The sequence below is a fragment of the Cydia amplana genome, chromosome 17 (assembly GCF_948474715.1).
Source record: "Cydia amplana chromosome 17, ilCydAmpl1.1, whole genome shotgun sequence".
Classification (NCBI taxonomy): Eukaryota; Metazoa; Arthropoda; class Insecta; order Lepidoptera; family Tortricidae; genus Cydia; species Cydia amplana.
In genome coordinates this window covers 4,404,619-4,513,319 of record NC_086085.1, presented here as the reverse complement: position 1 = coordinate 4,513,319, position 108,701 = coordinate 4,404,619, and the positions used below count along the sequence as shown (strand labels likewise).

The window sequence follows — 108,701 nt, the reverse complement described above, 5'->3', positions numbered from 1 at the left end:
ATCGTTAAGGTTAAGCGGTTAAACCGTTAACCCAGTGTCAAATTGTACTGGTAACCATGGCAACTCCAGGTTAATGGAATGGTACAAGTTGTGCTTAGGAGCTTTAGTATTTTTTTTGAAGTGAAACGTAACTAGAAATAAAATAAGTACCGCAATTCCAATATTTCGGAACTTATTGCTGCTCTTAATAAATTAGATATTGAAATATGTAGGTATTGTAAAAAATCAGTCCAATTTTCGGAATTCCGGTATTCATGCCCTACTCGTGGCAAGTCTCAAAAATCACTATTACCTCGTAATGAGACAATCCCTAAACGCTCGTAACACGTTACATCAGAGCCGCCGTTCGTTTTGTTTACAAAAACTCTTGCAACGTTGCTAACGTTTTTACCCAACCGGTAGTTGTTCCTTTTTTCCACAATAGCCGAGACTAAGCGATAACAACGGTAAGGAATTAAAGGTTGCAAGCGTATGCAACAAAGAGTTCAAAATGACCCACCATCATATCATTGAATAAAAGATACGTACCTACATAGAAGCCCAGGTAAAACCATTAAAAATATATGAACCATATCTTTACTTTTGAAATCTTTGGATATTCATACTAAGTACACTTATAGTATATCTAGTTGCGTAACTATTTTAGTTGCGTTTAAAATCCGCATGCATCACGCGCTGGAAAGGCCCGGCGGCACATCGATTCGTTACCAGAACAAGGCCTGCATGTATTTATTTATCTGATTAGCTACACCTTTGTTCTCCTCGCTATGGTAAAACCCAATCGCTTCTGCTTGGTCAGTCGTTTAGTTTTCGTGCCAAGGACCTTACACGGCCTTTTAGACTCCTTAGAGCGTTTTCACATTGTCCGATCCGATATCGAATGTCCGATTATCCTTTGAGAAAAGCAGCTGCTACAGAGTGCCCTATGGCAACAATAAGTCCTTCTTTTTTGGTTGTAGAGTAAGTATAGAGCACAAAAAATTGTTCTCGAAAAATATGCAAAAAGTTGATTAAAAATTCGGTCAGAATTCTTATCATACACAGACAATAGGTTAATGTATACAAATATAGGTACCATCGCCCACACTGTCAACTGTCCATCAGTGGACCTTATTACTAAAGGCATAGGGCTGATTGTACGCAACGGTTGGTATTTCTATCCTAACCCCGCAATACAGGTACACATATACCCGGATGTCCGGATGTAACTGAATGAAATATCCCGAGCTGACGAACATGAGCCGAATACTCGGCTGTGTGACCTCAGCGCAATGTGTAACTTTCTGATTCGGATTTTCCTTCATTGCGTCACGGAAAACGGAAAATCCTTACCCTTAAAGTTGCTCACTTTTTCGCGACACTGTCCTTAAAACTTAAAGCATGTGTGTCTCAATTTAGTTAAGTTTTTTTTCTTATTGAATTACATACGATTATCATAAGTTTTCGGCTAAAAACTCATACATGTAAATAGCCCTTATGGCCGTCCGTCCATTGCATATGTTGTGGTTTAAATATCCAGTAAACGGTGCCAAGCCCGCGGGCGGTGGCGATTTGCCAAATTAACAATAATTACTATACATGGTGCGTGCTGAAATATACCACTATTATACTAATGGCTAATGGGTTTCTCAAGTACCTACCTATAAGAAATTAGACGTATCACTCTTTTTTTGTTCCTTCTTTGCTAAACCCTGTCACACTCATGTTTGTACGTACTCTGTCTGCAAATATATTACAAAAACCCAAACAACAATAATTTAACAAAAATATACTTTAAATAAAATATACTTTTTTGTTATCTAACAAAAATATACTTTAAATTACTTAAAAGCTTCAAGCTTCATTTGACATCACACACCATAAGCCATAATATCTTATATAACTTTAGGTATAACATTTACCTATTTCATGAAACCAAACCCCTTGTGTTCAAACGGTGGAAATTCTGCCAAACGGTAAGGTACATCACTTTTCTAACTCAAAATTACTATACATGGCATGGCATGGTAAAAGCAACCTTTAATTGATATATCTCAAGGAAATCGTTTTGGTAATCAATGTTGTAAAGAGACAAACAATGGAACTATTGGTAGGAACTTAGAAGCGCTGTCGAAACGTCCATACTTATTAAAACTCCATCAAGCTTATCCAGGGTTTCTTGTTCAAATTACTTCACATCCTGCTACGAATCAAAAACAAAACAATGACAGTAATTTCACAACAGTCCAAAGGGACACAGTTGTACCTACGAGTGAATAAGTTTCATCATTTAAATGTTTCTATTTCGAGACTTCCGTAGTTTGGAACCCCTGGAGGATGTACCGGAGTAATATCCGGTCCGCAAAGTACAGTTAGCATCACAGATTAAGTTATTTGGTTTAAGACAGAAATTCGTAAAAAAATAGTCGTATAATAACATAAAACTTCACTTTAACATTATAAAAAATGGCAGTTTAATGATGACTCACTCTAGACCGGGCTGGGCCCGGGCCGATGCGCCCGACACATCATGTCTGTACGACTCTGTAGTACTGTTTTAGGAATTACAAACTCTTAACCCGCTCAGGTTCCAGATTTTAATACCGGCTTCACAAACTCGAGATACCATATATCCGCACGACTACCCGCGAATGAAGCTATAAATCATAAAATCCCCGCAGTCTGCACATAAATAAAGCAGATCCATTATATAACGCGCCCCGCCGAGCAATCCACGGCGCCTGACTCTTTACTGCGAGCACTCGTTGCCGCGATATGTTTTGCAGGCGTTTATTTTCAAAATATGTGACGTTATCTATGAAAAGGGACCTTATGGTCGATGGCGGTTACGCCATTATTAACGATGCTCCGATATAAATACAATGCCGCGCAACGCTGTGCGGCGTAAGCGCCATGGACAATAAGGTCCCTTTTCATAGATAATGCCCCATATAAAGCAGTATGGCTATGACGCGGCTATGGCGACATCGCAGTCATGTATGTTTATGACATTCACTGCCAACGCAAGCTTCTTGCTACGCTTGTGGCCGATACCTAGCGCATTTTTTCGCAGCTGAAATAACAATATGAATCTTGAAACAAGTCTGTTCAATAACATTGTTATACTGAGTTAGTATTCTGCACAAATAGCCACCAGGTCTGCGCGGGGCCTGACACTTGCGACACTGTTAAGGTGCAGTTAGGCTCAGAGAACGGAGTTTTTGAAAAGTCGTAGCGCTTTTCTGAGATCAAAATACGGTTGCTAACATTTTAATTCGCAATCTTGAGGCCTTACTCTAGGGAATTCTGCGATTCAATTCGCTTTAAAACGCACTTTAAAAAATTATAATCAATTTTACACAATAACTAAAAATTTGAAAAGAGTAGCTAATAGCTGCTAGATCAGTTCCCCAAACGCGTCAGTTCCGCGTAGCATTATTTCCATTCGCATTTTTCTCCACTAGCGTTTTACTCCTTTAATGTACGTCCCTAATCTAATACCTTTAAACGAGCAATTCTTGTATATTTATTTATTTATTTATATGTATATATATTTTGGCGATTTCGGAAACGGCTCTAACGATTTCGATGAAATTTGGTATATGGGGGTTTTCGGGGGCAAAAAATCGATCTAGCTAGGTCTTATCTCTGGGAAAACGCTAATTCTTGAGTTTTTATATGTTTACCGAGCAAAGCTATAACTGCATGGGAAAAACTAGTAATTACTCGATAAAACTTAATTTTTAATAACTATGCGTCAGATGCGTTACGGCGCGCGCAAAATATATGAAGTGTCATCGTGACAGTTGGTGATTTTTTCTTTTATGGCGGCTCTAAATTCGCGTACATTGGCAAGCGAGCGAGATGTACTACATTGTTAATTATCCAGAAATAAATACTTCATATAATCAGGATTGAACTTCACTTCAGGTAAGTTCGTTTAATCATCATCATCATTCTCTTGCCCATGTCCCATTTACTTGGGGTCGGCGCAGCATGTCTTCCTCTTCCATACCTCTCTGTCACCCGTCATCTCATCATTCACTTGCGTTCGTTTCATATCATCTCTCACACAGTCCATCCACCTTTTCCTCGGTTTTCCTCTCCTTGTACTTCCCTCCACATTCATTCGTAATACCTTTCTCGTCACATGACTTTCATCCCTCCGCATCACATGTCCGTACCAGGCTAGGCGGTTTGCCCTTACTTTTCCTGTTATGGGTGCAACTTTCAGGCTTCCTCTTATATACTCATTCCTTATCCTATCCATTCTTGTCACGCCACACATCCACCTTAACATTCTCATCTCCGCTACATGCAATCTCTTTTCATCCGTCACCTTTAGGGGCCAACACACATGACGACACATGATCCATACATGACGACAGGTCTTATGACTGATTTATAAATTTTACCCTTCAACCGAAGAGGCATTCGGGCATCGCAAATGGTTCCCGTGACCTGTCGCCATTTCATCCATCCAGTGCTAATCCGGTTTTTTACGTCACGATCGATATTGCCATCGCACTGTACTAGCGAACCGAGGTACTTGAAGTCGGAGCAAACCGGCAATGTAACGCCGTCGAGTTTTATGGCAGCAAAACTGGAGAGACCGCCAAAATCACAGAACATGTGTTCTGTTTTAGATCTGCTGATCTTCAGGCCAACATTCTCCAATTTTTGCCGCCACTTCTCAAGTCTGTTCTGCACCTCGAGTTCGTTTTCACCTACAAGCACAATGTCAAGTAAGTGTCAGGTAAGTTCGTTTAATCCTATAATTATATGTTTATTCCAGTCATTTCTTTTCCAAAAATATTTTATAATTTTTTTTGGTTAAGTTGGCAAATGAAACCAAAAGCATAGACAATTTACATTTAACTTAAAATATCCCTAAACTGCGCCGTACTGCAACTTATGCGCCGATTTTTCCAGCGCCATAATAATGTTTGAGAAGGGTAAATTGGGGATACCCATAGGGATGCTTGCATATTCTTTTTTGTGGAAAATATATGGATATTTAGAATGTCACTGGCAGGCAGAGGCAATCGTTTAGAAAAAATAAAGGCCTAGGCTGCCCATGAGCGATATTCCCGCCATTCTATTAACGTCAGAATGGGGGGTGGATATTTATTTTAATTTAGTTTAGAGTGAGGTGCCTACACTTGAGTTACAAGATGTGTATAAATATTTCGTTAAAATTCGCTGAGATGCACTCGCCATCTTGACGCTTACTTCCGGATCCTCCGATTTTACAATTTGTTTAAGTTTGATATTGTTATGAATGTTATGATACGACCTTGACATGACTTCGTATATATCGCGCACACCGATTAGTGCGAGTGAGATCTTAGAGGACTTCCATTGGCCTTTGCGTCTATTGCAGACGATTTATGGTGCAAATCGGAGAGACAATGACCTTTCCAGACTTAACACCGCCTGGGACGGAATTAAGGAAACGCAGGGATGCCCAGCACCTGCATTACCCTCTCGGCTTCACTGTCTTAACCCACAGGAAAGGCGAGCCAATACGTGTGGAGGCAGGTCGGCTGCAGGAATCTGCCGCTTACGCGCCTTACGGTAACTCCATATACCGGGATTTAATTTTGGAGTATCCTTCTCCTAGATGGATTGCAAGCCAATGCTAAGAGGTACATCTCCCCTGTGACGAAACAGCTTTTTGCTTCGTTTGTGGACTTAGTCGCATCGTACGACACCCTTATCCCATGTGAGGGTTGGCGCTATTCTAAAGCCGGCCACCACACGGTAACGGCGGTTAGAGGACTTAGAGTGATCATAATCAGATACCTATTATTGAACTCGTTTTTGATGACAACTGCACGAGGAGTCTTTTCAAATGTTTGAAATTGCTGTAGGTATTTGCAGTTGTTAGTAAATTTCCTCAATTACAGTCAAGTAATATTCCGTGGCGTAATCGTCTGCAAGCTAACCGGCCAATCATACAATTTTTATTCACGTGTTGTGTTAGTACATGTCGTCGTCGTCGCTAATATAAAATAAATATTATTTTACTGTGTAAAATAATAGTACTATCCTTAGATATAGCTGTTGTCCCGTACAAACGTCGAATTTTCTGGATACCTACCTATTAAGGTATAAGTAGAAGTTATATATATATTTTTCGTTAATTACAAAAACAATATCTACACTAAATTGAAGGGTCCACGGAAAGAACATGTCTAGGACAGTCACATTTTTCGGAAAATGAGATTTTTATCTTAAAATGAAGAGCACTTAATGAACTATTAGTTATATCTTTTGCTACCACTGTATAATAAATGTAACACAACTTTATTTTTAGTTAAATAATACCTGGTCACGGAATTACCATACGTTTTGATATTGTTCCAAATTTTAAAACCGCGATTACTCAAAATGTAACTAGTGTGACTAGACATGTTCTTTCCGTGGACCCTTCAATTACAAAACGTGTAATTAACGATACTTTTTTAATTCTTTAATCCACTAAGATTTGTTTCGACACTCCTTTGGCAATAAATTGTATTACAATAATTAATTATCTTATAACAAAAAACCATACTCAATTTATCTATTTAGAACTTTAAGTTTAAGTTCAGAAACTCATAATTTATACTAAGAATAAGCGAAAACATATAGGTATGGGTATGTTGTTACGGGAGAAATTTGAGAATGCCCGTTTAAAACTAACCCAGTTATAAAACTGTTACAAGACAACTCTGCTTCACCACCGCTTTTTACTGCAATTGGTTAGCCGCTTATAGAAAAATCTAGCATCATTCTACTACAAGAATAGTCTATGTTCTACTAGCTTCCATACCCCAGTTAAGTATGATTTCCCAACTCAAAAAAAGAAATCACTAACTGCTAGGAAGCTCAATTTGTCTCTCAATGCCAGCCCTAGTCCAAGCCAAAACGTCACATAAGCGTCACAGTAGAGATGTTTATAAGACATTTAGTGTTATTATTGTAGTGTACTTAGTCACTTTATCCCATTATGATCGCGCGTCAGTTCGTCCACTCTCGCGCAACGGGACGGTCTGTACGGATATTTCAATTATTCGATCGAACAATCAAGTAATAAAAATCAGTAAATCGAATCGAAAATGAGAACGTTACTAGCCGTATTGGCGACAGTGTCGTTGGTTCGTGGTAAGTTATTACTCGTATTATTCAAACACAGCTGAAATAACAATTAAATTAAAAAAAAATTAAACCCTCTACGCTATACGCCTTACATCATTTTGGAAAGGAACTTATACTTTTCAAATGTTGGATCGATTTCTATCAAACATACACAGAAAAAAACGCATCGAAATCGGTCCATCCCTTGGAGAGCTACGATGCCACAGACAGACAGACAGACATTGGTGTCAAACATATAACACCCCTCTTTTTACGTCGGGGGTTAAAAATATAAATGTCACTTGTAATCCAAAATACATCGGAGCCTTTTTAGTTGCGCCAGCAATATTTTTCTTTCCGGTCCTGAGCTTTAACCGCGAAAATCAAAGTTCGCAACATTGCGGGCATTTTTCTCTGTCGCTCTAATTACGCCTTCATTGGAGTAAAAGAGAAAAATCCCTGCAATTTGCAAATTTCGGTTTTCGCGGTAGCCCCTCTGTACGTCACTGGGAATACACATTTTATATTATCTCGTTCGTGTCTTTCCTGTAGACAACGCATGGACCATAGTTTTATTATTGGACTATAGTTTGGCGGTTACGGTACTTAAATGGGGCATTATCTATGAAAAGGGACCTTATTGTCGATGGCGCTTACGCCGCACAGCGTCGCGCGGCATTGTATTTATATCGGAGCATCGTTAATAATGGCGTAAGCGCCATCGACAATAAGGTCCCTTTTCATAGATAACATCACAAATAATAGTTAGACGTCCTCAAAACGAGATTATTCCTGACAAAAACTGTTTTGCATATTTACTTTTTATACCTAAGTGGGAACCTGTAATTGGCTCTGTAAATCTACCTATTGTAGATCTTATTTAGACATGTTTATAGCTCTTGGTTTTTCATGCATGTACTTAATAAAAATAAAATAATAAATTAATAAAATAAGATTATGGCTATAAAGCCCGCAACTCTTGTTAGAATACATTAACGATGTAATAGAGCCGGCATACACCTGACTCCTCACTCTCACAATGGATGATAAATGATATACTTTTGTACGAGTATAGCTGTCAGGAGCAACTACAAAGAAAACCTTACAATACAGTCGTGTACGCCATTATTTCGCAAAAAATCCCCACTAAAATCTAAATTATATAATATTATAAATGCGAAAGTAACTAATAACTCTGTCTGTCTGTTACCTCATCTCGGTTACCACTGAGGCGATTTAAATGAAATTTGGTATGGAGAGTTTGAGGCCTGAGGCAAGCAAGTAGCAACTGCCCAATGCCCAGCTAATAACCGTTTAATAATACATCTGTACATGTATACATTATATACCTACCTTGTAGACATCGGTACACTTACTATACGGAAATTCTGGGAGCTGATTTGACTATATAGGTCGTGACATGAGCGTCCAATCGTCCCCAAAAAAATCTTGGGAGCCATGTCACAGCTCCTAATTTGTCGAGTTGAACAGGCTCCCACCAGGCATATTATGATTGCGCAATTGCGCATATCATTTTCACATCAATAATGACAAGATATATGTAGCGTTCGTCTTTAGAAGGAGGTTAGGTATATGTCACATACGTCACATACCGTCAGGTGACAAGCAAGTCACTAATTACTATAATAAAATATTAAAAACAAAAATCAACTTTCTTTTCGTACTAATATGGTTCACTATGGCTATGAACTTGTGGAGGTACTTAGTGACTTTTGCTTGTCACCTGACGATACATTAACTCATCATATCACATCATGCGTATGTCTTATCTTGTCGTCATTGCGCGTGATCATCATAATAAGCCTGCAGAGCGTTTTGAGGATATAGCAACAATTAAACAAATACGACTTCATACATATAGCAGAGCTACTTATCCTATAAATCCAATCATAATTCACTCTCAGTCTATTGAAAACAATTTGTATGACACAAGCGCTCAGTCAACTCAAAATATTATACATCAAGTAACGCATATAAAGTTAAACATTGTTCATTGATGGTGCAGTCGACTGTAGGTACCTACATCTGTTATTGGCAATTGGAAATAAAGCAATAGAGGTACTAATCAGCCAGGTAAATAAATACAATCAGTGCGCAATGGACCGTTGTGTTGACAAAAAGGGACAAGAGTAATCAATCGGTTTACTGGTTACACTTGGCTAGTAAAATATGACAGTCGAAATACCTATTCGTAATAAAACAAAGTACCTATTGGGTGTAGGCCTAGCACAGGAGCGACGCGACAATATCTCGACCGCGAGATAGACTAGGTACCCGTCTTTTTCTCACTGTATTATTTAGAGAGGGACGGGTCTGTTAAGCCTATAACATTAGTTGAAATACTGTTTATCCAAATTTTCTTGATAGGATCTGTAAGCGATTAATTACAAATGTAAAACATTTATTTAATGTTGAGAAAAACCAGAACTACCACCGTATAAGTATAAAACTTCGCCCTTTACTTTAACATAACTTTGCCCACCGCATCACAGTTCAGTAAAAGCGAAATAACTTAAAAGTAGTCACATATACACTTTCTGAAGAGTGAGCCGTGTACATTACATATTTATTTTTACATATTTTTTAATATTTAATTTATTATACTTGGAACTGCATTTTTAGTGTTCCGTACAAAACTTTGTTTACGGAACACTTATGGGATCACTTCGGTCTTGCAAATCAGTTAAATGCGTTTTTTTGTTACAGGTATTGAATACGATGGTCTTCGGGGTAAGTATGGTGTAGCAAAGTCCTCTAAACATAGCATCTAAACTACATAATATACCTAGTACTACACATGACTATGTATTGTCATTTATTAACTCACATTTATAGACGGGGTCTATCGCGAAATTTATTTTATTACCTACCTTTATTTACCTTTATTTATTTTTAGTTAATATGTGTTCAAACCGCGAAAGTTTTAAATATTACATAGTCATTTGTATCCCACGACTCGATTAGTATTCTACCTTCAGAATCAAAATGCATCTTCACTAACGCTGATAAAAATTCCACAGTCAAATTCGGCTGGTCCGACGCGCTGGCCGACATGGAGTACTTCTTCAAGATCCCTCGCACCAGCAAGGATGCGGAGACCGAGGGTTGGAGACGCACGGAACGTCCACCTGGACCGCTGCCGGAGTTGAGGATGTACTGTCCTCAAGGCCGCGCTGTTTGCCCGCTGTTTGATGCTGGAGGGTTCGTGGCTGGACTACAGATATCTGTGAGTATGAGATTAAGGTATAGATAAAGGCTTACTTGGTACGAGTTGGAAGGTTGGAGAGACACTGCCTACCAGGTCCGCTTCCGTAACAGAGGATGTAGGTACTGTCGTCAAGGCCGGCTGTATGTCCGCTGTTTGATGCGGGGGTGTTCGTTGCTGGACTACAGATATCTGTGAGTGAGGGATTAAGGGCCCTTACGCACTAGCGGTTAACCGCGGGGGCGGCTGGCCGCGCGGCCAGCCGCTTTTCCAATTTAATATGCAACCGCTTGTGATCGTACGCACTTGACCGCCACAAAATTTCAACCGCGGCGGTTGAATGAAGAGCTGCGGCCCGCTTCGCGGCTGGCCGCCAACTTGTCTATACGCACTGGCGGTTCAGGGTGCGGCGAGCCGCCGATGAGTTTGTAGCCGACGTATCCGTCCACTACAATATTATTTAGCGTGTAGATATAGAATAATTTATTAATAATTAAAAATAAAATATGTAGATTATTTTTTATAGTAAAGCAAGAAAATAACAGTTACTGTCTAGTAACTCGGACCCGATTGCCTAGCCATAAAGTTGCACTATGTTTATTGCACAAGCTGCACAAGTATGTATCTAGTCCTTTGATGGTGTCATATAAAACTTTGAGTAATTCTTCAAACGACGAGACACTCAGTTAATGGACCCAAGATGCCGAGCGGTCCAGCCGCTTAACGCGGTTGCATCGCGGTTTCATCGCGGCTAGCCGCCATAGCGGCCAGCCGCTATATCAACCGCGTCAGGCGGCTGGCCGCTCAAACGAACCGCCTAAGCGGCCAGCCGCTAGTGCGTATGGGGCCTAAGACATAAATAGATAAAGGCTTACTTGATACGAGTTGTTTGACCCTGGAGACTTCGTTACAGGGCTACAGACAATATTTACACTATTTCAGCCTTTAATCTAGTCTTTTTGATTCACGATAGATACCTACTGCTGAAACACAATTTTGACTCGAGTAAAAACTAATAACAGGACTAGCCACTTATTACCTCGGCCAGAGAGAGTCTGCCTTTTGGGTACCATAACGCATGATGACTAATTGGGGAGCATTTTTTTTATGAGTTTTAGCTATAAGTTTACTAGACATATAAGTATTTTTCTACTCCAGCACTTAAATGTGTCAATTAAATGACTGACAGTGATATCTAAAGCAATGTCATTTGAATGCTTTGTCTATAGGCTCATAAGATGACTGCTAGCAGTCATCTTATGAGTATAATACAACTGCTTTATTTTTTTTAAAGATACAAGTTCCGATCATCTTGATTGAAAGAGGTATGTTTTTCATTTACAATAATAACTCTTTTTTTTTTAAATAATAACTCAATTTTTTTTAAATAATAACTCTTTTTTTTAATAATAACTCTTTTTTTTTTATTTTTTTTTTTATTTTTTTTGCTGCAGCTGTCATAGAAAAAGTAATGTATGCAACAGCTCATAATTGGTTCTTAAAATTCAAGGGTCGAAGTTACAAAACGAGACGTAGTCGATTATATCACTGTTGCATAAACTACTATTATTTAATTCAATGTATGTTGTTACTGTAAGCTGGTTCCAAATAAATAATATGTAATTTGTTAAAATAATGGAATGTAAGGCCTTTTTATAGACGGGTGGGGATATTTATTGCTAACAGATAAAACTATATTTCACCAAGGGCAAGAACATAATGACATCAGTCCCACACAAACGGACCCGAGACGGGTCAGGGCTCATTCTGTAAATTAGATAATGCGAGAGTGGGTTGAATTCTAAGAAGTTTCGTCATACAAGATTTTTCAAAGAAGTTTCGTCATACCTACAAACCTTTGTAATAGAAACTACGAGTAGTATCGATCCCAAATTGCATTGATTTTAATTATTAATTAAACCAATGACTATGTTTTGTTGCAGTTGCCAGTAGACGAGTACGAGTCTCTGGCAATGAAACCTGAAAAGAAGCTAGTAAAGTGGCGAGCACCCGCGCTGGAGGGCGAGCCCTCAAGAGACTACTGGACCCTCACGCAGTACTTCGTCTCTGAAGGTACTACTAACTTATGTTCCAATAGACGAGTACTAGTATCCAGTATCCTCGTAGGCTGAGAAGAAGCTAGTAAAGTGGCGAGCACCCGCGCTGGAGGGCGAGCCCTCACGTGACTACTGGACCCTCACGCAGTACTTCGCTGAAGGTACTAGTAACTTATGTTCCAATAGACGAATACTAGTCTTCTCGTATTAGGCTGAGAAGAAGCTAGTAAAGTGGCGTGCACCCGCGCTGGAGGGCGAGCCCTCAAGAGACTACTGGACCCTCACGCAGTACTTCGTCTCTAAAGGTACTAGTAACTTATGTTCCAATCGAAGAGTACTAGTCTGTAGCCTGTGAGGAAACTTCAGATGAAAGTCAGGGTCAGACAGGCACTCATGAATTTAACTACTTTCCCTTCCTTTCAGAGTCCCTGAAAGCCGGAGCAGGCCCACAAGTGGAGAACGGCGCGACCCTCCAAGATGGCGGCGTGTGGGTGACAGGACTGGACGGAAGACTGATGAGGATCCCTAGCACTGAGGCAGAGCTCAACAGCACTGCTTTCAAGAAACAGAACTGCATTCCTAACATGGGTCAGTACCTAATGTCTCAACGGTAATGGGATTGGCGGTCCATAGTATGTTGACTGCGGCCGCTTCAGGGAGTCATTACCCAGTTGATGAACGACAGCCTCCGAGCTAACGATAATAAGCGAATAGGCGAATTCAAATCCTCAGCGGGAATCAGACTCGGATTTCAGCAAAGACTTTTTTTTATATTGACTAAGTTAACATGTTTTTAATGCAGATTATGATTCCTCAATCCTCAACCCTGATAGGCTATTGAAGCTCTGAATAAGAAACAAAAATTCTCAATAACACTTCCTCCCCCAGGTACGCACTACTACTACAACATGACGCAAGAAATGAAATGCGAAGACACTCTACCCTGGTTCGCGCTAGTGAGCCAGGGCGATTTGATCGGCACCGGCTTCCAGATATTCGGCCGAGTGGGACGCCAGAAGTACCGGGATTGGTTCGAGCGCCCGCCCGGCGCTAGGCAGGGTGCTGAGGTATGTTAGACTAGTATATTTGACAGGGGAGTGAGGCTTGTAAGACAGGGAGAACTGATCAGCTCCGGCTTTCAAATATTCGGCTGAGTAGAACGCCAGAACTGCCAAAAGTGCTGGGATTGTTTTGAGCGCCCGCCCGGCACGAGACAGGGTGCTGAGGTGACAATGAACATCCTATTTCATGGCAATACTCAAATGCCAGGACTAGTAATGTTTTACCTTCCATATTTTAGAACGATTGTGACGTCAAAAGTATTGCAACTGGTTTCAACGTCGCACGCGAAACAGAGCGCTAAGAAAGGTAGGTATGTCAACACACTTAGTTTTTAAAAACGACACATTATGAACAGTAACTTTATATCACCAGCAGTACCAGCACCACAATATTCTACATCAAGTACTCAAAGTGTGGGACAGAGTGGGAGTCCGGGACGTGACACGCGTCACGCACATCATCTTTCAAAATGAATTCACATTCAAAACAGACTGAAAATCCCTGTTCTACATGATCCTTTATTTTAGCCGTAGGTCGGGCCAGCAATCAAGATTATACTCTATGTGAAGAAAAATTATCCTTTCTCGTCGACTGAGCGCTAGATTGTGTGGAAACTATTCAGAGAACATTCCAACCACTTGCAGAGTTCAGCGTATTGACCGCTCGGACCAATAATATAGTCAACACAATAGACTATACACAATATTTAAATATTACCTACTGTCGGAACATGTATTTTCCAAATATAAAATATATTGTTTCTTTAACGTTACTACTTATGTACTTAATTGCTGTAGGTTAGGTATCAATTAAGTACCTACACAAAAAACACAGAAATACCCACAAAAACGAAAATATCACTTTAATTAGGCAAGGAAGGAACCAGTTCTATGATCACCCGTAATATCAGTGAGATAGGCCTGTGGTTTTTAAAGAAATCAGAAATAAATCTTATAATAGTACCTACACTGGTTTACCCAAAAAGTGAACTCTGCGCTTGAACGACAACACCGCAAGTACGCCTTCGGCATAATCAGAGTCAAAGCTAGGCAAAGCCCTCCTGCATAAACATTAGGGATTAGGATGTTCCCACACACTTGCGTGAAACTAGCCTGAATATGGAAAGCCGGAAATTGAAATTCGATTTTCTGAAAGTACTGAGGTTATTATAGAATTCCCTGCTATTAACGCAAGTCTCTCTCTGTCGCTTTCTGTCTGTCTGTTACCTCTTCACGCTTAAACCGCTGAGCCGATTTAACGATGACTCACGTTAGACCGGGCTGTGGCCGGGCCGAAGCTTCCGGATCTTCGTTTTCTATGGAAAGCATCACGTGATCACCTGTCATCTGTAAGCTCCGGCCCGGACACGGTCCGGTCGGCGCGGTCTAACGTGAGTCATCCCTAAAGGATGATAAAGGAGGGCCGGGGCCGGGCCGGAGCTTCCGGCGCTTCGTTTTCTAATGAAAGCGCCACGTGATCACCGATCAGTCGCCATATAAAATGACATGTAGGACGCCTCGGCCTAACCTTTAGATGTAATTTTTTTAACCCTACCAGCCGTAGGGTCCATTTTCAACTAAAGCCTGACCAGTAATATATGATCATTGTCAAGAGGGCGCTGTTATTCTCATGTATATTAAGGTGACAGTTCAGTATACAGTGTTCCTTTTCTAAGATCACATATTTGACAGTTATGAATTCACCCTTATAGATATGATGCTAAGATCTACCGTTTAACTGATAGCCTTAAAGTCATATATATAAGGGTGAATTAATAATTGTCAAATATGAGATGTTCGAATAATTTCACTGTAGTATGAAAAAATTTGTTCCCGTGAAATTCCGCAACATGGCGCGTGATCATATATCGGTCAGGCTTTAGTTAGATAAGTTCTTATATAAAAATTGTCTAATGTTACCCATCTGTCACCCCACTTGAACCCATAAATAAAATTGAAGGAGCTATAGTTCGTTTTTTTTAGCATTAGAAATAAGGTAAACAATCTTGATGTGTCTTTTAATTGAAAAAAAAAACACATTTTAAAAATAAGTTACGGTAAATATGTAAGAATTATGAATCTAATACGATCTTTTATTGTCTTCTGCTTTCATAAGTAATAGTTATTGATTTTTAAAAAGTGTTTTTAAATTAAAAGACATGTCAAAATCGCTTACCTTCTTTCAAGTTTTTTCTAATGCTAAAAAAAAACGAACTATAGTTCATATTTAAAAAATGGCTAATGTTACCCGTCTGTCATCATTTACTCCACTTGACCCTATAAATAAGATAGAAGAAGTTAAGCATTGGAGACTTCAGGGAATAGGAATACGTGAAGGAATAGGAGGGAGGCCTTTGCCCAGCATTATGGGCTCATCAAACTTGTCTTAAAGGGCCTCTGTGATGTTGGCTTCGGCCCCACGCATGCCTACCAAAGATCCGGGACCCATGGTCCCGAGATATGGTAAGACATACAAACAATAATAATAAGCATCCGACATTAGTTTATTTCATAATATATCTTAATTTATTTTTTAGCTCACGATCCCGTTTGCCCCCCCGTGTTTGTACGAGTGGGTGTCCTCGTACGGCATCGTCTCGCTGCACATCTACTACGTCGACAAACCGTGGACGATTAAATGCCAGTAACTATTTGTTTGTTATCGTATTTTTATTTTATTTTATTATTCAAATGATTTACAAAGCATTACAGTAGGTATTACTGCCACAGCACTGCGAACAGTACTGCGAAACATTAAAACAAATGAAAATACACTTAAACAAAATACTATTATTACAAATAATAAAACCAGGCTAATAAATTTCCGATGTATTCGCGACTGCGCGTGCGGTGCGATATGATGCGATGCAATTTTCTCTACGCCGTAGCACCTCGTAGCGTAGTTGCGCCTGTATCTTAAAAAATTCTTGTACACTACTAGGACACTACGGTATTTCTATGTGTCTCCATTAAGTTAGTATCATAACAAGAAACTTTGTCACTACATAGTATAAAACAAACCCGCTTCCCGCTGTCTGTCTGTCCCTATGTATGCTTAGATCTTTAAAACTACGCAACGGATTTTGATGCGTTTTTTTTTAAGATAGAGTGATTTAAGAGGAAGGTTTATGTATAATTTGTCAACCCGTGCAAAGCCGGGGCGGGTCGCTAGTAAAACATAAACAGCACACCTGTTTGTACCATTTTCAGAACAGGTGACTCGGTGAAACCTGCGCCGGCGCTGGACCGGCTCATGTTCAGCGGCTACCGGTACGCGAACCAAGTCGCCGATGAAGTCAAGAAGCTCTTCAGTGGATAACTACGGGATAGCTATACAAAAGCATTTCAGACTTATCTTGGTCTAACTTTATCTATGCTACCCATTTTTATACCCTACAATTCTTTTTTTACAAATTTTCCGCGATCGCCGATCATAATTTCAAATGTGGTCACGATATTCCCGGTTCGGCCTGATCCTCCCGAACGGCCTCGTAATCTGCGCGATGTAGTAAACGATCGTTTGCCGTCATTTTGCCGACGTATTTTCTCGGAAATGTTCGTATTTTTGATGCTACTTCAGTCAACGTCAATACTTTTTGTAAGTTACTGAGACTCATTGAAATACCGTGAAAATACGATGGTAAAGGATTATTCACTACATCTTATTCAACGGTGTTATATAATAGGACTTGTAATCCCAGAGATAAGAGTCCATAATCTGGTGAAACTTTACATTGATTGGAACGATTTTTACAACGTGATCCATTGTGTTTTAATCATTTTATTCCATCTTTTTCTTTAAGTGGATTATAGTTAATCAATATCTTCGTATCATTAAGTGTTTATCGGAAAACCCTAACACGAGTGCTTGATAAAACGAACCACCGGCTCCTCTATTTCCATTCATAAAAAATTGTGCAGTGGACATTAATTTCTGTATTAATGAATGAGATTTGTGTGTAACTCCGGGGCCGCGGGGGTAAGAATATTGCAAACTCGGGCCTTTAATTCCCTAGTTTGCAATAATCTCACTTACCCCTCGTTGCACAATGTACTAAAATGCCTTTCCTTTCGGATAAGGTGTATGAGGTAACTTTTAAAGCGGAGACATTTAGAAAATCACTAATATCTACTACCTAAACCAGAAGCACTTCATACCTTGGCAAAACTTACGTTACTTCAACGGTTACCCAGGCATTTTGCAGCCTGTTTTTTCAGTAGAAATTGCTTCTAATTTAGTAGATACTTGCATTTTACAAAATTACCACGCATATTTGAAGTTACTCCAATGCACCTCGCTACCTTAACAATACTATAATTTACTAATATTTAAGATTATAATGTTAGTATACAAGTGATAAGTGATAACAATAAAATATTGGTTCGTTTCTTGTTGTTTTCTTTACTCTTTCTGCTCATATCCAACGTCAACTAATCCTGGAGATCGATTCTGTTTTAATAAATTGATGAGGCATCTTACATATTTTGATACGACCGAAAGGGCGGTTTCAGACTAGCGTATGTTTCTGCGTTTCTAGTTTCGGCGTTACGATCTTACACGCGCGGTACATTTCCCTACATTATTTGGTATATAGATTTAGATTAGATTTCTTTATTTCACTGATACTGATACTGATACTGATACTAGGGGTAACTCCAGCCAGCAGATCCTGCAGCAAGGACTAGGAAGAGGAGACTACAGGGGGGAGGCGTAGTTGAGGCAAATAGTCCTGTAAGCTCGTATGACTCTGCTGATTCAACCTAAGCGGCATCGAGTCAGTGGAGGTGTCAGCGTCACCTCACACCGGCTAAGCCTCAAACGCGAAATCAAACAAAGTACGCGCGCAAACCAGCTTATTACGCAACAACCCCTGCCACCCCTCCGTAGGCGCCCGCAGCCTGCCCGAGACACCGGAGCACCCAGTAGATAGGACTGGAGTGTAGGGTTTGCAGTCAGGATAGTAGGAGAGACGGGAAATTTTGAGCCGACCCGAATACAGGCATCGTGAAGTCAGCATGGGGTAGATAGATACTATACTTGGTGTGTAATAAATACTTGGTTGTGAGGGAATATGACTGCTTTTTCTTCCTGTCTTCTTAATGTCTTCTTCTTCATCTTGTCTTTATTACGTAATCTCTGATCTAATCAAAGCGTGCTAGGTCACTTGGGGCTCCGTATTAGATATCCTACCGCTAGTGCCGCCACCGTTTTCCGTTTCCTCTGGCTCTGATTCCGTGTCCGTTTCCGGTTGTTTTTTTTTTTCCGCTTGTTTTTTTTTTAGGCTGCTTCTGTTTTCAGATATGTACTCCAAATAGGATCGGGGTCGGTTAGTAAGTATAGTGTCGAATGTCGTTAAGTGAGTCCTCCCACGTATATATCGGGCGTCCCTCCTTCCTCTCTTTCTCTTTATATTCCAGAGCTGCGTTTTCTTGCTATAATGAAGAAGGCAGGTAGTGGTCATTAAGTTTCTTGATCGACGACCAAGTATGTGCTTGCGTAGCGTACGGTGAGCTTCGGTAAGGTGGACGAAGGATTTTGTCCTGTTGTATAAGTGTAGTGTAGCACAGGTAGCGCAGCTTGTAGATATAGGAATTTCTAGGGGGACCTTTTTTTTCCCAGGAGGCACGAGTAAGTAATATCTACCGGTTGGTATAATGGTTGACGTTTGTTATATTATTACTCAGTAGGCACAAAAAGAAAATCACAACTTGCGAGGTCCTTTACTTTATATAAAATAATAATAATGATAGATAGTAGTTTAATCACGCTAGGACATACAAAACTGGATTTTAGCACTGCACAACACAGACACTTCTAACACAATAAAACCGCAAAAACACAGAGTTTGCACATCAGCATATTACATATTTACTTCGGGCATGAGAAAATTGCACTATCACTTTGATTAAAAAAAACACAAACGAAACAATTCAATAAAAATTACAGAAATATATATTAATAGAGTTTCACTTGAATTGATTGTTAAACCTGAATATTATTTGGTAGTTAGGGCTAAAGACCCATGACACCCTCTTCCCGTTCCGGTATCTTAACTTCATATTTCTCAATGCAAATATTCCATTTACGGTTATACTTGGTAGGTATCTCTTAGTTTGCAATTCATATATCGACGATATAAATATATAAAACAATTGTATGGTATTATTTTGAAGTCTCTACCAGCATACCTGTTACATTCCTTCAATTCCTCGCGCCCCGGCGTGGTCGTGGTGAAAGTAGCCGTGCCTCGTACCCTTTTTTTTTGGCATTTATTGCAACTGCACATGTTGTGATGGGCTGTAAGACCCTTGAAGCCGGATAGTATAAAAAATAATTCTGAAGCGGTGTCCGCCATTACTTCTGTGGGCCTTTGTATTTTGATTCGTTTCTTTGAGCCGACTGTCTTGCGTATTTTGCTCGCCTTTTACAACCCTTTACAATCGCCCAGTATGTCTCGCTGTACATTGAAATCAGTGGGTTCCGTAAGAGGTCCCTTCTTTCCCTTTTTAAGCTACACCCACCTACAGGCATAGGCATCTTTCTTACTCAATTACCTCTATCCTAACCCAGTCCAGTTGTTAGGAATAAAATAAAGTTGCCGCTATAGGTATACAGTAGGCACATGAGACCGCCACGACATTATCTGAAGTAACAACTTCCACCAACCAAACTCGTGCGAAGGAAAAAAAATTGTGTACAAGCAGCGTCCCTCGTGAGTCGTGACGCATGTTAATTTAGAACAAATTTGGAATGGTATTGTAACGACGAAATTAACATAGAGTTCGTTTTATCAACTTGCATCTTTCGGTACTTATACTAGTATGTAGTTGCCTGTTTTGGGGCAAGATTGAAGGTAATCGTCTACATTTGCTCGTAAAGAGACAGCAACATACAGGTACTCAACATAGTTCAAGTATTGCTTGTACTGCTACCCTGCTTAAAACAGACAATGCAATTATACAGAGATTCAATCCACATGAGCATGTTATTTGGAGGTAAAATGGAAATCTCTCACCAGGTAACTCGTACTCATGTCTCGACTTCGCTGAGGTTTACTTCGGCGTATGCGCAGTGATTTTACACATATTAAAATAATAAAAAATACGTTAAACCGGCATTTCTCGGGATGAGATATTTTAATAGTAATGAATAGAATCATAGAATCGAAACCGAAACACACAAAACGCGCGCGGTCATTTATATACAAAAAAAAAAGGCACAGTCCGGCCCGGCCCGCACATCTGGCGACAAAATGGTATAGCGTACACCCTTGTAAAACACCCCGGGACGCGTCCGACCTCGGTGACGGTCAAAACAAAACTCCTAGATTTAGATTAGATTTCTTTATTTCACGATAAAAATTACATTACAAATTTGCATCAATGTCAAAATAATAATAAATATTGTCTAGTACCAGGCGTGGCTCACTCCGCGATTTCGTCGCTTTGCTACAGGTCGCTAAAAGTACATCCGTTCCGGCCCCAATTTTGGAGAAAGCCATAAGCAGCGCGTGGCGCTGTCGCCACCTAGCGGCCATATCTGTGCTGATCGTAATAGACGCGTTTTATTAGAGAGTGAGTCTTCTGTACTTAGTACTATTATTTATTCTGTGCTAGTACTCACAACAAAACTAACACGAGCCTTATTGAGCTTACTGTAGTTAGTGATTGATGTAGTATTGTGCTAAATATAGGTAATGCTCGCAAAATAATCATAGGAAGTATTATGCAAAATCAATCATTTAATCGTTATTCGTTTAATCATAAAGGCGACTCCATTTCCCTTTTGTGTGAAAGCCACCGCTACTTCGGACGCTACTAATTATTGTCGCGTATACATTTTATCAAAAGATAACAAATAATCCTTCAGAAATATAACTAAATCCGGTTATTGATATTAAGAAGTTGCGTAGTGATATTCTAGTAGAAGGTGTCTGAGTTTTGGAACCAAAACTAGTGTGTATATATATTTTGTTTATGTATTACATGTTTACTTAATTAACACAAGACAAAAATTTGCATCATGGAGCCAAGTATTCCACCAGTCTGTAGCTAATCACAGAGTGAAATTTTAGTCACCAGCCATACTGTGCGTATAGGACTGCCATCCGACCGGGTTTCCCCGGATTTGTCCTAGTTTGGAGGCCGTCCAGGGAAGGTTTTCAAAAAGTAAACACCATATTGAATTTAATTGGGTTAATAATATAACGGGGAAAAAATGCGATTTACGCCAAATATCCGGGTTTTTTAAGTCTTTGTCCAGATTTGGCGAATTTAGAGATGGCAGCCCTATGTGCGTAGTGACTTTATAGGTAATACTAAAAAACTTTTACTATGGAACCAATGCCGAAATAGCACAAAAAAATTGGCTGTCCGATAGTAATCACCGACATCACATCAGCTAATTGGCCCCTTGGTCTCATAATAAAAACCCATGTACACTACAATGTACATATTCGTGCTAATCCAGTGAAATTGTAGAATTTTGTAACGTGGCTCTTCTGCGTCAAATCCGGTAAAACAGTCTGCAAAAAATCAGAACTACCGGATTTAACGCAAACGCAAAATGTATAAAATTACTGGATCATGCAATCTAATTCGAACCTTTCATGAACCAAATAAAGTAGCATTTCTTTAGTTCCATTGCTTTTTAAAACAAACGAAATTCGATTTCATTTACTTATAGCATAAGGTTCAAATAAAAAAAAAATCTTTTTATGGTGGGTCCTACGAGGATAAAGTCGCTACGCAGAGTCTAGATCAGTGGTTCCTAACCTGGGGGTAATTAGCCCCGTGGGGGTAAAACTGGTAATTTTACGGGGGTAATAAGCTAACCTAATATAACAATACAACAAACGTACACGTTTTATTTTTTATTACCATTGGGAGGAAGGGTAAAATCAGGTTCCCTAGTTAGTCATAGGGGTGACCAGATTGAAAAGGTTAGGAACCACTGGTCTAGATGGTAAAATTTCACCCTGCATTATAACTTCTTAGTTAAACGTATAAGAGCAGACAATGTGGCAATGATACGGAATCAGCTGACACCTGTCGGGGCCTTGTGTGAGCGCCGCTTGACTTTCTGCTGACGCCGCTTGATGTGTCTCTGCACGCGGGTGGCGCCCTCTTTGCGGAGCTCTTCGAATTGGGACACTAGGGCTTCCACGCGTTTTTCAGCTGTAACAGGAAAAAAAGTTTAAGAGCAATTTCCAAATATCTGTACAAAAAGCTTAAGCCCTAGTGAATATATTTCCCATATGATTTTGAACTTTGTTTCAAAGTGATAGAGTTCAATTTTGCATAATTTCTGACGCTTCTGATAACTCTCTAAAGGTACAAATAAAATACAAAAAATAAAATACATGATTCTAGCCTCATCGCCTCCTAAAATCCTAAAGATTCTGCATAAGAAAATACTACTAAATGATGGTGTTATAGGGCGTTCATTATTGCCATATAATATCTAAGTGTACCCTATAAATCAGGGGTCACCAAATGGCAGACCGCGGTCCGCGCCGCCAACCTATTTTATTACATGGCGTATTTAATAAACTCAGGAGAAACGGATGCAATAGTCATTTTATTTTAAGAACCAGACCCCTGAAGAAACTAATTGATGACACCTGTGGCCCATTTATCAAAAGCTTGTAACTTGTAATACAAGTGGAAGTCCCTTTCTAGCCAAAGCTGTCAAAAAGTGACTTACGCTTGTATTACAAGTTACAAGCGTTTGATAAACGGGGCCCTGCTATAAATAGTAAAAAAAAAAATTATTAGTAACTCACATTTATTTTTATAGTAAGGCTGTTTCCCCTCGCGAACTTCTTTCTCAGCCTGTTTCTTCTGTTTCTCCATCTCCATTCTCTCCGTCTTTTTCATTCTGCTGGCCTTGTGCTGCTCGTTGAGCCTCTGCAGCAGACGGCGCAGCTTCAGGGCCTTCTCCGGGTCTGTGGTCTGCCGCAACTCGGCCCTGGTGGCTTTGATGTCGTTCATGCGCATTTCTGTTAGGAAATTGTAGTCATCGGCAAACTGCTTCTTGTTGAATTCTCCGCAGAGAGGGTCGAACCTGAAAATAATGATATATTGTTTAAGCCTTTATAAGGCAAGGGTTCAGAAATTATGCAAAATTGAACCCTATTGTTTTAAAATAACATTCAAAATCAGGTGCTAAATAATTATATTCTCTGCACATAAATAATATTTAGAGTGAAATAGACATGAATTTTAGGGGGGAGGGGGGGCACTAAAGGGGACAGTAAAGTCAATCATTGATGTTTGTCCTATGTACTAATGAAACAATAAACACACTAATAAATGCCTTTACCAGGATTTGAAACCGGAACCTCCTGCTTCGTTACGCTAGGACAGCCATACTCTACCCTAGGGTTCCACGACACCCCTGCAGGGGTTCCGCAAGACTTTAGAACACTATGCTTTAGTCGCCTGGAAAAATTTTACTATGCCGCCACCGTATCCATCCAGTACCATCAAGTATTTTGGTTTCCAAAAGGGTTCCGTCAAAAAAAAGATTGAGAACCGCTGCGCTAGGAGGCTGTTACAACTAAGATACTCATCTCACCACATTATCACAACATTCACAACATACCTGGGATCACGAATTTCCTTTTTCCTCAGTTTGGGCACGTCAATCATCATCGACACAGGCTTTTTGGCGCTCATTTCTCGGGGTCTGTTCTTATTTTCCCTTTTAAACACCTTCGGTTTAACCGATTCAATTTTGCCATCTTTTTTTCCAAATATGGCTTCCTTGTACACTTTGGCTCCAATTCTTTCCTTTAACTTTTGCAGTTCCTCGAACGATAGAGACGATAACTCGGACCTAATGGCAGTCTAAACAAAAAGAATAATTAATTATGGACCCGTTGACCACGAACCCTGTAAAGGGTTCGAAACGTCGGGATGTAGAATAAATTCAATATACGCGATATAATCCGTTTTAATAGTTTTATTTCATGAGTAACTATCGCGGTAACCGAAGACAATATTATTTGTGGGAAGTTAGGTTATACAGTCAATTATTCAAAGTATTAAAACAACTTACTCGTTCCCCGTCGTCGAGATCTTCAGTTTTCTCGGGGTTATCATAATTATCTTCGCTCTCGCTGCTACTCATTTTTACACAGAATTGATAAATTCGACAATAGAATCAGCTAAATAAAATAACTCTGAATCATAACAAACATAACGTAACATGTTCAGTTATATTTTGTTTTGAGGTTATGATGTGACATGCATACAATGGATATTGACGGTTGACAGACTTGACAGATGACAGCTGCGTTTAGAAACTACAACACGCGTTCAATAACATAAAATATTAGACCAAAGAGTATTAGACATTTGATTGAATGAGGTCAAAATGGAGTTTAAACGGTTTAAATTGGATTTAAAACTGCCAATTTCACAACAGACTGCTTTTTTTTCTGTAGTCGCTGACTGCAATTTAATTGTTTTTTTATGTCAGCTGTAAACAAGGGAGTAAAAGTTTTTTTTAGGTATTTTATTTCCAGTTTTTTTTTTTGTTTCCATTTAATTTCCAACTCGACCATTGTCTGCAATAAATAGTTTTTGCATTGTACATATAGTATATAGTATATAGTATTGTGTTGATACACGGTAGGTATAGGTATACAACGTTTTTTCTGAAAACTTCCACCTGCTCGATGCAGTCAAAACATGATAGGATTGTTAGGTTCAATCACCTGCAATAGGATCAAGCACAACAGGCGACATAAAAATATCTGGCATAGGTACTTACTCTCTCGCCATCAGCCCATCACAGTGCAGTTCCAGGTTTCAGTACATCATCGTGAGCTCTGATCTGACATCCTTACTTAGCTTACTTTCCATTAATTACAATAAAGAACACTAACATATTCCACAACACAACGCATTTGTATGTGTTTTCGACTTTTCGTTATGATGATGATAGATGTAGATGGGTGATGGGTGTGCAGCGGGGATGTTGCGGATGCCGATTTTTTGACATCGGATGCGGATTTTTAAAGGCTCACATCCGCGGATGCGGATGTCAAGATAGGGACATATAAAACGTCAAATATTATATTTTAGTAATTTTTATTTCAAAAAACCGGCCAAGTCCGAGTCGTACTCGCGTTCCAAGGGTTGCGTACATTAAGTCCCATTCACGCTTGACTGCTCATTTCTAATAGGTTTTTTTGGCTAATGACTTAAATTACCTACCTAGCAGTCTAGCACTTACGTCGATGCTAAGACGTTCCTGTACCGACCTGTTCCACATCCGCATCCGCATTAAACTCCGCATTGATTTTATGCGGATGCGGATGCAGATGCGGATGTTGAAAATAATGCGGATGTTCCGCGGATGCGGATGCGGATATTCGCAACATCCCTGGTGTGCAGTGAGCAGGCAGGTGAGGCAGGGGCTTACTAAAGGCCATCCTGCTCATGCCAGGTTGCCGTCAGACGCGGTTTTTCGGACGGTAGGGTAGGTAACAAGTAGGTAGGTACTTGCATTGCCTACCTATTGCGTAGGTAGGTAATCTGTTTTAAGATTATAAAGTAGACTAGTACTCGATAGAGGAGGTAACCAGTAACCGTTTAAATTACATGTTTTTGTATTGACATTGACATAGCTTTGAATCCGTATCCGTAATTCTGTATAAATATTCATAATCACTTAGGCCGTAAGCTTAACGACCATTACATGCCATAACGCCGTCATCTTCATTTTGCAATCTCTGTCCCACCTTCCGACACCCTATACAAAATATAAGATTAAATTGTTTAATCCCTATTTAAAGTTGCATAAAGCTTAATATCTTATAAACCGGCTGCATATGGAATATCTCTCAAAAAGTCATCGGTGCAAATCACTCAAAAGTTAACAGTAGAGTTCTTATTTCAAGAGCAATATGGTTGATTTTAGAATGGGCTTTTAATAGTATAGTCTGAAGAAGTATGATCGGGAGTGAAAGCTCAAATCTTCACACAACCACCACAACGTTTCGTGCAACGGGACCCGACACACAACATGGTGAGTTCCAAATTTATAAATTTAAATTTTTAATGACCGGTTCGATTGTATTGTATGTTTTTATTTATCGAATTACGTTTTATTTTGTGCCTGCTTATAAAATTTGAGAGAGGTTCCATTATTATTGTTATTGTGATGAAATAGAAAGTGTGTGTTACGTATGCTTACCTACACTGGGTCAACCAAATCTTGTCAGTAAATAGGAACAAAAATAACTATTCTCATCCTTTTCTTTTGGGTGCTAGTACTAGTGTAAGACAAAGATAGTATGATTCTCTCTGTCTATGTTTGAAATCAAACAGACCTTTGACACACTATAGCATATAATATGTAGGTAGGTACGTTTGGAAGGGTAACCTTTGTATGTGCAATATGTACCTTTATTTTAGAAATGTCTCTATGAATTAATTAGCTCTACATTAGCAGTTAGATTAAGTAGGTACTATATACCATAAAGCAGTAACACTATCATTTATAATCTAAATTATTTTCAAAACGATAATGTAATGACTTACACGAATTAAAAATAATTACGTGCCACTATAACAAACAAAACCCTACTCTAAACATTCAAACTCACTGTTTTCTTTTGGGCCCAATGGTTGACTGGCACGGAATATCTTCGAAATAATTCCATCAGGTATTTATTGGTGCACTAAAAGTTACAATCTGTGTTTAATTAATATAAGGAACTATAAGCAGGCAAAAATATAAAGTAACTTGGTACTTCTACTACCAATCACAGAATAGTCAAAATGTTAATATTTTAGTTAATTGAAGTGATACCTAACTATTTCGAAGTGACATTTCATATAGGCTTCATAGCGCGCGGATATTGCGTAAGTAAACTAGATCAAGAGGAATTAACCAGTATTTTTTTTGTAACTCACTAAACTAACGAACGATACAATTTAAGGGCGCCGGTTCAAATCCGGCTCGAAGGACCACGAACCATGTACATTAGTAGGTACAAACACAAAATAAAATACGGTATAAACTTTAGGAGGGAGTTAACCTAACGCAAAATTTTAGTTTTTATATTGATTTTTCTCATTTTTATCAAGAGGTTTACCTACACGGAAACTAGACAATTAACTAATTCTAAGTACAGTCAACTCTCGTTAATTCGAAACTCAAAGGACTTCTAAAATATTACGAATTATCGAGAGTTTGAAATATCAAATGGTTCGAAATTTTTGAGAGAAAAAATATGAAAGTTCGAATTATTAGGTTCAAATACTGATTAACTGCATTTTTTTTTACTATATACATAAAAGGTTAGTTTCGGAAGAAGTCTGAAACATGAGTTTACTTCAATGCACATTGCTGAGACTGATCTGTCTGTCTGTCTTCCCACCTACCTCCACTTTTTCGATTAACTCCTTCTTTTCAGCAATCGTCAAGCATTTATACTTTTTAGGACTCGTAACTAACACTAACTTTTAATATGTACACATAACCAACGAAACAGTGCAACGACGAACTTGAACTTGTCTCAAAATGTGCGGTCTATTATTACCTCTGTGAGGTCTGCAATCTGATAACTTCGAATTGTAGAGTTTTTGACGCCTATGAGTTCGAATTAACGCGTCGTTTTGTTACTTAGCGTTGATTATTTTTGTTCGAATTACCAAGAGCTTAAAAATGTATTAAATTATTTCGAAATATAAAGAGATATTCTAGGGAACTCGTGATAACTTCGAATTATAGAGAGGTACGAATGATCGCAGGGTTGAATTAACAAGAGTCGACTGTACATTTACAACCAAAACATTTTTTTATGCTGGCTGTACAGGCTGTACAAATACTACAAATACAAAACGCACGCTTACATAACCATTTGTAGGGTCTACAAAATGGTAAAGTCAAGTGTCTCTTTTCGTTGACGGATGACTTAACCCGTTTTCGTTCGTTACGTAAGAAACAAACGAACTTCGAGACGTTTCAATGTAAAGGCGGTGCCGTTTTCGACAATATTAGCATAGCATGTGACACCGATTGCGAATTAGGTACTAAGAAGGTCATAGGTAGGTCTTAAGTAATTTGGACTTAGAAATTTCTAGGCAATTAGACTCTGATCACGCTAACGTTGCACAAACATTGCAGTAATAATGCAATACTATATCCCTATAAGTTTCATAGGTAGTTGACGTAGCACTTGGCATGAAAACTTAGTATGGTCCGAATCTAGCAGCCAAACGTGTGAACATATAACGAAGTTCCTTGTCTTCCTTGTCACTGTCCAGGATTAAATCAATAATTCTTCCATTCGAGCATAGAGAAATATAGTAAGACAAGAGTGCTCAGTACTCAGTAGCAGTACATGATAATTCCGCTACTCGATGCTAGATGTCGACACTGAAAATAATAGTCTTTTTGGTACCAAAACTGATGTATGGAGTGAGCAATCTATGTATTTTTTTCTCTATGATTCCAGGGAGCCAATCAGAGCGAGATCGCGTCCGGCAAGTCTGACTCTGGCAAGGCAGACATAGTCCGCAGGATTAAGGCCAGACTCGCGTCGGTGGACAAAAGCAAGGCGCAGGCGCTGGGCGGGGTGTTCTTGTTTAACATTATCAAGGGCACCAGTGTCTATAGCTGGAGTGAGTATATCACCATCATCGGCCACAGCATCTTTGCAGATGATAGTTGCAGCGTCCAGCAATAACTGAATGAAATCCTCGTTCAATCGTGGTCGCAAAGACGAAACATTATATGTGTGCACTTTGTGTGGTAACTGAGTTATACGGTTATACTTAAATGAAACCGTTTTTTTGTGTCGGACCTTCCCCACTTTTGGTTGCCTCGACCACACTGCGACCGAATTGGGACTAAAAATGTTACGCGTTTCGACACAAAGTGTGTATACTTACATAGTTACAGAATGTTCCTGAAAATGGTTTTCTGGGTACCTGTCACGTTCTAATTCTAAAATAACAATGTAAGTGCGAAAGTTACGGGCATTGACAGGCGATAAAAATGGAATCATGCTGCGCCCGCAGTAGGTAGTATATCATCATCATTGGCCACAGCATCTTTGCAGATGATAGTTGCAGCGTCCATGCAGCGGCGGTAGCACGGGCGCAGGTCGCATTTTTATCGCTTGTCACTATGCCTGTCACGGCGTCACGTGCTAACAAGGATGTAAGATAGTGACAGGCGATTAAAATGGAATTATACTCCGCCCGCAGTAGGTAGTATATCATCATCATTGGCCACAGCATCTTTGCAGATGATAGTTGCAGCGTCCAGCGGCGGTAGCACGGGCGCATGTCGCATTTTTGTCGCTTGTCACCATGCCTGTCACGTGCTCACAAGTATGTAAGTGCGAAAGTTACGGGCATAGTGACAGGCGATAAAAATGGAACCATCATGCTGCGCCCGCAGGAGGTAATTTTGCACTTTATGAATAAATTCCTTTCAATTCTAAAATTTCATAACAAAAGAGGATGCGGCAGACCGTGCGAAGTGAATGAAAAAAGTCTGAAAGAGGACCCTGGGCATTAGCTGAGGACCTGGATAAACGCAAAAGTCAAAAAACCTATCGTAGAAAACTGTCGTCTGACTATATTACCTACGTACCTACTTGTAAAAATATTTCTAGAGTAGTCGCAATTGAATATAGATTCTCAACGGTCCTGCGGACCGCTTATACCTACTTATATGTATAATATACTCATAAAGTAAGGACGCTAAGCACTAAGAAAATCGTACATTAACCCGCCTGTTTCTATCTCTATCACATGCGTATAATTATATTGCTGTCCCGCCCATGATGCCGGCGGTCAATGACACTATGCAAACAGATAGGAACAAGCGATGTCAATGTGTATGCTGTACGTGTCACCCTATCCTAATCCAGCCTTTAACCTTCCAGCTCTGGACCTCAACAACGTGTCAGTGTACGAGGGCGAGCCCGAAGACGACCCTGACTCCACCTTCACCCTCACAGAAGCCAACTTCAAGACCCTGGTCCTGGGCAAGGAGGACGCGCGCCACGTTGTTCAGTCCGGTCGGTGCTCTGTCACTGGCGATGTCATGCGGGCGATGCAACTTGAACCGTATATTAAGTTAGAATAGAGCGCTTTTTGGCACGTCCTAAACCTATAGTAAATTGAGAGAGAAGTCCGGTGCTCGATCACTGGCTAAGATGCGCTATGCAAATAAACTGTGTAGAACGCTTTTTAGCACGTGCAAACAGTAAATAAGAACGGTGCAGAGGGCCAACCGTAAACACCGAAGTTCGCAAAATGCGGGCCTCTTTCTCTTTTACTCCAATTAAGGCGTAATTAGAGTTACAGATTACAGAGCAATGTATCCGCAATTTGCAAACATCGGTGTTCGCGGTAGGCCCTCCGGTCTTTAGGCAGTCATGCGAGCAATGCACTTAATCTTAGACCAGTTTTTGAAAAGTAGATACACCAATAGCAAATAAAAATAAGTACGTTTTTTTTGTTGATAAGTAAAGAGTACATTACATAAATGCGAAAGAACGATTTAAATGTGTGATAAAAAATAACCAGCCTATCTAATCGCAAAACTTTTTACTCGGCTGTCAGCAATGGCCAGTATATTTTGAGGGCTATATTCGTGACAACTATACGTAATCAAAGATCACAGTACACTGGTCGGTATGGTCATTAGGCCGGGGTCACTACGCCTGTTATTATGAAGAGTGAAAGTGGTAAGTATTTTAAAGTAGTTTCATTTCACACAATGAGAAAATGATTTCCTCAAACAAGTGTAATCATTATTACGTGTTAGATCACAGATCTGATTACAATAATTGGATACACTGTACTATAATACGTATATAGGTAATAGGTATTAGACAGATGTTAGAAATATACTTAACTTAATTTATCAATATAATATCAATAATATTATGTCCTTGTAAGAAGGTTAGCATAATGTACCTAGTGTTTTTAACTTGAGTTGATGGATTGTTGTAATCAACCTCATTATGTTATTTTAAGTTGGTTAGGTAATTTAATAAACAAATTTTTAAGAATGTGGTTTTTTATTCACACAAAACTATATAAAAGTGTGAGTCTAACACCACTTAGAAACCAACTTGTCTTTTTTAGTTGAAAAATTTTGTAAGTTGCAGTAATTATGTTTTAGGAGGAGGTTTCCTATTCAAAGGAAACTTATTTATTCAATTAACTAAATAATCATCCCAAATATTCTGAATATAGGTAGTTGATTTCTCAGTCAGAAATTTAGATAAAATAAAATTAATAAATATAAAAGCAAAAAAAAAAGACAAATCTCACCAGGGTACAGCTTGATATGAATATCTACTAATTAACTGTAGTCCTATCTATACTGCAAGCATTACATTCAATCAATCTTTATTGGTCCAGCAATTCCAGCATCTAACCACTCCAAAGCCTGTAAAAAGGCCTTCCATTATAGTCGCAGCCCATCTAAAGCCCCGTCTCCATATCGCGCGGTAAACCATCGAACATTGGCTCGCGCGATATGGAGACGGGGCTTAAGAGAGAATGTGATTTCAACAGTTAAACACAACAGTTATGCACAATAAAACAATTCTTTCAACTAACAAAATTATTAATCAATAATTATATGCTTCATGTAACTTGGACATTATATCACTTAGATTTATACAGATCACAATTTAGGAGTTTGACTTCCGGTAGTACATTCCTTATCCATTGCATGAGACATTGGGTGTTCCAGTACATTGTCAATCAGACCAAAGGCCTTAGCTTCAACCGGGGACATGAAGTGGTCACGCTCCATAGAAGTTTGAACCTTTTCTAAAGCCAAACCTGTATGTCTAACGTATAATTGATTGATTTGCGCTTTTAACTTCAAAATTTCTTCAGCTTGGATCTGTATGTCAGTGGCCTGCCCTCGAACTCCACCAGATGGCTGATGGATCATTATTCTGGAGTTCGGTAAAGCATGTCTCATTCCTGGAGCGCCAGCAGAAAGAAGCAAAGATGCCATACTGCAAGCTTGACCAACGCACCAAGTTGCGACAGGAGGTGTTATATACTGCATGGTATCATAAATACCGAGTCCCGCAGTCACGTTCCCACCAGGAGAATTGATGTACAGATGTACTGGCTTCTTACTTGACTCGGACTGTAGAAATAGCAGCTGCGCGACGACTAGAGAGCTTATATCGTCGTTTATAGGCCCCATAAGACAAATAATCCGTTCTCTAAGAAGTCTAGAGTAAATATCGTACGCACGCTCGCCTCTGCCGGTTTGCTCAACCACTATAGGTACCATAGCAAGTCTTGCAGGTGAACTGGTCACTAAATTCCGATGAATATTTACATTAGACCTGCTTACGCCTGCAGTAACTGCTTTCACAAGTAGTCGAGAGTATTTTAAAGCCATTTTCAAGATTTCGTATAAAGTTTATCAGCAATTTTTATTCGAAGTATAGGTTATGTTTTTTATTGTTTTCTTGAAGTTAGTATTTACGGTACTTGCACTGTGTCTAATGATAATTTAAGTTACCAAATTATCATACTTTCTCTACTATTTTCGAAAGTTTCGAAGCTATTAACTATTTATGTTAATTTTCTAATTTCATTTTGACAAGTTGACAAATTCGTATAGCGGCGTTTTGTTTATGCACTTTTTGCGTAGGATTGTAGGATACTTAAAAGCGCTAACACACTATCGCACCGCACCGGGACCTTGGTGCGTCGCACCCGTAAGTGAGAGTGATATAGATATCTGTTTCTCGCTCTAAGGCTTCTACAGACGTTGCATCAAATGCGATGCGATTTTAGTTACTATAGTTTGTCAAAGGACTGTCTCATTTCAAACATAGACAAAGAGAATCATACTTTGTCTTACACTATTACTAGCACCCAAAAGAAAAGGATGAGTATAGTTTTCCTGGTTCTCACTGACTGACAAATTGGTATAGGAAACAAAACTATAGCTGGTCAAGCAGATCTTGTCAGTAGAAAAAGGCGGCAAATTTGAAAAATGTAGGAACGAAGGGATATCGTCCCATAGAAAATTTAAATTTCGCGCTTTTTTTTACTGACAAGATTTGCTTGACAAATGACAATTTTCTGTCTGTCTGTACACAATAATTATACATAATTGTATAATAGAGGCTGTTATCGTGGAATGTATTGGGCCCCACACATTGTGTGATTCAACTCCTTAACCTCCGGCTTGGGAATATAAAAGGTGAAAGAAAAAAAAACACAAAGTAAAAAATTGATTACAAACTCAGTATAATAGGTACATATATGTTACTATTGTTACTTTTATCATAATTTAGTCACACTTCTTATCACAATGGTACATAAGTTACATAACATAGCATACTTAATTGTTGAAATACTTCAGCCAGGTTCTCAACCCATTTTGAGGCAAGCTCCTTTGGGTTATTCCGAGATGTTACCGTAAAATTGTTGCTATTGGTAACAGGTGGGATTTTTCATCTCATTCTTTCCACTGGGAATAAGTGAATAACATTACCAAACAACAGATTGCTAACGACAGAGTACAATGAATTCAATCGATCAACCAAATACCGCAATGTAACTAAAATTGCATGCAAGTTCTTGAACAGTCTTCTTGCACCATTCACTAACCCGGGGTTAACCGGTTAGACCTGCAGTTACCATGGTTACCAGTACAATTTGACACTGGGTCAACGGTTTAACCGGTTAACCCCGGGTTAGTGGGAAGCTGCAAGTGACGCTAAATGGGGCTTATACGACGACGAGAGCTGTGTTGTATGTATTTTTTTTTAATAATATTTAGCTTATATTTTTCAGCCAAATTCAGTATCCAAAAATACAGCTTTAAATATCAGGCTTTGAAGTAATAGGTTTTTTTTTTAATTTGACTGACTTATAAATATAATGACACTTTATTATACAAAGTTAGCTTAGAGGGACTCTGTGTATGTTATTCTATAGTTCTCTGATCTATTTATTTATTTAATTATAATTGCTTACATGTGTGTACATATCAGTTCTTCCAGTAACAATTATTTCTATGATATAACATATAAAAACAAGCAATGCCTAATTTATTTCGGCGGTTGCCGGCGTCTTAATTTCATAAGAGCCTCCTGTCTTTTCTTTTCAATAAGCAATTTTATATCTTTAGACTTATCACTACTCATAACATTATTTTGTTGAAAATTCATACTGGAAGCCGGATTTAAAGAACTCTTATCTTTTGGAGATATCTTGTTATTTGTTCTGGCAACATTACTAGTAGAATTAGGGACTTTGTTCACTGTGTTGCCATTGTTAGTAGAATTAGGGACTTTGTTCACTGTGTTGGCAACATTGTTAGTAGAACTAGGGACTTTGTTCACTGTGTTGGCAACATTGTTAGTAGAATTAGGGACCTTGTTCACTGTGTTGGCAACATTGTTAGTATAATTAGGAACCTTGTTAACTGTACTGGCAACTTTAGGCTGGAATTGTTTTTTCTTAGTTTCCGTTGGCTGTGGAACTTGGCTGGACTGTGAAGTGAATGGTAGAAGTCTTTTTGCGAGAAGTTTCTCTCGCGCTAGTTGATGTTTCCTCTTGATTTCATCTTGAGTACATCTGATCGGAGAGTCACTGGGATCTGAAATGGTATAAATGTGCTATTAATGTTTTTGTTGTCACAATTTAGAAGTTTTGGAGCATTTTAACTTAACAATAAACTTTGTTTATAAAAAAAGCCTTTTAATCAAAGATAACATAAATAGTCTTCTGACCATTGTTGCCATTGTGGCCAACAGATGGTAGAGTGGCCTCATAAGGTCCTCTCTGTATTTATCTTTAGCATCTAAGATAGTTTATACATATAAGTTAAGTTTAATTTAAATGAAATAATTATTTACCAGTTATAAGTTTAAATTGTTACATTTTACTATAGTTCGTTTTTTTTAGCATTAGAAATAAGGTAAACAATCTTGATGTGTCTTTTTATTGAAAAACACGTTTTAAAAATAAATAATGGCAAATATGTAACAATTATGAATCTAATACTATTTATATTCTTCTGCTTTCATAAGTAATAGTTACTGATTTTAAAATTACCGTATGATATAAGGGAATGTAAATCATTTAGGATGTTTAAATTTAAAATGAAAATGTTTCTATTAGACAAAATTAAATTAAAGTTACCATCATAAGCAATAAGATGTACCTACTGTTAACAATTAATTAAGCAATTGCCTAAGTAGCTAAGTTTACCCATCTATGTTTTAAGGGAGTTCCCTCTGCCAACAAACTGTCCTGCAGTTTGGCAGAAGAAAAAAATATGTATGTTAGGGTTTATTTCATCTGAATAAACGATTATTTATTTATTTTATTTTTTATTTTATTTTAAAAAGCGTTTTTCAATTAGAAAACATGTCAAGCTCGCTTATCTTCTTTCTAATGGACCATGTGAAAAATATGGACCATGTTGTCTGAAATGACTGCATTTTATTTTATTTATTTTTATTTTAAATAAATTCCAAAGTATGTTGCAAAAACAAACTTTTACTAAATAGTCTTCTCTTTTGCTGCTTTTTCAAACAGCTGATTTTGGCTTTATGTTCTCCAATTAATTGCAAAATTCAGTTGTTTGTGTGACCTCTAAGGTTTAAAAATGTAAATAATGAACAAACCTGTACTTTTTTCCGTATTTCCATGTGGCATAGAGCTATACCGCGTAATAACCATACCGCTTGTAGATGGCTTGTTATCTACTGATGGTGACTCGGGCATTGTGTTATGCCGCCCGAAAAATGACTTAGACATGCTGTCATCATGCAAAACTATATCATCTATCATCCAGTTGGCGCTTTTTGAGTTGTTTAGTTTACTTTTACTGTTTGGTGCCTGTGTTAGCCTGTCTAATGTACTGTCATTTAAATTCCCTACTAAGTTATCAAAAGAATCATTATTAAGGCTTGGTGATTCAGCCTTTTTTGTACGTGCTAATAAAGGCGAGTCCAGTTTAATGCTATTTAATATGGCATCCATGGAATCTTGATCCATTTGAAAGTTTATACTAGACTTTATATTCCTTGATTTGTTCGGTTCATATCTAGGTTTCTTCGGTGGTGTGACTATCAAGATATTTTCCTCAATAACCTGACTGGCTTTAATAAGGCACTCATTCATTGAATCGTCAGATTCCAATGCTGGTTCCGTATCTGGTTTAGGAAATTTAGAACTTAAGAGGTTTTTTCTAAGACACCTTGACGATTTAAAGCAGGTTTTGGGGGATTGGCCTGACGAATCACTAAAAATGTCCTCTTCACTTCCGGACTGTTTTTCATCAATAACTTCACTGGACCGTTTCTTTGTTATTAATTCATGCACATTCTGGTTTAATTCCATCAGCTCTTGGAATAGTGCAGTCTTTTTGTGTGATACTTTAGTGACAACTTTGCGTTTCGGTGTTGGCCGGTTAATTAGTTTAGGTTTTGATATTTTTCTTGCTTTTCTACTGAGTGGTGTGGAGTTTTGGATTCGGGATACAGCTGTTTGTTCAGCTTTTGGTGTGTAATAGTTCCAGACAACATCTGTTTCGCCTTCCGCTCCATCTTGAGTGCAGAGGAAAGGGACCGGGCTGGCCGCTTCGGAATCACACACTGAGTCACTGTCTCTTGATGGAGAATCTGCTCGGTACTCGGGGGTTGAGCATGGTACTACTGAAATGATTATTAAATTTATTGTAAATTAAAAAAAAAATGTTTTTATCATATGATATAATAAACAATTGTGAAACAGTATGGTAGGCACCCCAATATAGAAGTTTCTATGCCGAATGGGTACTAATAGTAATTATTATACTTGCAATAAAGAATAATACCTTTGTTTTTATGCTTTGTAGCTACCATCGTCCCCGTTGATAAACTTCGCTTGCTCATATGGTGATCACAAATGGCTTAGTTAGTAAAGCATAGGTAGTTTATAATAAATTAGCAGTGCATATTATCAACATACAAAACCGTGGGCAATGATGTTATACAACACTTATACAAATGAATTTTAATAGCAATTATTGATAAAATATCACGAAACAAAATATTAACGTTCTCACAAGGCACGAAAGTGACAAATTGACAACACCTATGGACAATCCTGTCAGTGTCAATTTGACGTTTTCATGTTCGTTCGAATACCAAAATAGAGTAATCAGAAGTCACGGTGTATTTTAGGGAAAAATAAAATAAAGCCAAACAAATGAACGAAATCATTTTTTATTTTATAATGGTTGTTTTTTGATGTAAAGTAATTTATACTTAATTTTGACTTATTCATAGCTTCACCTTTTGATATCAAACACTGGTTAAGATCGGTTTTCCTAGGATAGCGGTGCCGTCATATAGCGGCCGTCTCCATACTAAATAATACGGCTAAATATGGATGTCGTAGTATTTGTATGGAGACGGCCGCTATATGACGGCACCGCTATCGGAGGAAACCAAAGCTTTAGGTTTTCGAAATAATATAGCGTTCAAAAACAAGCAACATCATCTACACAAAAAAGTATAATTTTATATTATATAATATTATATAATAAAAGGAGTGATAATTAAAGTCATAAAAACATGATAAACGAGTTTCTTTTTACCAAATAATCTAATTTTATTGGAAATATTGCGGCCAGTAACGTTCCGATACAAGATGCTGTCGTCCCGCGCATTATATCCACCATAGAGTATATTGAATAGTAGATATCCACTGTCAACGTCAAACAAGCCCTTCCCCTCTCCTCACTCCGTTTACCTCAGTCGGCACTCCGCACTCCGGTTGTCGGTCATCCTCTTCTCTTCCCTCAGTTGAGCTTGTTCGGTCGAGCTTCTTGGGTGATTTCGTGATTGTATAAACCGCGATGCTTCGGAAGTGACATTTTCAGTGCTAAGTGAACACAAATCCTTCCAAAATGTTGGCCGACGGGGAAATAGTGGGCGACGGATCATGGAACCTCATGGTTTACGTGACCGATCTCAACGACAAACGCACCTTGGTTGTAAAAGGTGACATGCACATTGGAGGAGTGATGCTGAAATTGACAGAGCTCTTCGGTAAGATTGTTTTCGTAACCTTTAGTGGAGTCCTTGATTTGTTTTCTACAATGAGTCATACGCTATGGGCTATAACTTTTTGTATGTATGTTAAGTATCTTGTTTCTTTTACAGCTGTGTTATGTTATGGGTGATTCAGTTCACTAATAATAAATTAGGAACGTAAAATTGGTTGAGTCATATACATTTTAATTATAAAAAGTGACCTACACTCTAAATGCATGTATTGTCAATCACTAAGCAGAAATATAAAATGTTTGTATTCTCATCTCATACTATGTTTACTTGTGTGTGAGATTTCATTTGCCATATCAATATCAGAGTAAACATATTTGTGAGTATAACTGTCCCGAAATACATTTTATTAAGGAAAGTCAATGCAAAATTATTGCAAACGACAATTATTGTCAAACAAATCTTGGTCTCTGAAAGTAAAAAATGCTATTCCTAATTGTTCCAAAGCACTGATATATTAGAATAATAACCTATGTGTATGTGTAGGTACCAATTAAAATTAATAAGGGTATAAAAAGATGTATCCTTATAATATTGCTCAAAGCATTGGTATTCAATAGATATAATTAAGCCGCAGTTTATTATAGCATTTAGACATAACAATTTCCTTGTTGGCCATTGCTGAAGTCATGTTTTCATTTTAAAAATAAACAAGATAAGTAAACAATTAAATTGTTGAATAGTTTCTATTAACCCCTTGCTTGCATTTCAATTAAAAATTTCAAGGGTAAGGTCATTTATTGGCTTGACATTTGAGAGTTATATTTATATTATTGAATAGAACAAATAATATGGACAGAATAGGTTTCGGCATAAAAATCATGTTTAAGCCGACGGTTCCATTTAGTTAGGTCATAAAGCTGCCAAACCTTTCGACCGCTCCGAAATGGTTGGTAGGGTCCGACCAAAGTTTCAGTAACGAAACTAAAGCAAAATCGTATCTTTGGATTTGGCAATAAAACCGGTTTCAGTCGGAGAGACTACTTTTAATCAGTCTTACTCTCTTAGAATATACTTAGTGCCCTTACAGGGTTCACAGCTCGTTCATTTTAATGTAAGACCTTAAGGTTCCGTCACACGGAAGCGTTTTCCGGGAGGGGCGTGAGCGTTTTATATGTAAAAGCGGCGCGCCCCGCTCACGCCTCACCCGCCTGTGTGTCGGAACCTTTATTGTACCTATGAAAGCAACAAATTATTGAATTACTGAAGTAAAAGCCACTCTGCCCCAAATGGTCATCTTTGGCTATAATTGCAATCGCCATCCTCACATCCACTTGTGTATTCCGCTGGCGTTTTAAACTGGTTCTAACTGCATTAACATTTTATCAATATTCATAAAATTCATCATTTGTAGGAAGTCAACTGCTTGATACATTGTAGGTACAGTCACCATCAAAATTCAAATAGATAGAATAATCTTTATTGCACAGATGCATAGCACAATAAAGGCTTTGTCACACAGGCGTGTTATCCGAGCGCGGTGTGAGCGGGGCGCGCCGCTTTTACATACAAAATGCTCACGCCGCGCTCACGCCCCGCCCGGAAAACGCGCCTGTGTGCTGAAGCCTTAAAGATCCGGATTGCAAACCCTAATCGTGCGTCTCGCCCGCACCAATACATGTACGGACAAGTACGAGAGCGACATAATATTTTAGATATCATTCTGATGTACACTGAATTCGAATTGGCCTGTAAATCTTGTGGAATGAAAAAGGTCACCTGATATTAAGTCTACTATAAACTATAATTGCTAAGGTGGCTAAACGCTAAAGCCAACTGTACCACCTATACCTGATTAGAAACGGCAGAGTGAGATAACCCGCTTTAGAGCGAGAGGGAAGATGCGCGTACGCAAGCACGCGTCCTTCGCGGCCGCGATATGGGGAGGGGGGGGGGGGGAGTTTTTGCCCGCAGGTGAACCAATCAGTTATGCGGGCTATCGGACTAGCCCCTATAGGATGTTGTTTCATCAAAACAACTTGGAAAAGGGGCAAAAATAACATTTAAAGCCGTAGCTTTCCTGGGGTTCTAGCCAAGATGACAGTCATTTGCAGAAAACGATACTAAACGCTACGATAAACGTATGATTAATGATGATGAAACGATTAATGAATGTATGGAAATGATTGCGTTTCGTTTTCTGCTAACGGTTGCCATCTTGGCTAGGCTCCCGGGCCGATTTTGACTTCGCGTAAAATTAGATGAGAACTGCGAATACTTAGGGCATACTGAAAATTCCTGGACTGGCGACTTAGAAAAAATAAGTCTTCTCATACATCAGAATCCAGAAACTTTCAGTATGGCCCACGTACCTACTTACTACGATAATATTGTTTTTGTACTTCCATGAAATTCCTATCCAATGTGTTTATAACCTGTTCTTAGCTACATATTAGTATGCTTAATTATGAACAACTTCTAGTAGTTTATGTGTTAAAACCCTCAAAATTGCGCATTTACTTAGTTTAACCCAACTAGTTACACACTTGGTCTTATTTGCACACAGTTTCATGTTTCATCTCCTTCTTTAATGTCGCTAAAAATCAAAAATAGCCATATACATATTTACCCAAATATATCGGCAAAATGTGTAGCGGGGCCCTTTCTATTAGTAGATAATATGTATTTATCTATTTATCACTTATACCTCTCGCGTCGAATGATCCCTATGGTTTAATAAATACATAAATAATATTAAAGATAGAGCCATGTAACTCCCCACGCAACGCCTAGAAAAACTACAAACAATTTATTAAATAATACCTACGCCATAAAGTTCGGAAAGGAGGTCGGTATTCGCCCACTTCGCTAAAATGTATGTTATTGTATGAAACGTTAGTATAGCAGTTTTGTATCAGGCCATCGGTGATGTCAGCGCGATCATGTAAAGAAGCATACATTAATATTCATAATATATGTATAACATAATCAGCTTATATTAACATTCCATCGCTGGCCACATTTAGGGCTCCAATACCGGAATTAATACCGGCACCTACTGAAGTATTTTCAAGGAGTGATTTATTGTCCAAAGACAAAAATCTATTCCATAATAAGTTAGTAGTAGTAGTAGTAAACTCTTTATTGTACAAAAAGACATATTAAAAATAACATACAATTAGTAAGAAGTACAAAGGAGAACTTATCCCTTTGAGGGATCTCTTCCAGTTAACCTTTGAGTAGATGAGAGGAGAAAGTGAAAAGCGGGTGACAAATGCAGCAAAATGTACAACAAGGTACCAGAAAGTATAGGATAAACATACATATATTACACAAAAAGGAATGGAGAAAATACACTAAAAATTGGAAAGAATTAGAAAGATATAAAGCAATTATACAATAAAAATATAGACAAATTAATCAGTCAGATCAGATAGCCATAGCTTCTTTAACCTCTCCTTGAACGACGCAACCGATTGTGCCTGCAATTGTAAGTTGTAAGTTAATAGAGTCTGTGCGGAAAGAGAAGAGTCGCAGAATGTATGGGCTCCCTTACATTATTATTATTATTATTTATTATTCATATAACAATACAAGATTGTGTTCGAATATTAACATTAATGTACTTACAATAAAATAACTAGAATTAGAATTAAATAGCAATAAAAATACATGTCAAAAAAATAACTCATCTTAAATAATAATTATACAATACAATACACAGCAAACATTAGCAATTATACAGCAGTAACATTGAATTTAAAAATATCTATTGGATAATCATAAAAAAAAAATCGTATTATAAATAAGCTACTACATAAGTCCCTATAATCAAAATCTCTCATCCTTCATAAATTCTTCCACTGCATATAGGCACTGATTTAGCAGGATTTTCTTAAGCTTAGTTCCAAATAAGTTTGAAGTAAAAACAGACTTTAACTCTATAGGCAACTTGTTGAAAAGAACAATGCCCTGATAAGCTTCAGCGTCCTTGACTACTTTCAGTCGTTCCACAACTCTTTTCTTTCCACACAGACTCTAACGCTGTATTTCTGGAAATTTGTCGGCCAAGTATTTTATACATTATAAACACTTCAAAATAAAGATATCCGGTTTTACCGAAAACATTTCTCGAACGAACCGAAGCAGGTACAATGTTCCTGTTGAAACAGTTTTGCAATACATTCGTTTGCGACCGGTTAATAACAATAATATCCCGTTCATGCTAATTCTGTTTTGCAAGTAAATTGCATATTAAGTCAACACTTGCGTAATTTTATTATTAGATACCTACCTGAGCTTCGTATTTCATTATAAATATCAAAATTATACTGCTATGGTTTGCGGGGTTTTCGTGGTTTTTCTATTTGGTGTCTGACCCTGCAAATATACAGTCTGGTTTCTTTGTGAAATTTTCTCATGGCATTTGCCCTTGATTAAAACGCGTAAAACTACAATTTTGCGTTAAATTGAAACTATATAAACAACTGCTACTTGAAACCAAACACTGCATCGTATCGTATTCTGCTCAAGTAATCATACAAACCATAAATTAAATCGTATCATTTCCTACACGACCATTTATAACACATGCCACAAGTGTCACAACTCCGTGTTTCTTGGACGCAATAATAATCGTTAATTATCGGTGTATCTGAGGTCCTGACCCTGTCTGGAGGAAGTCTTTCCGTTCTTTAATTATCTACAAAGTATCGCCGCATTTCAGCACCTCATTGCTTCTGTCATTGAGCAAACCGCTTTTTTAAGTAACCCACAAGACAAATAACATACATGTAGGAAGTGGATATAAAAGAAAATCACTTTTAAACTGAATTTACTATATTTTGGCAAACAAATTAAAATAATAACAACAGCACGTCTTTTCAGTTAGCTTCCAGAAATCTCTAATGGCGGACTCTCTCATGCTATCCCTTTCATACTATATTCTATCTCATTCACTCTCAATACGTCATTCATACGTTCCATTTCACTCAATCCTACAGTCGGCCGTTCCTGAAATATAGACTGGTCTCTCAGTCTCACATTACAGTATTACAGTTGGTACACAAACATAACATGTAGGTTCTGAAGTATAGCTGAGTTAATGAATTAAACATCTTAGAATAGGGTTTTTTAACTAAACATAATTAAACATCTTCTAGTACAGTTAGTAACAAATTACATAATCTAGTCACAGCTATTTTCAGATCATGTTCAGTGACAACAAAATCTTAGGTAAAACAGTCTTATCATTAGCGTATCTAAAATAACATTTTTAGGAGTATAACATTGTATGGTTACACAACATGACTTGGGGAAAGGACAAATGTGATTCTCACCTAAAATAGCAACAAAATAAAATGAAATAACATAAGAACGCAGTTTTATTACCTGCCTTATCAATCCGTGTTTACAGGCCACCTTTTCATATGATCACAGGAGGTAGTGGTGTTCTTGGACCCTTCGGTGGAATCATCGACCTTCTGTACTTGGTACCTATCTCGTCCCGTAACCTTCATGACTCGGTATGGACCTAGGTACTTAGGCTTCAACTTCATTCCGACTCCAAATTGAGTTCTTTTTATTGCAACCAGATCACCTTCCTTATACTTGGTACTTTCCTTCCGTTTCCTGTTAAAAGTACGCCTGTTCTCTTCTTGTACCTTTAGTATTTGTTCTTTCGCCTTCCTTCTGTTCTCTTCTCGAGTTACTACATAGCAGTCTCTGTTTTCTTGTTCTAGCAACTCATAAATTTCCATGTCTTCTTTAAGCTTCATTTTAGCGCCTATAAGTAGCTCGAACGGTGACGTGTTTATACTGCGCTGGTAGGTACTATTTAAACATCTTTGTACCTGACTGACATGTCTATACCACTGTGTCGGGTTCTCTATGCATAATTTGGTCAGTATAGAGGTCAGTGTCTTGTGAATAATCTCGCATTGACCATTTGATCTTGGAACCCCTGTGGTTATCTTTATATGCTCTATGCCTTCTTCCGTGCAGTACTCTTCAAACTCTTTGCTTGTGAAAGCAGTACCTCGGTCGGTTATTATTCTTGCTGGATTTCCAAAACATTGCTGGTGAATCTTCAACTTGTCAATAGTCTCTCGGCTTGTAGTGCTTTTTACCGGAAACAACCATACAAATTTGGTGAAAGCGTCCACGATCGTGAGTATATGGTTATACATCTTCTTTGTCTCCGTCATGGGCCCTATGTGGTCAGCATGCAGTGTAAAAAGGGGTATCTCGTCTTTCTCAATACTGTGTAGGAAACCTTCTTGTTTACCACTTTTCTTGTCGGCCAAAAGGCAAGGGACACATGACACAATGTGTCTCTCTACTTTCTTCTCTAGGTTTTCAATGTAGTAATCCTTATTTATTAGTTCCATCATCTTCTTTTTAGAGAAATGACCTTGATCATGAGCCCTCTTGATTATCTCTTTTTCTAGCTCTGTAGGGACAATGAGACGTCTCTCTTCTCCTTTGTAGAGTAAACCATGGTCTAAATAGTAGTCTTTATAAGGTATATTCTTCTCTAGCAATTCCATGATAGCTCTCAAGCCCTCATCATTTCCTTGAGCCACTTTTAATTGCTCATGAATAGGGTTGTTCTTCAAAAATGCCACATATGGATTTCTACTCAAGGCATCAACGTGTTGCATTCTACTGCCCTCTCTATGTTCTATTTCAAAATCATATTCTTGGAGGATTAAAATCCATCTTGCCACTTGAGTTGACATAACTAAATCTTTTTTGTTCAGGGTCATCTGAAACGCCTTACAATCAGTTACAATCTTGAAATGAGTACCAAAGAGGTAACACCTGAACTTCTTCACTCCTTCTATTATAGCTAGCGCCTCCAACTGGTAGCTACTATAATTACTTTCTGCCGGTGTTGTTTTCCTACTCATGTAGTATACCGGGTGTAACTGTGCATCTTCGCCTTTTTGTAATAAAATGGCTGATATGGCCACTTTTGAGGCATCTGTGTGCATCTCTGAGCTCAGCTTGGGGTTGAACAGCCGTAACACTGGTTGACTGGTTAACCTCTTCTTTAATTCTTCAAATGCAGCTCTACACTCTCCGGTAAATTCAAATGCACTATCTTTCCTTAGCAGGTCCGTCAGCGGTTTGGCAATCATTGCAAAATCTTGTATGTACTTCCTAAAATAAGAAGTGAGGCCTATGAAGCTTTGTAGTTGTTTGGTATTGGAAGGCTCGGGGAATCTAGCGACCGCATCCGTCTTTTCAGGTGAAGGCCGCACTTGCCCATCTTGGATCACATGTCCAAGGTACTCCACTTGTCGTTGGACAAGTTGCGACTTTTTCCAATTAATCTCGAGGCCATATTGCGAAGCCACCTCCAATACTTCACCCAGTCGTACCACAGCATCATCCTCAGTCTCTGCGGGAATAATTAAGTCGTCAATAAAGATCAACACTATACCTCTAGCAATGAGGTCTCTAAATATTGCAGTGATGAATCTGGTAAACACTTTAGGACACAGGGATAGTCCAAAAGGTGCCCTAAGAAACTCAAACTGTCCTGTCATTGTGACAAACGAAGTGAACTTAACCGATTCCTCGTCTACTGGTAAATGAAAATATCCATTTTTCAGATCCAGTGTACTAAAAACTCTTGCATCCACCAATTTGTCAATATGATCCTCAATTACAGGCATAGGATATTCGTCTTTCACAATCTTCTGATTAAGTCGTCTGTAATCAATACATACCCTAATGCTACCATCTTTTTTCTTTACAAGAACCAACGGACTAGCATACTCTGAGTAGCTTACCCTTACCACGCCGTCTTCAAGCCACTTATTCACTTGTCGGTCAACCTCCTCTTGTTCCGCTGGAGCCAGTCTTCGGGGTCGTTGTGCAACAGGGATGTCATCTTTCAGCACAATTTTCAACTTGACAGGCGCTTCCTTCGTCTTACGCGGTACGTATGACTCCACCAGGTCGTTCACACGTTTTTCAATGTCTGGACTAGAACCTGTAACAAGAGAATCACACACCCTTATCTCGCACACCCACCTATCACGCGGTATTAACCATACATTGTTAGACTCCATAACAAGTGTGACACGCAACAAGAAATCTTCACCGAGAATCATACTGTATGGCACGGTATGGCTAGGAACTATACGAAACTTAACGTCCTTATACCACAACTCGTCTATTTCAATATTCAGACAAATCTGTCCATAACAATCCACTTGATTCTGGCCTAATCCCGTTAAGAAATCGTCAGTTTTGTCAAACTCTGGCGCACCTAAATCGTTGTAGCACTCGATTGATATCAAATTCACTTCGCACCCAGAGTCAATCAACGCCATAACATCTTTGTCGAACAAATGAACTTGTTTCACCGGCTTCTTTTTCGGTGTAATCGTCCGATTCATGTTGTTTACCTCGCCGGCCATGACAGCTAGTAGACAATGCTTCGCCGCCATTGCGCTCGATTCGCCAATCACGTCGTTGCTACTAGGGATGTGACCATCACTCGTCGAACCGTAAAAACCACGTTTCGCTGCGACATTAGCGCCATTCGTCGCGGTCGGCCATTTCTTCCCAGTGCTGCCACCTTCACCGCTCGTTGCCGATTTCACGTCACTCTTCCCGTGTGACGATGAAGTACTTGCAGTGGCTGATGACACAGCAGTTCTGCATTGAGATGAAATATGCCCAAAATCGTCGCATCTGAAGCATTTTAAGCCCTTCTCCTTGTGGGGACAGTCTACTGATGAATGATTCTTTTCCCCACAGCTGTAGCAACGTATGAATCGCCCGTGCGTCTTCTCATTTTTCTCTGTTTGCTTCGAATTCGAACGACTTGTATCTCGGCTTGAACTCGAACTCGCCATGTTTGATTTCAATTGTTCATAAATCTTCAGCTTTTCTTTCAGGTCACTGTATGTCGTAACGCCGTATAACATTATCTTATTCACCTCTTGATCCTTGATTCCTTCTACTATGTATTTAATAGCTACGTAGTCTGCCATTTTCCCTCGTTTACCTAACTCTTTCATGGTAAATAAGTACTCTAAACACGATTCACTTGGTTTTTTATGTCTGGAACTCATCAGCTCGTGTATAGCCTTCGCGTCGATGTTATCAGGGAACTCCTTGAGGATAGCGGCTTTAAACTCGTCCCACGTCTTAAAAATGCGCTCTGCCCGGTACCACAGTAACGCCGTGCCTGCTAACGACCGTCTCGCCATCAACAGCTGTTGCAACGGAGTCCACCCACAGAGCTCGGTGCTGTCCTCGACGTCTTGAACCCATCTGGCCGCTGGATACGTCTTATCTTGACCAGTGAACTTGGGGACCAGCCCTTCAGTGAGATGCAACATCGCCATGCCGTTATCTCGCGATGTTTCAGCATTTACGTCGTTATAGTCTGGTTGTCTGCCGTTACGTTTGCCTGGAGACATGGATACGCCTTGCCTTCAACGTAGTTCGACGTCGTAATTCGTCTTAATTGTCATCAAATTTTCGAACCACGCTGTCACAACGGCAATGTCGGTACGTCTTTGTTCGTTTGCCGCCGGCGAATCCAGTTTTCTTCGTCTTTACGTCGTATTTCACTTAATCGCGCTTCTGACACCACTTGTAGGAAGTGGATATAAAAGAAAATCACTTTTAAACTGAATTTACTATATTTTGGCAAACAAATTAAAATAATAACAACAGCACGTCTTTTCAGTTAGCTTCCAGAAATCTCTAATGGCGGACTCTCTCATGCTATCCCTTTCATACTATATTCTATCTCATTCACTCTCAATACGTCATTCATACGTTCCATTTCACTCAATCCTACATACATATTTTTTCCGGATTCACGTATGTTTGTGTCTCTGTTTATTTCTTGATCAACGGCTTAAGGCCGTCTCCCTGATGCCTCACGCTGCGTACGGCGTTGCATTTGACATAGTGACAGCAACATTTCCACATTTGCAACGTTGGCGTTGGACAACTGAAACTTGACGATGGACGCAGGGTTACGACGTCAAGTGAAGACCAACGCCTAAGTGGTTTAGGCCTGTGACTCCTGTGAGGTATCGTTAGGGGTTAGACTCATCCCAGTTTAGTATGGCTTAAACTTTTTAGAAACCATTGTTTCAAATAGGTAAGTTAGGATTAAAGATTTCACTATGAGTATGAGGTAAGAGTTACCTGCTCGGTCAGAGGGTCTACCATGCCAAGAATGAAAAAGGAATTCGATAATCGTGTAGTTATTAATCGTGTAGTACTCGGGCCTGAGGAAGGACCCCCGAAGGGCTCGAAACATGTCGCCAATAGCGACTAAAAATTCAAGTGAGTGAAACCGTTGTCGTCTAAACAGTTTAAAATATGTCTCATGAAAGTTTAATATCGATTAGTTATTTATCCTCCATCGCTTTTGCTCGTTCAAACGATAGAAGCATAGACGAACGAGATATCGAAGTGGTTTGCGGTTAAAGCCCTGATTTGAAGAAAAGGGGCATGAACAAGACTCAAGTGCCGTATTAGGACTCCCTAAAATCTCAAGTGTCTCTCAACAGTCTCATCTCAACCCTTTTGAGCCGAAAATACTGCTATCTATACCGCTTTAGATTACTCTGCAGAAGCAGTGAGGGTGAATTTATTGACGTTTGAACGATAGAACATTTATGAACTTGAATAATTTTACGGTTTAGACTCACTTGTTTTAAGTCACTCGCGCGACATGTTTCGGAGAGCCTAGGTCTCCTTTCTCAAGCACTAACAGTGCGAGCAGCGTTCACGACGGCCGTGTATCGCGTACTGTACTTGCGTATTATTCAATGTTAGCATGTCTCACAACAGTTTAAATTCGATTTATGAACTTCATACAGATGTCTATTATCAGAATGAAAAAAATAACTGTGATCTACTCTAAGAGCGGTTTCGCACTACGTCCGATCCGAATCCGTGAAAATATGGTCCGAAGTAGCCGTAGAACTATTTCTATGGTAATTTACGCACTAGATTCGTCCGATTTCTTTCCGAAATCGGATGACGGAGTGCGTAAATCACCATAGAAATAGTTCTACGGCTGCTTCGGACCATATTTTCATGGATTCGGATCGGACGTAGTGCGAAACCGCTCTAATCTAGTCTGGACACGTCACTAGCGACATTAGTATGCTTATCTACTTTGATTTGATAAGTGTACAACTAAAAATACATCAATATTTAAAAAAAAGTATTGATTTATTAACAGAACAGAACATCGAACATTATATTCGAAATTGAAGGGGAAAGGTATCCTGTTTTATATCCATCGTTATTATTTTCATTTGGTGTACCTAATAACCAAATACTTATGTACATCGCAAGCTTTTATTTACCCTCCAATTCTAGCATGTATGTACATATTTCTTCTCCTCATTTTGTGTCTTGTTTGGTTTATATTCCTCGTTAAATATTTTTTTGCCATTCATCTTCGTTGGATCAGTGAATGAATCTTTTCGATACGATGTTTAAAGTGTTTAACATTTCACCCTTCAAGCCATACTCAGATTTAAGGCAGTATGCGTAATCCAACCTTGAATGGTTTCGGGTCTTGCCTTTATAAAGAAATCCAATGCCGGCGACACTCTTGTATCTGTAACCTTCATGATTGTTTCATTTGCATACGTTTAAAAACACTGCGATAATACTTGTACTTGTATGTCCCATGTCCCATTTGAGCTCTTTTTGAACATATAAGTTAGAGTTTTTGATGTCACAATTGGTAACATGGTACACCAAGCATGCCTACTATGGCTACGCTAGCAAAAATAATGCTGCAGGCGCAGCTTGGTTCCATTTTTATCGCCTGTCACTATGCCCGTCACTGTCGCACTTACATACTTGTTAGAACGTGACAGGCATGGTGACAAGCGATAAAAATGCGACCGTCCTACTGCCGCTGAATAGTAAATGTAGTTGCTTTTGTTACACAACGGCTTTGGCAGAGATAAGATAATGAAATCCGTTTGCGCTCTAATCTAGTCTGGACACGTCACTAGCGACATTAGTATGCTTATCTACTTTGATTTGATAAGTGTACAACTAAAAATATATCAATATTTAAAAAAAAGTATTGATTTATTAACAGAACAGAACATCGAACATTATATTCGAAATTGAAGGGGAAAGGTATCCTGTTTTATATCCATCGTTATTATTTTCATTTGGTGTACCTAATAACCAAATACTTATGTCAGGGATCGGATACCGGTATTTCTTGTATGGGAACGGAAACGGTATTTTTTCGTTCTTTGCTAATTACTTCATTTCTAATTTGGCAATCTAATAATACGAAGTCGTAACCTAAAAACACAACTGAGTCCTACATTTTGAGTATAAAATAATTCGAAAAATATGGTTATTTCTATGTTTTTGCAAAAAACCGGTTCCGATCCCTGACTTATGTACATCGCAAGCTTTTATTTACCCTCCAATTCTAGCATGTATGTACATATTTCTTCTCCTCATTTTGTGTCTTGTTTGGTTTATATTCCTCGTTAAATATTTTTTTGCCATTCATCTTCGTTGGATCAGTGAATGAATCTTTTCGATACGATGTTTAAAGTGTTTAACATTTCACCCTTCAAGCCATACTCAGATTTAAGGCAGTATGCGTAATCCAACCTTGAATGGTTTCGGGTCTTGCCTTTATAAAGAAATCCAATGCCGGCGACACTCTTGTATCTGTAACCTTCATGATTGTTTCATTTGCATACGTTTAAAAACACTGCGATAATACTTGTACTTGTATGTCCCATGTCCCATTTGAGCTCTTTTTGAACATATAAGTTAGAGTTTTTGATGTCACAATTGGTAACATGGTACACCAAGCATGCCTACTATGGCTACGCTAGCAAAAATAATGCTGCAGGCGCAGCTTGGTTCCATTTTTATCGCCTGTCACTATGCCCGTCACTGTCGCACTTACATACTTGTTAGAACGTGACAGGCATGGTGACAAGCGATAAAAATGCGACCGTCCTACTGCCGCTGAATAGTAAATGTAGTTGCTTTTGTTACACAACGGCTTTGGCAGAGATAAGATAATGAAATCCGTTTGCGTAAGTTGGTACGTAAATATGCATGGAGATAGCAACGTTCACAATATTGAAGCATTCAGTCAGCAACAAAAGGTGTTAACTTGTTGAGTGAACGAACTGTTCAAAATTGTGGCTTTCCATTAGAGAAGGGTCCTTATGCTTCTTGTGCAATAAGGACCATTATATCAGAATTTCTGTTGGAATTGCAGATAAAAAGGCCTTTATTGCACTTGAAGCATAAAGACCCTTCTGTGTAGAAAGCCACAATTGTTCTTTATAAAATTCGCTTTCGATCGTTGTGTGTGTCGATATTTGATGCGTTCCTGCTGAAAACCATTGTTTTTACAATCTTGTAACATTGTTGACCGAGCCTTATTAGCGAAGGTCTCTATTTCAGCTTGGGCAATACTTTCGTATGTCCGTATATTCTCCTCTACAGGTCGCAATTCTCAACTCGATATATACAATCGTTGTTGTTGTTGTTGTGACGCCTCTTCGGGTACTGTTATCAGGTCGTCAACCTCTATAACTGATCGCCTCATCTGTATAGCGAGACAATGAGCGGACGATCGCTTATCAGTGGCGGCCGCGAGCGGAAACACGGAAATATGGCCGGACCCCACATTTACGACTCGTAGAAAATATAGTCAAGTCGGGAATTCTGTACATTATTGTGCCGTACCAGGCATCAAATGCACTTGAAATTAAAGAAAAGTTTCGAAAAAGCAGAAAGTGTCCAAAAAGTTGGGATAGTTTTGGATGATTCTGGGATTTCATAGGAATCGGGCAGGATCCTCAAGTCAAGCCTCATTGCCAGTCTCAGTCCTAAAAAAAAAAAAAAAAAAAAAAAAAAAATCGTTTATTTCAGATCATTGATCCATAGCGTTATTACTGTTATTAGTAGGTATAACTTAAAAATTATGTTAATTACTAAAAATAAAAGAACGAAATAAAAATATAATATAAAAATAAAAACTAATGACTAAAAACTAAAAGCTACGTATTTGGCAGATGTGTGGCCATTGCGAGACGCGGAGCACAGGTTGCCAAGCTCTATTTAGCTCTCCCAATTGCCACCTCCACTCAAAACTTTGTAACCGGGCAGTCGAGGCGCTCGGCCAACACCCTGAGAAGACTGTTGCTGCTGCCGCGCACCCGTCTCAGCATGGAGGCGATTCTTTTCCGCCTAATGGCGAAAAAGTCATCTACTCGCGCCTCAGCAAACATGCCAGACGCACTGCAGTGCTTCGGCAGCCGCAACAGCATCCTCAAGATGTTATTATATTGAACGCGCAATGCGTTATAGGCTCGTTGTGTAAACTTCACCCACAGGCTGCACGTGTAGAATGTCTGACAGTAAGCTCTAAAGAGCGTCAATTTAACTGATTTATTACACCGTGCGAACCTGCGGGCGAGCATGTTGCCTCTCACTGCCGTCGCTCTTCTCTCCCTTTCCAGATCCTGATCATCATTCAACTCGTTTGTGAGCATATGCCCCAGATACTTGAAGCATCTACAACTTTTAGGGGTGCGCCGCACAACATGATCCTCGGCTCCGTAGACGGGTTATACTTACGAGCTCTGAAAATAAGAAGCTCACTTTTGGCCGTGTTGTATTTTAGACCATGCTGTTCGGCGTATTCCTCGCATATACTGATGAGCTGTCGTACCGCGTCAGCCGAAGGCCCCAGCAGGGCCATGTCGTCCGCGTAACTTATATTATTAAAACACACATCACCTATATGGCAACCGACATGTGCCCTGCTGAGTGCCTCAATCAACTCGTTTACGTAGAGGTTGAAAAGGAGAGGGGATGTTAGCCCTCCCTGTCTCACCCCACATTGTAGTCTGTACTCGTCAGACTCCTCTCCGGCCCATCTCACTCGATTGACCTGGCTGTTGTACCAATGTTTAAGCAATGCAATGCTAAAGATTCTGCTTAAGGCAAAAAAACAAAAAGATGACGTTATAGGGTGGTCATTTTTTTCTTATACTTATTGTGGTCAATAACGGGTTAAAGGATGTAGAAAATTCCCCATAAACCAGAACTTTGAGAAGTCTCACAGATCTTTTGATATGGAAAATTTCGTAGTTTTGAAAACTTGCCGTCGGCCATCAGTAAAAGTGGACTAATAGTTTGAAAATGTATTTACAAAGTAAAATGTATTTCAATCACTAGTGTCCCCAATTTGTATATTTTATTGTTATAAATCCATGTCTAATTTATTACCTATACCTATTAAGAGTTAACAAATAGCAAAAAAACCTATGATACGGCCGTTGCTCAAAGATGTCATTAATTCCTAACGCCATAATGCCATGCCAGGCATCCCATACAAGTCTTCGGATTGCACATTAATTCCAAATAGGCAGTCATTATATTCAGTAGCCAAGCCAACGTAATACAACAAACTTAGTTAAACTGGACAAATAAGGGAAATACTAAGCTATTGTGACGATTCTTTAGGCAAACTAATGGCATTGAATTAATCCTTATCTAGAAACCAGTAGCATCAATGACAAAATTAAACTAACCATTCATAAGCTTTATTGCGACTAGATAAAGTGCACTAATGGACAGGAAAAGTGCTGTTAATACAGACGGTTTCGAAGTATTCACGTTATCGGGGACAGGGAACAAGGAGGGTATAAATGTAGTGATAATCGCGGTAAGAAGGCCGTTGTTGTTCAAAGTTAAATTTATGCTAGGATGACAAAAAAGTCATATAAAGTAAGTAATGTTAGGCTCAATAAATGAAAACACTCGTAGAAAGATAAGAAACAACTTACCAGAAAAGCTCAGTTTATCTAAGAGCCATAAGAGAGGTAAATTTCGTCTTGTCGCCATTTTGCGATGGCGAGATTAAGTTACGCGCTGTTTTTTCGCTCAATTGCTACCAAGCATGTCACCACGATATTCTTCAGTTTGCTAAACCAAAAGGTAAATTTGGAATGTGTTTGGAATTTAACTTGCCTTTAATTACCTACATCTTTATAAAGCTATCAACAGTTTTAAAAGTGCGCTAAGAAATGCCCCTTTGACTCGAAACTGATAACACCGAGTGTACTTAATACCATCCCGTAAAGGCAGCCGGACACTAACGGTCGCGCGCATTCTCACTTCACTGCCACACGACTAATTGCTTAGTCTTGCGAATGTCTATGTTAATGCTTGCTTTCCTTGGGCTTTCTCTCGGATTCTGCGCTGCGACCCTAAACTGCATTTTCCATGTTTCACTTGTCACTTTAAGCACCCGTGTGCGGCAATCGACGCCTTAAAAGGTCGCGTCTTGCGTCTTAAACTCCAGGATGTAATTGTTAGTCGTAAACTGGGATTGTCGGCAGAAGAGTTGAGGTGAATGATTACACACAGCTACATAGAAAATGTACTTAAATGAGGGAATGTGTGACTTTAGTGCACGATATTTGAGCTTAATAACATTAAAGAAACTGTTCGGCCTATCTTACAGTTGATAAGAAGGTAGTGAATGAACAAATGTGACTAAAGTGAATATTTCGAAGGTCATTCTTGCAGTTGGCCTTAAACTTGCTATATTTACGGAAAAAGAACACTAATTTAAAATCCCGCTGCTGTCATTACATGACATGTCGTGTGCGTGACCTCAATATACTCGTATCGTTTCAAGAATGCTGGCGTGGATTTTGTACGAAAATTTAGACATTTCATTACAAGTCTTGCGCCAGCTCCTAATATGAATTCACCTTATGCTCTTATGAATACCTTTTCATGTTTAACACGTTCCCTGTCCGGGTGCCCCCAATGTGGGGCCAATGAAGCTTTTTTTCAGGAGTCCTTGCTTCCACTAGTTCTACTATGGGTTCACAACTTCAAAGTGAAAGCCCATGAAAGTGTGACTTTGTCATATCATTTGTGTAGTATGGGGACAGTGAACGTGTTAGGAAGTGGCTTCTGTCAACCAGTATTTTGTTTTTAACACGGTTTTTAGGGTTCCGTAGCCAAATGGCAAAAAACGGAACCCTTATAGATTCGTCATGTCTGTCTGTCTGTCTGTCCGTCTGTCCGTCTGTCCGTCTGTCTGTCCGTCCGTATGTCACAGCCACTTTTCTCCGAAACTATAAGAACTATACTGTTGAAACTTGGTAAGTAGATGTGTTCTGTGAACCGCATTAAGATTTTTACACAAAAATAGAAAAAAAACAATAAATTTTTGGGGTTCCCCATACTTCGAACTGAAACTCAAAAAATTTTTTTTCATCAAACCCATACGTGTGGGGTATCTATGGATAGGTCTTCAAAAATGATATTGAGGTTTCTAATATCATTTTTTTCTAAACTGAATAGTTTGCGCGAGAGACACTTCCAAAGTGGTAAAATGTGTGTCCCCCCCCCTGTAACTTCTAAAATAAGAGAATGATAAAACTAAAAAAAATATATGATGTACATTACCATGTAAACTTCCACCAAAAATTGGTTTGAACGAGATCTAGTAAGTAGTTTTTTTTTATACGTCTTAAATCGCCTAAATACGGAACCCTTCATGGGCGAGTCCGACTCGCACTTGGCCGCTTTTTATTATTTTTCTCAAACATGCAATGAAATGTCGTCGCTCCGGGCGTTATATCAGGCTTCGAAGTATCACGTTTAGGGCGGAGCAACTCCAGAGAACTGTAAAGGAATTTCATACGAAATTGAAGGCCTAGGCCGGGAAGTAATTTTTTTAAATTCTAATGTAAACATGGGGTCTGTGTCCATGAACAGGCTAAACAGCCGAATTATATATTTTTTTAAATATTTTTAGTGAATGAATGGTTATCGGACCAAAATATCCGTGTTAACGCCTGTTATACACGAACGTACTGATATTAAGAATACGAATCTGTATTATTCAATGTGTTGATGAATAAATTTAAAATCTTGTCTATACGTAAGTCACCAGAGACCATAGACAATATTTAAAATTCTCTGCATTTATTTTATTTATTGAAATTGAAATTCTTATTATCAGGTTGTGTATAATGGCCCTAATAGGGTCTATTCGAACACTACACACGCGAAATACGGACGACTTCCGTAAAAAAAAGTATTTATGGCAGGATTGGAAGAAAAATTAAAAAACTTTAGTCGTGTAGCTATTTGTGGTTGATATTTATAATTTGTTTTTTTGAGTGGTGATTTTTTTTATTTCATTGCATATGTTTGAGAAAAGCACTATACATGCCTAGCCGTGAAAAGGTCTTGCCGACTTCGTATCACTATCCGGCCTCCCTACGGTCGGCCGGCTATACCCACTCACCCGGCAAGCCCTTCTTTCCCGGCGTCTGCAGTAATGTACTATTATTAGGTCGACCTGTATGTAACTACATAACTATGTAATGGAATCTTGCAAGTTAAATTTGATCCACTTCCCGGTTTCCGATTGAGCTGAAACTTATAACAATATTATGGTACCATCATCGAGCTGATCTGATGATGGAGACAGGAGGTGGCCATAGGAACTCTGTGATGAAACAACGCAACCTAATTGTGTTAGGGGTTTTTAGAATTGTCTCGATGAGTATTAGTTGTATGTCGTAAGAAAAGTACAGTCAGCGATAAAAGCTTGTACCAAAAATGAAATTTTTGCCAAAAATTTATTATTTGAAACAGTTGGGATATTCTTTAGTGATCGTTCAATGACCCCATCATGTAATGTGTAGAAACGTTAAGTAATAGGTATACAATTATACATTTAAAGCGTTGGGGGCTGAACGGTTATGGCTACTAATGATAGACTTCGGGCTAATGTGTCGTTGCATCATCTTAAGGACTTGTAAATGCAGTCTAGGTTTCAACATGCTAGTTGCTTTTTTAAAGAGTATCTTTAGAGTTATCGAGGATTGTCGTTTTGTTATATTACAACTCAATTTAATGCTTTGAAGATTTGAAGGAACTATATTAATTAAAATATTGAATGCAACGGCCTCAAATATTTTGCATTGCATTAGGTATTTGATACCAAATAGTATAAAACTACACTCAAGAGCAATTAAATTTCAAAACCAAGTGACCGATTTTTATGCGTTTTTTACGTAACCGATAACGATATCGACATGAAGATATGAAACACTTAGTTATGCAAATGCATACATGTTCCTATTCTATAACATCAACACTTAACTGATCACAATTACACATTATTTCTTCGCAATACGGCTCACTATTGTTCAAATACTCGATGTCCAGTCGCCATCAGATATATCGGAGAGGCCAAGGCGCTCACAAATATCTTAACGCGCTTAGAGGCGTCAGGCGTTAGAATCCATGTTCAGATATTTTTGAGCACCTCGTCCGCTCCGATATATCTGGCGACTGTCCATGGCACAACCGCAAGACCGCAGCTCAGAGTGATTCAAGATTGCGGATGACTCTATATCGCGACGTGAGTATGATTCGGACCGGTTTTGCCAGTCATCTGACGTCAGATGGGCCTTACAAGGTGATTCCAGTGTAGTTTTTAAACGCATTCCACGCTAAATATGTCAGGGAGCAGACTGTATTGTTGTCTTCTGTGAAGAACATCAACAAATAGTAAATAGTTTAAACACTAACCACTGAAATCGTATCATAACACTAACACATTAATGTTCAGCGACTTTTAGTGAGCTATGAAACTTTCCATACAGTAACATTTAATTTTATCGAACGCTTTACCGGTGACAGACTGTTTGGTGTTATCGACCCTTACACAATTTTAATACCTGTACCTAATGTTGACACTGCTGAAAATTCTAGAATGAAATCTGTATTTTCTTTATACTAGGTACCGACTCGTACTTTTACAGAAAACTGACTTCTTTTCTAATGACCTCCATGCAAAATATTTTCATTCGCAATCCTTTATATGGTACAGATAACGTGAAAACGTACATAAAGTAATACAATCCGATAAACTTTATCGCTACGTTTAATTAGAATTTCAAGGTTTTCCTTAATTAACGATAAGACTACCCTTGAACTCAAGTTTACCAACTAAGGTTTCCCCGTGACTTGTCGTAAAAGTGGCTAGTGCTTATTTAAATAGCTTACCTACTTTATAAACTGAACATGTCAGGTCATATTCAACAACTTTGTTTAAGGATACAGGACAGGACCATACCATAAAATGCCATAAATAGTATGTACCTTTACATACTTTACACATTAAAAAATCTGTCTGAAGAAAACATTCGACATATGATCGGCCGAAATGTTCCATCCAGTGGCGTAAAAAGTTCTGACCCCCTTTCTTTCTTTCGAAATTGTTGAAGTGTATCAGATATATTGTAAGAAATTTAGTTTATAAAAACGACCTGTGTGCCAAGTTTTTATCAAATCCCTTTACCCGTTTCAAATTCAAATATAAGTGCAAACATTCTCATGCCAACACTATTGCAATGGATTCCCTTTTCTCTCCCGTTCCATTCCTTTGTTTATTTTAAAACCCATAAATCTGTATGGTGCTATGAAAACTATATGCCCGTTCCAATTCAGCTTCTATTTATAATCGTCTGACTTCATTCGGGGTAGCCGTGCTAGAAACACAGGCGTATTCCGATTTTAAAAACACTAAACAAATATCAGTGCATCCTGCTTGCTCTAATTGACAAATTCACGGGTGCAAGGGAGATGCGCTGAGATTAGTGTCTAATTTTTGACATTGGAATACGTCTCACGCACATTTCGACGCGTATACGCTCCGTCGAGGTTAGTGTTGATGTTTTGCCAAAGGAAAACGTTAGCCAGGTGAGCGGAGAATTTTGAAAATAAAACCGACCGACGGTGAATTTTGAGATTAGGCGAAGGGTGAACCTTTTTGTACTACTAAAACTAAAAGTGTGACATAGATGATAGCCTGATATTTAATTCCCTGATAGTGGATTACAACCAATGCTATTGGTTGGTTCCCGGCACGTCTCCTCTCATATCCGCCTCAGTGCAAAAGCAGCATAAAATAAAACAAATGAAGTTCGAAAAATGGACCATTTCTCACTGTCCTATCTTTCTCTAGATAAATTTAAAAATAGAACGTCGTGCGATAAATTAAAAAAAAAGTAAATCTAGTCTCAAGGTTAAATAAAATATACACAACACTCCCCAGACAGCTGTGCCAAACCTTTTTTCACTAACTACATTATTACGTGTAAACATATTCAGTACATCAGTTCAAGGTCTGGGTGTGTCGCCGCTCCTATTTGCTGACCCATTAAACGACTTTGTCTCCTCATAAGCTCTTCGTTAAGGGTACATATTGTGTTTGTTCGTAGTAAACATTAATTATTTCTTACTTGCCGCGGAGACTTGGTGATAAGATAATGCTTTAGGAAACTATGCTCGGACATGATTAGTAGTATGTAAAATATCCGGGCAGCAACATTGATTTTGACATTTTCGGCAGCTATGTCGCGCCAGCCCGCAATACTGCAGCAGTAACACTCTGAATCCGAACGGTAACTTTAAGTGGGTTTACCTACTTAGCGTGTTTATACAGTGTGCATGTTGATGTTATGAAGTCATTACCACATTGACAAAGGTATTGGGAATTTTGGTCAATACAATGACATTATTATACGATAATTGCTACTTATGCAATATGAATAGAATACCTTTGGGACTGATAAGTTTATTAGTCATAATAATCGTCCCTTTCATGCAAGAAAATACGCACATTGATATTATTGACGACTGACGTTATTAAAACCGCGTTCCTTTTCTTTTTTACTATTTTAACCTTGGCTGATCTTATTTTATATAATCGTCAGAGGGTATATTTGAGCGATTGAGAGCCAGGTAACGAAATTTCGATGTTCGCAGTAGGCCCTCAGGTTCAGTGTTATTTTACTTTAACTTTTCCCCTTATTTATAAAACTTTGCAAGCCTTATATGTATAATATGTTTTACCCCTTACTTACCAAAATGAAAGATTAAGACAAACGATTAATAGCTAATAGAGGGTTATAGTTGTAGCGCGTTTATGAATAACGCCATATATTTGAATTGTAATTGGTAGCATTTTTAGGGTTCCGTAGCCAAATGGCAAAAAACGGAACCCTTATAGATTCGTCATGTCTGTCTGTCCGTCCGTATGTCACAGCCACTTTTCTCCGAAACTATAAGAACTATACTGTTGAAACTTGGTAAGTAGATGTATTCTGTGAACCGCATTAAGATTTTCACACAAAAATAGAAAAAAAACAATTAATTTTTGGGGTTCCCCATACTTCGAACTGAAACTCAAAATTTTTTTTTTTCATCAAACCCATACGTGTGGGGTATCTATGGATAGGTCTTCAAAAATGATATTGAGGTTCCTAATATCATTTTTTTCTAAACTGAATAGTTTGCGCGAGAGACACTTCCAAAGTGGTAAAATGTGTGTCCCCCCCCCCCTAACTTCTAAAATAAGAGAATGATAAAACTAAAAAAAATATATGATGTACATTACCATGTAAACTTCCACCGAAAATTGGTTTGAACAAGATCTAGCAAGTATTTTTTTTTTAATACGTCATAAATCGCCTAAATACGGAACCCTTCATGGGCGAGTCCGACTCGCACTTGGCCGCTTTTTTTTCATAGATTTACTTAGTAGTTTTAGTACTGATCGATTTCTATGGAATGTCGGTTTCCCAACTAGCTACTTCAGCAGAATTTAGAGCAGGCTATTGATATACTAACGATTACTTCGTAATCCGCTTATAACGGTTATGGCGGCCGCTGAATTCTGAAGATAAAATTATAAATAACTTTATTACAATGGGATGGTGAAAGAATGGAACAGTTTCTTATGTGAAAATGTTTTGTAATAAATTATTCTCAATGTTGACGATTGCTGACTTCCAGGAAAACTTTGCTATAAGTTTTTAAACATTCTTTCGCTTGTTTACTACGTTTTTTCCTACGTTTATGTTTCAGTTTCAAAGTTTAAAGTTATTTTTGATTACAGCAGAGCCTCGCTAATCCGGACCCTAAGTGACCTAAGTCGGTGACATAAGCTTGTACAAGTACAGTACAAGTACAATAAAATAACATAAACTTAGGTACAGTCGCCATCAGATACATCGAAGCGGCCGGGGTGCTCAAAAATATCTGATGAACACGCAATAGAGACACGCAATTGACAATAGAGACGTCGTCAGATATTTGTGAGCGCCTTGACCGCTCCGATATATCTGATGGCCGACTGTGCAACTGTTGTGCTTATTTGTAAACATGAGCTTTGCTCTCTTAGGGCTCATTTAGACGGTGCGAGAACTCGCATGCGAGTTTCATTACATTGCGTCATTTGATCGGTCGGCTGAATTGATGTAACCTCAATGGTCCGCAATGTAACTAAAATCGTATATGAGTTCGCGCGCCGTCTAAATGAGCCCTTACTTGACCTGGCGCATACTTCCAAGTTCTAAATTTAATTGATTCGCGAAACGGAGTCCGCTTTGTGCCCGTTTTGAAATTTGTAACAATGATTACTATTGCAACGTCGTATCCCGCGCTGGCGTTTTCAAAAGTGTACTTTATTTTGTACGTTTTGAGGTTGATTTTTTAATGGGAGTGATTAAAATAAAAGGTTAAGACGATATGCGGGCCATCAGACGGTTATTGTTAAAACAGCTTACCGAACTCAAGTGAGTCGGAAACATCACGGGCGTTTCAATCGCCTGAATTCTTTGGACACATTTTTGTCGAAGCGTTTCTAAATTCCAATGATATTTTCTGGTAATTTGAGAGTAGGAGACCTTTAAGAGATAACCAAAAAATTACATCATAATGTTGAAGCACTTTGTATATCGCCATAAAAATGTCCAAAGAATGAGGGGGACAAAAACTATTGACCCGCGAATATGATTTTTTGAGAGACCCGTTTTTGAAAATGGGAGTTCTTTAGTAGGTACTTACGCTTACTCTGAGGCAGCTGTCTACTAGAGTGAGATGGTAGTAATTGCTAATTTCTCATTCTAGCTTCCTTCTCTTGCAGGCTTGTAAGCACTAGGTTTTTGCCTAGGTTACAGTTTGGATGGTTTCGTCTTTCGACTGGACTCTGTAAGCTATGAGAATTCACATGTGCGAAACTCAAAAGGGCTAATTGTAGTGAAAATTATTGCCTTTTAAGCCCTTCTGGCTTTGATCAGTGTAAGGGTCGGCAAATATCGGGTCAACGAACTTTGTATGGGTATTCGTCATAGCCATTTTAAGTCGTATTGCAACGAGATAAGGTCTACAAGTGTGTTGATTATAGTGCGATATAATTTGTCAGAGCTCTGTTGTCTGCCTGAATTCCTCGTCAGCTTTAGGTTTTCTCGTTTTTTTATTCATTATTTTAGGAGTAGCTTCGTATATCTTCTTCGTCGTCCTTATTCCTTCATAGCCCTTTATAGGACACAGTAAGATGTTATTTTAAGGAAAGAATTACCACTCTATAGCGTCATCTTTTTTATTTGAGCAGAATTTTTAGGACTAGAAGATGGTAATTGAGGACATAAATTACTGACGTTGCCGCATAACTGTCGCTATTAGAACTTTCATTCTGTCACTCATTCTGTCAGAGAGTTGCGATCAGAATGTAACCTTAAGAGGCAAGTGGACGATCGCTTCTCCATACAAATGTTATCCCTATCTTCCGTTTGTATGGAAAAGCGGTCGTCCACTTTCCTCTTAAAAGTCCTTATCAATTTTAGCTTTTACCAGAATTTACTGGTTTAATCCGACTAAAAGTAACGCAGCACCAAATTGCCAGTCACGCTTCTAATCAGAAGAAGCGCTTTGCGAAGAATGCGAAGCACCAACCCGACCATTTCAAAATGGCCTCCGAATCTGGCCTGCAAACCAAACCTAGCACCGATATCACTATCTCTCTCACACTTGCTAGGACCACGTAAGTGTGAAGAAGTTTTAAGACCCGTAGAGTTTGCGGATGCTATAGTCACTGGGGGTCAAGATATAGTAGTGAGACCACCCGTATGTGGAACCTATTAACGCTTGTTATGGAATTAACCCTCGCCCTTAAAATCCCTCCGTACTTGGGTGAATGTTAATCCTTGTGGATATGGTGTTAGGGTTAATAAAATTTTAGACATAATTTATAGTGACAGTCTAAGTTTATTAAAGAAATTAAATGTTAAATAAACTCCCTGCTGTGGTTTTAAAGAGACTACAATGTGGGGATCTTCAAAAAACATTGTGGTTTTTAATGGTCAGGCTGCACAAGTCACTGTCAAACTCCTGGAGTTGCAAGCGTGCATAGGCTACATGAACTTGCTTCCATCAGGTGGGCTGTAGGCTTGTTAGAGACTTGGTAAATGAAAAAAGCACTTGGGCTAAGGGAAACACAGTCATATATTATCGGTTGGCCTAATAGGCAGTAAGGCGTTACTGACAATGTGGTTGACAAAGTAGCATATACACGTGGAGTTGTACTAAAATGTCCATGTTCAAACTTAATCATCATCATCATAGACCTATATGCTCTTGTCGGTGGAGTAATCGTCAATCCTTTCTTTCATGGGCCACTCTTTTGATTTCCTCATACGAGGCATTCTTTTTCACTTGCTATCTCTCTATGCTTCTCTTCTATCCTATCAGTCCTATCGGGTATTCTCTACAAAGTAAATAACATTTACAAGTACTCTCATCTGAATTACTTACACAAATATACCAGTTCGTCGAAATCGAAAGTAGTCTGACGACTCGGAGACATGCTAAATGCTCTCTGGGAACCGCTTCCTTCGTCCCATTTCAGAATGACAAAATGTTGGAATGTGTGTGACTGTGTGTTATGTAAAGTTATTGGAGTTCCATTGCTGCTATAGTTTAGAAAGGTGTCATTATAGGGTGGTAATCAATAGAATTAGGCGTTAGTTTGCTGATATTGCTAATCCGCGAAATAATAATGTGCTAGTCAGTCAGTGCTCACCCGTTATACTTACTTGCGTATTTTTGCATGCAATTAGTATTCCCATCCCATTGTAGAAATAAATAAATAAAACCAACATCAAAAGTATAGTACAAAACACGACACGTGTTTCGCATCGGTGTCTAAAATTGTACCTACCATATTAAAGGAAAATATGGAAAAAGTTACGCTTCCGGCAGGACTTATACCATACCATACCATAATTTACTCATTTTCATTTCTTGAAAAAGTTATGTACGGAACCACACGGAACCCTTTACTTTACCTTGCTCTTGGCTACTTTTTTTTTACTGACATTTCCTCATATTCAGTAGTTCCCACGCCGAAACTACAACTCTCCTAAAAAGGTCTTATGTCACGTTCCAACCTCATACTTAAGGCTGCTTTAGAAAATGGTACAAAATACTCATGAGTGTGGACTTGGTAAGTTAGGAGGCAAATATTTGTACATTTTGAATGTTCTACTGTGAGCGACCTTGCTTAAATATTTATTACTTCAATTTGGCCAAAACGGCTAGAAGTCACGTCTGTGGTGAAGTGAGATGACAGCATACTGAGCATATACTTACTTCAAAATGTGTATTATGTCATACTCAGCTTGTATACTGTGCCAACGCTGTGCCTCTCTTATACAAGAGGGATTTGGGATTCCCCACTCTAATGTAATGCACCTTGGGGAACACATCAGTAAACTTTCGAAATCATTTGCAGAATTATACTTACAAATTTATTCCTTCAAAACTAGTCTAAAGAGTATAAAGGCTCCGTCACACAGGCGCGTTTTGCGGACGGGGCGTGAGCGGGGCGCGATGCACAGCACGCCCCGCCGAACGCTCCGCTTCGAGCGTCGACTCAGGCCTTACACTAATGTGGCTAAGAATAAGTGAAAAAAAACCCCGCTAAAAAACCATACTTCCCTTTTGGTTTGTACTTTAGTCGATTAGATGGTAGATAGAGTCCGTCTGAGGTAACTCTGCACCGACTTTTAAGCGACAAAGTGAGTAGGTGACACTATAAACGTCATATTGTTAAGAATTTTACGTTTACGACACTTTCATACACTGTGCTGCAGTTTTATCTTGGTCCCATTAGACAAATATTTTTTGACAGACATGTTTAAAGTCAAAGATGATTAATACACTCGAGCAGTATTCCCTCCGTCATCGGCGGGCGCCGGCGTGCTCCAGAAATAGAACTACTGGCTATTTTTACTGGCCGCGTATCCGCCGGCGCGCGCGCAGGACGCGGGAACGAGGCGCCGGCCGCATTCGAGGATCGATAACAATATTATGTCAATTCAATATGATATTATAATGGCAATAGTGCGCGCACATTAGTGGTGGTATTAACCAAAGATTAATTGATTATATGAAACACAAAAAATTTCACCACACCGTCCACACCAATGCTAGGAAAATACCTACTAACCGTAAAATATCAAACAAAATCAAATCCAAAATCCAAATGAACGTTATTAAATATCTATTTATCATTCAAAATCATCATTTAAAAGTCAATTCTACAAGCCAACATAAAGGAAAACTCAAAATTTCCATCAGATTCTAACATGAGCATGACATTCTCTCAGAGCCTCACATCACATGTGGATAAAATGCAACTTTCGAACTGGGGTTTTTAAACTGTCTGGTGTCGGCAACCTAGTTGATGGCCTGTTGCAACTGTCAATGATTAATGAATTTGCTTAGAACTCGCGTTTTAGCTCTGCACGTAGCCTGGAACGGAAGCCCATAGACCGATAGATACGCATCTATAGTGAAAACACATCAATCATGGCATTCATGGAAGAAGGAGAAAAACCCCAAGCTTTTAACGGGTTAACGATAGTGACTTTTAATATCCTGAGCAGCTGGAAGGGTTTCTTCGATGTGTAATAATAGTACATTATTGTCGAGGTTCGGAAGTAGCTACTTGCAGGCTGAGGATTCGTTTTAAACGGACGACCTTGGGAGTCCGTTTAATTGAATCCGAAGCCAGCAAGTAGCCTTCCAGCCGAGTCATATATAGTGCTTTTCTCAAAAATGGTGCAAGAAATAGAAATATTTTACAGAACTTACAGAAGCAACGTTCTAATTTTCCATTAATTTTCACAGAAAAAAGTACAACCATTAAAAAAATTAGCTTGCCGCCTTTAAAAAAAAAAAGAAGTGTATTTTTCTGCTGAAAATACGCCAAACTATTTGAGACACCTAAATAGTCGCGGTACCAACATTAAGCCTGTAACAGAAACAGATATCTCTTTCTCGCTCTCACTTATGGGTGCGACGCTCCAAGGTCGCGGTGCGGTGCGATAGTCTGTTATAGGCTTTATAATAATAAGTACTGATCATCTGTTTGGCTGTTTAAGGGACCTATGCCTTCATTTGATATGGCCATTTGAAGTTTTAAAAAGTTTGGAACTCGTTAAATAATGGAATTTGTATGCGACATTGCAGTCCCGAAATCGAGACTGCAATGTTTTTAACTTTTTAATTTTTTGAATGACCATAAACTACGCACTTCGCGACCTATTTTTTAACCGGCAACGTCGACTTTGCCGTCCATTTTTGAGAAAATTTACTTTTACCTATGTGAAAAGCATGTAAGTTTATCGGCCGTGTATTTAAAATTGGCCTATCTATAAGATTATTGATGTCATTTGATCAAGCTCAACGACAATAGAAGAAAAGCGGAATTTAATGAAAGAAGGCTTCTCCACCGACAAGTTCTGGGTGCTCATTAATGTACATATTATGATGATGATGATTTGATGATAGTTGAGTACAAATATCCACATGATTTTCATCATTTTATTAGTCTACTACCATATGTTCACTTGCCAGTACCTTTTGTCTATGAATAGATACTCCAAATCCAAACTAACTATCTTGCAGAACTAACAGCCGTTGGAAAGCTTTCAATTATTCTACCTTATTCTCGCGCAATACTTGTCTTAAATTCCAAAATCAAACTCGTTTTTAGGGTTCCGTAGCCAAATGGCAAAAAACGGAACCCTTATAGATTCGTCATGTCTGTCTGTCTGTCTGTCCGTCTGTCCGTCTGTCTGTCCGTCCGTATGTCACAGCCACTTTTCTCCGAAACTATAAGAACTATACTGTTGAAACTTGGTAAGTAGATGTATTCTGTGAACCGCATTAAGATTTTCACACAAAAATAGAAAAAAAAAACAATAAATTTTTGGGGTTCCCCATACTTCGAACTGAAACTCAAAATTTTTTTTTTCATCAAACCCATACGTGTGGGGTATCTATGGATAGGTCTTCAAAAATGATATTGAGGTTTCTAATATCATTTTTTTCTAAACTGAATAGTTTGCGCGAGAGACACTTCCAAAGTGGTAAAATGTGTGTCCCCCCCCCCTGTAACTTCTAAAATAAGAGAATGATAAAACTAAAAAAAATATATGATGTAGATTACCATGTAAACTTCCACCGAAAATTGGTTTGAACGAGATCTAGTAAGTAGTTTTTTTTATACGTCATAAATCGCCTAAATACGGAACCCTTCATGGGCGAGTCCGACTCGCACTTGGCCGCTTTTTTCAATAACTGTTACGCTTAGTGGTACAGTCACCTCACCTGCAATAATAAATATTATGTTACTCTTCGAAGGCCGCAATGTGTGACACGCCCTTATGGCTATACAAATAAAATCGTGTCAGATATTTTTACGGCCATCGTTATGTAATTTATTATTGCAGGTGACTGTACAGAGAAGGCAAACTGGAATCATCGTACAAATACAGAATCTATGTATAAAGATGATTACAATCATAATGATCCTCAAGGTGGACAATGTTTCGAACACGTTCTTAAGGCAAAACAAACAGTCGATGATGTAATCTATGACGCGATCTGGTACTCGACTAATTCGACTATTTATATTGCTGTTAAAAATTGTCATACTGTTTAATTCGATGACATTGACATTAATGAACTGTTAACACTAATTGTGATGGTTTAGAGTTTCACAACACGACCGAATGGAAGGTTGAATTACAGTGCAATTAGAGTTTAAGTATAGAAGCTGAAGTAAACATAGAAACAATAAGCTCCCGAGGATTTGTGTTGAGATGACGAAAATTATTCTTATTCTTGAACCTATTGTTATAATGAACCTATTGTTGAACCTATGGCGGCAACGCACGTCATTTCTGAACTTTGATAAGCTATATAGCCTAGAATCTAGATGTTCGTTTACTCTATCAGGTCACATCAGGTGGATTGTACTATTTTTTTCAAGCATCCTCAAAAAATGTCCTTGCCCTCGTGCCAGTAGGTATCTATTATGCAGTCGTAAAAAAATCGAACTTTCTAGTTCAGTCAGCAAAATTTTAGCTTGCTTAGCCTACAGCTACAATACAAACCACAAATTACAATGTCTGTTTATTATTGTAGCGATAATGTTATGCATGGTTCGTCCGTCGCGATTTGAGGCCACAAATAAACACAATCTGGGTCACGGTCTGCGGATCCCGTTCGGAACTTACGCATGAACTCATCGGTTATTCTAAGAAATTCTCGGTGTTAACACCATCTTCAACATATAAATCAATAATTTTATAGGACATTTTTATACAAATTGACTAAGCCTCACAGTAAGCTCAAGAAAGCTTGTGTTGTGGGTACTTATTAGAGAACGATACTCGTGTTCATAAAACAAAAATCTTTACTAATACATAGTTTATTGAAATCTTGCCAACTAGTTTCTGTTTGCGACTTCGTGTGTGTGAATGATGATGATTTCAGTGATAAAAACTATCCATAACCCTTCACCGAGTCGCAACTATGTATGTCCTCTCCATACCAAATTTCTTTAAAATCGGTTCAGGGGTTTACATTTATATTATTAGCAGAGATTTTGAACGCGACCTTAATAAAAAAGAACTGTGAGGTCACTTATTGTACTAAATGCGGCGGAATGAACCGCGGCTGGTTTCAACACAATCTTGATGTGAAAAACACATATAAAACTGATAGCATTCAGAGATTATAAGAAAGATACATATGAAATCGCCTTCAGATTATCCAAGTGTTAATAACTTGTTTGTACGTTTCTTTAGCGTTCTTTAAAATCTTCGTGAGTTTCGTGACTTTTAGCTTTCGCGCGGTAACATGGTAAATTATAGGAGCGTGATTCCCACAGTCTTAAAAGGAGATAGAGGTTAGGAAAATTTGCTTCTCGTGATTGACGTGACTTGTGATATTCAAGTTTTTGTTGGCAAATGGGACTTTTTGACAAGTATTTTTTACTACGAATTGTAGGTAAGTGGAAACAATGAAAGAAATGGTAATTAATATAAAATAAATGGTGGATTTGTTTCACGTAAAAAATAAATTGGGAGAAATCTAAGAAGGGAAATAAATACGCCAACTACACGAGTAGGTTTGTTTCACAATTTCTATCCAATCAATTGGAAGCAATCCCTTTAAAGCCCTATATCTGTAATTATGTAAACTAGGAATATCACTTACAGAGAGAGAGCTAGGCTGACATGTTAATTGCCACTATTTATGTAAGCGATGTCACTGGGGAGACGCTATATTTCATCTGAGCTGAACTGAGAGGCTTGGGTATGCTATGCCGATGCCAAGTATTTAATGGAAGTAGCTACAATGTAAAATTGTAAATAATAAGGGTCGGTTGCACCAAACTGTTCGTATCGTTAAAGAGTTCGCTAAATTTTTATAGTATGGAAAGTTTCATAGTAAAATGCCGGGGCGCGCCGGCTGACGTTGATCAGTCTGTCAAATGTGGTTGGTGCAACTGGCCCTAAGTCATGACAATTATGACTCAAGCATATAAATATAACTTTAGATCGGATAAAAATATGTAATTAATTTGGGGTAATTTGTGTATAAGGTCCTCGAATCTATATTATAATGATTGTGAGACTGCAGTTTTACTGTTTTACAGAAAAAAATGCTGAATTTGGTGGAAGTAAAAAGTAGTCTATTTTCAGATAATTATAATATATATGTTTTGTATCAATGAAACTTTTGGTTTGGTTGACCAAACGGGCAAAGTGCGTTTTGTGACTATATTTAAAATGAGCAACTTTCCAAACATCTAGTCCTTCTCTGACGATAAACCATCATAACTTAAGCCAACCTTACGCACAGTTATTCCGAATCCGAGGGTCTATGTTAGCTGGTTCTGATGAGTAAGGGTCTTGTGAGTAACGCAGTCAGAGGTTAACGACATGATTGGCGAAGATGGCGGGACGTGCTAAGTGGATGATGACCCAGTGCTTAGTTGTTGCCAATTTTGGTTACTTAGGGTTCCTAGAAATGCCTATAGTATGTAACTTTGGTACTGGGTGTCTTCTAAGAATTGTCTACAACTCGTGTTATTATAGTTTATATAGGTATGACTTGTTCATATATTCAGTAAAATGTTGTCAAAAATTTGCTACTGAATTAATAACCTTTTAACTGTTCATTACAGTTCAAATTGTCTGGGACGTGTACGGGACAAGGCAGTAGAGGGGTTAATGCCCGTATCATTCTGCTGTAAATTCCTTTTACACAATCAGTTACAAAAGATAGCTACTACTTATACATAAGTACTTCTAATTCTTCTAATCGACTTTGTTTTTGACGTAGGTATTCTTTTTTTAATTGAAAGTGTTTTATGTCGTATAGCATTACATCAGTATTATATAATCATAATAAATAGTAATGTTTACTGCTATTATTTACAAGGAAAGCGAAGCGATAAGGCACAGTAACGTTTTCCGGTAATAGTAAATCAGTCTTTGATAATTTAACATTGAATAATATCGATGAATACGCAATACTTCAATTAAATTTAATGTTCGTATTTTATTATCATCCACGTGTATACTTTTTTTTGTAGTTTGGTATCTTATGTAGTGGACTCAGTTATTATTAGGTATAATGTAAATAAAAATAAACAAGGCCAAAGTAAGAATGTCATGAACAATATTTTCATTCCTTCGTTTCAATCTTATTTTCATGTTATATCTTATGTTCATGTGAACTCAGAAATAATATGTGATAGCTTAAATTATTTGCTTTTGTTACACTCTAAGATATAATCACCAACCTTATCTCCTGAAATTCCTGAAAACAGCTATAACGCAAAGCGTACGTCACGAGTGTCACGACATGCTATCGAATGAAATTCACACAAGGGGTACAGGTGCGCTAGGATAAAATTTATTATTGTATGGGTTTTTCGTCTGAAATGTATATCCCGACTTATATATTTTTTACAAGTATATGTTGTGTTAAAAGAGCGTCAGGTATGCGACACTCCAAAACAGCTTTTCTGCAAATGCTCCTTGTTCCCAGTCGTGAGAAAGAATGCCGTCGACGTGTATAGAAGAGATTAGATAGCTTTCTAGCCTCAGTTATAAACATGTATACATTCGCTCGTCTTAATCCAACGAGATAAGGTGCAAAATTGTGTAGATGCTTCTGATATTGATTGAATTCTTCGCCAGACAAACATTTGCTTAGCAGAGATTTCTTATTAACTATCGTGTCAGGTTACACAATTACCTATAGTGTTGTAGGTACCTACTCATTTGCAACCAAAAAAGCCCTGGGTCCTGAGACTATCATAATAATAATAAGATATGTTATTATTATCTTAAGTTTGAAGGGAAATAAAGGAAATAATAAGATATCTATTAGCAGTCATTGGATTTTGGGTGCAAAATTAAATGACAGGAAGGAAGTTCCTATAATTCCTATATGGATATTAAGTAGTAAATACAATGTAAATTATCTGTGGACTTAGGACTATAGTTAAAAGTGAGTACAAATAGAGTCAGACCAAGCCAATCCGGCAGCGATTTTGATAGCACAGAGTATTTTTTTAGCAAATATCCTTTTGCTTCATAAATCTGATTTAAAAACCAGCAGACTTTGCTTCATTTACGCACATTTAGGGCACGAAGTTTCACTAGTAATTATTTAGCCAGACATTGCTAATAGCCAGAACAGATAGCGCCTCGCTAATTGTTCTAGGATCGTTAATTATACTTCATAATTAAGACTGCCCTAAACAACATACAAAAACCTATGCTCTTATGGCGTTTTACTATTTACCTTCTCTTCCCGAGACCTAAAATGTCTTAAGTCTATTTTACTTTTCACGCCAGTATACAGCTCATTGCTAGAGTTGTATGTTCTAGAATTGTGTAAAACGTTTACGAGGTCTTGCTTTGCCTGTTTGATACGAAATTTAAGCGTCTAGACGTCTGCTAGTTTGTATTCCAGATCTATCTACGTATTTGTACGTAGCTTTTAAACTACTTATGGCAACCCTCCCGCACCTATTTACTTAAAGAGAATATTGAGTAACCTTTAAAATAGTAATATCTTTTATATATAGTTTCCATATGTTGCAACCATGTTGTTACTTCACGTATACTTTCCGACAGTTTCGCGTTCCAATAAGTTTAATGATTATAATGAACAATTCGCTTTGAGTAAAATAATTCCACACAATATTCAACATGCAATTTGTTACATTTTAACCGTAAACAAAAATGACGTAATGCTTGACCTCGTCGCCATTTTAATAATTTCACCGAACACTATCCTTCCTTGTTAGGGTTATTATTTCCTTAACCTTCCCACAACGGAAACAGTTGTTATTGGTTACAGTGTAAATATTTATTATTGTGGTTAATTTAGAATTTTAAGTAGTATTACTAAAATTAAGGAAACAGTTTCGAAAGAAATCGACACCACAATGTGGATAAACAACGTAGCTTATGCCCTTCTTGTATGTTTACACTTACAGTTTAAGACGCATTACTTGACATGGCATTACATGACCACTGTTTTTGTTGTATCTTCATAAAAAATATTTAAGCAGATATGTTTAATCAAACTTCTTAGCTACAAATATAAATGAGTCGTTAAACCTAACGTCATGCTACAAATTTCAAATACGAAACATCTATCCGAACATTTCACAAAACACGAAGAGTCTTTAGCTAAGTCCTCTTAAAAGTAACAAAACACACAAATAATCTTTTCTAAGAAAATGAAACCCAGTACATTTTTATTAGACAACCAACCGTTTCTATGTACCAAATAGTTTGACAATTCTTGATCCTTATTTTAAAGACATAGAGCTCATCTTAAATCAGTTGCTGTTATTAAGGCTCCGTTAACGATTTTAGAGCCAAAATGTAAAATTGATAGATTTAGTCGTTGAAATTGTACTCCTTTTTGTTACTTAATATCTAAATAACAAGTATTGGTTTCTATTGACACGTCTTCTCATCTTGCCTTTTAATAATAAGGTCCCGAGCGTGCGTCACCGGCAATATATGACGAGAAGCGGCAGTTTTTAAAAATTCATCAAAAAATTATAGTTACAAATTATAAAAAAATATGTATAAGAACAGTTTCAGAAAATGTTGTAGATTGTTTAAGTATCAAAATTACGTTGAAATTAAGTCGATTTTCACGAAAAATGTTCACTTGTTATGAAGTAATTTCTGGTGAAAATTGATTTCGTCTAACTTTCATTTACTCTTGTTCAATATCATATAACAAAAATGTAGTCTATGCAAGTTGGAGTATAGGATATGTGTAATACATAATTACCATTTTTAGCAGTCCAAACTTTACGGAATTTACAAATAAGATCGACTAAATCAGTGCTTTACGCGCGTTTACCTAAACGTCCATCAGAAAAAAAATCATTACTAATTTAGTGAGTCAGTTTTCAAAAAAAAGGTCTGTACAAATGCAAGATAAGAAGACGTGCTAATAGATACCGTACTTGTTATTTCTATTACTTAACAGAAGGTGTACAATTTCATCTACTAAATCTATAAATTTTACATTTTTGCGCCTAAAATCGATACCGGCCTCTTAAACACGCGATCATAGTTCCCCATGACAAGGCATTACACTGTAACCACTTTCACTGCTCGCCCACTAGCAATATGCTAATCTGGGATGACACTAGAAACAGATATGTTATCTTTGACCATATAAGATTGTTTGTAATTGATGGTTTCTAACCTTTCTTTTTTTCTGTTTTAGGTAAAGGTGAGCTGACAAGAATAATGTTGCTACTTTGTAGTGTGGCGGTGAGTAAGGTTGCCAGAGGTTCTTAGGTTATTATTACCTATTCGATCCTTAACATCTTAGCCTTTAAAATGTTAAGACGTCAATAACACTCTACTATTATAAAACCAAAAGAAACACTATCTGTAGTTTACCCTTTCATCACAAAACTACCGAACTGATTTTATCACAAAGCTCCTATAGCTATAATAAATTAATTAAACTATAACGGGATGGTCACGAGCATCAAATTCCCTTGAATTTGCAAGCATCTATTAATTTACATGTCCTATTATTATCAGGCAGTACGTACGCTTGTCCGCCACCATTGTACTATAAAAAAAGAAAAAGAAAATAGAAGCAGGCAACACATGTATGTAGAATTGGAATTTTTTGATAAGCGTAAAATGGTTAATAAACTTAATTGCTACAGCCATTAAGTAATTAAGTTTAGTTTTGATTGCATCCGACCGTTAACATGAAACGTCATAATTAATTAAAAACACAATAGCACAAACGATAAACACAACGTTAATTTAGTAATGTTTTAAAATACGACTTTTGTTTAGAACTTTTGTGACATTTTGCAAGTTTTAGAACTGGAACTATCGAAGCATACCTAAAACCTTATTAAGACACCTCACATTTAAATAACGTACTTCTATTAGGAAGCTGTAATAAGGTAAAACTCAAATATCATGTGGTTGGTCTGTTGTATAAAGCAAAGCAATCAGTTGAGGCCTGAAATCACGCATTGGATATGCTACGATTGAATGCCATAGTAACGTTATAATCAAATTTTGCGAACGTTGAAATTGTGTTTCTGATATTTTGGTTTACGAATGATAAGTAGGTACTTATATGAGATGATAGTCTCGACATTTAGAAAGCGCCGACGCAGACAACAATATGTCGTATATGGACATGTCATTTTTAGTGGTATTTCAAATTTAGAATTCACATATTCATCTTCTTTTCATACCTGTATGTGTAATTCTGCCACTGCTCTCTAAATTGCAAGAGATGTGGGTATTTTACCTTCTAAGTTTTCGATTTTAGAAGTTTTTTATTCCTTAATACAGAGGATTGAAGAAAGGATAACCAAATTATCGAAGAAACAGTAATTCATACAGTAGATAGGTAGTTGAATCCTCAAGGCGGTCAAGTAGCTTGTAGTAAAACATTATCTAATCTTAGATGTTGATCGGGGTACGCCTACTACGACCCGCCATTCAATGAATCTTTTCAATGAATGACTATTGTTGCCAATGCCGTGTCGTACGTCCTACGGACGTTTAATTCGATGCCGCCATTTTGTTGATTGTCGTTTGTATCTTGAACTTTATTTCATTACATTGAATCTAAAAGTATAATCAAAATAGTAAAATCACCCTTGGATTTTAGTTGTGTATAAACTAGATTTGTTATATTTCTGGCATCTGAAATATTAGTTTGGGTTATGTTTCTCTGTACGCTCAAGAAACATATAAACCAAAGTTATGAACATAAATGTATAGGATACTTTACCATTGACTAGAGATATTGCTGAAATTTATAGTCTAAAATGACATGGTAATTTTAAAACCCGTGAACACGCTTGACAAGTCAATGACAGACAGTTTCTGCAGCTTTATGAAACTTTTCGTATGTTCATCATTGAAACCTAGTTCTAAAATATTCAGGCATTTGCACAGATGGCGTAGACGCGTTGACATAACATCGCTTTAATGTTTACATTTCGTGTTTGCGTTACACATTAGTGTTACGCAGTCTGAGGGTCGTTTCGGCAGTTCAAAGGTATGCAAAGCTACCATAATGACAAACTTCCTGTTATTTCAGATGACTTGTTAGCGTAACGAGTGACTAAAATAATTCCTGGCCTTTCAACATTCTACACGTGTTCTTTTGTTTTTGTAAAATCTTTCTTATTATATAATTTCATAATAACTTCATTGATAATGCAACTGTATTTCAATACAAACTTCGATAAAGCGTTAAACTACGTTATCGGATTCTGTTAAAGCTACAAACCATTCCACTTTGCCGTTCAATTTATTGATTAATTTGGCATGATCGTAATTGGAATGATCGTGGGCCGAACCGGATCGCGTAACCCGTAGTCGAAATAGGCCGCTTGCACCGATTAAACCGATCGCAGTCGCTGTATAAAGTTGTATCTGCACCGCTACGTCGTCGTCACACAACCTTCACAAACGGCATTCAGTGGACAATCGGTCTTGAAGTCACCGCCATAAAACTCCATATTTATACACCGTCTCAGATAAGTAGTGCGTTCATATCAAAGCGTGCCGGAACGTTTTTCAACTTAAACGGCATCAATTTAAACTCGTTTTTCCTTTGATCGTTACTTCGATGCGTTCTGAGATAAGTTAAATTTATTTGTACCATGATTACCGTTCGATTGTGTTGCATTTTATTGCTGTCGCTCTCCGATTTGTCATTTATTGCTTTACCAATATCATGTTTATCTCGTTACGGCGGACTACTTGTGCGATCGAAACTGTCAGACTGTGCATATTTCTACCAATATTATTGCCGCCTACGCGCTAAATACCGCCAGACCCACGTTTATTTCCGAATTCTCCAGTAACATCGGCTCCAGATGGAACTGCCGCACCTAATTGTATTAGCCGATTTGAATTTACCGTCCGACTAGTTCTAATTCCAATTCATTTATGAACGCTTGTCAACGAGTCCCGAATTCTTTGATCTCGAACTATTAGAAGCAGCTGCCGCCAGCGGAATACCAATTGCATCATTTGACGATAGGTTTATTTATTTCCTTAATGTCACTAACGAAGCACGTAAGCTACCGTATAAATAGACAAGTTATCCTTCATGACGGAACACGCAGCTTATTGCCTTATAAGGAATATATTGGCTATTTTAATGATCATTGACGCAATGGATCATAGTGGAAGCTGATGACTAAGGGCTTATCTAAAAACAATGAGTAATATTAAATATAATGTTGCAGCTATAACCGCCACGTGATTTCAATATAATGAGGATGATTGACGTACCTCGCATGTGCTTCGGTTGCCGAGTTAAGTAACACCTAATTATAATAGCAATACCACATATATGAATGCACAATAGCTTAATACTAGACGTCATAAATTAGATCTTGCTGGCCTTTATATATTGGCAATGTTGAGCCTGAATTGTTTGATTGCAGATTGCTATTTACTAGTACATTAAATTTAATTGAAAAGAATATTGAACATTGATTTATGAGAGTTAAGTATTTTGGAATTTACGTCTTTGAATTATTACTGTTATCGTTTTTAAAATAGAGATACAGAGTGTGAAATGAAATATGTCCTTTTTTATCTGTAGTCACGTTTAGCCTTCGCTATTTTAAAGGTCAATATTTAAGTGTTTTAGATAAATGGCGCTCATTAAATATCTTTTATTTTTCGACTTGTATATATACTGTTTTCGTTGGACGATGCATTACTATATCCCAAAGTCAAAATAGTCGAATCAAACCCGTTGTACTAAATACATTTTCAATAAGGAAAATATAAAACCGCAAGACGACCGTACCTTCCAAATACTCGTAGTCGCATTTGCGAGAACCGTTACACACGGTGACGAAACAAACGCATTAGAACAAGAATAGTAAAATGGAACGCATTAAATTTTAACTCTGGCTTTGTGTACACCCACGTCGGTTGTTTCGTCAGTCAATCAAACCTTTCTTCGAACCGGATTGATTACGCTTGCCATTATACAGGCAGGAAGCTACGCATTTGCCACTTTAGTAATGTCCTATGTACAATTTGTAATGTATGATGTTATATTGTTGTAGAATCGTGTGCACAATTAATTGTGTCTGATAGATATGTCAATAGGAAATCAATTCATAGTTTTATAGGTTAACTGAATGACACTTAATAAACAAGAGCAGGAGTTGTGATTGTTTGAAACAGTGTTCAGTCTGCATTATGTTTTTTTTGGCTCAGTTGGAGGATATCTAACTCTCAGATATTTATAATGATACAAAGTAATACAGAAAAGTATTGCTCAATTTAGGCACATCACAATGCACTTATGAATGTGAAAAACTACCACCGGTTTCAATCAACCCACACTACACTCTCGAGAAGGTACTATGATGAAGTGTAGTGATTGTTGTTGTGAAGGCACCCAAATGCACAAACTGTTTGAAATCTGATCCCAACAGGCAATGCATTCAAGAATTTCGATTTAGCTTTTCTATTTTTACTATCGACTTTATCGCATTCACATTTGGCGCCACTGACTCATTCCTAAATTGAACTAATTGTAATTTACAACTTCTTTTTATCTATTTTCCGTTCTAATTATATCATCGGTGGCATCATTTCGCTTTTGCAGCTATTGCGTCTTGACCAAATGTAACTGTGCAGATAATTTTATAAATGTCCTGCATTCAATTTGTTCTATAGTGGCTGTACAGTTCATAAATCTATACATTTTTCGTATAGATTTTTTATATGTATTTTATGTGTACATACTAAATCGCTGTTGCCTGCGATACATTCACGAGGAATTTTCTAACCTCTTAGAGGTTGAATGTTGCAAATCCCTTCTTAGTGGTTGGTGACGTTAAACCTAACCTCTTATAAAATAAATCGGTCTTCTACATTCAGTGGTTTTGCATTAATAAGTCAGTCAAGAGTTTTATGTCCTAGCTATAGGATTGATTTTATGGCGCTAACTTCTGCAGAATCATTCCTCTGAACCCTTTTATTTTTAACTACCTTTATCATTTGCGGTATAATTTGCTCAGCCAGCGATTGCCTAACATCGGCTCACTTCGATCAGGTGTTGCGCGGGCGACGGAAGCGGTGGGCGTCGCCTTCGCCTACGCTGCTACGCTTGTGTCACTACTTGATACTCATCACTGTTAAATAATCTGCAACGGCTGGCCTATTATATGATCGTGTTAATCGTGTATACATTTGCCAGTTTCTTTCAATAAACAAGACTGTTTCTGTTTAATATGTTCTCTAACCTACTACCTGAATTAAGTGTCAATCAGATGAAGTGTACTTGAAATGTCAAATACTTGCAATATGACAAAAACATCATTAGAAAACGTTAAAATCGTAACCTTCTTAAGTACGGCAATCGAATAAAAAACTATATCTACATACAGTCTTACCTTAACCACACTGAATGTTGTGCTTATGGTTTGCATGTATGCCTGTATGGTTTGTGTTATATTACATTTTAATTAAGTATCAATAAAATCAATTTTTCTCTAATCGTTATCTTACTTCTTATGTCATTAATTTAGATGTCAAGTCAGCTGTGATAAAATCACCATCCATGACATGAACAGATTAGAATAATGCTTATCGAGTTTTGATTGGCATGCTTAATCTATCAGATCACTAATTATATCAAATCATTAATGGATCAGGATGACAGCAATTTTAGCGAAGCTTCGTACTGACGATAAATTCCATGCTTTTAACTAACGAGTATAACTGTATCTGAATTGACGGTTACTGAGGCACTTAAGTGCATAATTTAAAGCCATTCGTGATTTATTATCATTGAAATCTTCCTACCATGGAACGTGATGGCAACACGTAGTTTACGACTCGGACACCATTAAACCCATTATGATCACACGTTTCCAAGAAGTCGTTTAACCCGAAATTTATTTAATGACCCTCCGATTAAACCTCAAGTCCTGCTGTCCCTGATTTATGATGTAATAATTGTCAAAACAGCAGTTTAAAATACACCACCTGCGACCACGACACATGTAACACATGTTTACCCAGGAGACCAGGCTTGCTATTAATATGCATCAAACAGAGGCGCACGCTTCATACATTAACCAACAGTAGCGGTCTGTAGTAAACAAACAACGGAAGCAACTTCAGATTTGGACCCGAAGAAAGCTTTCGACCGCGTTAACTATGAACTTTATGTACAACTCTTAAGGTTCAGATTCCGACTAACATTAAAAACAAGCGTATCATTAGGCGTGAGATGAATATGGTTGCTATCGTAATCTGGAAGCGGATCTCGGCTTGTGTATACGCGAGATCAAAGGTATGCCGCAGGGTACCCTTTCGTCCACTACACTACTGTTCCTACTGATTGACCTACATAGATCATAGCGGTTATTATCTGATGAATAGATGCCTTTCTACATTTCAATAACTTATATTGATTTAATGTTAAAACAGTATAGAAGATAGGAATGATACGATGGTAAATTATTGCCGAGAACTAGAACTTGTTAAACTAAACATTGCGATAGTTGAACGTGTCTGCTTATTTGCCCCTGTTTGTTTTACGAGTCGCCTCTTGGAGATTTATTTACTATTACTAAAGATAACGGTTAGTTTAATTACCTTGCCTGTTTTATATTTACCATGCATACTGTTTATGTAAACTCTGCTACTCGCCGGGCCATAGGCAAACTGCGACTACGTGATGATCACTACTATTACAAAATATAAATTTGTTTATTTTGAAAGATTGGTCTTTAACCTCGTAATCCAAGCGTTTAATACGTTCGTTTGTCAGAATTTGTATACGCAAATTAGGATTTGGGTATCTTATTTTCTATCGTATCTTAGTTTTAAGTAGGTATTATTAAAAGGTTTAAATCTAACTGAATTCTGACAGCTCTAGTAAGAAACGGTATAAGTTCCTTATTACAAGTTGTAAATAACGTTTAATCTGTATGCGTTTGACATTGATCCGATCTATCGATCGTCAGTTTGTAACCGTTATCGGTAAAACTTAACGGCCCAATTACATCATTTACGATCTTAGGGGACATTGTAGCTTCAACGTTTCCTGTTGCTCTAGGTTCGGCTCGAACTGGGTCATTGCGTGTCCCGCAGCACTAAAAACAATTTAACCAATTCCCTTGCTTGGGGTCAACATACGTAATGATGCTCCAGTTCCGTTGATGACTATACGATTTTGATTGACGCGCTCAACGATGTGTGCAATGTCATTTATTATGATCACGGTTCGTTTGAGCTCGGCGTGCTCTAAACATCTTTACTGAGATGGGATACATTTGGAATCTTTTTTGTGGGTTATATGTTTTAGCAAAAACTCTTTTCTAACTATGATCTGACTAAGTAATGATTGTAATGATGTCAGTTATCATGCCGAATTTAGCGTGCGGCTTCTTGTTTTTCGCATTTCTTTTAAGTAAGACTGAACTACATTTCATTTCAGATCTTGACTCATCTTTCCAGCTTTAGTTATCTTTTTCTCAGCTTAAATGAAATCCTGTAACATCAAAGAAATCATATCAAATCATTATCTGATTAATTTCAATCTTCGTTTAATTTGCATCACTACATCCCATTTGAAACGGTTTTGATGAGAGCAACCATGCACAGATCAATTTGCGAGCCAGGTCGAGCAATACATCCATCAGATGGCCTACATTTATAATTAATCAGAACACAGCCAGTTAATATATGAATTATAACAGATACTATAACGATGCTATATCGAAGACGTTTAACATTAAAACAAATTTCATGACATGGTTTTATTATCAGTTCTATAAATATTTGAGCTATACAATAAACAGTTTTATCTACAATTGCTACTTGTAACCCTGGTACGACACGATTATCGGTCGATTTCTTGTTCGTTGCAGTTAGGCTGAGTATAGACAGGCGAGCGTAACAGAAAAGGTTGCATGTACATACTCGTATCTATGAGAATTTTATATACCTAGTGTACGTCAATGTCAAGGATATCAACTCATAGTTTATTATGTTAACTTAGTTTCTACTTAAGGGATTTCTCCATAGTATTCGTTTGTGAATACCGCATTTTTCCTTCACCCGTATTTTTTTTTAGTTATGAACATTCGAATTGTTTTGATACATATGATTTCACTTATAAAGTAAATTAAAAGCACATATAATAATTACAATAACTCTCTTACTTCCACGCACACCCATTTTAAGAGAAGAAAGAAAGCCGGTTCAATTGTTTCAACCATTTAAGTTGTAAATATTTTCGGACCTGCTTGGGTTTTTATCGGTTACAATGTTTCTGCAATAACAATACTGTAATTAATAACAGGACAAGAATTACAGGCAAATACAGCTTAATCACAGACACAGATTCAGATTTTACAGATACAGATTCATACAGCTCATACAGATTTTTCTTTATTATGTTCAATTTATTAATTCATGTTTATTTAATTTCGGAGACATTTACTTTAATGTATTTGACCTTTTATTTTTATTTGATGATGTACATATTATTAATTATTTTTAAATTGGTGGCTATGATGTTGTTTTGTAAATATATTTTGTATGCATGTGCCTAGATTTACGATTTCAAACACAATGTAATATTGTTATTGAATAAATGATGATGATGATGATGATGATGAATTGCGTCTTAACCGCGCGTTCCGCACGCTGCGTCGGCTCTTACACATCTTCACCCAGCATTAAAAACAACTTAATCAGTTGTCTACACCCGGTTGCATCCCGTCGCTATCTGAGCCGTGACTTAATGTTATTTTAGACAGTTATAGTATTACCACCTGTCCGAATGGGGCCCACTGCTAGTTCTAATTATTATAATTTATTCTATTACTCAATCGTCCGGAACTAATTTTGTACTTATGACAGCTTTGATGTTAGAGTTGAGTTTGGAAATACTTAAAAGTCATAAGGACCTCGTAAATATGGTAGCTATTAAGGTGTGTGTCTATAAAAATTATCCTAAGTGTGTGTTATAGTCGACTGCTACGCCCTGAATGAAACGTGTAGGTATTACAACACTGCTTACAAAGCCTGTGGGCTTAGACAAAATGAGTTCAATTATGTTGAAACATTATCACACCTTTCGGCATCTTATTAGTCTTATTACGAAACGAGAGTAATTTCAATATGTAAGTAAAAATAAGTTACTTTTCATTTATCATGCTCTGAAAGAAGGTCATTGTTGTTCTAAATGGTGTGCAAAAAAAGATACATTTCTGCACTAGAGCATTTAACTTTCAAAGTACGACATTTTTAATTTTTTTAAGATAAACAATTAAACTTTGGTTTTAAATGGATTTGTTATACAATTTCCATTCCAATTTTTAACTCCCCATTCCATAAATAACGATTCTTTTACCTAAATTGTTAATTGAAAGTACAATCAAGAAACAGTATAAAAATATATACTCAGTCATGTTCTTTAAAATCACATGCATTTTACTTTCCTCGTATTCGAAATGAAAAGTAGAGTGTTTAACTCGGGCGAAAGGCATCATTTCAGCCTCGGACTATTGGCGCTCTCACTGCGTTCGAGCACCAAACTACCTCGGCAGAAATGAGTGCCCTTCACCCCTTGGTTAACAATCTACTATTACCGCTTGAGTTGAAGTGACAATCAAATTCCAATCCTTTTTTTCAAATCTCAAGGCCGTTTTTCGGCTGGCAAAATTACACCCCTGGGACTCTATGGGGTCAAAACCTAGTGTGGAGGTTATTTTTTAAGCCATAAGTGCCATTTAACTCAAAAACGGTGTGTAACTGATCACGTTCAACACAATTTTTAGTGTTCCGTACAAAACTTTGTTCACTTATTGTTATACATGTATGATTGAAAATATACCTTTAACTACCCAGAAGTTGACGCACTCTTGGTGTGTAAATGTAAACACATCCCGTTTTCTCATTTACATGATAAAACTAAGCTTCCAACAAAGGAGTTTAGAGTCAAGCGAACAAGAAACCGCCACACGTGATCCGGGTGGCAAAATCTCTGTACACACATTGACGTATATATATCTCAGGACTGGTCTTACGGGCAATAAGAATGGGGCATGCGTGCGGCTAGTACAGCGGTGTGACACCGCTACAACGTGATTGGCTGATGAGTTCGCATCACGCGCGTGCGGCCGCGCGATTGGCTCGACTTCGTATGTGACACCGCTGAACTAGTACCATTTTTAGTGTACGTAAGACCAGTCCTGAGATATATGTCAATGTGAACACAGAAGTAACTACTGCAGAAGTTGCAGAACGTTGTAGGTTACTCATCTCATATGTAGCTGTGGACGTTTTTCTGTTGAGCTGGTCACGCAGATTCAATAATACTGTCAAGCAGATATGTCACGAGAGATATTTTAAGATTTGTGAAGTAGGTACGTAGTTGGATGGAACGTAAGTTCCTTTTACTATTGGCGCTTAACATGAGAACTTTCTGTTTTTCGACGATATTTTCTTATTGTCCTAACAAGAAAATATGAAATTTTGTAAGGATCCTGGGAATCTGTATAGGACTATCCCTCCAAAATTTTACGATTATTTGTCAACACCATAAAAAGACGATAGATATAGGTATAAAATATATATATAGATAGAAATAAAGAAACTCACATACGTACAAACATGAACGCTGAAAACAATGTACTTAATACACTCTTCTTTTTTGTCGTTCGTCGTCGTCGTTCAACAGGGGGGCTGTGCTGTACAGTCAGCAGCAGAACTTGCTAAGCGGGCGAGGTGTTCAAAATTACCTTTACGCGCTCTTATTCTCTTAAAAATAAAGTCGCGTCAAGGTCCTTTTTAAGACCTCGCCCGCTTAGCAACTATTGCTGCGGACTGTACGTCAATAACAACAGTACTGGCGTATCTGTCTACTGCATTATTTAATCCGCCCCAGCCGGACCAAACGCGTCTATCGCGTATCGAGACAAACATGGTCAGCGTGCGCGAGCGCCGATCTCCGTCTTAAAACTGAAACGACGCAAGCGACAAGTTTTTTGTACGTAAATGGTGTCGTTTCGAATAAGGAATGCGGACATTGTTACCGCTACGGTGTCGTTTGAGGTAATGACGAATACATTATGTAGATATGAGCTTGTGTGTAAAATGTTGGTTTGTTTTTGTGGAAAGGATTCTAGACGAAGCTAGTGTTATGGGTTCGCATTCGTCTGTTTATGTCCTGTCCTGCCTGTAGATCTAACCCTGAATGATGATTTGATCATTACTTAAATGGGGTTGTGGAACTGACTGCCATAAAGTTTTAAACGCTTTTTACCTTATATGTTGAACGTATATATGTATTTACTTGGCCCATTCATTTCTCTGGACTAAAATCAATATTTAAATGGGGCTCCCATACAACAAACGTGATTTTTTTGCCGTTTTTGCGTAATGGTTAGGAACCCTTCGTACGCGAGACCGACTCGCACTTGGCCGATTTTTATGACAACCGAGGGCACCGACTCAATTCGAGGTATATGCACGATCAATTGCAAGGTTTTCGCGTTATACTTAGTGCGTAATCTTATCACTACATAGTATAAAACAAAGTCGCTTCCCTGTCTGTCTGTAGGTATGTATGCTTAGATGTTTAAAACTACGCAACGGATTTTGATGCGTTTTTTTAATAGATAGAGTGATTGAAGAGGAAGGTTTATGTATAATTTGTTAACCCGTGCGAAGCCGAGCCGGGGCGGGTCCCTAGTAATTTATAAAACACTTAAAACCAATTCGTCTCATTAGTAACCTAACCTAACCCTACCCTACTCCATGGAAGGGGTGCTTTCCATGGAGTAGGGTAGGGTTAGGTTAGGTTAGGTTAGCCCTTGAAAATAAGATAAGATAAGGTACCGAAGACAAAAAATGCTTACGTAGAAACTCATTACCGTAATGACCCTTAATTAGTTAGTTTGTGTCACCGAAGGCAAGGATGTGACCCCTACCCCAAGAAAATAAGATAAGATAAGGTAACGAAGACAAATAAAGCCCAAGAAGATACTAAAATGACATAAACATACCGAATAAGGGACAAATAAAGCCCATGGAGATAATAAAGTGAACATCACAAACAATCCGATTAATGGTCACATACGCTAGGTCAAGTCTTCCGCCTGCTCTGCTATTATTATTATTATTTTAAACAGTTTAAGAGAAAATGTCGACATTCGTACTTTTTTGGAAAGCTGAGGAACTGAGGAACTCATTTCTGTTTCGTGTATTCTTGTACGCAAAGTGTCATACTTTGTTTTTAAGTAATGCCTTAAAATGTTACAAAGTCTTGGGAAAATTACAAAAAAATGTGATTTCAAATCCTTTTTTTTTGGAAAATTTTGGAAAGTTTCGTCAATCTTTTTTAGGGTTCCGTAGCCAAATGGCAAAAAACGGAACCCTTATAGATTCGTCATGTCTGTCTGTCTGTCCGTCTGTCCGTCTGTCTGTCCGTCCGTATGTCACAGCCACTTTTTTCCGAAACTATAAGAACTATACTGTTGAAACTTGGTAAGTAGATGTATTCTGTGAACCGCATTAAGATTCTCATACAAAAATAGAAAAAAAAAACAATAAATTTTGGGGGTACCCCATACTTACAACTGAAACTCAAAAAAAAATTTTTCATCAAACCCATACGTGTGGGGTATCTATGGATAGGTCTTCAAAAATGATATTGAGGTTTCTAATATCATTTTTTTCTAAACTGAATAGTTTGCGCGAGAGACGCTTCCAAAGTGGTAAAATGTGTGTCCCCCTCCCCCTGTAACTTCTAAAATAAGAGAACGATAAAACTAAAAAAAATATATGATGTACATTGCCATGCAAACTTTCACCAAAAATTGGTTTGAACGAAATCTAGTAAGTAGTTTTTTTTTAATACGTCAAAATCCCCTAAATACGGAACCCTTCATGGGCGAGTCCGACTCGCACTTGGCCGCTTTTTTTATTTCACGTAATCAGTAGTTTATTGGCTATTAGATGAATGCTTTTTTTAATTCCAAGTTTGAGTAGTTTTTCCACAATTACCACTTTTTACTCGAAACGCGGGTTTTTTAAACAAAAAACTAAAAACTCAAATAACTTAAAACCAATGAGTTTTGACCCCTGGTTGACTGGACTTAAATCATTGTAAATGGCCCATAGAATAACCCCTTTCAAGGAATACGGCGAATTTCCAATCACCCTGTATAAGATTAATATGAACGCGCCCTAAGTTATAGGTACTACGGGGTCCCGTTGTTTCCCATAAAGTTTTAAGTCATAATGTATTGTTTGTCATATTATCATTAGTCGTAAAACTGAAACCGTTTCAGGATTTTCGTTAGATAGGTTAGGTTAGGTTTGTTTTATGGCAATCCTGAAAAGTGACGCGTTTCTGAACCAAATGAATTATGACTAACGAAAATGCGGGCAAACAATACATTATGGATTAAAACTATTTGGGAAACAATAGAGACCCGTTGTACTACACTAGTCACTTAAACATCAACAATTTTATGTCCGTCCGTTTGTGTGTCGCCAAGGAATGACAGCTATGTCAGCAGCCATTAAACTTTTACATATTTTATGGGTGTGTCACACGTTTCGAGTGCGTTGACATGATTTTAGGGCTACTTGGGACTTTGGGATTTCTGGGAAGGTCACTAAGGGCCACTTGCACCATCTAGGGTTAGCCACTAACTCGGAGTTAAATTGTACTGGTAACTCCGGGTTCAACCAGTAAACCCAGAGTTAGTGGCTGACCCTGCGCAAGTGGCCCTAACAAGATTTTAAAACATAGTAAGCGTACTTGTAAAAACATATAGGTAAGTACTTACTCGTACTCTTTTACTATGTACTTATAACAAAATCTTTACAGACAACTATTGAATTGAGATCGTAAACTGAAATAGATGAATACCAAAGAAAAAGTAATGATGATGAATGAATCTGATTTGTTCCCTAGTTTTCAAACATTAACAACTATAGTTAAGGACTGTTTCATTTCAAACATAGACAGAGAGAATCAATATTGGACTAGTACTAGCACCCAAAAAAAAGGATGAGCATAGTTTTCCTGGTTCTTACTGACTGACAAATTGGTTTGACCAACTTATAACCTGATATCGTGAACGTATACACCGTCTCCATTCCGTCATAGGTAAAAAGGAAAGAGGTTTCCGCTTGCATTATATTCGCTGACCATTAGTCATTTTGTTAAAAACCTTACCTCGGATATAAAACTAAACTAGTTGTAGAGTCAGATTTTTTCCGGTGAGTCATACTACGATGGTGTAAGTAAGTACATAATTAGACGTTACCGTTCGATTGGTCCATTGAAGCCAGAACGTCCTATGTATGATGGCGGTCGGTCCATACAAATCTTCTGTTTGGAATTGTGACTGTTTCATCCTTTAAACTTCAGGATTAAACTTAGGTACAAATATTACAATATGAAATATCAAGTAATACTGACAATTTTAGTTGCCCCACCTGATTTGCGTGAATCCTTGCAAAATATATTTGGGTCTGGATGTCGGATATAATTCCACAAATCAGTCATAGTTCCATAACTTGCCCAATTTTGGAATTATCCGACAAACTGTTGTAGGTACTCAAAATTACCCGACTAAATCTTAAATATTCTTTCCAAAGTTTCATTGAAAAGTTTTGTACAAACAAACAAACAAAACTTAATTTGCAACACCATGACATAGTCAGTCTTCAATATTGATCATTTGAAAAATCATTAAAATAAGTTAAATTTTAGAGAAAACAGACAATAACCAAGATTTGGAATCGAAAATTTTGTGCAGACGAATCGCAATCTCACTTCCTCTTAAGCCCTTATACTACAAACAGTATACCCTCAAGGCACGTGAGTCATGAACCAACGGAAGCTCACGACTATCCCATCCATACCAAAGGGTCTTATCCACCAATTATTACTTACCAAGAAATTACCTTTTAAGCATAAGTGCGTATCCGAACGACCAGCGTTTCTTGACCTCTGGCAAAAAACCGGGATCTCTCTTCATAACGGATCAGTATATACTAGCTACGTCGTATGGTATGACGTCATGGGGTGACTGATCGCGAGATGACTTAGCGAAGAAGGATGGAAGTTTTGTGCTTTTCTTATTGTGATAAGTTCTTTTTTTATTGTTTTGAGGATTTGTTGGGTCGGATATTACGTCGATTGATACGTGTTTTATTATATTTTACTAATGATAAGCGGGAAAGTTTAAAAGGAAGGATATTTCAATGATAAAAGTTGCTATATACGCAAAAACTGCTAATCGAATTTACTCAGACATAACTCTGAATATTTCTAACAGAAATGTGGATGATTTACTTTCAACAGTAGTGCGATTAACACGTTTTTCAAGTTCGCAGGATAAATCTGGTATATATTAAATATATGTTTTTAGATTAGGATAAACGATAATGTGCTTGCTAACGCACTTGACTCAGCAGGATATGATTTCATTTACATGTGTAAATTGATATACTATGTAACAACTTGTAAATGCTTTGAACGGCAATAAAATACAATGAGACCTTGATCATCGAAAGTAAACATGGTGCACTTCACAAAATTTTTTAAATTATGTTTAAATGAATAAATAATTATTTGCGGACATATACAATTCCACCCGGGAACAAATAAACCACCAGCAACACGCTGAGATGAGGCCATTTTGTAGCACTTTAATCTTATTTTGTGTTTTCTTTTATATTATGTATTGTCTCGTTTGTTGGTGCTTACGAATAAATTATATTCTATTCTATTCTATAAACGTAAGTAGTTTCTAGGTTTCTACTAGACGTCGATCGATATGCACTTAGGTCTGGATTAAAAGGGCACTCAGGACAAAATTGTTGTCGCTGGGTTACGATCCCGGGATACAGTATAGACTACTGTTTGAGATGTGGTCACTGGTCAGCTTAAAATATGTCCGCCAACGTTATATTAGTTCTGTCTGTATCTTGATGTGCCTATAAATTCCCGTAAAGATGACAACACGAAAAATATGTGTGATTTCTATTAAAACAGAGTATCCTGAACCATTCCAGTTAAACATTTTCATTTTCTTCTTTCCAGAGTTCAAGAAAGACTGGTCCGACCACGCCCTCTGGTGGCCAACCCGCAACAAATGGCTCTCCAAACCCCGCCAGACCCTCGACCAGTGCGGCGTCCACGCCGACGCCTGTCTACACTTCACACCTATGCACAAACCGTTGAGGATCCAACTGCCGGACTTGAGATACATCGACTGCAAGATAGACTTCTCTATTGACACGTTCAGCGCGGTGGTACAGCTTTGCAAGAGTCTTGGTGAGTACCAATAAGAACGCCTCTTAATATACTTATACTTATCCAGCTGTCAGAATTGTGCGGTGGTTTAAATTTGCAAGTCGCCAAGACTATACATGAGAACATCTCCAAAAGGAGCTCCTGTAGCATCTGTTGCTACATCAACAGTTTATCATAGCATTCATAAATTACTAGAATTACTATACTGCAAGATAAACTTCTTAATAGCAATAACGAGTGCTGATTAAGACCTAAGACCTGTAGCTCCATCTCATATACCTTAAGCAACTTCTTCTTCAGTCGGTCCCTCAATATTGAGGATCGAGACATCATGTCCTTCTGTTGAAGACCAGGTTCCTCAGTAGGGTTCTGTTCTCAATTGAAGCTTGATAGCTCTTTCTGACCTTATTCTGGTCTTGCAACTAAGCGCAACTTGGTGTTCAGCGTTCTGCTGAATGCTGATTTCGTCAGATCATCTCGTTGCACGTCGAACACTAGGCTAATAGCAATCTATGGCACACAACATAATCATCCACAAATCTTTCCAGGTATCCGGCACCCAGAAGAACTATCCCTCTGCTATCCACTGGAGCAGTCCCACCTCAAACAGAACTACCAGAACCTGAAGGAGGCGAAACGACTCCGGCCATCGGCACCTCCGGATACCAATACGTTCATCGCCGCTACCAGAGGATCGTCGAACAGCTTGGACAGGTCCAACGGGTGTCCGGCCACGCCTCCGCCGCCGAGGTCGCAGTCAGCTACACCGGTAGCATCGGTAAGAACGTCTTTTTTAGGGTTCCGTACCCAAAGGGTAAAAACGGGACCCTATTACTAAGACTTCGCTGTCCGTCCGTCCGTCCGTCCGTCCGTCTGTCACCAGGCTGTATCTCACGAACCGTGATAGCTAGACAGTTGAAATTTTCACAGATAATGTATTTCTGTTGCCGCTATAACAACAAATACTAAAAACAGAATAAAATAAAGATTTAAGTGGGGCTCCCATACAACAAACGTGATTTTTGACCGAAGTTAAGCAACGTCGGGCGGGGTCAGTACTTGGATGGGTGACCGTTTTTTTGCTTATTTTGCTCTATTTTTTGTTGATAGTGCGGAACCCTCCGTGCGCGAGTACGACTCGCACTTGGCCGGTTTTTCATACAGTATAGGTATATGAAATGATTCGGATTTCAATTGATTATGATTCTGGTATGTCCTTCCCTGCTAGATTTTTCGTCTGATTTTTTCCCTGTCACTAACAACTTGCTCTGTTCCATTTGAGTCAGTCCAAACTTCACACCTATACCACAAAATAGGTCTGATCGCTGATTTGTAGACACGCAATTGGCTAAGTTTGCTGATCAGCTTGGACACTACAATTCGACGAACCGTTGCGGAGCATTTTAGGGTCAATTGAAGTTGATGTATGTCCACTTGAATTTCTAAGATATCTCGATTCAATTTTCTCCATTTCACTCTTGGATTGGTCTGTTTCGTCTATTTATTCCCACTTCATCATCGGAGCTACTTATTAACGCAAGAAAATTCGCACTCAAATCAACATTAGAAAAGTTTCTGCTGTCGAAATTGTTGTACAACCATATTTGTTTCAACTTCCAGAACGGCACCCTCAGGCGCTACGGCACTCACATATACAGCACACAGAGCGACGGGTCCAGCGATGGCGGCTACTGCGGGACGCCGCCGCGCGCCGCCTCGCTCGACGCCATTGACGCCCTGGCTGACTTGTCGTTGGCTGACTCGCCTTTAGAGCCAGACAGTCAGTCAAGAGAGTCGCTGCTGACGCCTAAGACACTTGTGGAACGGGCTAGGATGAACGTTGGGTAAGGATACCTACAAGTAAAATTAACTATAGTTATATAGAGCCTTGCTTGACGCTATTGATGCCCTGGCTGACTTGTCGTTGGCTGACTCGCCTTTAGAGCCAGACAGTCAGTCTAGAGAGTCGCTGCTGACGCCTAAGACACTTGTGGAACGTGCTAGTATGAACGTTAGGTAAGAACTTTTCTCCTATAGTTTAACTAGCGCGTCACGCTCGACGCCATTGATGCCTTGGCTGACTTGTCATTGGCTGACTCGCCTTTAGAGCCCGATAGTCAGTCTAGAGAGTCGCTGCTGACGCCTAAGTCACTTGTGGAACGGGCTAGGACGAACGTTGGGTAAGGAATTAAGGATACCTACAAGTAAAATTAATTATAGTTATATAGAGCCTTGTTTGACGCTATTGACGCCCTGGCTGACTTGTCGTTGGCTGACTCGCCTTTAGAGCCAGACAGTCAGTCAAGAGAGTCGCTGCTGACGCCTAAGACACTTGTGGAACGGGCTAGGATGAACGTTGGGTAAGGATACATACAAGTAAAATTAACTATAGTTATGTAGAGCCTTGCTTGACGCTATTGACGCCCTGGCTGACTCGCCTTTAGAGCCAAACAGTCAGTCAAGAGAGTCGCTGCTGACGCCTAAGACACTTGTGGAACGGGCTAGGATGAACGTTGGGTAAGAACTTTTCTCCTATAGTTCAACAAAGCTCACCTTACTGAACGCTATAGACGCCCTGGCTGATTTGTCATTTGCTGACTCGCCTTTAGAGCCAGACAGTCAGCCTAGAGAGTCGCTGCTGCACAATACACATATTTCTTTATAAAATAAATGTTGAAGCACGTCATAGTTATGTTATTCGTCGCACTACGGATAAATGTGTCTGTACTCTGTATTCTTGCGGTTTTCCTTAGGGCAAACCAAAGTCTAATGTCAAAATCATACCTATTGTATTCGTTGTACTAAGAAATAAATAAGTAATATAAATGCCTACTGATATTATAAATGCGAAGGTAACCCTGCCAGTCTGCCTGTTACCTCTTCACGCCTTCAAATTTCATGTAAACCGCTGAACTGATTTACATACAATTTTGTTTGGGGGTAGTTTGAGGCCCAAGAAAAGACATATAGGCGGATTAGACTCTCGCGCGAGCCACGAGACGAGCCGCGAGCCGCGCCACGAGACGCGAGTGTAAGCGGTGGGCTCGCGGCTCGTCTCGTGGCTCGCAAGCTCGTCGAGCTAATATAATTTAAACACTAACGGCACGGCATAAGGTTTATAACCGAATGACAAGCCGAACGCGAGTGTAAGCGGTGGACTCGCGTCTCGTGGCGCGGCTCGCGGCTCGTCTCGTGGCTCGCGCGAGAGTCTAATCCGCCTAATAGGATAGTTTTTATCAATCAATAGGATATTTCTTCGTCTCGCAGTCGCGGGTAGAAGCTAGTTATAAAATTAGTCGAGTTTTCGACATCACACTCCTGCACATCTAGCACATGATTGGCGCGACAGTACCTCGCGGCGAGATAGACTACCCGTCCTTTTCTGTGTGAATAAAAGAGGGACGGGTATCTCACCGCGAGATACTCTCGCGCCAATCATGTGCTAGCCCCGTTGTTTTGCCAACGCATTTTTTTAATACTAGAACGAGCGCAAATATTGATTATAAATGTTCAATTCCAGCTGGCTAGACTCCTCTCTGTCCATTATGGAACAGTGCATACGGGAGTGGGACACGCTGCAGCTCCGCTTCAAGTTCTACTCGTTCTTCGACCTGACTGCGCGCGCGCAGGACGCGCCGCGCCTCAACCAGCTGTACCAGCAGGCGCGCTGGCAGATACTCAACCAGGAGGTGCACTGTACCGAGGAGGAGATGCTGCTATTCGCCGCGTTACAGGTAAAAAGTTTAGAAATATAAAAAATCTGTTTAAGAATCTATAGTTTATTTTTAGGATTCCGTACCTCAAAAGGAAAAACGGAACCCTTAGGATCACTCGTCTGTCTTGTCTGTCCGACCATGATGAAAGCAACACCGGCTTCCGACACGTCGGAAGGGAGGAACCCAAGCGATATCTTACCGTACAAATCGTTCTGGAATTTTTGCGGGGGGAAACGTGCACACAGTCGCACTTCTCACTCACTACATACAAAATCCGATCTGTAATGACACAAATACATAGAAAATGACACACGTCAAAGACAAATCTTGTACACCTCAATCTCTTTTTGTGTACGGACTAGTCATAACACGAACCGAGCTAGTTGTGTGCATGCCCAGTTGGGCATGTGCTTCGGCAGAAAGGAAATATTGCGAATGCCGACTCCCTTCCCGGTGTTGCTTGAAGTCTCTTTGAGTATTAAAAGTAAGAAAAGTACACGAGTTGCGAATTACCTATTCGCACGTGTATCGAACGTTTTACTGTACATATGGCACTTTAAAGTTTCGACATACGCACGAAAAGTGCTATTTTACGCACTAGTGCGGGAAAGTAGCCCCATATGTACTGTAATATTCATTTCGATACAGTTTAGTCAACTATAATGAAATTGACCAATCGAAAGCGCGGAGCAAGTACCAGGGCCTCATGAGTTACGAGAAGGTGTCGTTGACCAACCGGCCGGGGGTCGCGGGGCGCGGGGCGCGCGTACGAGTATGAAGGTACCGCGGCTGCTCGCGCATCTTAGCTGTATACTTTTGGTTTTTAACCGACTTCCAAATCTAAAAGGAGGAGGTTATCAATTCGGTTGTATGTTCTGTTACTCCATATCTCCGTCATTACTGGACCGATTTTGAAGAATTTTTTTTTTATTGTATGTATATGCATACAGATTGGTCCCGTTTTTGTCAAAACCCAGTTCTGATGATGGGATCCATGAGGAATCGAGGGAACTCCTCAAATATTAAAGGCATACATATAGTGATTTTTGTGTTTTTATCAACAAATCAAGCATATACATTTAAAAAAGTGACATTTTATGAAGTGGAACTGCTGATGATGATCAGAACGGAACTCTTCAACGACGCATAGTACACGTTTGACGATTTGTCCTCTTCGTTATGTTTGTTAAGCAAGTTAAGTTTTTAAGCCACATTTTTGTCAAGCTCGAGTTCTGATGATGGGATCCATGAGGAATCGAGGGAACTCCTCAAATCTTAAAGGCATGCATATAGAGATTTTTGTATTTTCATTAAAAAATTAAGCATTTTCATTAAAAACTGTCGCATTTGATGCAGTGGAACTGCTGATGATGATCATAACGGAACTCTTCAACGACGCATAGCTCGCATTTGGCGATTTATCCTTTTCGTTATGTTTCTTAAGCAAGTTAGGTTTTTAGGCACATTTATGTCAATCTCAAGTCCTGAACATGGGATCCATGAGGAATCGAGGGAACTCCTCAAATCTTAAAGGCATACGTATAGAATTTTATATATTTTCATCAGAAAATCAAGCATTTACATTACAAACCGTGGCATTTGATGAAGCGGAACTGCTGATGATGATCAGAACAGAACTCTTCAACGACGCATAGTACACGTTTTGTGATTCTGAATTTCGATTTTGACTTGGACTGGGCCCCGGACTCCGGACTCGGACCCGTACTCGGACTCGGACCCGTACTCGGACTCGGACCCGGATCCGGACACGGACCCGGACCTTGATCCGGAAAACCACTATGATACCTAAACTAAACAAACCACTATGATTACCATAAAATGTATACATATTACCAAATAAAGTATAAGCGCCGTTAAGTGGGTCCAGGCTAGTAGTTAGAGAAGTCGGTTTTTTTTCTATTAAAGATTATTTTACCTACATATATGATCCTTCTACTAGAGTATATTTTTTGTTGACTCGTAGAAAAAGTATTGTATACAATAGTGATATAATCAAGCTTTTCAATCTCGTACCTTTACTTAGGCAACTCAGCAAGCTTCGTTGCCTAAACACGGTACTCGACTGAAAAGCTCTCCATTATATCACGATTGTATAAAATACTATTTTTTTATACTTATTGTTTCTTAGCTTCAAATCGAGCTGCAGACTCTAGCCGGTGGCAGCGTGGACGCGGCCGACGGACACGCCTCCAGCGCCGCGCCCGACGACATCGACGCTGCACTCAATGAGTTGGAGACACAACTAGAGGGTGGCCCGCCGGTCAGACCGGACATCATGCAAGTCCCCGAGCTAGCTGGACATCTCAAGTACATGAGGTCAGTGGACTTAGGAACTTTATTACAGACTTGATGGACATATGTCTTAGTGTGATGGTATAGACACGCTCAAAGAACTAGAAACTCGGGAGGCGGCCCGCCTTCAGACCAAATATCATGCAGAGGTATCTGAACTCACTGGACAGTTAAAGTACAATGAGGTCAGTGGACTTAGGAACTTTATTACAGACTTGATGGACATATGTCTTAGTGTGATGGTATAGACACGCTCAAAGAACTAGAAACTCAGTTGGGAGGCGGCCCGCCTTCAGACCAAATATCATGCAGGTCCATGAACTCACTGGAAAGCTAAAGTACAATGAAGTCAGTGGACTTAGGGAACTTATTTATTAGACTTGATGGACATATGTCTTAGTGTGATGGTATAGACACGCTCAAAGAACTAGAAACTCAGTTGGGAGGCGGCCCGCCTTCAGACCAAACATCATGCAGGTCCATGAACTCACTGGACAGCTAAAGTACAATGAAGTCAGTGGACTTAGGAACTTTATTACAGACTTGATGGACATATGTCTTAGTGTGATGGTATAGACACGCTCAAAGAACTAGAAACTCGGAAGGCGGCCCGCCTTCAGACCAAACATCATGCAGGTCCATGAACTCACTGGACAGTTAAAGTACAATGAGGTCAGTGGTCTTAGGAACTTTATTACAGACTTGATGGACATATGTCTTAGTGTGATGGTATAGACACGCTCAAAGAATTAGAAACTCAGATGGGAGGCGGCCCGCCTTCAGACCAAATATCATGCAGGTCCAGAAACTCACTGGAAAGCTAAAGTACAATGAAGTCAGTGGACTTACGAACTTTATTACAGACTTGATGGACATATGTCTTAGTGCGATGGTATAGACACGCTCAAAGAACTAGAAACTCAGTTGGGAGGCGGCCCGCCTTCAGACCAAAAATCATGCAGGTCCATGAACTCACTGGAAAGCTAAAGTACAATGAAGTCAGTGGACTTAGGAACCTATCACAGACTTGATGAACATATGTCTTAGTGTGATGATAGAAACACTCAACGGAATAAATATTAAGTTGGAAGGCCTTCAGACCAAATATCATGCAGGTCCCTGAACTCACTGGACAGCTACTGTACATGAGGTCAAAGGACTTGGGGAACTTACATATGGACTTAGGGTTACCAGATGACAGGAATTTTCCTGACATGTCAGGAATTTTGGCCTTTTGTCAGGAATGGGGACGGAACACGAAAATGTCAGGAATTTTTTGAATTCATAGACTTATCGGATTTACTTATCGCTAACGCCGCCCCCCCCCCCCCCCCCCCCCGGTCGTGAAAAATATTCATGAATGTCAGGAAACAGGAAAAATATTCGGAAATCAGGAATTTTGTCAGGAAATTCTAAATTTGTATCTGGTAACCCTTGGACTGGACACCTAGTGGCTGAAGTCTAAAAATGGAAACTTGACATTATGCTCAGCGCCAACAAATAGGGGGCTTTTGTGCCGCCGTATGCCGTTCATGCACGCTCCATATCATTTATTATAAAAGTGCCTTCTCTTCTTTCCATACTTTTCTTTCAGATTAATTCACTCATCAATTCAATCATCCACTGTATCTTTTTTCTCTTATGACTTCCCGTATTTCTTTCTAAATATTAATTTTAATATATTATGTGTAAACTATTGTATTACTATATATTTTTAATAGCCATATCTTCATATACGTACATTTAATTTCATGATTTCTTCTTCCATCTGCCGTCGTGGTGCGACCAAAGCAAGTGTCACAACGAATTCTGTGTTGTTGCGTAAGACATTTTCAATTTACCACCCCGTATGTTGTCTTACTAACGCCGTTATATGTTCAATAACTGAAATACGATATTGTGTTAAAAAAAGGTAATGTCACAACAATTGTAGTCTCACTTAGTCATTATTTTTTAATGTCTGTCTTTTAGATTTATTTTAAATTTGTACATAAAACGGCTTATAGGGTATGTAACTTAGCAGCACTAAAATATATAAAAAGCCACTTGATAGATTGTATTATGTGTAGCAAATTTAACAAATGTCAGATTTCAAAATAACCATTTTAGTTTTGTTTGTATAATATTACATACCTACTAATGACAATGTTATATATTTTATTTAACATTCCATTGTATCTAATGTAGTTTGTTGTTATTGATTTGGTATTTGTTTTTAATGTAATATAATCTGTAAATATTTGTAATTTGTTTATATTTTGTTACATACAATTTAAAATTAATGTTATATTTATACGGCATTTACTTTGTTCTAGAGTAGATGTATTTACTTTTATTTTTACTATATTTATTTCTTATCAAATCTTCTGCCTATTCATAGAACTTTTTTATACATATATTATAGGATTCAATTCAATTATGATAGGACATTGGTATATTGTGTAGTTTAACAACTAAATCAAAACTGAAATAGTTATTTGTTTTACAAGGGGGCAAAGTTGTTGTTTAACCGCTCGCTAATATTGATACCCGAGGAAGCGAAAGATTCCAAAATTGAACCACGAGCGTAGCGAGTGGTTCGAAAATTGGAATCTTGAGCGTTGCGAGGATTTCAAAGCACGAGGGTTAAACGAAAATTTGCCCCCGAGTGAAACACAAAATTTTTCACCACACCAACCCCAAGCAAATATTAAATGTAAAATATCAAACAAGATCAAACCAAATCAAATTCAAATGAATGTTATTAAATATTTATCATCCAAAATCATCATTTAAAAGTCAATTCTAAAACAACTCAAAATTTGCATTTGATTACTTTGCCTCACATGGGAATTATTAACTTTGCTATCCGTTTTTGAGGTGCAAAGTAAGCCTTTCCGAGCTGGTGTGGTGAAAACCATTTTATACATCTGTTCTTGTGAAAACAGACGGAACAACGCATTTATTTAGCTGGATATTGTTATTCCTATTATTTACATAAAATATAAGTTTATGTTTAACTTGCAGACCAAAACGTTTTACCTTGAAAGCGTACAAGCGCGGCTGGGTGTCGTGTCGCGACGGCGTGTTGCGCATACACGCGTCGCGCGACGCGGCCGCGCGCGGCGACGCGCCCGGCTATAGCGGCGAGCTCAGAGGGGCCGAGGTCAGTTCCTATCAGGGATGTTGCGGATGCCGATTTTTTCCATGTATCTGTTTTGTTTTTATTTTAATATTATTATTATAGTTTTTTTATGTAATTCGACATTAAGAGACCTTATACATCTCTAAGTAATTGTATTACGTTAGTTTCATTTGGTAGTTGTAGTTGTATTTAATAATTGTTGATGTATTATTATTTTGCTTGTATGTAAATTCAATGTTGACGTGTAAAAGTGCCCTTGTGGCCTATTTGCTGAATAAATGTTGAAGTTGAAGTTGAAGTTGACATCCGCAGATGCGGATGCGGATGCGGATTTTTAGAGGCTCACATCCGCGGATGCGGATGTCAAGATAGTACCATAAAAAACGTCAAATATTACATTTTAGTAATTTTTATTTAAAAAAACCGGCCAAGGGCGAGTCGGACTCGCGTTCCAAGGGTTCCGTACATTAAGTCCCACTCACGCTTGACTGCTCATTTCTAATAGTTTTTTTTGGTTAATGACTAAATTGCCTAGCAGTCTAGCACTTACGCCGATGCTAAGACGTTCCTGTACCGACCTGTTCCACATCCGCATCCGCATTAAATCCGCATCGATTTTATGCGGATGCGGATGTTCAAATAATGCGGAAGTTCCGCGGTTGCGGATGCGGATGCAGATATTCGCAACATCCCTGGTTCCTATCTACTGTTGGACGGTTTTTGAACGCAGCTCGAGTTATACGCGCAGCCCTAGTAGCACGGTCGCATTTTTATTGTTTGTCACCATGCCTGTCACGTTCTAACAAGTATGTAAGTGCGAAAGTGACGGGCATTGTGATAGTCGATAAAAATGGAACCGTGCTGAGCCCGCAGGACTCGGAAAAACGGCCGTCATTTTGAAAACATTACCCTGTTCAGTACAACACAGACTTCTTTATACCGATGTCAACGGTTAAATATGCCCCAATGACATCCGTAGACAGTAAACGAACATTTTAGACTCGTAAATGCATCCTAAATTATGATTTGTTTCCCAAATGACGGGTTTTTTCCCAGCCTTGTATGCGAGGAAATTCTTTCGAGACCCTATCCTGTCCAATGCGCGATGACTGACGATAAACAGTGCGAACTAACTACCATTTAAGCACAACCAATGGGTATGGCAACTGTCAAAGGTTTTCATAAATGGCGCCATCATAGCTTGCCCCTTTTTACTTCTGTTAAGTGTAAATATGGAAATAATAAATGTATAATAATATATTCAGGTGACCCCAGACGCGCACCCGGCGTCAAACCGCTACAGTATTAAGCTGGAGGTGCCGTCTGAAGACGCCATGAACGAGATCTGGCTTCGGTGTGAAAACGTAAGTAGTCGTCACTGTATACAATAATAATATTGCTTTTAGATTAAAGTGTCTTAAAGGGCCTCTGCGCTGTTGGCTTCGGCCCCACGTACGCCTCCCAAAGGTCCGGGACCCCATGGTCCCGAGATATGGACAAGACATACAAATAATAATAATAATGTTGGATCTATAGCTGGTCAACAAAATCTTGTCAGTAAAAAAAGGCGCGAAATTCAAATTTTCTATGAGACGATATCCCTTCCCGCCTACATTTTTCAAATTTGCCGCCTTTTTAGTCAAGATTTGGTTGACCAAGTATATATCCCCACGCAAAAGACTGGGATTTATAGGCCCGTGATCCCAAAAAAGGAGATACAAATAATAATAATAATATATTCTTTATTGTGCACCACATGATGAAAAAGAATACAGAGAAAGAACAGACATTACATTAGGTAACAACAGGCGGTCTTATCGCTCAAAAGCGATCTCTTCCAGACAACCTTTGGGTAGCAGGAAACCAATAACTTACAACAATGAACGGGTAGTGCTGATACGAGATTACGTAGAATACTAATAGAATAGCCTCACATATCAAGAATAAATATAAAAAGATATATTGAAGAATTATTACAATCTATGGTAACAAAGTTAGGCAACTAAATTTTGTCAGTAACAATAGAATATAATAAAAATTATCTCTCTTTTTGAGCATACAAAACTTAACCTTTTCGACGCCGTGTCAAACACAAAAGCTGTCACGCTGACGCCACGTCACCGAAGTGCCAAAACTGAAATTGAACTTTATGCATATGCATAGGGGGCTGTCCATACATTACGTTGCCTGTTGCTATCTTTATTTACACTGTAAATCTGTTATTGTATTTTTCTTTGTGGTGCAATAAAGTGTATTTACTTACTTACTTACGTCTTCTATTTTTGACCCCCCCCCCCCCAAAATCATCCAAAAATCATGCTTTGAATGACCCCGTTTCCTCCTTTTTTTTTATCACTAAGACTCCGCTGTCCGTTTATCCGTTTGTCTGTCTGTCACCAGGCTGTAAATCATGACCCGTGATAGCTAGACAGTTGAAATGTTCACAGATGATGCTGCTATAATAACAAAGACTAAAAACAAAACAAAAAAATTAATGGGGCTCCCATACAACAAACGTGATTATTTTTTACGTGCGTGAGTCCGACTCGCACTTGGCCGGTTTATTTAGTTTTAATGTTTTTATACATTGTTACCAGGAAGAGCAATACGCGGAGTGGGTCGCGGCGTGCCGGCTGGGCTCGCGCGGGCGCTCGCTGGCCGACGCGGCCTTCGCCACCGAGGCCGCTAATGTGCGCGCCTTACTCCGCCTGCAGACCCCGCAGCCCGCCGCCGCACAACACAACGTGCCGCACCTGGAACAGCTGCAGCCGGAGAACTATGTCGCTCCGAGGGTGTTGAAACGACTCAAGGGGAAGGTATGTACACTTTAGTAGGCTTACTTCGCCTGCAGACCCCGCAGCCCGCCGCCGCACAACACAACGTGCCGCACCTGGAACAGCTGCAGCCGGAGAACTATGTCGCTCCGAGGGTGTTGAAACGACTCAAGGGGAAGGTATGTACACTTTAGTAGGCTAACTCCGCCTGCAGACCCCGCAGCCCGCCGCCGCACAACACAACGTGCCGCACCTGGAACAGCTGCAGCCGGAGAACTATGTCGCTCCGAGGGTGTTGAAACGACTCAAGGGGAAGGTATGTACACTTTAGTAGGCTTACTCCGCCTGCAGACCCCGCAGCCCGCCGCCGCGGCGCAACACAACGTGCCGCACCTGGAACAGCTGCAACCGGAGAACTATGTCGCTCCGAGGGTGTTGAAACGACTCAAGGGGAAGGTATGTACACTTTAGTAGGCTAACTCCGCCTGCAGACCCCGCAGCCCGCCGCCGCACAACACAACGTGCCGCACCTGGAACAGCTGCAGCCGGAGAACTATGTCGCTCCGAGGGTGTTGAAACGACTCAAGGGGAAGGTATGTACACTTTAGTAGGCTAACTCCGCCTGCAGACCCCGCAGCCCGCCGCCGCACAACACAACGTGCCGCACCTGGAACAGCTGCAGCCGGAGAACTATGTCGCTCCGAGGGTGTTGAAACGACTCAAGGGGAAGGTATGTACACTTTAGTAGGCTAACTCCGCCTGCAGACCCCGCAGCCCGCCGCCGCGCAACACAACGTGCCGCACCTGGAACAGCTGCAGCCGGAGAACTATGTCGCTCCGAGGGTGTTGAAACGACTCAAGGGGAAGGTATGTACACTTTAGTAGGCTTACTTCGCCTGCAGACCCCGCAGCCCGCCGCCGCGGCGCAACACAACGTGCCGCACCTGGAACAGCTGCAACCGGAGAACTATGTCGCTCCGAGGGTGTTGAAACGACTCAAGGGGAAGGTATGTACACTTTGATAGACGATTCGCTAAAGCGCGGACAAAGTATGTGCTTTACTCCGCCTGCAGACCCCGCAGCCCGCCGCCGCGCAACACAACGTGCCGCACCTGGAACAGCTGCAGCCGGAGAACTATGTCGCTCCGAGGGTGTTGAAACGACTCAAGGGGAAGGTATGTACACTTTAGTAGGCTTACTTCGCCTGCAGACCCCGCAGCCCGCCGCCGCACAACACAACGTGCCGCACCTGGAACAGCTGCAGCCGGAGAACTATGTCGCTCCGAGGGTGTTGAAACGACTCAAGGGGAAGGTATGTACACTTTAGTAGGCTTACTTCGCCTGCAGACCCCGCAGCCCGCCGCCGCACAACACAACGTGCCGCACCTGGAACAGCTGCAGCCGGAGAACTATGTCGCTCCAAGGGTGTTGAAACGACTCAAGGGGAAGGTATGTACACTTTAGTAGGCTTACTTCGCCTGCAGACCCCGCAGCCCGCCGCCGCGCAACACAACGTGCCGCACCTGGAACAGCTGCAGCCGGAGAACTATGTCGCTCCGAGGGTGTTGAAACGACTCAAGGGGAAGGTATGTACACTTTAGTAGGCTTACTTCGCCTGCAGACCCCGCAGCCCGCCGCCGCACAACACAACGTGCCGCACCTGGAACAGCTGCAGCCGGAGAACTATGTCGCTCCAAGGGTGTTGAAACGACTCAAGGGGAAGGTATGTACACTTTAGTAGGCTTACTTCGCCTGCAGACCCCGCAGCCCGCCGCCGCGCAACACAACGTGCCGCACCTGGAACAGCTGCAGCCGGAGAACTATGTCGCTCCGAGGGTGTTGAAACGACTCAAGGGGAAGGTATGTACACTTTAGTAGGCTTACTTCGCCTGCAGACCCCGCAGCCCGCCGCCGCGGCGCAACACAACGTGCCGCACCTGGAACAGCTGCAACCGGAGAACTATGTCGCTCCGAGGGTGTTGAAACGACTCAAGGGGAAGGTATGTACACTTTGATAGACGATTCGCTAAAGCGCGGACAAAGTATGTGCTTTACTCCGCCTGCAGACCCCGCAGCCCGCCGCCGCGCAACACAACGTGCCGCACCTGGAACAGCTGCAGCCGGAGAACTATGTCGCTCCGAGGGTGTTGAAACGACTCAAGGGGAAGGTATGTACACTTTAGTAGGCTTACTTCGCCTGCAGACCCCGCAGCCCGCCGCCGCGGCGCAACACAACGTGCCGCACCTGGAACAGCTGCAGCCGGAGAACTATGTCGCTCCGAGGGTGTTGAAACGACTCAAGGGGAAGGTATGTACACTTTAGTAGGCTTACTTCGCCTGCAGACCCCGCAGCCCGCCGCCGCACAACACAACGTGCCGCACCTGGAACAGCTGCAGCCGGAGAACTATGTCGCTCCGAGGGTGTTGAAACGACTCAAGGGGAAGGTATGTACACTTTAGTAGGCTTACTTCGCCTGCAGACCCCGCAGCCCGCCGCCGCACAACACAACGTGCCGCACCTGGAACAGCTGCAGCCGGAGAACTATGTCGCTCCGAGGGTGTTGAAGAGACTCAAGGGGAAGGTATGTACTTTAATAGGCTAACTTCGCCAAAGCGCGGACAAAGTATGTGCCTTACTTCGCCTGCAAAATTCACAACCATCTACTGTGGCGTGGCCCCCATAATGTTCCACATTTGGAGAAATGTACAGTATCCAGGGTGCGTAGCCAACGTGCTATCGTTAACGCTACGTAGCGAACGAAACGCGATTGTCACTGTCGCACTAGTGCAGAAGAGTGATAGAGAGACATGACTACGATACTCTACAGAGCGTTAACGATTGGCACGCACACGCCCTGATATGTACCTTTTATATACGAGGTATCTCTCCTGATAATTCTGTTAAACTAATACTGAGCATGATTTTATCATCTCAGTATCAAAGAAGAAGAATTAATATTTGGGTCAATCAACTATTTCTTGTTGTTATTCTGTCCCATCAGCGAGGAGACAATAGTAGCATAGATTGTTAGAAGAACTGCTGAACAATGTTCTACTAACATGCTCAGTAGATGTCCCATTATGGAAAGGTCTTATAACTACCATAAAATGCAAGTTTGGTTCATTTAAATACGAAAAACCTAGAATTTTAAGAGTGACTCAGGAGACCGTAACCATAGCAACGTGTGACAAGAAAAAGTCGATTAACCCGTTTACTATTTTTGTAATTCTCAACCAAAAAAAATTTGTTTGTTGCACAAATGACTTTCTTCTTAACAACCTTCCACAATCTTTTTCCAGTTCACCCAACGCGTCCTGGAGAGCCACGCGAACGTCAAAGACCTGCCGCTGCTCGAAGCCAAGCTCCAGTACATCAAGACCTGGCAGAACCTGCCCGACTACGGGCAGACCCTGTTCGTGGTACGGTTCATGGGCCACAGGAAAGACGAGGTCATCAGCATCGCCAACAATCGCATCATGAGGCTCGACCCAAGCACCGGAGACCATCTGAAGACCTGGCGGTATAGCACTATGAAGGTGAGACTTTATTTACATCAAGACCTGGCAGAACCTGCTTAAGGTCAGATCCTGTTCGTGGTCCGGTTCATGGGACACAGGAAGGACGAAGTCATCAGCATCGCGAATAATCGCATCATGAGGCTCGACCCGAGCACCGGAGACCATCTGGCGGTATAGTACTATGAAGGTGAGACTTTATTTACATCAAGACCTGACAGAACCTGCTTAAGGTCAGATCCTGTTCGTGGTCCGTTTCATGGGCCACAGGAAGGACGAGGTCATCAGCATCGCCAACAATCGCATCATGAGGCTCGACCCGAGCACCGGAGACCATCTGAAGACCTGGCGGTATAGCACTATGAAGGTGAGACTTTATTTACATCAAGACCTGGCAGAACCTGCTTAAGGTCAGACCCTGTTCGTGGTCCGGTTCATGGGCCACAGGAAAGACGAGGTCATCAGCATCGCCAACAATCGCATCATGAGACTCGACCCGAGCACCGGAGACCATCTGAAGACCTGGCGGTATAGTACTATGAAGGTGAGACTTTATTTACATCAAGACCTGACAGAACCTGCTTAAGGTCAGAACCTGTTCATGGTCCGCTCTATGGGACACAGGAAGGACGAAGTCATCAGCATCGCGAATAATCGCATCATGAGGCTCGACCCGAGCACCGGAGACCATCTGGCGGTATAGTACTATGAAGGTGAGACTTTATTTACATCAAGACCTGACAGAACCTGCTTAAGGTCAGATCCTGTTCGTGGTCCCGTTCATGGGGCACAGGAAAGACGAGGTCATCAGCATCGCCAACACTCGCATCATGAGGCTCGACCCGAGCACCGGAGACCATCTGAAGACCTGGCGGTATAGTACTATGAAGGTGAGACTTTATTACTTCTATATTACATCAAGACCTGACAGAACCTGCTTAAAGTCAGAGCCTGTTCGTGGTCCATGGGCCCTAGGAAGGACGAAGTCATCAGCATCGCCACAGAATAAATAAGAGTACTAAGTACAGAAGACTCACTCTCTAACAAAACGCGTCTGTTACGATCAGCACAGATATGGCCGCTAGGTGGCGACAGCGCCACGCGCGGCTTATGGCTTTCCCCAAAATTGGGGCCGAACGGATGTACCTGTAGCAAAGCGACGAAATCGCGGAGTGAGACACGCCTGGCATCGCTAATAATCGCATCATGAGGCTCGACCCGAGCACCGGAGACCATTTGAAGACCTGGCGGTATAGCACTATGAAGGTAAGACTTAGACTTTATTTACTTTTGCATTACCTAAAGATAAGCCTTCAAGGTTCTACCAAGGTGGAATCTGCTTAAGGTATACCTTACCACAGAAGACCATCTGAAGACTTGGCGATATAGCACTATGAAGGTATGATTTTCATTATTTCCTTTTGTATTCGGCTCTCCAAAGGGAAAACTTGGTCTTGTTGGTATTAGGTTCTGTTTTCTGCCGAGGTTGCAATAAAATGTGTTTTCACACCACCTATTCAGAAAAGAGCTTTTTCTTCCCTGCTAGGTGGGATCAAAGTGGCACTTTTCCTCTCTACTAGGAGGGATCAAAGTAACACTTTTCTGTTCTAGCACACTATTTTTAAATTTTTTTGCACATTATTTTTTTAGCTTAAATAATCTGTTTAAGCATCAGATTGTGTCAACACTAAGATTTTTTTATTTTCCTCATATTTGATGTGAAAAGCAGTATGTGTCACACGGTATCAAAATTATTTCGTCTTGGGCGTTAACACTTGAATTCCTCATTACGCTCAGGATCTTAATTCAGGATTCAATGTACGCCCTTGACGGAAATATATCATTTTGATCCCTTGTAACACAAACTACTATTGCAACATATACTTGTCTCAGAATGTCTAGTCTCAAGAAAAATTTACTGTTCCTTTTTGATCATTAAACCTTTAAACGCGACGCCTATCGTGTGCTGCATCAATGTGAACCTTGTCGGAATGCACGAAGGTTGATATTGGGCTGCATCAATTGACGTCTTTGGCGGTCAAAGTTTTAATAAACCTTTGCCATTCCCAGGCATGGAACGTAAACTGGGAGATAAAACACATGATGGTACAATTCGAGGAAGGCAACATCATCTTTTCGGTGCAGTCTGCCGACTGCAAGGTGGTGCACGAGTTCATCGGCGGGTACATATTCCTGTCCATGCGCTCCAAGGACGCAAACCAGACCCTCGACGAGGAACTATTCCATAAACTCACTGGGGGCTGGACGTAAACTGATATGTCTTAAAACATATAAAAACCGGCCAAGTGCGAGTCGGACTCGCGCACTGAGGGTTCCGCACCATCAACAAAAAATAGAGCAAGACAAGCAAAAAAAACGGTCACCCATCCAAGTACTGACCCCGCCCGACGTTGCTTAACTTCGGTCAAACATCACGTTTGATGTATGAGAGCCCCACTTAAATCTTTATTTTATTCTGTTTTTAGTATTTGTTGTTATAGCGGCAACAGAAATACATCATCTGTGAAAATTTCAACTGTCTAGCTATCACGGTTCGTGAGATACAGCCTGGTGACAGACGGACGGACGGACAGCGGAGTCTTAGTAATAGGGTCCCGTTTTTACCCTTTGGGTACGGAACCCTAAAAATCACA

General features: G+C 39.2%; 7 protein-coding genes across 7 annotated transcripts; 3 read left to right on the top strand and 4 right to left on the bottom strand.

Moving 5' to 3' along the window:
* Nucleotides 1-6,975: 6,975 nt before the first annotated feature.
* On the top strand, nt 6,976-16,779 carry LOC134655649 (uncharacterized). The gene is made up of 8 exons (XM_063511085.1): nt 6,976-7,128; nt 9,829-9,852; nt 10,143-10,348; nt 12,271-12,400; nt 12,808-12,972; nt 13,273-13,451; nt 15,983-16,089; nt 16,656-16,779. Exons 1-8 carry the CDS (start codon nt 7,083-7,085, stop codon nt 16,762-16,764), a joined length of 966 nt encoding a protein of 321 aa, XP_063367155.1. The 5' UTR covers nt 6,976-7,082; the 3' UTR covers nt 16,765-16,779.
* A 5,682-nt stretch (nt 16,780-22,461) lies between these two features.
* LOC134655982 (ribosomal RNA processing protein 36 homolog) lies at nt 22,462-24,644 on the bottom strand. Its single transcript, XM_063511495.1, has 4 exons — nt 24,508-24,644; nt 24,052-24,296; nt 23,231-23,511; nt 22,462-22,622 (listed from the first exon to the last, which is right to left on the bottom strand). The coding sequence occupies exons 1-4, from the start codon at nt 24,577-24,579 to the stop codon at nt 22,483-22,485; spliced, it is 738 nt and encodes a 245-aa protein (XP_063367565.1). The 5' UTR covers nt 24,580-24,644; the 3' UTR covers nt 22,462-22,482.
* A 1,757-nt stretch (nt 24,645-26,401) lies between these two features.
* Nucleotides 26,402-30,603, top strand: LOC134655888 (peroxisomal multifunctional enzyme A-like). Its single transcript, XM_063511387.1, has 3 exons — nt 26,402-26,484; nt 28,922-29,087; nt 30,362-30,603. The coding sequence occupies exons 1-3, from the start codon at nt 26,482-26,484 to the stop codon at nt 30,562-30,564; spliced, it is 372 nt and encodes a 123-aa protein (XP_063367457.1). The 5' UTR covers nt 26,402-26,481; the 3' UTR covers nt 30,565-30,603.
* A 1,490-nt stretch (nt 30,604-32,093) lies between these two features.
* LOC134655634 (ATP-dependent Clp protease proteolytic subunit) lies at nt 32,094-33,048 on the bottom strand. Its single transcript, XM_063511070.1, has one exon. The coding sequence runs from the start codon at nt 32,857-32,859 to the stop codon at nt 32,119-32,121; it is 741 nt and encodes a 246-aa protein (XP_063367140.1). The 5' UTR covers nt 32,860-33,048; the 3' UTR covers nt 32,094-32,118.
* Nucleotides 33,049-34,492: 1,444 nt separating this feature from the next.
* Nucleotides 34,493-37,542, bottom strand: LOC134656157 (homeobox protein 4-like). Its single transcript, XM_063511681.1, has 3 exons — nt 37,303-37,542; nt 36,110-37,141; nt 34,493-35,076 (listed from the first exon to the last, which is right to left on the bottom strand). Exons 1-3 carry the CDS (start codon nt 37,358-37,360, stop codon nt 34,526-34,528), a joined length of 1,641 nt encoding a protein of 546 aa, XP_063367751.1. The 5' UTR covers nt 37,361-37,542; the 3' UTR covers nt 34,493-34,525.
* A 724-nt stretch (nt 37,543-38,266) lies between these two features.
* On the top strand, nt 38,267-108,340 carry LOC134655755 (unc-112-related protein-like). The gene is made up of 11 exons (XM_063511221.1): nt 38,267-38,529; nt 90,394-90,625; nt 91,153-91,382; nt 92,225-92,448; nt 94,125-94,338; nt 96,470-96,657; nt 99,640-99,778; nt 101,023-101,121; nt 102,355-102,573; nt 105,832-106,068; nt 108,118-108,340. The coding sequence occupies exons 1-11, from the start codon at nt 38,380-38,382 to the stop codon at nt 108,316-108,318; spliced, it is 2,133 nt and encodes a 710-aa protein (XP_063367291.1). The 5' UTR covers nt 38,267-38,379; the 3' UTR covers nt 108,319-108,340.
* LOC134655656 (uncharacterized) lies at nt 46,319-47,940 on the bottom strand. The gene is made up of 2 exons (XM_063511094.1): nt 46,795-47,940; nt 46,319-46,478 (listed from the first exon to the last, which is right to left on the bottom strand). The coding sequence occupies exons 1-2, from the start codon at nt 47,917-47,919 to the stop codon at nt 46,449-46,451; spliced, it is 1,155 nt and encodes a 384-aa protein (XP_063367164.1). The 5' UTR covers nt 47,920-47,940; the 3' UTR covers nt 46,319-46,448.
* Nucleotides 108,341-108,701: the final 361 nt, after the last annotated feature.

Excerpts from the sequence above, each read along its gene's own strand:
- LOC134655755 (XM_063511221.1), top strand. The coding sequence starts at position 38,380 with ATGTTGGCCGACGGGGAAATAGTGGGCGACGGATCATGGAACCTCATG. Across the intron at positions 38,530-90,393 it reads CAGAGCTCTTCGGTAAGATT|TTCAAGAAAGACTGGTCCGA; the intron begins GTTTTCGTAACC and ends TTCTTTCCAGAG. Across the intron at positions 96,658-99,639 it reads GGACATCTCAAGTACATGAG|ACCAAAACGTTTTACCTTGA; the intron begins GTCAGTGGACTT and ends TTTAACTTGCAG.
- LOC134655982 (XM_063511495.1), bottom strand. The coding sequence starts at position 24,579 with ATGAGTAGCAGCGAGAGCGAAGATAATTATGATAACCCCGAGAAAACT. Across the intron at positions 24,297-24,507 it reads ATCTCGACGACGGGGAACGA|ACTGCCATTAGGTCCGAGTT; the intron begins GTAAGTTGTTTT and ends CTTTTTGTTTAG. Across the intron at positions 23,512-24,051 it reads AAGGAAATTCGTGATCCCAG|GTTCGACCCTCTCTGCGGAG; the intron begins GTATGTTGTGAA and ends CATTATTTTCAG.
- LOC134655656 (XM_063511094.1), bottom strand. The coding sequence starts at position 47,919 with ATGTCTCCAGGCAAACGTAACGGCAGACAACCAGACTATAACGACGTA. Across the intron at positions 46,479-46,794 it reads TGATTGACTCTGGGTGCGAA|GTTCTAGTCCAGACATTGAA; the intron begins GTGAATTTGATA and ends CTCTTGTTACAG.
- LOC134655649 (XM_063511085.1), top strand. The coding sequence starts at position 7,083 with ATGAGAACGTTACTAGCCGTATTGGCGACAGTGTCGTTGGTTCGTG. Across the intron at positions 9,853-10,142 it reads TGAATACGATGGTCTTCGGG|TCAAATTCGGCTGGTCCGAC; the intron begins GTAAGTATGGTG and ends AAAATTCCACAG. Across the intron at positions 10,349-12,270 it reads TGGCTGGACTACAGATATCT|TTGCCAGTAGACGAGTACGA; the intron begins GTGAGTATGAGA and ends GTTTTGTTGCAG.
- LOC134655888 (XM_063511387.1), top strand. Across the intron at positions 29,088-30,361 it reads CACCAGTGTCTATAGCTGGA|CTCTGGACCTCAACAACGTG; the intron begins GTGAGTATATCA and ends TTAACCTTCCAG.
- LOC134655634 (XM_063511070.1), bottom strand. The coding sequence starts at position 32,859 with ATGGCTTTAAAATACTCTCGACTACTTGTGAAAGCAGTTACTGCAGGC.
- LOC134656157 (XM_063511681.1), bottom strand. The coding sequence starts at position 37,360 with ATGAGCAAGCGAAGTTTATCAACGGGGACGATGGTAGCTACAAAGCAT. Across the intron at positions 37,142-37,302 it reads TACAAAGCATAAAAACAAAG|TAGTACCATGCTCAACCCCC; the intron begins GTATTATTCTTT and ends TAATCATTTCAG. Across the intron at positions 35,077-36,109 it reads AAATACGGAAAAAAGTACAG|ATCCCAGTGACTCTCCGATC; the intron begins GTTTGTTCATTA and ends ATACCATTTCAG.